Source organism: Pelophylax lessonae (assembly GCF_965119305.1).
Source record: "Pelophylax lessonae genome assembly, chromosome: 2".
Classification (NCBI taxonomy): domain Eukaryota; kingdom Metazoa; phylum Chordata; class Amphibia; order Anura; family Ranidae; genus Pelophylax; species Pelophylax lessonae.
The window spans coordinates 597903937-598048115 of NC_138769.1; positions in this window are offsets into that span (position 1 = coordinate 597903937).

Consider the following 144179-nt stretch of genomic DNA (forward strand, 5'->3'; position numbering starts at 1 on the left):
CTGGAGGAGGAGAAGGAGAGGGAACCTGGGTGGCTGGAGGAGGAGAAGGAGAGGGACCCTGGGTGGCTGGAGGAGAAGGAGAGGGACCCTGGGTGGCTGGAGAAGAAGAAGAAGAGGACCCCTGGGTGTCTGGAGGAGAAGAAGGAGAGGGCCACTGGGTGGCTGGAGGAGAAGGAGAGGGCCCCTGGATGGCTGGAGGAGAAGGAGAGGGCCCCCGGATGGCTGGGGAAGAATGAGAGGGCCCCTGGGTGGCTGGGGAAGAAGGAGAGAGCCCCTGGGTGGCTGGAGGAGGAGGAGAGGGCCCCCGTGACGCCAGAGTCAGTTGCCAGGGAAGAAAGTGAAGCTGATCCAGTCCTGCATATCTGACATCAAAGCCAAACATGGTGGAGCTGGAGCCCTTTGCCCTACACAATGACAGCACCCGAGGTGGAAGGTGAGGGGTAGTGGGGCTGTGACATTATATAGCATATTGGTAGTTTTGTTTGGAGTTGACCTTTAGATGTTTAACTCTGTGTTATTTTTCCCCCCAGCTGTGAGGTACTGAGGAATGACAGCCCACTATTCTGGGACTTATAGTGCCCAAGAATGTGGAGGACTGAGGAATCCTCAGTTCCTCACAGAGGGCACTACAAGTTCCAGAATAGCAGGCTGCCATGCCTTAGTCCCCACAGAGGGCACTACAAGTCTTAGCATAGCAGGTAGTAGTTCCTCAGTCCCCTACAGAGAGCAGAACAAGTCCAAGCATAGCAGGCTTCCATTCCTTAGGGAGGAATGGCAGTGCACTATACTGGAATTAACAGTGCCCTCTGTGGGGACTCAGGTATGGCAGCCTTCTGCAGTGGGACTTGTCATGCCCTAGACTGTGGCAGACTGAGGAAGGGAAGTGTAAGGGGGACTCTGGAAGCTCTGATGCAAGGGGGAGCTTTGGTGACCATAGAGTTCCCTTTTACACCAGAGTCCCCAGATTTCCCCCTTAAATCAGGGTTCCCAGAACTCCTCTAAGATCAGAGTCTTCAGAGTTCCCTCTTACAGTGTAACGGGGAAACTCTGGAGACTCTGATGTAAAGGGGGCTCTGTGAAATTTGATTTAAGAGGGGGACTCTAATGTAAATAGAAATTCTGTGGACTCTGATGTAAGGAGGAGATGCTGGGGGGGGGGGGGAGTCTGATTTAAAGGAGAACTCTTATGTAAGGGGGACACTGAACTCTGATGTAAGGAGGGACTCAGGGAATCATGACCTATAGGGAAATGCTGGGGACTGTGATGTAAGAGCAGACATATATATATATATATATATATATATATATATATATATATATATATATATATATATATATATATATATATATATATATATATATATATATATATATATATACATACATACCCAATGTGTAATGATCTTTGATTAAAGAAGAATTGGTTAGAGAAAATTCTAGAAACTGTTAATTCATACTACAAAGGTTAAGGCTCTTAATATATGCAATTTATACAGTTAATTTTTATCGCTTGAACTATTTTTCCCATTATGGGCGTGAGTGGGGCCTCATGTCCAAGTTTTGCCTTAGGCCTTACAAAGCCTAGAGCCGCCTCTGCCTGGGCCCATTCATCTGCAGCTAAATGTAAACAAAGGGGCTGGGGATAGTGATGATATTATTACCATAATATGGCAAGTCACAGGTGGACTTGATGGAGTAGTAGCCTCCAAGGCTGGGCAGGCACAACCTGATGGGGAACAAAGAGACTAGTTCCCCATGAGGTCTGCTTGGCCTTTCACAGTGCACAGCAGTGGGTGGAATTCATAGCTATGTAATCTGCCCATTACTGTGAGTTGTCAATCGAAAGAAAGGAAGACCGGATAGGGAACTAGTCACTAACAGGCACCATCCACCTCACCACAAATCGCCTCAGCCATGCGCCCATCTGTGCATTGACCAGGGAGGGAATGCAGCAAGGAAGGAGTGTCCAGTATGAACACTTCTGATCTCAGTGCCAGCCTATGACAGATTCACGTACGTAGTAGTTTCTGACAGGTACATGGATCTGGCATAAGTACCATCAATTTTGGTGTAGACCAGATTCTAAAGGATGTCTACAAAACTCTTTATGAATTCCCCCCTATGTGCTCTGACTAGCTTTAACTACACTTAATCAACACCAGTAACAGCAAGGGCACATAGAAAACAATTTATATGCTGTGGTGCAAAGAAATACACAAAATGACATTTCAATAAACTGAAAAAAAAGTTAACAGTGTCTTGCACTGAAATAGACACAAAATGGACATCAGTCTGCATGCTAAAACATTTTTCTAAGTGTGAGCAGGCCTGAGTGATGATGTAAATGGCCACCATTTTGTTTGATTTTAGCAACAGTGTTAATGGAGAAGTGTGGGAATGGAAAAAAAAAAAACATGGATACTCACCTCTATGGCTGCAGCATCAGTATATTCTTGGTCATCTCTGAGCAGAGAACCTTCCACTGTCAGTCACGGCTTTCTGCTCTGCCCCTCCAGCGCTCACTGGGGCGCTGGGCTGTGATTGAGTAGAAGTGACTGGCTTAGGCTCTCAGCTGTGCATTATTGTTGGGATCCTTCCAAAGCCTGGGCCAGCTCTGTGACATTTGGGTCACAGGAGAGCACTCACAGGAGAGAAAAGCTTTGGCCTACTTCTCTTTTAAGTTAGTCAGACAATAGCAAGATCCTAGTTTATGTTGAAAAAATATGGCATTAATAGTACTGATTTAATAAGTGCTAGTCTCATTACAATATTGATTTTAAAAATAAAACTGCTGTGGTCCTTTAAAATGGACCTAAACTAAAAAAACAAAAAAGGGAAATTTGCTATTGTAGGCAATATATGTAAACGTTAAATGTACCTAAACAGTACCTGAAAAATCTACATTTTTGTCTTGAATTTGCCCAGAAAAATAGCAGTGCACTTCTTGTGCCTTGTCACTCCTATCCCTTGAGAATCTGACTGCTAGACTTATTAGATTCGGTGTTGTGACTAATGTGTGTCTCATTGCTTTTCTTGCTGGAGAAGACTCTGTACCTGAGGATCTGCAAAGGAAGGATCTCCCTACTGTTACGCTCAGCACTCCGGGCCCCCTGCTGGCCTCGGAGCGCTCACAGCGTGTGTCCCCAGGCGGCGCTCCTGCGTCTCGGCGTGTGCGTCCCCGCTCTCAAGGGCACGCACACACCGGGACTCTTAGATCTAAAGGACCAGTGCACAGGTGATTGGTGCCTGGTCCAAACTGGTTATTAAGGGTTAAGGTTTGTGAGAGGCAGTGCTGACTTAATTAGGCTTCACCTGTGCACTGCCCATAAATACCTTCTCCTCCCACAGCTTCCTGCCGGATCTTTGTGCCTTGTGCCTCTGAGAAAGCGTTCCCTACTGTGTTTGTTTGCTTTGCCTGTTGCCAAACCCGTTGCTACCGACTACTCGCCTTTGAACCTCTGCCGCCTGCCCTGACCTCTGCTACGTCTGACTACGCTCTTGCCTACTCCCTGTGTACCACGCCATATCAGCTGCCAGAGAGATCGAGTTGTTACTAGGGGACACGACCTGGTAGTTACCGCCGCAGCAAATCCATCCCGCCTTGCGGCGGGCTCTGGTGAAGACCAGTAACTGCTTAGAACCGGTCCTCTAGTACAACCCGCGCCATCGCCTCTCTGGTCCAGAGGATCCACTACCAGTCCTGCCGGTTTGTGACACCTACTTTTGCTGTGCTGTAGATTTGTACTTCCTGAACCTCTCCCGCTGCTCCATTAGCAGACCACTAGTTATCAGAGCAGCTCTAACATGAGGAAACAAAGCCCTGCCCCCTTACCAAGATGGCTGCCTCCACAGAAATAGTGCAGAACAAGACATGGCAATGAGGAAAAAATGAGTTGCATTGAGACCACACGTAATACTTGTGACTAGTCCTTTGTCTTCTGCTTATCTCTTTTTCGCCACGGCTTCCAGGGTTCTGTTCCTTAGCTGCACCCTATGTGTTCCACACAGCAGAATGTATGCTATCAGTCACTACAGGCACTTGTAAAAGGACAGCCATTTGGTGCAGACTGCCAAACCCAACCGTTAGTGCAACTTATCTTTACTATAGCGAAGTAAGATTTGTACAAAAGTTACCAAGAAACCCTGTATAGTAGTACATAAAAAGCTTTATTGGGGAACCGGTTGCACACCTAATGCTGATAAAATACAACAGAACAGTTTAAAATGAATATTGTGAGCAGTGATTATTTTATTTTTGCACTCAAAAAACAGGAGCATGGTCCTAGCTATGTGACCTGGCATAAGGTCCAGTTCCAACCATAGAAATGCATTCCGGATGCTTTTCTGCATGCGTGTTTTTGGTGCAAGTTTTGATGTGTTCCAGTGCTTTTTAGGTGCATTTTTGATCCAGTCCAGTCCGTTTTCCCCCCTTCTTTTTTCTTAACCTTAGGACCAGTTCACACCACACACAGTCCAGTGCATTTTTTTTCTGCATCAAAAATACATGAATAGTAGGTTATATGGTTTTCAATAGCATAGTTCAGACCACTGCTGTCAGTTCCAGTACGTTCCAGAAATAAAAATAGAACATGCTGCATTTTTTTCTGCACTGGACTATACTGGAACGGTATAACGCATCAAATACGCACCGGAACACACAAAAACTGCTTTGGAACACAAATTTCCTTATTTAAGGTTAAGAAAAAAGGGGGGGGGGATGCACTAGATCGCATCAAAACGCACCAAAAACACATTTAAAAATGCACTCAAACGCATCAAAAACACACATGCAGAAAAGCACCAGGAACGCTTCTGGAGTGTGTTTCTATGGTGTGAACTGGCCCTAAATAAGGACATGTGTGTTCCAGTGCATTTTTGGTGCGTTCCAGTGCATTTTTGATGCATTTTACAGCGTTCATGTACAGTCCAGTGCAGGAAAAATGCAGCATGTTCTACTTTTTTTTCCTGGAACTGGAACTGCACGCACTGGCGTGAACTATGCCATTAAAACCATATAACATACTTTCCATGCAGTTTTGATTCAGAGAAAAAAAAAACCACTGGATTGCATGTGGTGTGAACAGACCCTAAGGGTCCTATTTACTGCCATTGGTGCTGCCATTTTTTGCTACCCCCAAAAATCCCATTTCAGCATTTCACATCTAAACAGCGATGCTTCATGAGGAAGACAATTGTGGCTAAAAAGAGAAAACAAAAAAAGAAAACTTGTAACAAAAGAGATGTCCTGTAAGTGCCGGTTCACACTGTTCCGACTTGTCAGGCGACTTGGTCGCCTGACAGGTCGCGGACCATGCTGTGCAATTGGAACTGTTCTAATAGGAGCGACTCAAGTCGCTCCGACTTAGAAAAAGGTTCCTGCACTACTTTTGGACAAAGTCGGAGCGACTTGCATTGACTTCCATTATGTGAAGTCGGTGCAAGTCGCGCCGAAGTCGCGGTGCATGGCGACTTCATTAAGTCACCCCGAAGTCGTGTCGCCATAGTGTGAACCGACACTAAGAAGGAAAAATCCCACTGTGATGGTTAAAGCCCTGCCTAATATTTTGTAACTGTTCACTAATCCTTTCACCCAAAGTGTGGGTGGTGAGGCTTACGTATTGAAGCACACATGAGCATTGTATTACGTCAATAAGTAATAGGTGTATCAAGTGGAACTAAACCCATCGATTTAACAGTTTCCCAAAATAGTTACATTTAGTGCCAGTTCACACATATGCGATGTCAGACATTGCATGTGATTCGCACTGCTGTGCGAATCACATGCGATGTCTGTGCAATGCGAATTCAGCCATGCAAATTTAATGGCTGAATTTGCATCGCATTCGGACCAAAGTCACAAAGGACCCTTTTTTTTGGTCTGCACAAGAATCAGATTGCATGGGTGTTCACACCTATGCAATCCGATTCCTGTCTGAACTGACAGTTCGCACTGCAATATGCAAACTAATCTGGCGGTAACTTTGTATTGACACCCCCTGCAGTTTGAATATGGCAGTGTGAACTGCCTGCGAGTCGGGTGCTATGCGGGAACCCGCAGTGGATGTGCAGGGTTCCCGCATCACACAAGTGTGAACCACCACTTAAGGCATGCCGTGAATGATAATTGCCACACATGGTGTTCTAATTAATCGCATGTGCCGCACTGATCAAACAGATAGCAGCTTCCCTTACTGTAAAGGAGAGGAGGTTTTAGTTCTATTTATTTAGGGGTCAGTTTAGTCCCATGAGCTGCTCTGGTCACATGGGTGGAGGTGATGGTTTGAAGAACATTGTTATATGACATTACTAAAATCACAGATCATTGGTGGATAACAAAAGACCATTCATGGAATATTTGTACACTTTATTAGATTCACACCATTACTGGGCATTAATTTTGTATAAATTTGAGCACTTATATGTTTTTAGATAGCATGCATATGCCGACTTCTATTTAGAATCACATGCAGGTGATGGGGAAGATTTAGTAAAACTGGTGCACACAGAATCTGGCACAGATGTGCATAGCCACTTAAGCCCCGTACACACGTACCGATCGTTGGCCGAACGATCGGCCGTCTTTTTTCCGAGGGCTGTCGTGTCTGTTGAAAACTGCAAAAGACTGCACACGAATTTTGTTGGCCAACAACAGCCGACTGCAGAAGTGATGTCATGTGATGGTTAACTTTCCTTGTGTTTTTTCTTTTCTGAGCATGCCCAGTCTTGCAAATCTGCTGTCTGTCGGCCGAATTCTGTACTGACTGGCGAACAATCGGCCGTTCTGGTGTTGGCCAACAAAAATTTTAATGCTTGCACGACATTCTTTTCGGCCGAAAGTGCGCTGTCGGCTGTCGGAAGCATCATACTAACAAGCCGAAAATCGGCCGATCGTTCGGCGGCCGACAATCGGTATATGTGTACGGGCCTTTAAGCTCCAGAAAATTTACCCATCTTCATGACCAGGCCATTTTTTGCTATACAGCACTGCATTACTTTACCTGACAATTGCGCGGTCGTGCGACGCTGTACCCAAATAAAATTTTTGTCCCTTTTTTTTCCACAAATAGAGCTTTCTTTTGGTGGTATTTCCTCACTTCTGTGTTTTTATTTTTTTATTTTTTTGTGCTATAAACAAAAAATGACCCACAATTGTGATAAAAACAATATTTTTACTTTCTGCTATAAAACATATTCCATAAAAAAATGTAAAAAATCGAATTTCTTCATTAATTTAGACCACTATGTATTCTGCTACATATTTTTTGTAAGAACAAAAATCCCAATAACCGTATATACTGATTAGTGAAATAAATTATATAGTGATATATAATGGCTGCGCTCAACCAATCTATTACACTAGGTGTTATGTGCAAATAACAAAAAATATCTCTCAAATATATGTGCATAAATATATGCCAGGTGCAATCAAATAAATTGTCAATCCAAGCTAGTTGCCAGGTGCACGTATGAATAAACAAATACACTTGATAATATGTGCAATGATTAAATTATAAATCTCAAAAAGGGTGTGATTAAAAATATATAATAAATATAAAAATACCAGGTGCAGTGAATATATAAATATGAATATTCAATCAATAAAGTATCAATAGATAGAAAATCCTGAGGTGCAAATATAAATAAATAAAGTGCAATAATTATATGACAATCAGATAATGGTGAATAAGACTATGGAATCAAGGGTAAACCAGTCCAATAACACCGTCCTAAAATGTATAGTCTCTGATAGATCTTGTTGCTGCACTTCTTATGGCACATTTTTTCACTGCAAATACCGGCTCGGCTCCACTCGGCCCTGCTTGGCTCGTTTTGGTTTTCCACTGCATGGTACCGCATGGTACGGTGTTGGAACGGTTCGGTACGGTTTGCTTTTCCACTAATAGTGAGTGGGTGGGATAACGATTCTCTGACCAATCAGTGGCTAGTAGTGACAAACAGTCAAGGCTGCATGCAAAGGATTGTGGGATACGGTACCGGTACGGCCCTCTTGGAACCACAATGGAAGTGGTACCGTTTAAGCAAGCCGTACCGTTCGGTTCCATGTAGTGGAAAAGCACCGCCGTACCGTACCGAACCGTTCCAACACCGCACCATGCGGTACCATGCAGTGGAAAAGCGCAAAAGCGAGCCGAACTGTTTGGTTCCATGCAGTGAAAAAGCACCATTAATGTTTCCAGCACCTCCACCAAAACACAGGACCACCCGGTGTGCACAAAAATGCTTACCAGAATGAACGGACCCCTTATTATAGGGGTTCGGTTCAGGCTGTGATTCACAACTTGTAGACAGGATATTAGTGGGCAAGAAACAGTTAGTTCAGTCTCCAATAGGTACCTCCAAACACTTCACACCATCCACCTTAGAGTATCCTCAAAACCAGGGGACTGGCCTGTCAATGATTGCACACATGTCAATACTGATGTTTGCAAAGCTCCCTTGCTTTCCCCGCTCTATGTCATGAAGATCAACCAACTGGTTATCCACGTGGATAAGCTGCATGCATCCTTGAAAGAAGTTTTCAAACAAAGGGCGATCAGTATTGTTCGTCTTGGAATAGAAACCTCCAAAAAAATATTGACTTCCAGTGCGAAACTGAAGAGGACTACAGATGATGCTTCATCCCCATTGATAGTTAACATGGCAGAGTTTTCCTCGGCTGTAAATCTTACTTCATGCCACTGTCCATCATTAAGGCCAGAACCTCCTTGCTGCAGTTTCAACCTTGCTTCCTTTCACATGTGTGGTTTGGCTGTGCTCCTGAAGATTTACCCATCTTCATGACCAAGCCATTTTTTTCCACAAATAGAGCTTTCTTTTGGTGGCATTTCATTACTTCTACATTTTTTTAAGTTTTTTTGGGCTATAAACAAAAAATGACCCACAATTGTGATAAAAACAATATTTTTACTTTCTGCTATAAAACATATTCCATAAAAAAAATGTCAAAAATCGAATTTCTTCATTAATTTAGACCACTATGTATTCTGCTACATATTTTTCGTAAGAAAAAAAATCCCAATAACCGTATATACTGATTAGTTTGTGCTAACGTTATAGCGTCTACAAACTATGGGATATATTTATGGAATTTTTATTTATTCATTTTATTTTTTTACTAGTAATGGCGTCAATCAGCGACTTATAGAGGGACTGCAATATTGGGACTGACAAATTGGACACTAACTGACACTTTGACACTTTTTTGGCAACCAGTGACACTAAAACAGTGATCAGTGCTAAAAATATGCACTGTCACTGTAATAATGACACTGGCTGGGAGGGGTTAACATCAGGCGCGATTAAGGGGTTAATTGTGTGCTTAGCTGGTGTTTTACTGTAGTGGGGGAGGTGCTTTTACTAGGGGAAAGCATAGATCCGTGTCTCTGCTTTGCAGGAACACACTATCCATGCCTTTTGTACTGACAACGTACTGTACTGACAACGGCGATCTGCCTTGTTTACATAGGCAGATCACCGTTCTGCCTGTGTCCTGAACAATCAGCGGTTGCCAGTGGACATCGGGTCCGCGAGACCTGTTAATCAGCTCCTGCTGTGTAGAATCACACTCATGCCCAATAACCAAAAGTGCAGGATCACGTATAAAAAAAACTGCTATAGGGCGGTCGGCAAGTGGATATTAGCCAATCAGCTTCTATCTTCAACTTATTCAACTAAGTTTTGACTATAAAACCTGGAAGCTGATTGGTTACTATGCACAGCTGCACCAGTTTTTGTAAATCCCCCCCAATTATATTCATAATCACAAGGGACTAAAGCAATCAAAAAAGCCCTCATCTCTAATCAGATGCACATCCAAAAACCACTAGTGTAAGAATCACATTAAAATAGTATTGAGTTTTTTTGGGCTGTGGGCAGAACCCTTTGTATGTTCACCTAATTGTAATCACATCTGTGCGTTTAGCATGAGTTACCTTCAAGAGGAAGTAAACTTCCCTCTAATGTTGGTACTTATATAATAAAATAAGTAAAAGTACAGTGCCAATGATATATGTAAGGACAAATCACTGTGAGGTAAAAGTCCAACAAATATAAATAGATAACGATCCTCAGTTGAAGATGAAAAGTCCAGCCACCCAAAGTGGAATCAAATAGATGGAAACATCAACACCGCGTGCAACAGAATGTAATAGATGTCAGCTTACCAGAACTTCCAGACCCCCTGTTAAGGCGGGTCAAATGAGCATGTGGTAGAGAAATTCAAGGAGGGGGTCCTCTAAGTTGAGGGAACCAATCCTGATAAGATCACTCCAAAACAGGCAAACTTCCGGCATCCAGACACATCAATGCAGTAGGTGAAGATAATACCAAACCTGCCACATTGTCTAACACACGAAGGGACAAGGACATGCTCCTCGCCTTCCAATCTCCATTCAATATTTGTACTTATATGTAAGCCTATAATATGGCTTACCTACAGGCAGTGGTGTATTTAGGATTTGTGCTGCCCTAGGCCTGACTAAACTTGGGCACCCCTAATTTAAATATGACCCTCCCCTTCCTGTAAAGGCCACACCCTTTCCTGTTTATGACCCTTCCTGTCATCTGTAAACCACAGACCACAACCACAGTCTATCAGTGCCCATCAGTGCAGCCTTATTAGTGCTGATTAGTGTAGCCTCATTACTGCCCATCAGTGCAGTCTCATCAGTGCAGCATATCAGTGCGGCCTCATCAGTGGCCATCAGTACAGCCCCATCGGTGGCCACCAGTGCAGCCTCTCAGTGCCCATTAGTGCAGTCTATCAGTGCAGCCTATTAGTGCCCATCCGTGCTGCCTTATCAGTGCAGCCCTATCAGTGCAGCTTATCAGTCCTGCCTCATCAGTGGCCATCAGTGCAGTCTATTAGTGCCCATCAGAGCAACATATCAGGGCAGCATATCAGTGCAGCCCCATAAGCTTTTTTGCTGCCCCCCTGCAAAGTGCTGCCCTAGGCCTGGGCCTTGTTGGCCTAGGCCAAGATACAGCACTGCCTACAGGTACTGTAAATATCTCCTAAACTTGTACCGTTTAGGAGATATTTACTGTATATTGTGCCAATGACATCATCGGTGCATGCGCTCTGAAGGTACATCTTGTGCCATTTTTTCAGAGCCCTCACGCATGCGCAGGAGTGATGTCATGTGGCTCCAGTTAGCCACGCAAGCGGAGTCCGCGGACCTGGAAGAAAGACAAGCGGGATGACGAGGGCTTAGTTTGTAGGTAAGTGTCACATAATGTGCTAGTATGCGTTGCATACTAGCACATTATGCCTTTACTTTGCTGGTAAGTGTAGCACCCTCCTAGATAGGTGCTAGGTAAAGCATTTGTTTTGCTCCATCTGCTTATAAGGTCTGTTAGTTATGCCTGTTACATGTGTCCAGGTGTGAGTCACTTGGTCTGAGGGAGTGTCCCCACTGTATCCAATAGGGGAGCCTGTTTGACAGTGGAGGAAACCCAGCCAGTGACACACCGGCTTTTGTGGCAGTCCCAGTGGGAGGGCACAACCGCAGTGCATCCTGGGATTGACCATAAAAACTGAGGGCACATATGACAGGGCATCTTTGGCGGGAAGCAGAGTCCCAGGAGGAGGGTGATGGCTGATCTCTCCTCCTGTCAGCAAGGGAAAGTGGTCACAGGCAGTTGGCCTGGTGAGCCAGGGGGGGAGCTGAGCCATACAGGTCCTGGAGAAACTGACAGTGGAGCTGAGGGCAGAGCTACCTGGGAAAAACAGTGTCCGTGAGTACCAGGGGGCTTGCCAAGGGGTCTGCCCAGGAAGGGGACCACTCCAGTGAGGACAGTGGACAGAAGGTCAGCGCACACAGTTAGAGAGAAACGGGTGCCAAGTAGAACCCTGAAGAGTAATTTACCAAGCAGTTTACCTTTGAAATACTTCACTTCAGTGGCAAGGTGAAGCAGCAGCCTTGCCGCATTCAACATAGCTAGAAGTCCTCAAGATTGTGCATAGTTTACCAAGTTGGAGTATCCCACTCATCTTTTCTCCCATCCCATCATAAAATAAAAACAACAAAAAACAAATTCCCTGGACTGTTTACTGACTGAGCCAAGAATCTAAAGTACTAAGAATTCACAAGTCATTGCTATGGGTAACCCAGGGGAACCCTCTTTTAGCAGCTCCCATGGGAGTAGTGCTACATAAGAAAAAAAAAAGCCTTTTTAAAATCTTAATTTGCCATGTCAGCAGTGTGGCCCATTAGCAAGCAATACCATACACAGCAGGTCCTGCATAGTATTCAATATTCAATTACTGATTAAATCAAAAATTTTACTTCTGCAAGAGGTAAATGTCAAAACACAACAGTGACTATATAGAATTCTGTTTTTATAACTATGGTTTAAGATCTGCGGGGGGATTTGGTTGCAGATAAGCTGAACATCCTTAATCACAAAAAAATTCCCACTTTATAAATACACCTCTGTAATTAAATTATCAACTGAGAATTTGTTATATAAAGCAATTTGCACTTTACAGCTGTGGCCAAAAGTTTTGAGAATGACACTAATATTAATTTTTACAAAGTCTGCTGCCTCAGTTATTACAATGGCAATTTGCATATACTCCAGAAAGCTATGAGTGCCGGTTCACACTATAGCGTGTGCGGCGATCGCATGTAATATCGGAGCGCACTGCTCCTTCATTACATGCGATCGGATGTGCAGTGCGAATTCAGCCATACACTTTGTATGGCTAAATTCGCACTGCACCCGCACAAAAGTCGCACATGACCCTTTTTTCCAGCCGCATCAGGATCGGATCGCACAGTGGTTCACACTTGTGCGATCCGATCCTGTGCGAACTGTCAGATCGCACTGCGATATGCGATCAAACTGGGGGTGTCGTTAACATTTAATTGACACCCCCTGCGTATCGCATATGGCAGTGTGAACTGCCAGATTTGCGTTTGCGATGCGGGAACAGGCTGCGAATTCGCAGCCTTCCCGCATCGCACAAGTGTGACCCGGCACTGAAGAGTGATCAGATGAATTGCAATTAAATACAAAGTCCCTCTTTGCCATGGAAATGAACTTCATTCCAAATAAAAACATTTCCACTGCATTTGTGAAGAAGTCTTCAGGGCGCGCAAGAAAGTTCATCAAGCACCAGGACTGCCTCCTGCAGTTGATTCAGCTGGGGGATCGGGGCACCAGCAGTGCAGGTTTGAGTACATTCGTATGCAGAGTGAGGTGAAGATTTTGGAGGATGGCATGGTGTCATGAAGGGCAGCAAAGAAGCCACTTCTCTCCAGGAAAAACATCAGGGACAGACTTAGATTCTGCAAAAGGTACAAGGATTGGACTGCTGAGGACTGGGTTAAAGTCATTTTTCTGATGATTCCCCTTTCTGATTGTTTGGGGCATCCGGAATAAACCTTGTTTGGAGAAATAAAGGTGAGCGCCACCACACAGTCCTGTGTCATGCCAACAGTAAAGCACCATGAGACCATTCATGTGTGGGGTTGCTTCACAGCCAAGGAGTGGGCTCACTCACAATTTTGCCTAAGAACACCGCCATGAATAAAGAATGGTACAAAAACGTCCTCCGAGAGCAACTTCTCCCAACCATCCAAGAACAGTTTAGTGAGGACCATTGCCTTTTCCAGCATGGTGGGGCACATTGCCATAAGGCAAAAGTCATAACTAAGGGGCTTGGGGAACAAAACATTGAAATTTTTAGTCCATGGCCAGGAAACTCCCCAGACCTTAATCCCATTGAGAACTTATGGTCAATCCTCCAGAGGCAGGTGAACAAAAAACCTCACAAATTCTGACAAAATCCAAGCATTGTTAAAAATGGAGGACAGCACTCAATGGTGTTCTGTGTGTAAATCAAATTCTAATCAATCACTCCTATTAGATGAATAAATATATTTGCCAACAGGAGGGCAAGAACTCTATACCCCAATATAATAGGAGCTTCAAAGAGATATATAACACCAATTTAAATATGTATATCCTTAAATTAACCGGTTGCCGACTGCTCACAGTATATTTACTGCGGCAGTCAGCCCTGGCCAGGCAGAGTGACGTAGGTCTACGTCGCTCGCCTGTCACTCCTTCTAGAGCCAATAGCGCGCCCGCCTCGGCTCGTTCACGGAGGAGTGCGGGAGTGTGACTGGCGGACCCGATGTCCGCCGGTCACACTACGATCGGCGGTCAGACTTGTATAAAGTACTCGAAATTTCTACTTGAGTAAAAGTACAAGTGCTCGATCAAAAAGTGACTTAAGTAGAAGTGGAAATGCTCGCAGAAAAAGTTACGTACGTAGAAGTACTAAAGTATTCAACATTTTTTGTACTTAAGTATTGCAAGTATTTTTTTCAAAAAAATTGCTACTTAAGTACTAAAAGTAAAAAGTACCAGTAGTTTTGAAAAACAAAATTCTACTCAAGTACTGAAAGTAAAAGTACAAGTACTGTGTTATGTAGTTATTAAAGAAAGAAGTCAAAAGTTTGAACATCATATTGGTTTTTATTATTTGAATTTATTTCAAATGATTAACCTAAAGGACAATCACAATTCCTTAGGCTGTAACTTTTTGTAAACAAAAAACAGATAAATTATGTCCCTCCCTTCCCCTTTTAAAGCATCCCTCCTTCTCTTCCCTGCCTGTTTTTTTTTTCTCCACAGCTTATTGGTGCGCAAAATCATATATAAACCAATGTGTTATACAACAATATATTCCAATAATTAAATAAAGGAAGAGTGTATGAAATCTAAGTCAATAAAAAGTTCAAAATATTGTAAATCTTCAAATATATATATGTGACAAAACAAGATGGATATAATTTCATATCTGCTGTTAATGGGAAAGAGAACCTCCCAACCAGGGCTGGCCTTAGGTGTTCAAGCGCCCTGTGCGAGCTGATCCTGTGGCGCCCCCACCAGCGCCCTGCACATTTTTTCTTGCACTTTTTTTGCACTTCATTTGACTTTTCTTTTTTATGATCACTACAAACTTAGCCCCCCTTACATTAGAGACCCCCCTTACATCAGAGACCCCCCAACGGAGCCCCCCTTACAACAGAAACCCCCCAACGGAGCCCCCTTACAACAGAAACCCCCCACAGAGGCCCCACTTACATTAGAGACCCCAACACAGAGCCCCCTTACATCAGAGACCCCCCACACAGAGCCCCCTTACACCCTGGACCCCCCATACAGAGCCCCCTTACATCAAAGACCCCTCACACAGCGCCCCCTTACATCAGAGACCCCCCACACAGAGCCCCCTTACATCAAAGACCCCCCCACACAAAGCCCCCTTTACATCAGAGACCCCCCTAACAGAGCCCCCTTAAATCAGAGACCCCCCACACAAAGCCCCCTTACTTTAGAGACCCCTCACACAAAGCCCCCCTTACATCCAGAGACCCCAACACAAAGCCCCCTTACATCAGAGACCATCCCCACAGAGCCCCCCTTACATCAGAGCTCCCCCTACATCAGAGCCCCTCCACACAGAGCTCCCCTTACACCAGAGCCCTCCCACACAGAGCCCCCCTTACATCAGAGACCCCCACACAGAGCCCCCTTACATCAGAGACCGCCCACACAAAGCCCCCCCTTACATCAGAGACCCCCCACACAGAGCCCCCCTTACATCAGAGACCCCCCACACAAAGCCCCCTTACTTTAGAGACCCCTCACACAAAGCTCCCCTTACATCCAGAGACCCCAACACAGAGCCCCCTTACATCAGAGACCATCCCCACAGAGCCCCCCTTACATCAGAGCTCCCCCTACATCAGAGCCCCTCCACACAGAGCTCCCCTTACACCAGAGCCCTCTCACACAGAGCCCCCCTTACATCAGAGACCGCCCACACAAAGCCCCCCCTTACATCAGAGACCCCCCATGTTTCCCTTAACCAAGATGGCTGCCAGTGCCTCGATCGCACTGCGCATGCGCACGTGCCTCTACTGCGCGGCCGCCGGAATCCCCGCCTCCCAGCGCTGAGTCATCAGCGAATGGAGACAAGGAGGGGAGGAGGAGCGGAGTGGCCGAAGGCCGCCACACATGTCAGAGCTCCGAGAGGAGCATGTGGGAGCACTCCACGCCGGCCCAGCGGAAGCCTGGAGCGGAACAACGCTACCCAAATGGCCAGAGACCAGGTACCCATGAAAAAGGGGGGTATCTTTACCTTTACCTTCCTATAGAAAAGGGGAGGGGAGGGGGGAAGGCAGAATAGGGAGGATAATTGAAAGAGTAGGAGAGAGCAGTAAGGAGGGAAACCAAACAAAAAAGAAAAAGGGAAAGGCAGAGAAAAGTAATGAGCAACGATGCAGCACAAAAAAAAAAAATATTGGAGTAGTAGTATCGAAATCATTGAAAAAATGTAGTGAAGTAAAAGTAGAAGTAGGAGAAAAAAATTCTACTCTAGGAAAGTACAGATACCGCATTTCGGTACTTAAGTACAGTACTTAAGTAGTTCTACTTCGTTACTATACATCTCTGTCGCCGGTACAGCGGGAGAAAGACAGAGCGGCTTATGTAAACAAGCCGCCTGTCAGTTCTCCCTGTGTAAAAATGAAGATCAGACGGTTCTACTATGTAGAACCATTGATCTTTGTTTTTACACCAATAGCCATGTCCCACTACAGTTAGAAGCACGCCCCTAGGACACACTTAACCCCTCCCTGTCCAATACAGTTAACCCCTTCCCTGCCAGTGTCATTTTTGCAGTAACAGTGCATATATATAGCACTGATTACTGCAGTAATGTCACTGGTACCCCCAAAAGTGTCAAAAATGTCAGTCAAGGGTCCGATCTGTCCGCCGCAATGTCGCAGTACCGCAAAAAATCGCAGATCGCCGCCATTACTCGTTAAAAAAAAACACCAAAAATGACAAAAATCTTTCCCTTTGTTAGTAAACGCGATAACTTTTGCGTAAACCAATCAAAATACGCTTTTTGCGATTTTTTTTACCAAACATATGTAGCGTAAAACAAATTGGCCGAAAATGTTAAAAAAATTTGATTTTTACTTTTTTTTGGGGGGAATTTCATATAAAAAATGTGAAAAATATTGTTATTTTTGCAAAATTGTCGCTCTTTTTTTGTTTATAGCGCTTGATCAAAAAAACGCACAGGTGATCAAATACCACCAAAAGAAAGCTCTGTTTGTGGGAAAAAAAGGACGTCAAATTCGTTTAGGTACAGCGTCGCACGACCAGGCAATTGTCCGTTAAAGTCACGCAGTGCCGAATCGCAAAATACCCCCTGGTCTTTTAGCAGCCAAATCCTCCGGGGCTTAAGTGGTTAAGAACAATCACCCAGACTTGTTTGCTGCACGTTTTGCACCTGCACTTTGAAATACAAGGACTGTATATATCATATGATTTAAATAATATTATAAGTACAATCACTTTGAGGTTAAGCACTTTAGGGGAAACCCATTGGTTCATTTAATTGTGTTTTGTGATTTGTGGTTTATATATTTTTTTTTTATTTATCTAATAGGAGTGATTGATTAGAATTTGATTTACACACAGAACACCATTGAGCACTGTCCTCCATTTTTAACAATTTTCACAACCCACTGTTGTTTTAGACTAGCTGCTCAATCTCTTTTGGTATCCATTCATTTGAATTATTTATTTATACAAAATTTTGTTTTTCACTGATATCATCTAGTACCTAGGCGTGATCACGTGAGTAACCAAACTCACACTTTGTTCCAAACTACAAGCATTGATTATGCAGGAATGAGCTGCCATCAGTCCAAATGTGGTCCGGAAGTTGATTGACAGCATGCCAGGGCGAAATGCAAAGTTCTTGAAAAAGAAGGGTCAACACTGCAAATATTGACTCTGCATAAATGTAATGTAATTGTCAATAAAAGCTTTTGACACTTATGAAATGATTGTAATTATACTTCAGTATACCATAGTAACATCTGACAAAAAAAATCAAAAATTTGTCATTCTCAAAACTTTTGGCCACGCCTGTAGTATCAGACTTGTCATTAACCACTAGATTTACTGTGGCAGGCAGCCCCTCCTGCACGAACCGACGTAGCTGTACGTCGGTCGCGCGCCTGCAGCTAGGGGGCGAGTGCGCGGCGCTTCTGCCCCCACTCGGTAGCGGGAACACCAATTCACGGGGCTGGCGGCTCAGATTGCCGCCAGGCACCTGCGATCATTCCCCACTGAGAGAGAAGGGCGGTCAGCTGTTGTAAACACAGCTGACCGTCTTTCTCCCTGGTATGATCACAGAGAGCCTGTGATCCTTCTATTTAGGCTCACAGGTCTCTGTTCATTTCAAAAGCCCAACACCTATACAGTTAGAATCACTCCCCTAGGCCTACATTTAACCCCTTCATCGCCCACTGTGTTAACTCCTTTCCTGCCAGTGTCATTATTACAGTAACAGTGCATATTTTTTAGCACTGATTACTGTAGTAATGTCACTGGTACCCCTAAAAGTGTCAAAAATGTCAGTTAGGGGACTGATCTGTCCGCCGCAATGTCGCAGTCCCGCTAAAAATCGCAGATCGCCGCCATTACTAGTACAAAAAAAAAAAAATAATAAAAAATGACATAAATCTTTCCCGTAGTTAGTAGACGTGACAACTTTTGCACAAACCAAACAAAATACGCTTATTGCGATTTTTTTTTTTTGCCAAAAATATGTAGCAGAAAATAAATTGGCCTAAAATGTTAAAAAATTTTGATTTTTAATTTTTTTTTTGGGAATGTTATATAGCAGAACGTGAAAAATATAAAAATATATATATATATATATATTATATATATATATATATATATTTTTTTTTTTTTTAGAATTGTCGCTATTTTTTGGTTTATAGCGCAAAAACTAAAAATAGCAGAGGTGATCAAATACCACCAAAAGAAAGCTCTATTTATGGGAAAAAAGGACATCAATTTTATTTAGAAACAGCGTCGCACGACCGCGCAATTGTCCATTAAAATAATGCAGTGCCGAATCGCAAAAAATGGCCTGGTCATTAAGGGGGCAAATCCTTCCGTTCTAGAATTGGTTAAATATTATTACATTTTACAGAACTGAAATATTATTGATCTATTTAAGTCTCAGAATTTTAAAGCAAACGATATCTCATGAGAAGGTGCATATTCCATTTCATATTTTATCATGAAGCATAGGAAACTAGATTGGATTTGCATTGTTATACCTACATCCTTTTTTCTGCACTAGCTTACATACAACACATATATAGTAATTTAAGGACTAACTGTCCCTGAGATCTAACACTATAAATGAGAGAATTAAAAGATTTATTTTATTTGATTGGTTTAGTACTGAAATATTACAAGAAAGAAACGGCAAATAAAAAAATCCTAGAGAACATGGAGATTTTCCATACTCCAGCCGCTGTTAATTCGTAGCTTGTGTAGTAGCACCACCTAGTGGCGGAAAAGTATATGTCAGTCATAAACCAGACGTGTCACATTCTGGTTGTATTACCGCAAGTCATAAAACTGAATTTCCTTCTATTTTGGATCCATCCACTTCTACGTCCAGCTATTATTTTTTTAAAAACGGATATATACCATTATTATATGGGTTTTAGGTTTTATCTCGTTAATTAGCTGTGTTATAAGAGCATTCCTATCCCAAATTTCCCCGTCAATGTGAACAGATCGTGTTTTATTACAAACTTCACAGGCAAGGTTACAATGTCGGATCCACGTGTCATAGATAACCGTGCATGGCTGCCCACCTCTCCATGATTGCTGGGGTCAGTGGCAATCTATGAAGGTTTAGCAACGAAAGAAGCAAATATTTCTCTTCTGTCCTATGGTTTCCGTTCACCTCTGCTAATATTTTACTGGATTTTTAAAGTTGATCAATATTGCAGGAAAACAGGCAAACAATTGTCCATATACAAAAAATTAAACTTGGTGCAGCTAGTTTCCTATTAACAGCATGCCACATGTGCACTGGGTCCCTGGAAATCCGTTGTGCTACAAGAAAGAATGAAAACCAAAAAAAAAAAAAAAAATGAAATGTTTGATTCATTGCAAACTCTATGTTCTCAAAAAAGTCCCTTTAATATTTTCCATTTGTTCTAAACCAAAAAACTGAAGACTGCCAGTGTATAAAGTTGTGTGTGTTCACTTGGTGAAAATATTTTTCTGTAGATAGCCCTACCCATGTGTACCTTTCCTTTTGCTGGGTATAAATTGGACACATCAGTATATATATATATATAATTTTGGGGTTGATTTATTTAAACTGGGGAGTGCAGAATCTGGTGCACCTCTGCACGGAAACCAATCTTTTCACTTTAGCTTGTTCAGTTAAGCTTCAACAAAAAAGAAAACCTGGAAGCTGATTGGTTTTATGCAGAGCTGCACCAGATTTTGCACTTTCCAGTTTTAGCAAATCAACCCCTGTACAATTTTCTAAGAGGATTTTCCCCAGAGCTTAGTAAATTAGGTGAAGCTCTCCTGCCTTCCATCATCCAGTTATGTGCAAGCAAAAATTGTTTTTTTATTTATTTTTTATTTCCCTTGCATGTGATTAAGTATTCTTTGCAAAGTAAACCGTAATCACATTTACTAAACTCTGTAGCAAATTCCCTTGCAAAATGCACAGTCTATTTGCCTTTAGTAACTCAACCCCTTTATTATATATATATATATATATATATATATATATATATATATATATATATATATATATATATATATATATATATATATATATATATATATATAGACACACATATATATATTTTTTAATCTGCATGTTGCAGGTTAAAACAGGCATTGTCAAGTCAGCAATTTGTAAATCAGTTGCATTTTTACATTTTCCTTATTGTATTAATACTATTTAGAATGTATGAATAATTACAAAAACAAATAATCTATATGTACAGTATAACAGTATTGGCAGTCTGCTTGCTAATTACTGCCAGTCTTCAGCCAAGCATAGAACAAAATAGTTAATAAACAGGTTATTTATTAACATGTACATTTTTGTGTAAATTATTTTCTTTCTGAAAACTGACTTGCTACATTATTGTTTGCAATAAAACATGACATCCTTTTCAATTAGCAGACAATTTTTAATCTTTAAACAAACCTCCTAATATGGAGAGGGTGGATCTTTATCAAGGAGTCTTGACACGAGGTTAAAGCTCTGCAAGAAAGTAAAAAATATGTAAATTATGTAAAATATATATATTTTTTTTTCATTTCATGCTATGTTACTATTTAAAAAAAAAACGAGATATTTTGATTTTTAAAGATGGCTACATTTGACCTATATTCCACAAAAATTCTATGTTGTGAAGCTTCCTAATAATTAGGGATCACTCGTAAAAGCAAGATTATTTCTAAATATATAACCCTTTATTTCACATAGTGTCAATTATACATGTATGGATTTAGAGAAAGTTGTAGGTTTAATTTTTAAAAACGCCTGAATTTCTATAAAGGTTTTTTTTTTTAGTTTTTCTTTTACCTTTGCATCATACATACCTATAACAGATGTACTGCTTAAATATCATCCATAGCTTTGTGCTTTTTATGTGACCACTTGTGAGCAAAATATACCCATTATATTTCTTTTTAAATGTCACATATAAAATAGACTTTATGATTTATTATTTTATCACAAATATATATATATATATATACATATATATTCATACTTGCAAAAACCCTGTTGCTAAAACCCTGTCAATATTAAAAAAATCCTTAATTTCTCTTTTTTTAATGGTAATGATTATGATGATGAAAATATTTTAAAAAATGATTTCTGTTTTTGTTGTTTGTATTATTATTCATTAATGATTGTAACAAGTACAATTTAAATTTCCTATTATAACCTGGTTCTGGAAAAAAAAATATGTGAAAATTACTTTAGTTAATTGAATATGATAAATAGTATTATTATATTATTTAATATAATTAAATATATTTAAATTATTAGGTAATATTAGAATTTAAAAAGATTATTATTCACTCTTCTAATGAGTGGAAATATTCCCCAGTTTGGCCACAAGGTGGAGCTGTTTTGGAAGTGTTTCAGGAATGCTCATTATAAGAGTATAAGGGCAGCTTTGTAATAGTGAGAAGCCACAAATGCAGCTTTCTAGGAGAGACTGAATACAAACTCAGTGCAGATTACTTCACAGAAATACAACATTTCTGCGTATAACGGTCTGAAGGAAACGGAGTCTGTTTCTCATTCATGTGTTTTTAACTAAAACTAGAACTATAAAGTTTTACATGAATGATTTTCTTACTTTGAATATAAATACTACCTTCTTCCTTCATTCCAAACTGTATTTTTATGTCTTTTGTTGGGAAAAATCTGCACAATGTTTAGCTGGTATCCGGAGTACCTTATTATAGAGAGTATATTATAGGGAATTATGCTTTTCATCTGCAGAGCCTAATAGGGGATTCAATAACCAATTAAATGCAGGCGTATTCAGCATTAGAGTGCAAGGAACAAAGCACTAAGGGGGGCAGTGCAGTGTTCATAGCAATCAGTCTTTTTCCTCGCCATTCATTCACCTTATACCAGTCTAACCTTTCATGTGTAACTGCATTTAGCACTTTCTCAATGAGTTTACTATTAAAGGTTCTTATCACACAAGCATACACACTCTAGTGCCAATTTAGAGAGGAGCCCATTAACCTACCAGTATGTTTTTGGAGTGTGGGAGGAAAGTGGAGTACAAGGAGGAAACCCACGCAAGCACAGGGAGAACTGAGAACCCTAGTGCTGCAAGGCATAAGTGCAAGGCAAACCACTAAGCCGCTGTGTTGTTTACTGAATAAACCACAACTAATCCAAAGTGGTCTTAAAGTACATCTAAAGCCAAAACTTAATTTTTGTTAGATTTGGATAGAGTAAGGAATGGTTAAACCAATCGGGTTTTTTTTTTTTTGCTGTCTGCCCATTGAGAAGATTCCTTCAAGAGGAGCTCCAGTCTGTAAAAAAAAATTGGAAGTCAGCAGTTACAAAAACTGTAGCTGCTGACTTTTAATATAAGGACATGTACCTGTCCAGGGAGCCCACAATGTCGGCATCCGTAGCCGATTCGTCATTCGGCTTTTGGAGCAGGTACCGGCATCTGTAGTAAGGGAAACAAGAAGCTAAAGCTGGATACACACTATCCAACTTTTGTGGTTAGATTTCCTTCAGATTTACCTTTTCTATGTAGTGCAAGGGCCTGCCAGATTGCATACAAATTGAAAGTGTTTAGGTTTGACCTCATATTATCTGGTTTTGGTAAGTCTAAAGGAAAAAGTCTTCAGAAAATCTTATAGTGTGTATGGCCCATAAGCCTTCCAGGTTCACAGCCTGTTTCCTACTGCGCATTCACGAGTCGCGCTGCGCTTTTTGAATGGTCCCCCCGTCTTCTGGGACCTCTGTGTCTCCCAGAAGGCAGTGGGGGGAAGGAGGAGGGGCCCAAAAAGTCATGTCAAAACCAGGAACCTGCTCCCCACTCTCCCCCAAATGTGGTAGTGGAGGGGGGGTAGATTGCGAACATGCGGAGCTTCCACTATTGGGTGTAGCTCCACTTTTACTTCCTATTCTGGAGAAACAACAATAAGTAAGACTGAAACTGCACAAATACTAATATCACACGAAAGTATATGAACTTCACAAAATAGAAAAATGCATGAGATAAGTGCATAAAATCAATAAAATTGATAAAAGTCCATCAGAAGTCCATAAAACTTAAATACATGAAGTAAACGGAGACTGTTCATCCATAAGGAGTATTCTATTTTGTGAAGTTCATATACTTTCGTGTGATATTAGTATTTGTGCAGGTTCAGTTGAACCTTTTGTATGTTTGGGAGGAGGTTCCCACCATCCCTGCGCTACTGAAATTTAAATCAGAAAAGACTATATGTTTTTTTTATTAATTTCATGTTTACAATATTATATTTATGAAGTAGCAGCATTTGAAACATTTATTTTGTATTTTTTTACGTTTGACCTTTCAGCGCAGAGGATCGCTTAATAATTTTTAGTGGTATTTTTACATACAACAATAAGTAAGAGGAGATCCTATTTGGACAGTTGACCTAAAACTCACATTTGGGAGGATTTCCCCTCTGATTTATAAGTTGAGATCTATAACATATTGGATTTCCTATCCTATCTGGTCACAACTGTCAACAGGACAGATAGAGAAGGTGATTGTCACAGACAACAAAAGCTAACAAGGATTGTAATACTTCCACACACTATCTAAAACAAGAAAACACGTTTTGGCTTTATACTTTGATTCCCAAGTACTGGCCCCATAATCCAAGAAGGGTTCAGGTGTCATTTTTGCATGGTATTTTTAACATATTTTTACACAGCTATAGCAAAACCCCCTAAACCTGAGCCTAGGTCTATGAGCAAATAAAGCTATGGTAAGTCCCTTTGCTACGGAGAGATTCTTGCCCTTCATTTCATTTCTGATTTTCACAAACTGAGTCTTCCAGCTGTAAGTTTGTATTAAAGCTTTAGTTATATAGATAGAATAAAATGTATTTTATATACACAAGACTCTGTAGCCTTACCAATTCAGAGAAAAGTCACAGAGTCTCTTTAAAGGCCACCCCAACCTGACTATATCACCTTTAAAATTAGAAGAAAATCCAATGCTATTTTGGTTATACTTCTCCTGGGAATCACAGGAGTGCAGTTTGTGACCTGTTTACAGCTGGCAGCAGGCTTTTGACATCATAAAGCTGGTCTGGGCTCTGAAAAGACCCTGAAAATATGGTCAGGATCCACCCAGATGCCTGGACTGGCAGCTGACTCAGCCTCTCAGCGAGCCGCTAAGAGCCTGAGCCAGCAGCTCCCACCCCCTCTACAGCCCAGTGCTCCAATGAGCGCTCAAGGGGCAGAGTGGATTCACCAGCTCTCTGCAGCCTAAAGACCGAGAGCTGAGCGAGCAGTGGTGTTTGATTGCTTGGTTCTCAGTCTTAAAGCAAAGCGGGGGACAGATGCAGCATCGATCCAGTGCATCCACCTAGGTGAGTATAAATCTTCCATTATGAGAAGTCGTTGCAAGCCGCGCCAAAGCCGCGGTGCACGGGCGACTTCATTGGTCGCCCGAAGTTGGGGCGACTTCGAGTCGGATCAGTGTAAACCGACACTAAAACACACAGAACATCAACTTTGCCCAAGCTCCTGCACCATACACAAAGCTTACACAGGGTTAAGGCAGTAGAGGTACAGTGCTGGAGGTGTGCTTTAAAGAAACTCTGTCACTTTGCCCTATGAAAATACTGATATCCAAGGAATAGCATTAATGCAAGGCCACTCACATTTCCAGAAGGAAACCAGCAAGGACAGCCTCCATATTTCTTTCAGGACAGCCTTCCTTCAGGTAGACATCATAGGGGATCGCAGGGAGTCTCCCAAACTGAATCAGATGCCAAGTCCACTTGAACATACAGTAGTTGATTTACTAAAACTGGAGAGTGCTAAATCTGGTGCAGCTCTGCATATAAACCAATCAGCTTTTCAGGTTTTTCTGTCAAAGTTTGAAATTTAATGAGCTGAAGTTAGAACCTGACTGGTTTCCATGCACATCTGCACCAGATTTTGCACTCTCCAGTTTTGGTAAATCATCCTCACAATGTAGTATTGGCAGACTATCATGCCAACCTAATCATTGCATGAGCCTAAGCCTTGGTTATATATTTCGACTGGAGCCAGCCAAGAGAGCATATATTCCAAGTTTGATACAATGTGGGGTTGATTTACTAAAACTGGAGAGTGCAAAATCTGGTGTAGCTCTGCACAGCTCCTTCCAGGATTTTTTGTCAAAGCTTATTTGAACAATATGAAGTTAGAAGCTAATTGGCTACCTTGCACATCTACACCAGATTTCCACTCTCTGGTCTTAGTAAATCAACCCCTGTGTGACTTTTTCCCCTGGAATTTCTTTAACTGATGAGCTACTACAACCTTTGTTAGGTCCTAACAACAACAGTAGCAAAAATACTGTAATTTTATATTCTGAAAGACTAATTAATATACCGGTCTAAAATTTGGACTGTTATGTTACTATTTATTCTTATACACACTCAGTAACAAATGAGACATTTCCATTACCTTTAAATCTAAATAAAGAAGGATTTTTTCCTGCTGCATGCAGGTCTGGACTGACAATGTGCAAGCACTGGAATTTAGAAGAATGGCTTGCTATCTGTCAAGGACCCTTGTATTAACACAAAAGCAAAAATCAATGAAGTCTACACATATTCTGGACTTCATTAGAGCCAATGCATAAATATTATTGCGTTACTGGGCTATTGATTATGTAGAGTTTAGACCTTATGTGGGCTGGTGTGCTATGTACCAGGGATGTCTATATAGTCCAGCATGACACCCAAAGTGGACCTATCATCACATGTTACAGGATTTAATAGGTCACATACCTTTGGTACAATCACATGGAAAAATGCAGCTCCTGAGTACCTTCATTTGACATGAAGCCAGAGCTAAAAAAAAATAAATAAAATATATTGTCTTTGACCACCGTGTAGGTTTAAATGCCATTGGAGACCACAGAAAGTTAATTGTTTTTAATCAGACCGACCCGGTCTGGTAGATTTGCAATGATATAAGATGATCATTGAGTAGCGCTACTAAACAGAAAGCAGAGGCTGTTATGTAATGAGCAATAATGGCCGACTCCTTGAAAATATATTATTTCACACTATATATAGAAATCATTTATTTTTAAAATAACGACACACAAATTTAAGAGTGCTTACAGAAATGTGATCTCTTTCACATATATAATAAGAAAAATGAAATGTCTATAGCTCCTCCTTCAGGAATGAAATGGGAAAACACTCCGCTATGGATAAATGTCTAAAAGAAAATCACGGGGCACTTTTAAGAGTTTAAAATTAGCAATAAATTCACATTTTTTTTTAGATATTAAAGCGGAGTTCAGACCTATTTTGCAACTTTAGTGATTCCTGGAGTGCTCGCTATGCTGATCAACAATTGGGCATTTTCAATTTTTTTTGGGGGGTCCCTTACCCTATTTTCAGGGCATTTTTGTTGGTACTTCCTCCTTCTCCCTCCTCTGAGGCCACGGCCACCGACATCACTTCTGCCTTTGCATTGCATCCTGGGAGCTGTTTGTCATCACTCCGAGGAGGCTGGAATCAGGAAGAACTCCCAGAACACTCCCTGGAATCAGGAAGAAGGACACAGCAGATTACACGGCGGCTTCAGATGCCCACATCTAAGATGGCCACGCTCAGACAGCATTTTTAAAAGTAAGATTTTGACTAAAATCCAATACTATACACCATGTAAGTATGAGAATAGCAGTTCTGTAAAGGGCAATGGATTAGTATTATAGGGGTATTTTTAGTTAAAAAAGGTATTTTAGGCCGGAACTCCGCTTTAATGTTAACCATACTACAGAGGAAAGATGGTTTGCAGGCACTGTACCCTCTAGTCGTATGTTTGCAGAACCTGACCACCTTCTAGATGAATTGCTGAAGCCATCTAAGAAGTCCAAACTTAGAGGGTTGAGTGCAATCTCTTTCCACCCCTCAAAATGCAGCGATTGGCACAACAGAGGATGAGCATAGTCTCCAATGTACATCTAAGTTTATGGTTCACTATGTAAATACTAAAGATAATATTTGCATAGAATTTTCAGTGGGCTTCAACAGTTTATTGGGAAGGCAGGCAGACTCTGTAAAGGCATGATGGAGCATGTTATACATTTACTTTAACCACTTGCCGACCGCCGCACGACTATCTACGTCGGCGGTCAGCCCCTCACAGGCAAACTAACGTAGGGCTACGTTGTTTGCTTGTGAGGGTCTAGGGAGCGAGCGCGCGCCCCCCGGGGCGCGCTCCCGCTCCCGCGTGGTCACGGACCCCCCCGCGCGTGTGACCAGCGGACCCGATGTCCGCCGGTCACTCGGCGATCGGCGGGGGAGAGGGAGAATGTCAGGCAGCTTGTGTAAACAAACTGCCTGTCATTCTCCTCGCTGCAAAGACACTGATAAAACGGATCTGGTATGTATAGAGGGTTGGTGAAATTCTCGCGCTGTCTTCTCTAATTATTGTCTAAAAAATAGGCACCTTTAATGCTGCAGGTACTAAAATTGGTAACCTACACAATAAAGATAAATACAGTTGGGGGGAGTACCGCGCTTTAAAAGTGCTTAAATAACATAAATAAAATATATATATATGTAAATACGTGAAAAAGTGCAAAAGTGCTTCTTAAATGATATTAAAATTGATGTGTCTTAATGTATACAATAATATACTCCGATATGCTTTATACAATAAATATAATAGGTGATGAAATATTCATTAAAAAAATATAAATCTTATTGAAACCAACTCTATCAATCCATCATACAGTGAAAAATTTATATAAAATTAAAATCGGTGACTTATTTAAATATAAAGTGCTCTAAATAAGTGATAACCAATAAAGTGCTGAAGTGTCCTTTTAAAATTATTTTTATAAATATATAATGTGATGAACGCTATCTTCTTAATCCAAATTTCACATGCAGGTGCTTCGTGCGGTGCCCACTAGGTGTCCTAAGCGCTCACCTCACTGCTCCTTTAAAAGAGCCTTGGTTGTATTTCTCAGTATGTTGTTCCTTCCTCCTTATTGTGCCTTTATAAATCCTTGGTTATATCTCCCTTGTAAATGCAGCTATCTTTCAGGGGATATAAGCGGTTCCTTGTATCTCCAAAAAAATCAAATTGGGGCCAACATAGTGAAGTACGTCCCATAAATTTATTTAAAAAAGATAGAGTAACACTCACATTGCTTATCGTCTTGTTTCAAGCATAACATACAATCCTTTGCCGATACGTCACTTCCGGTTGAGCTATCCTACGCGTTACGCTGCGTCATCACGCAGCTTCTTCCAGGGATGTATGTAGATCCGTTGATCAGTGTCCTTACAGCTAGAGCCACAGCCAATCACAGTAGAAACCACGCCCCTAGGGACACACACAGCCCCTCACTTCCAAATAAAGTTAACCCCTTCACTACCAGTGTATTTTTACAGTAACAGTGCATATGTATAGCACTGATTACTGTAGAAATGTCACTGGTAACCCCAAAAGTGTCAAAAATGTCAGTCAAGGGTCCGATCTGTCCGCCGCAATGTCGCAGTACCGCAAAAAAAATCGCAGATCGCCGCCATTACGCGTTAAAAAAAAAAACAACAAAAATGACAAAAATCTTTCCCTTTGTTAGTAAACGCGATAACTTTTGCGCAAACCAATCAAAATACGCTTTTTGCGATTTTTTTTACCAAACATAGGTAGCATAAAATAAATTGGCCGAAAATTTTTAAAAATTTTGATTTTTACATTTTTTTTTGGGGGAATTTCATATAAAAAAATGTGAAAAATATTGCTATTTTTGCAAAATTGACGCTCTTTTTTTGTTTATAGCGCGTGATCAAAAAATCGCACAGGTGATCAAATACCACCAAAAGAAAGCTCTGTTTGTGGGAAAAAAAGGACGTCAAATTCGTTTAGGTACAGCGTCGCACGACCGCGCAATTGTGCGTTAAATTCACGCAGTGCCGAATCGCAAAATACCCCCTGGTCGGAATGGGGGTAAAATCTTCCGGGGCTTAAGTGGTTAATAAAAATAATATTAAAAGGCTGCTTTCACATTGATGTGTTTTTGCTGCATTTTTACCTTGCTAAAAACGCAATAAAATATATTCCCGTCAAATTCTATGGGACTCTTCACACCACTGCACTGCGGGTGCAGTGCATTTTAAAAAGTCCTGTGTGCTGTATCCTTAGTGTGCTTTCCAACTCACCAAAAACGCAGTTCTCCATTGACATGAATGGAAAACACATCTAAAATGCATCAAAAACACACCACAGCTGCGTTCGTAGTGTGCATATTGAGTCACGTGTCCATATTTTACAGGTGCATGCACTGAAAACACATCAAAAACGCAAATATGTTTTAAATGCATTTTTTCAATGGAGCAGTGTCAAAGCACCCTTAGGGCTGGTGTGCGGTGTGATCTGACTGAGATCAGCGCAGTGATCATGTGCTGAGCCTTGCGGATCACACGTTTTTTTTTTCTTTCTACAACGTGGGCTTACTTTTCCAGGGGGGGCGTTTATCCCATGATCACGCTGCAGCACGATCTTTGGACTCAGCTGTTCACAGGTCGGGGTAAAGGGCCAATCACAACGACCCTTTACAATGTGATTAGCTGTGTCCAATGAAAGCTGATCACGGATATAAACATAAGGCGGTTATCAGCTTTTCTTTCCTCACACTGACAGCTTGATAACCGGCTTGTGTTAAAGGGAAATTGGCACTGATAATCAGGGCACTGATTATCAGTGTCCTAATAATCAGTTGGGTCAGTCCCACCACTGCTGCCTGTCAGTGCCCACCAATGCTGCCAATCAGTGCCCACCAATGCTGCCAATCAGTGCCCACTAGTGCTGCTAATCAGTGCCCACCAGTGCTGCTAATCAGTGCTGCCAGTCAGTGCCCATCAGTGCCTTCCAATCAGTGTCACCTATCAGTGCCCATCAGTGCCTCCTACTAGTGCCTATCAGTGCCCATCAGAGTCACCCATCAGTGCCCTTAAGCGCTGCCTATTAGTGCCAATCAGTGCCGCCTATCAGTGCAGCCTCATCAGTGCCTCCTCATCAGTGCTGCCAATGAGTGCCCATCTGTGCCTCCTCATCAGTGTTACCTATCAGTGCCCATTAATGTCACCCATCAGTACCCATCAACACCACCTATCAGTGCCCATCAGTGCCGCCTATCGGTGCCCATCATTGCCACCTCATCAGTGCCCATCAGTGCAGCATATGAGTGCAGTCTCATCAGCGCACATAAGTGATGGAGAAAATTACCTGTTTGATAATGTTTATAACAAATAATATGAAAAATGTTTGTTTGTTTTTTCAAAATGTTCGCTTTTTTTTGTTTGTTTAGCAAAAAATAAAAAAACTCAATGGTGATTAAATACCACCAAAAGAAACCCCATTTGTGTGAAAAAATGAAAAAAAAATTAATTTGGGTACTGCGTTGCATGACCGCCCAATTGTCATTCAAAGTGCAACAGTGCTGAAAGCTGAAAATTGGCCTGGGCTGGAAGCAGGCAAGTTGTTAAAAAAAACTTTATTGAGATGTCACATAAACATCTCATAATGTTCAATTGTCAGCCGTGCAATGTGAGGGAGTGGATTGCACTGTGCTGAAAAAAGTACTTAACGCAGTGCTTTTATTCAGCACATTGTTCCCGCACACCACTAAAAGGCAGTGATGTGAACCGAGCACATAGGAGACAAGCCATTTTGCCTTGTCCTTTTGGTGGGACTGCGCTGGAAAAGCTGCCCAACATTGTCCCACCGCATATGGTATGAACCAGCCCTTAAAGTTTGATTTCTATTAAAGCTTGTACATATATTCATATACAGTATGTACATGATCTTATTTCAGCAATCCTTCAGCAGATGTGCTCACTGAACAGACACTAGTTGAAAAGTCCTGAGATTTGTATATTAAGTACAAAATATGCAATAGCAATCATGTAAGAATCAGAAAGTCATATTAATAAATACACAATATTTCCCTTTTGGAGAAAACAAGAGCTTTGGACTTTGATTTACTAAAACTGGAGAGTGCAAAATCTGGTGCAGCTGTGCATGGTAGCCAATCAGCTTCTAACGTCTGCTTATTCAAATAAGCTTTGACAATAAAACCTGGAATCTGATTGGGTTCTATGCAGAGCTGCACCCGATTTTGCACTCTCCAGTTTTAATAAATCTTCCCCCAATATATTATGAAGGATTTCCCATAATAGCATTGTGCAGAGAGCTAGGATGAACAGTTATCAAATGGCGCTTTTCCACTGCATGGAACCGTACCGGTTCGGCACGCTTTTGTGCTTTTCCACTGCTGGTACCGCATGGTATAGGGTCGGAACGGTTCGGTACGGTATGGTATAGGTTTGCTTTTCCACTGCATGGAACCGAACGGTACGGTATGGCTCTGAAAAAACAGTACCTACTCGATTGTGGTTCCAACAGGTACCAAACTGGTACCATATCCCACAATCTTTTGCATGCAGTCACTACTAGCCACTGATTGGTCAGAGAATCCCACCCACCCCGTTGTTATCCCACCCACTTAACTTAGTACTACTTTAGTGGAAAAGCAAACCTATACCGTACCGTACCGAACCGTTCCAACCCTATACCATGCGGTACCAGCAGTGGAAAAGCAAACCGGGCCAAGCAGGGCCGAGTAGAGCCGACCCGGTACGAGCCGGTACTTGCAGTGGAAAAGTGCCAAAATAGCGCCAACAGTTTAGTCCTGGATGTGTCCTGAACTGATGACAACGTAGAGACTATATACTTAGTCCCATTCTTTATCATATTATGGTCTGTGTGTGTGTTACAGCATTATAATTGTTTTATATAACTTAAACAAAGCAGGCGGTAATGGCAAAGCCTGAAGATTATTTTACAACACAGATACATAGAAGAGATCTGGCAGAAAAAGACCAAATAGTCCATTGAGTCCGCCAAGAGCTGTTCTTCTTTTTCTTTAGTATAGTTACATAGTTACATAGTTTGTGAGGTTGAAAAAAGACATCAGTCCATCCAGTTCAACCTATGATGTGTGTGTGTGTTTGCTGCTAACCGTACATTGTATACCCCTGAATGTTGTGGTCTTTAAGTATAGAAGCCCTTATAAAACAACTTTACAGTAGTTACAACAAATAAAGATGGCTTCTGATTGGTCGCTGAGTCCTGCTGCATGGTATACCCCTGAATTGTTCAAGTAGCCCATATACTGTATGTGTGCAGAGAGTTGCATTATGAAATTCGCAAAATAAAGCAGCCAATCAGAGTGCAAAGGTTACAATATGGAGGTGCTCTAGCGCTGGGGTTGTTCCTGTAAGATGAACACTATTCTCCTTTAAGAAATGGATGAGAGCAGATGCTGGTAGTCTCTGAAGCATGCAGGGTTGGGTTTACAGCACACTCCGCAGATCATGGCTCATAAAATCCCTCTGCCTTTACAGATGTCTTCATAACATTTTATGGGGCCATGCTGTGTTTCCCATAATTCAGCTGGGGCAGACAGAGCACTGGCAACAGGGACTTTATAATGCCATTGCTAGTCATGCAGATTACAGTGGGGTGCTGTTCCTGGATGAGCCAGCAGAGGGCCTGAGCTGTGATGATCACATTCAATCTATCAGCAGGTTGTGAATCTCTCAGGCCTGTGACACTGATCTGATTTTCTCAGAGGGCTGTGAAACTGATCTGGCTCATTTTCCATGCCCTCATCTTTAGGGGTCAGCAGCGCTGTTCTAGCCGAGTGTTAGAAGCGTGACTCTGATCTTTCTCTGCCAGGCAGCAGCAGAGGGTGGCAGTTCCCCTTCATTGCTCAGTGACACTGGAAAACCTGCTGTGGATGGGTGGATCACATGGACAGCCTTACAATAGCATTGCTGCTTACACACTTGATCAGCTGAAATAATATACATTGCTTTGTAATCAGAATCATAAATATGGAGACGATTTTATACCTCCTAAAGTGCACCCATCATAATGCAGTATATTAGAATTGCCGATACTTGCCGATACTAAAATTGGGGAGTGTAAAATCTGGTGCAGCTGTGCATGGTAGCCAATCAGCTTCCAACTTCAGCTTGTTCAAGTAACCACTTGACCTCCAGAAGATTTACCCCCCTTCATGACCAGGCCATTTGTGATATGGCCCTGCATTACTTTAACTGACAATTGCGTGGTTATGCAACACTGTACCCAGATAAAATTTAGGACAATATGTATTCTGCTACATGTTTTTGGTAAATTAAAAATCCCATTTAGCATATATTGATTGGTTTGGGCAAAAGTTATATCATCTACAACCTATGGGATATACACTGACATTTTTTTAAATGTATTTATTTAATAGTAATGGCAGTGATCAGCGACTTATAGCAGGACATATTGAGGCGGACATTCTAACACTAACTAACACTTTTTGGGAACTAGTGACACTAAAACAGTGATCAGTGCTAAAAAAAATGCACTGTCACTGTACTAATGACACATACTGGGAAGGGGTTAAACATCTAGGGTGATCTAAGGGTTCAATGTGTGCCTAGCCAGTGTTTTGGTGTACTATGTTAAGTGCTTTTACTAGGGGAAGTGATGGATTTTATTCCCTGCTTTGCGGGGAAAGAAAATCTATTAGTTCCCTGCTGACAGGACAGGGTCTGCCATGTTTACATAGGCAGAGCCCTGTTCTGTGTAAATTCATTGCGATCGCCAGGTGCTAGCGGTGATCTTTAGGCAGTCATAATGTGATCGACATCTGCTGTGTGTAATCACAGCATGGCCAGGTCGTCGGCGACACCCAGCACACCCCCTACCCGGGAGTGCCAGATCATGTACCTAGTACGTGATCAGGCGCAGTAGATCCACCTTGCCACCATATATCTATGTTATACGGTTGGCTAGCGGTTAAGCTTTGATGAAAAAAAATTGGAAGCCGATTGGTTTTTACCAGATTTTGCACTCCCCAGTTTTAGTAAATCATCCTCGAAAAAATATAAAAAGTGTTCCTGTACCAGCAAGTAAAGACAGAAGTGCACATGTGGAAGGATCATTTGGACATTTGAAAGGAAACACTTTGGATTATAGCTGCCGGTCCCTAGAGAGGTGGCATTTTGTAGAGTTATGCAGAAGAGATCGGTTATCTGAAGGTGTGGGCATGGGACCTTTGAAAATGCTTTTACGCTCACGATGGCAGGGATTGTGTTTCCATACACAGTCCACCAGGTCAGATTTATGATACAATACAGAGATTAACCTGGTGCTCCATTACATGTGCCAAAACTTTGCAAGCACAATATTTTATGTTGGGATTCATTAGAGCAGTTATAACGTTACTAAAATAATACCCACCACAGATACATACTTCCTTTACTCATATAAGCTTTTTGGATTTTGGCAACAAGAAACCTCCAAGGATGTTTCTTACTTTCTGAAGTGGCTGAACAAAGCAAGAGCTGACCATAGACTTTGGAGAACAGTCTTCGCACAAAAATGGCTGCATCATGTTTATAGGAGCCGCAAATACCCGCTTACTAATCACAGAGGGAGCTGGAAATATTGTCTGACCGCTAATGACCCCCTCTACCAACCCAAGATAAGTAGCAACAGGGGGGGTATCTGGTCACTTACCCCCCCCATCCACTTTCCCTTTATTACCCACTTTCCCTTTATTACCCACTTGACCTCCAGAAGATTTACCCTACTTCATGACCAGGCCATTTTTTGCTAATTGGCACTGTGTTACTTTACCTGACAATTGCGTGGTTTTGCGACACTGTACCCCAATAAAATGCACAACCTTTTCCCCCACAAATAGAGCTTTCTTTTGGTGGTATTTGATCACCTCTGCGTTTTTTTATTTTTTACACTATAAACCAAAAAAAGGCTGACAATTTTGGGGAAAGAAAAACAATATTTTTTACTTTCTGCTAAAACATATCCAATAAAAAAAATGTAAGAAATAAAATGTCTTCATAAATCTAGGCCAATCGCAATAAGCCTATATTGAATTGGTTTGCGCAAAATTTATAACTATGGGATATGTACTGCAATTTTTATTATTTTTTTTTTTTTTACTGGTTATTTTGCGGCGATCAGCGACTTCTAGCGAGACTACGATTTTGCGGTGAACATTCGGACACTAACTGACACTTTTTGGGAAGCAGTGACACTGGCTGGGAAGAGGTTAAACATCTAGGGCTATCAAAGGATTAAATGTGTACTTTGTGTGGTGCTTTCACTAGGGGAAGTAATAGATTTTATTCCTTGATTTCCTGGGGAAAGAAATTCTATTACTTCCCCGCTGACAGAACAGGGCTCTGCTTTGTTTACATAGGCAGAGTCCTGTCCTGTGTAAATTTGCGACGATCGCCAGGTGCCGACGGTAATTAATTGGCTGGCACCCAGTGATCGATATCTGCTGTGTTTAATCACAGCATGGCCGGGTCGCTGGTGGCGCGTGTGCACCCTCTACCCAGAAGTGTCAGATCACGTACTAGGTACCTGATCTGATGCAGCTGAGCCCCCTTGCTGCCGTATATCTAGGTTATACGGTCGGCAAGCAGTTAAACATGTATGTTTGGCTGAGTTAAGCATACATTGCTTCTAAACCTCTGGCAAAAGAATTGCCTCCAGGCTCCTGAGTCATAACTGAACTGTACCTATAGGCATGAGAAAGGTGTCCAGAAGACCTGGCCAGTGGGTTTGTCTAAAGCAACATGTTTCTGCATTGTGCTGGCAACCCCTGTGCTAATCATATTTTAGGCAAAAAACTGAAGTCTGACAACAAAATGCAACAAAGCCAAAAGACTTTACTGTGATTTGGCTGAAATCGCCCACAACACACAACAATGAATCAACCTGTAGATGCTGTTAAAGTGATTGTAAAACTTTACGCATACCCAGTGAAGTGACTGGCCTCAGGTGATACACAGAGATGAAACAAATCCTCCGACATAAGTGGTACCTGTTTATCTCCAGTCTTTTCTTATCTACTTGCGTTCACAGTGCATAATTTATACAGCTTGTCTGAGCTGTCAGAAAAAAGGGGGTGGAGAGCGAAGTCACACTCTGCAGAGCTCAGTGGAGAGAGCTCTGAGAGCTGATTGGACATAGGGGACACACCCCCCTTCACACAGCACACAGGAACAGAGCTCAGCTGGAGATCCATCCCCTGTTATATTTCTTTTCTTGGTGTCAGGAAAATTTGTCAGAAGTGATTCATGCTGATAGCAGAGGAACAATGCAGCATACCGAAATTACACCTAGGGGTTGATTTACTAAAACAAGTGAGTGCAAAAATATGGTGCAGCTGTGCATGGTAGCCAATCAACTTCTAACTTCAGCTTGTTGGCCTGGAAGCTGATTGGTTTCTATGCAGAGCTGCACCAGATTTTGCACTCTTCCGTTTTAGTAAATCAACCCCTTTGTGCTTCTAATTGAGAAAAGGACACGCTATAGAGGAATATGCTTTGTTCATGTCTGAGGTTTGGAAACACTTTAAATGTCTTTAATGTTGTAATGATAATATCTTTAGGGATGTCATCCATGAGCCAGTTTTACTAAGACAAGGTAATAGAAAATGTTACGCTATCTTAGTGGCTTGTGGCTTGGGCTTATACAGTAAAGTAAACGGCAATAGTTATATGCAACAAGTAGCAAAGCAGGGAAGATACCCAAGTTGCATATCATGTGGTATTCACTCACAAGGCAGGATGGATGGTGCCCTCTACCAGCTGGTAGTAATATATGTCAATGGCACACCATCATCTCAATTCCCAAGACTTGATTAACTCAGTTGAGTCTAGTAAATCAAGATGAAGGGAAATGGTGACAGATAAAGTATCCCACAGCAGTCATTCAGAAATAATCCCTCAAAACTGAACTCTTAAATCCTTGGTACAAAAATACTTATTTGGGAACAGTTTTTTTGCCAACAAATTTTTAATTCTGCTCTGCCAGTTCTGTAAGTCAGGCGCCTGTGTTATATACTATAGCTAGGTCCTGAGCCCTTCTGTAGCCTACACAGCAGTTAAACAATAAAATTTGGCCCTGGACCCCAACGCAGCCTGTGATTGGACTATAAAGAAGCAGCAGCACACACATGTGAGATCATCCCTTCCTGTAAGCAAGTTCTATTTTTCCCAAAAGCCTCAAGTAGCATCTAGAAGACAGGATTCAAACTGCTCTCTAGTTGGTACTGAGTGCCTTCCGTTCTTCATAAATTTAAACCGCAATTCTCCTCTCTCTGTTGGAGATGCTGCCAACACACTGACACACTACTATATATATATATATATATATATATATATATATATATATATATATATATATATTGGGACTGCCAAACCTTTTTTGGGAAGACATTTCCTAATCATTCTTAAACTAACAGAAGTAGGTTTGTGTGATAATCCAGCAACCCTCTTCCTCCACGTGACCCCAATATTGAAATAGAGATACAAGCAATCTTTGCTTTTCCACCTCATTATTACAGCCAGTGCTTGTATCCCCAGTCGACAGAAACCTTCTGACCCTTCCTCAATGCATAAGTGGATAGCTAGGGCCTACTAAATCAAAACTATGGAAAATTTAACAGCTTCCTTGTCTAACAGGAGAGACCCGTTTAGTAAAACTTGGATCGACTATGGAAAATATAACAGCGTCTCTGTCTCACAGGAAAGACCTGTTTAGTAAATCTTGGATCTACTATGGAAAATTTAACAGTGTCCCTGTCTCACAGTAGAGATCCGTTTAGTAAGACTTGGATCTACTATGGAAAATTTAACAGCGTCCCTGTCTCACAGTAGAGATCCGTTTAGTAAAACTTGGATCCACTATGGGAAATTTAACAGCGTCCCTGTCTCCCAGTAGAGATCCATTTAGTAAAACTTGGATCCACTATGGGAAATTTAACAGCATCCTTGTCTCACAGTAGAGATCCGTTTAGTAAAACTTGGATCCACTATGGAAAATTTAACAGCGTCCTTGTCTCACAATAGAGATCCGTTTAGTAAAACTTGGATCCACTATGGAAAATTTAACAGCGTCCCTGTCTCCCAGTAGAGATCCGTTTAGTAAAACTTGGATCCACTATGGGAAATTTAACAGCATCCTTGTCTCACAGTAGAGATCTGTTTAGTAAAACTTGGATCCACTATGGAAAATTTAACAGCGTCCTTGTCTCCCAGGGGAGATCGGTTTGGTAAAACTTGGATGTATGCTGAAGAAACCCCAGTAAGGAAATTTGCTCCGCCACTATATTTTTTTTAATTCTCCCCCTTTTTCCCATTACAATTCCCATTATGTCTCCTCTTCCCTGCTTCTTTCCCCCATAATCCCCTCACCCCTCAAAAGCCCAATATTATGATTATATGCAGTCTCTGTATTGTATTGTAATACACAAGGTACATTTATTTATGTCTGCTTTGGCCAAGGTCATGATGTTATTGTACTTGCAAACCTGCATTTGACTATCCCATAAGTTTTTAACCCCCCCACCATCCCCTTCATTTGCTGTACCAAACTTACTTTAAACTCGAAATAAAGTTTTTTTAAAATGGGCAACTAATGTACAAAGCAATAGAGCCTTGTTTGCTCTCAGGTTTTCGAATTGGTTCTTGGCAAATTTATTGATTATTTTATTTCTATTAAATAACCGCTTTATTGAATACATTTGTACTTTTACAGTTTAGAATTGGATGTAACCTCCAATATCTAAATCCAGAACAATTGCTATAGCACACGTTACAAAAAAAAAAAAAAAGTAACAAAAGGGCATAAAAAGTAGCCTGAAATCTTTATAATGTTACTTGGCTGAAATAGAAAAAGGGCTATAGAATAGAATTTTATACAGATCATCAATATCATCCCAAAGACGAGAATTTAAATCAGTAGCGGCATTGTACGTCAATTTCGCCAAAATACAAAATAAAAGGATTTACTATCAGAACTCTATCAATTTATTTTATAAATGCACTTTAATAATAAAACACAATAATTATTGTAAAAATATGAAAACCATTTACCTTTAAAACACTCTTACACACCTTTTGCAGGTGCGTTTAACTATAATAACTGGTAAGAAAGGGAGCTTGAATTTTTCATATGTTTTTTTTTTCATAGGAAAATTAGACTAATATTATGCTTACAAAGTGTATTGCTAATCCAGAACAAGAAAAAGTCCAATTCCATAGTACAAAGTATAATGACTATGGGGTTGATTTACTAAAGGAAAATATACTGTTCACCTTGCAAGGGTAGTTTCTGGGGAAATTCCCCCAGAACCTAGCGAGGTGAAGTTCTGCTGACTTCCATCATCCAATCATGTGCAAGCAAAAATTAATTTTTTTTAAAAATTCTTTGTTGCATATGCTTGGACATTCTTTGCAAAGTGAAAAAAAAACCACACCCATTAAGCTCTGGGGATTTTCCCTTGCAAAATGAACCACCTTTAAAAAATCAGCTCCCATGTCTACAATTCTAAGGAATCTAATGAATAAAATTTTTTACGTTTTCTAAAGCAGTAATGATTTTGAACATCTCAGTTGTATAAGGCAAAACCCAGTGTATGGAGCTCAATATTTCCTAGGCGGTCAGTCAGATGGTCTGTTAAGATCTGAATGGTCGCTAAAGGTTACTGCACATCATCGTGCTTTATTTTATTCAATAAAGCCATATGGTAGTTAATAGACCCTAAACATCTGATTCCATTGAACACAACGACTAATTCCATAGAATTCCATAGATCCCTATACAGAATGCAGATGTAGAAACGGAAATGAAAGCAAGCAGGGGATAAAAGCAAAGTGTTGTATGCATGCAATGTGTTCCTCCTCCATTTGTGAAGACTATAAGCGGTTGCTGACTGTAGGTACAGCGCTGTTCTTTGTAGCACAGAGTGAAGGGGGAGGGAGATGAAGGCATTGTCTTCCTCCCAGACAGGTGCACACAGCATGAGGCATTAGGCTGTTGAATTTTTATTACACTCAATATTCTCGCCCTCTCCTTACTGATCCCCCTTCGCTCCCTCAGTCTCTCTCCGCTCCCTTGTTTTTTTTTTTATTTCATCAAGACATTCTCCCACTCTATCAATATCAGAATACTTCCAATATTTATTCCTGTGTACACTGTAACCATTCTTTTCTTTTTTCTTTCCCTTTTTACTCTGTTCTCTCTTGTGTCCTTGGTTACATTTTCCTTTCTGTTAGACCACAAAGAACCTCTGATTTCTGTGTAATCTAATGCTCCAGATTCTGACTCTCTGCCAGAAGTTGTGCTTGCCTAGGGAGCAAGGAAAAGTAATTCTTAAAGAGATTTTCTTTAGGTATGCATTCGATTAGCTAAATGTGAATATGCGTTTTAATCTGTAAATGGCTTAAAAACCTTGTTTGTATGTATAGTTTGTACTTCTAAATCAAGGCAGCCATACTTACACATGACATACACAGGGTCTACTTCCCACACTGGCTATGCTATAAAGTGGAGTTCCACTTATTTATTTAAGATACAAAAAATGAAATGCACATCCCGTTTCATCGTAAAATTGTAGCTTTTTTTTTTTTTTCCAAATACCTTTATTTAGGTATCTTCTGGAGCACTTCTGGCTCCCTCCGCCTAGGCGATTACATTATTAGGAACTTCCCATGGACACCTGGTATATCGGTGTCATGTATCCCAGCAGTCCATGGGAGTCGCTTAATTTCGAAATCTCATGTATCCAAGCAGTCCATTGGAGTCGCCTAATGCCAAAATCCCATGTATCCCAGCAGTCCATGGGAGTCGCTTAATGCCGAAATCCCGTGTATCCCAGCAGTCCATGGGAGTCGCTTAATGCCGAAATCCCGTGTATCCCAGCAGTCCATGGGAGTCGCTTAATGCCGAAATCTCATGTATCCCAGCAGTCCATGGGAGTCGCCTAATGCCAGAATCCCATGTATCCCAGCAGTCCATGGGAGTCGCTTAATGCCGAAATCCCGTGTATCCCAGCAGTCCATGGGAGTCGCTTAATGCCTAAATCTCATGTATCCCAGCAGTCCATGGGATTCGCTAAATGCCAAAATTTTATGTATCCCAGCAGTCCATGGGATTCGCTTAATGCCGAAATCTCAAACTATTTCGGAAATGACGCAAACAGGAGAAGTTGCGATGGCAACATGTCAGGAGGAAGGAGCCTCGCATGGTGGCATTACCAGGCAGGCACGAGCTCTGGAGGTGCATGCTGGGTAGCCAGCTGCACCTGATCCCAGAAAGAGATACAGTAGGGCTTCAGATGCCCACAGTGGACATGGACCCTGCCAGCTTCTGAGATCAAGGTATTTATTATTATTTATAAATAAATTGGAAGGACTACACTAAATATACTATAGTAATGTTACAGATAAAGTGACCAAAATTGCAGCAGGGTATTTTAAAAAAATGACTTGGGGAACTGGAAATCTGCTTTAATGTTCCTTCTAATATTCAAAGTCACGAGTCATCCGACTCATTAAAAAGAAAAATACACTTATCTTAACTGATCCCAAACTAAGTGTTTACTCCCTCTAGAGGCTACACTACAAATCTCTATATGAATCTAAAAACATGGCATAGCAAACATTTACCAATTAATTTGAAAGTCACATAACAGGGTATTTAGGATGAAAAATGATAAAATATGCAAAAAAAAGTGCATACTGGAAAAACACTATAGTTTCTATTTAAGCGGTCTTAAAAAGTGAAAATTAGCTACCTTATGAGGAACAACTAGAATTATCAATTTTGCCTAAAGAGTATTCTGAAAAGCTAGCTTTTTTTGTCTTGAATACCTCCTGTATGATACCAGTGCACTGCCTGGTATGTGAGTGTTCCTAGTGTTGGATTACATTTTTCATGTATTTTTGTACAACTACAGATATATTCTTTAGCCAACAGATGGCAGCGTTTATACGTTTATAGCTGCTCTATGGTAAACGTCTTTTCTGTCTGCAGTTAAGCAGCAACGCTCATGTGGTCTGTCTGTTCTGTAGGGCTATATACAGAATTTCTAACACTTAGTTATTCCTGTGTCTACAGCTTCATAGATCTGTATCTTTGCTGTGAGAGGCACTGCTGTCTGACTGCTAGTCTGACAAGATTTTGGGTGAGATTTAGTGATGTCACTGCTATGCAGATCCCCATTCTCCTTGCTGGAGAGAAGCTACAGCGTAAAGATCTCCCTGCTTCCGCTTCATCTGTTATGTGAATCTGTGCTTCCCTCATCATTTCTGATACTTCCTGAATATTCCCCGAACCACTCATTCGAGTCATCAGGGAGCAGCTCTGACATAGGAAAGCAAAGCGTTACCTCTGCTGAAATAACCACCTCCACATGATACAGATACAAGTATAGAATAAGGAATGGCAGGTTAGTAGTGGAGAGAAGCTTTTACAGTTCAGGTTCAGCTTTTACAGCTCAGGTTTCGGTACGAAAACTGTAATTTCTAAATAAACAGTTAAAAATAAATGGCTTTTTATACCGTAACAATTAGGCAATGAGACATCCGGTTTCAAAAAGTTTGGCTCCCATTAAAGGACCAATAAACACATTGCAAATGGGTTTAATCCATAAAATCTTTAAAGCAGTACTGTACCCTTAGCATTTTTTAGCTTAGCACATTGAGTGCAATAAAAAAAAAACATTTCTCAGTACACTATTTGTTCGAATTCTTACCCCAGCACATGAAAGTTACAACTTTCCATGCTGCTGGCTCCTGCTCTCTCTGTTCCGCTTCCCTGAATGTAAAGTATTAACAGTGGACAGTGCAGTCGGGAGTCAGTCTGTTAGCTTGGAGAAAGGGTGGGGGAGAAGGAGGGAAGAGCAGTGGAGTGACTTTCCATCTTTGGCTGTGGAGCTGTGTGTTTCTATTAGTGATCGACCTATATCGTTTTTTTAGTGCCGATACCAATATTTTGGTAATCAGATATCAGTATTGGGTGATATTGGCTGATATTTTCAGACATTTAAAAAAAAATATATTTTTTATTTTTCACGGGTACTATTATGGAGGGATCTGGGGGTCTGAAAGACCCCAAACCCTCCTCTGCACTTAAAAGCATTCAAAACACCAAGTTTGGCTGTTTTGAATGCTCGCATTTTTTTAATTTGCCGCGGAGTACCCGGAAGTGATGTCATGACATCACTTCCGGGTTTTTTACATGGAGACCCGGTCAGAGCCAAATGCGGCTTTGATCGGGTCTTCTTTTCGGCAGCCGTGCAGGTAGGATGCCCGGGACTCCTGGTGGAACGGGAGACCCGGGCGAGCCGCGGAAGGCGGCAGGAGCGGGGAGACATCCCCACCCGCTCCATGTAATGACAGCCGAGCGACTTCTCAGCCTCATCGGTTGTTATTACAAGACTGCCGATCGACGGCTATGGACACCGGTACGGGGGTAATGTCTCTAGCTGCAGGCATCACTCCGGTACAAGCACTTTCCCGAAATATCGGCAATATCAGGGGCCAATTCCGAAAGTGGAAAGGGGAAAGTGCATATCGGCCCCCAATATATCGGCATTGCCGATAATTGGTCAATCCTTAGTTTCTATTAATGTATACAGTGTAGGATGATACAACTCTAGTTCCTGCATGCAAGGGTGACTTCACAGAATGTTGCAAGAGAAAGGATCCACCCTGAAGCCTAGGGCAGCGGAGTTGGCACCAGAATAAACCTAAACATAGGCATGGATTAAATGAAAAAGAAGCTGCACATCAGCTGCTGAAAGTGCTTACAAATCTAAGGGTTTGATACTGTTTTACTAATGAGAATATGAGTATTGTTATTTATGAATGATGCTAGAAGGTAATCTATATAATATGATTTGTATTAAAGTTTTCACCTGCAAAAAAATTATCTCTGTAGGTCCTGTAGCTACTTTTATATCACAGCTATTTACAATGTTACATCAAATAGACTCTGAAGAGTTATCTTTTGTAAAATACCATCCCGACACATATAAATTTAGAAAAATCTAAACTTTACTAGGCAGATATTTACTGAAATGATTTGCCTATTATTTTTGGAAAGCATTATAGCTAATGATTTTCATTTATTTCAAAAGGAGCAGAAAAGCACAGAATGAACTCAATAATTGGGCTGAATGCCGTGATTCTTATTCTAGCTGCAATTCATCAACTAATGTTGCAACATATATCATTAGTCTGTAATTGCTTAATTACATGTTAATTATAGAAATCCCAAATCTCTGGCAGAACAGTAGTAATGTAGCCTTTACAATGATGTTTGTACACCTTGGTCATATTTGTTTCAGCAAATGTAGCATACACTTCACTAATGTTGCAGGGAAAAACAACAGGTCCACTTTGATGCTAGTCACCATGGTTGGTTATACCTGCCTGCTTTCCATCCCCTCCTGCCCTATTTATCTACAGGAGTGAAAAAGTAGCCCTGTGTGAAAAGTGGCCCTAAGTTCCACAGTTCACAGGGCTGAGAAATCTCTCATTCCCATGTGATAGTGCTGGGTGACTGAGTGGCCAGTTGCCAAGCAAATTTGCTATCACATGGGAGAAATAGGTAAGTCACATGCTGCACCAGGTATTGGGTATGGCACTTGGTTTCTCCAAGTGAATAGAGCACTGGAGGGGCAAAGAGAAGGTCAGCATAAACAGCTGAGGGGACCACTAATAACATAAGCCTGTTACTTTGCCCTGCATGGGCAACAGACAGGTTCCTTTTAGAGCCCATTCACATTAGCGCGACTTGTCAGGCGACTTGTCAGCCTGACAAGTCGCGCTCGGTCGCAGTCCATTGATTAGCACAGGACCCATTCTAATAGGATCGACACAAGTCGCTCCGACTTAGAAAAAGGGTCCTGTACTTCTTTGGGGCGACCTGGAGGCGACTTGCATAGACTTCCATTATGTGAAGTCTCTGCAAGTCGCGCCGAAGTCGCGGTGCACAGCGGTGCACGCGACTTCACAGGTCGCCCCCCAAAGTCGTGTCGCGCTAGTCAGAATGGGCTCTTAAAGGTACCCTCTAATCAAAGAGTTTTTTGATTGCCAAGCTAGTTCACTATAAGCATCTATACTGTAAAACCAAAGAACTAACATTTGGCCTTTCCGTTCAGGGTAATGTCTCTTTTTCCACATTCATGCAGTTACTGTTTTAAGGATTTTTTTTTTTCTGAAATTCTGGAGAAATTAGTTCATCTCTCGAGGTACAGATTTCCCCAAATGGACCCCAGAGCCCGCAATTGGAGACACTTTCTGTTCACATTGTGGCCAGTAGAGGCTGAGCTGCCCAGAATGATTTATTTGTCCTGGCCTCCAAGAAAGCATAGAGTTGGTGTCAAGGTTAGTGAGGCTGTGGGAGTAGGGTCTTTGGCACAGATAGGTATTAACAAGATGTCACCAACTTAACACTGACGATCTGTGGTGGATCCACTGTCAGGTGCTCAGGAAGTGACCCTGCCACATTTGGAATGCCTATTTTATTAATTTTTTTATAATGGTTTCAATGTGCTACCCGTCACCTTATACTTTAAATTTGCTGCACATGCCAAACATCACGACCGTGGCATGTGAACAGCCTCCTCGGGCTGATATTTAGCTTTTGGGTGGATGCCTAATAATACTATTCCCCCAGCCACCCGTGTGAAAGAGGGCTTACGGTTTGTGTCTTTTGCTATCATTTGTGCTTGTACAATATGTTTATTTAAATATTTGTAGTAGTAGAATAAACCCTTGTTTAGAACACTTTGTAAAGTGCCATAGAGACATTACTGCCTTGTAAAACATTGGCATAAAAAAATTACTTTCATTATACATCATTACTTATTTTTATAAGTGGGCTTTGTGCGCTCACATACTGTATACATTATGTAACTATGTAACACTGTTACATAGAGTAAAACGAGGAGATGCCTTGCCAATAAAACTAAACGCCTAGAGAAAACTTAGTGGAGATTCCCATGTATCAGTCTCTCCAAATCTCAATGAAGACATCACTCAGCTATAGGTTTATAGCATACCTTTATCCACCACTGGTAAGTCTGTATTGGCTTGTTCATTCATCTGTCAGCTTCATAAAACATTCCTGGCAGGGAAAGTCCCCCTTCCTAAGATTCTGACTCCACAGCCTACCATGACTTCTCAGACCACATGCCAAGAAATGTGGTTACAGCCCTTCTGCTATATTCATATGAACTCAGCAATTACACTTGATTAAAGATCTGAGCCAAGCAAGGTGGCTGTGGGGTCTAAGCCAGGATTTCTTGGAGAGATTTTATTGCCAGAATACCAAGACGTTAGAAGGGATTTATCAGTTTCTGGTGCACTTTTGTTTTTATCAGAATTTTTCTAGCAGTTTAAACATTTTTCTAAATACAGCAGCATGGAGGACCACACTCAAAGAAGTTTATATCTAACAGGTGTCCATTATTGATCTAAAGAGAGATTTGCTTCTTGACAAGTTTGTCAGCCACCTTTGCAGTGTCAGTCTTTAGTGCTTTGCTCCCATCATCATGGAGGTGTTTGCTCTTGGGGCCAGTAATGAAATGAGCTATCATAGCTTGTAACATTCACTGTAAAGTGCTGAATACTATACATTATATCTATAGACTAATGGAGGCTCAATGGCTTATAGGCAGAGATCACTCAACAACACACTAGAATCGAAAGGTAGCGATGGCTGAGTTATGGAAGTTCCTGACGTTGAAGTGGGAGTCACGGTGATTATTAACTGCTCCCGAGAAGCATAATGGGGAGCAATAATTCAGCTTCTTTCTGCTTTATCATTACATCTCAGCTGACATTCCCAATTAATTTCCATGACCTCATCCACGGTTATGGGATGCAATATGCATTTTCGGAATCACAGCAGTGCTGCCAAGTTTCATGTGTGGTGAGATGCTTTGTCCAAAGTTCTCAGCATCCCTTTTAACTGTGAAGACCCTGTAAGAACTCTGGTCCTCTACCTCACTTGCTAGAAAGCATGACAGGCCGAACACGCAGACAAGGTAGCGTTAGAGCATCTCAAGGTGATCAGCATACATATGATGCTTCAACAACAAGATGACTTTTCTGCTTATTACAAGTCATTTTTTCCTACCAGACCATTCTGTTCATTCTTTTATTGACACGCTCACTCAGATATGCTTTCATCCCTTTGTCTCTGTCCTCTCCCCTGCTGCAGTCCGGGAAGTAGGAGATATATCTTTCCATGGACAGTAACTGCTGGTGGTGTCACTCTCCTATAAATCTCCATGTGATTGCAGGGCGTCTGGGATTGAAGGGGAAATAGGAGACCAAGGAGCACAGCCAGTGGCCTTCTAACCATTATACACATTACCTTCATTCAGAAAATAGAGACTACACCTGCAAGGCAATGTTCAGCCAACCTGAATCATGTTAAGTTTCTATCCGTTACATGTCTGTCTCCATGGCAAACTCAGTGATTCCCTTTAGTCCATCTAGGGTTCAACTCTGCTTTTGCTACCTTTAACACTGTTTTCAAAGGCTAGAACTTCGTAGATTACTGTACTTGACAACCTTTCACCCTATAGCATATTATTTTTTTCCATCTATGCCAGTGTTGGATAGCCAGTAACATTTCAGTGGACCTAATATAGCCCCGTACACACGCAATGATTATCGGCCGACCAATCGTCCGTCTTTTGTCCAGAGTTGTGTTTTGTTGGTTGGAATGTGCCTAGACTGCACACGAATTTTCTCGCCCAACAAAATTCTACTTCAGAAGTGATGTCATGTGTTGGTTTGCTTTCTTTGTGTTTTTTCTTCACTGAGCATGCCCAGACTTGCTCATCAGATTTTTCCCTGTCAAAATCTGTACTGACTGCACAAAAATCGGCCGTTATGTTGACGGCCAACAAAAATTTTATAGTCTGCACACCAGATTTTTTTCGGCCGAAAAGTCGGAGTTGGTTGTCAGAAGCATCATACTAACAAGCCGAAAATTGGCAGATCGGTCGTCGGACGAAAATTCCCTGCCAATTTTCGACGCGTGTGTACGGGGCTTAACAATCCCCAATATTGGTCACAGACCTCCCAGAATATTTATAGTCTATGTTTGTTAGGTAATAACAGATATGGTAAAGTTCTTTCTGGCTTTTATTGCCAATTAAACTTAAGTTGATTTAGAGCCTTCTTTGATGTACAGTGAAACAATAAAACAGTAGCAGTGAAACTTACCATGAGCAACCAGCCGTGCCAAATGCCAGCAGTATGAACCATGAGTATGGACAATGCAGGGTCTGAACTGACCTTCAGTCCACTCTCTCAGAAATCTGTGTATGAAGGAAGTGAAGAGACTATCTGAACAACATGACTTTTAACATTATTATCATTTTTTATGATCATAAGGTCATAACATCCATCAAGATAGCACTGGACAACTGCCAAATGAGCACCACTAATCTATGTTATTTGTGTTCTTCTTTGTGCTAAATATTCAAAACTAAAATGCAATTCTTTTGTAGGGAAGTGCTAAAAAATACTCTATTATATACCAGTAGAATTAGTTCACTGATAGTCATACAGATGGCAATTTGCATTAAATTGCAGATACTTTCATATAGCTTTAAAACACAAAAAAGACCTAGCAGATCAAGGCAACCAACCATCAAATTATTCAACATCTTGGCATTTTAAAATAAACTGTATGTAGTAGGTTTGTTATGATTCATTTGGGCTTTTTAGTCATTTAAATTGGTAGCAAACTCTGCTTTTGAACTTGTATCTACAGTTAAGCCTATAATATGGCCTACCTATAGGTACAGTAAATATCTCCTAATCTTGCAGTGTTTAGGAGATATTCACACTGGATGCAGCTGGTGACATCACCGGCGCATGCGCTCTGAAGGGACAGTATACCCATACTCTGTCCCTTCAGAGCTCTGTGCGTAAACTGTGACTCCTGTCTGCATCCGTAGGAGTTACATCATCGCGGCTCAGCCATTCACAGGACCGGTGCCAGCGAACCCGGAAGGAAGGGGGGAGGGGAACATGGAAGCCCTGTCAGCAGTGACAGCGCACCCCTGGGGGGGCTTCGTTCTAAGGTAGGTATTTTATAATGTGCTAGTATGGGATGCATACTAGCACATTATGCCATTTGCACATACACAGGACAATTGTAGCCTTAGTGATCACTCCTTCTTCCTTTACACAAGGCACTCGATCAGGGTCTGCAGCAAATGTCTGCAGGCGCTGATCTGTGTATTCTTACAGCGATGCAGTCTCCACACTGTCAGAATACATCAGTGCAACAGGGAGGATTCCTCCATCCACTTTAAATGTATTAATTGGGGGAATTAGATCAGTTTTTTTTCTCACAGTTTGTTTACCGTATGTTTGTTATGTATTCCCATGCATGCAGTATGCCTAAAAATATATAAATTATTTTTTTCTTAAAGCCCACTCCAAGGATTATATTATTTACAACTGATCTGCCAGTACATAATTAATTATGATAAACATTAAACACCCCACCCCAGTCATAAACATTAGATAGAAGGGGATAGCTAAGTAGAATATTTTAAGTTTTAAGAAAACAAGCATGAAAAAAAGGTAAGAAGCTGTTATCCCAGGTGAAAATCATATGATGTCCTCCCACTTGGGTGCCTTGTGTGTGCCCTAGGGGCTATGCAAAGATGTGATAGATGTATCGGGCTGGTGCATGTGGCCCTGGTACCATGTGACCATTTACGGCGATCATATGTGAGTTGTAAACAATGGCTTTCATAGCCCTTGTGTACTATTGTGATGATCTCTGTGATTGGTCACATTGATCTTCTGGTACAGGGCCAATCACAGAGGGACTGTACCATGTGATTGCTGTGGCCAATCACATCTATCACAGTTGTACACAAAGGCACACTTTCAAAGCGTAAAACGTATTGTTTATGCAGTGATCATCACTGTAATAAGCAATCAAAGTGTACAAAAAAATCCTGATCACTTTCCCTATGGTGACATTATACTGTTCAGGTCACAGTATGTAAAAAAATAGTAAAATAAGAAACAATTTGTAAAAAAAACTTATACATATTATGTATTTATTTATTTTTTTTTTACATACTGTCACCAGTCAGTGTCCCTGATCCCTGCCACACCAGTAATATGGTGATGCAGTACAGCACTGGTGACAGTATGTAAAAAACTAAATTTGAAAATGAAATGAATTTAATTAATTAATTTTCCAAAAATTGTAGGAAAAAACTAAAACTTTAAATAAACTCACCATGTCCCTTACTAAATATATTGGGGTTTCTACCTTCTAAAAAGGGGTTATTTTTACTGCATATAGGGCCTCAAGAAATGAGAAGGTCATTAATATATCAGGACTTATCAATTTTATAGTTTGTAGAGACTTTATAACTTTCACACAGAGTAAATAATATACACTGATCTGGCCTAATTTTTACCAAAAAATGTAGCAGAATACATTCTGGCCTAAATTTATAATGAAAGATTATATTTTTGCAGAAAAAACAGAAACTAAGAAAAACATGTTTTTTTTTTTCAATTTTCAGTATTTTTCTTTCATATGGCAAAAAAAAAACTAAAAGCCCAGTTGTGTTTAAATAACACCACACCAAAAGAAAGCTCTATATGTCTGAAAAAAGAATGATAATTTAATTTGAGTACAGTGTTGCGTGACTTGTCATTCAAATGTGAATTGTCATTCAAAATGTGACAACGCTGAAATCTGAAATTGGCCTGGGCAGGAAGGGGGTGAAAGTGTCGGGTATTGAGGGGGTTAAGGTTATATTGTGTGAATAGGAACATAAAACAAATATAAAGTAGGTTTTATCCCAATTTGGCTGCTAATGGGAAAATACACTTTAAAAGGCCTATAGTAATCCACCCATCTCCACTTATGGAAGCATACATTTAAACTTTCCCTAAATGATTGTCTCTTAAGGGGCCCTGCCTAAACTGGGGTTGTCAAGACTATGTCTAAAGTGTAATAAAACAAAAAGGTTCCCTTTTAGCCATAAACAAAAAAATAGCTGTCAAAATGATTGTAAGGTCTTGTTTTTTCTTTCTATTAAAATAACAAACATGTTATACTTCCTTCTCTGTGCAGTGGTTTTGCACAGGGCAGCCTGGACCCTCCTCATTTTGGGTCCCTGGCCAGGAGCTCCTGGCCCCTCCCTCGTGTTGAGTGTCCCCACAGTAAGCAGCTTGCTATGGGGGCACGGAGCTCCATGTATCCATTCAGACATGGAGCCGCAGTTTGGCCCCACCCCCCCTCTCTCTTCATCAGCTAACTGAGTTTAATGGTGCCGCTGCTGTGTCTAAGCCAGACAACTGAGGCATTCGTGGACATCGCTGGATGGAGATGGGGCTCAGATAAGTATTAGGGGGGCTGCTGCACACAGAAGTCATAGAATGCATGAAGATACAAAAAACCTTCTGCTTTACAACCCCTTTAAGCCTACAGTGTATGTAACAAAATTCACATGGTCTCTGGCCACCAATCATCAGAAACCGCACAGTATATTGCTTTCAACCACATGGACTGGAAGACCTGCAAGGAGATAAAAGTATGAGGGGGGCAAAAAGGAAGCAACATTTGATTGATAGTCACTTGCAATAACCACATGTAAAATTCAGCAGGCTGGTTGTACCTAAGTTGATTGATCAGCCTACCCATACATTCAGCCTGCCCATACATTCAGCCTACCCATACATTCAGCCTGCCCATACATTCAGCCTACCCATACATTCAGCCTGCCCATACATTCAGCCTGCCCACACATTGAGCCTGCCCATAAATTCAGCCCGCCCGTACATGGTTCGAATCTCGGCCGGTTCCTGCTGAACTGGCTGAGATTCAAACCATCAATGGCTGGCTTCAGGCTGCTCTCTTTCATAAGCATGGAATAAAAAATAAAAAAGCCTACAGTTCCCCTTTAAAGCAGCTTTAGTTGTACAGCTTTAGATCTGCACAGCCATCTTTCAGCTTGAAATCTGCATTAAAAAACAAAGCATCACAGATTTTCTGTTTACATAAATTATCTCAGAAGCATTTATTATCACCATATGCCTAACAGTACGGCACGCAAAACAATTAGTTTGCGCTGCTTTGTCAAATAAAAAAAAATCTAATTAAATATTTATATCATGAAGTTCCCTTTTGTGCACAGACTGTCATGTCTTGTATTCCTTCCAAAGTATACATTTTTTAGGATACGTCAATGTGGGTTAGAAAGTGATGTTGGCCATTTGAAATGTATAATGGTCACTGTATACCTCGAGCAAAGAAGGGAAAGGAGAGACAAGACTGAAACCTTTAAATACATTAACAACTTCAATGTTTTACCCCCTAATGAACAGGCCATTTTTTGCTATACAGCACTGTGTTGCTTTAACCACTTAAGGACCAGAAGGTTTTACCCCCTTAGAAGCATACCGGAAACCACGTGGGACCCCCCAGTTCAGAACTGGCTTCATAGAAGGCCAGTTTTTGTTATATGGCACTGCATTACTTTAACTGACAATTGCGCGGTATTGTACCCAAATAAAATTTATCTCCTTTTTCCCCCCACAAACAGAGCTTTCTTTTGGTGGTATTTGATCACCTCTGCGGTTTTTCTCTCATTTTTCATGTATAGTCATTTCTGCTTTTTTTTTTTTTCTTTTTACATTCATATCATATACAGAGTAGGGGACGGCATAACAATAACACATAAAAAATAGAAACAAACGAGTAAAAGTTCATCTATTTATTCTGAAGTTAAATCTGTACTGCTGTTAATTTATATATAATGTATAATTTAAATGCATTTGGTTTTATTTACTAAAACTGGAGTGTACAAAATCTGGTGCAGCTGTACATGGTAGCCAATCAGCTTTTAAAACCACTTGCCGACCGCCACAAGTATATATACTGCGGCGGTCAGCCCTGTGCAGGCAAAGTGACGTACCGGTACGTCACTAGCCTGTGAGCCAATAGGGGGGAGCACGCGCCGCTCGTTCACGGACACCTCCGCGCGAGTGACCGGCAGACCCGATGTCCGCCGGTCACTTGCGATCGTCAGTTACAGAGGGAGAAAGGCAGGCGGCTAATGTAAACAAAGCCGCCTGTCATTCTTCCCTGTGTAACAGCAGCTATGTAGGACCGTTGATCTCTGCTGTTACACACACAGCCTCATCCCTGCACAGTTATAAACATGCCCCTAGGGACACACTTAACCCCTCCTTCTCCAATAAAGTTAACCCCTTCCCTGCCAGTGTCATTTTTTACAGTAACAGTGCATATGTATAGCACTGATTACTGTAGTAATGTCACTGGTACCCCCAAAAGTGTCAAAAATGTCAGTCAAGGGTCTGATCTGTCCGCCGCAATGTTGCAGTCCCGCAAAAAAAATCGCAGATCGCCGCCATTACTCGTTAAAAAAAAAAAAAAACAACAAAAATCTTTCCCGTAGTTAGTAAACGCAATAACTTTTGCGCAAACCAATCAAAATACGCTTATTGCGATTTTTTTACCAAACATATGTAGCAGAATACAAATTGGCCAAAAATGTTAAAAAATTTTGATTTTTACATTTTTGGGGGGGAGGGGGGGTGATTTCATATAAAAAATGTCAAAAATATTGTTATTTTTTCAAAATGTACGCTCTTTTTTTGTTTATAGCGCATGATCAAAAAATCGCTCAGGTGATCAAATACCACCAAAAGAAAGCTCTGTTTGTGGGAAAAAAAGGACGTCAAATTTGTTTAGGTACAGCGTCGCACGACCGCGCAATTGTCCGTTAAAATCACTCAGTGCCGAATCGCAAAATAGGGCCTGGTCAGGAAGGGGGTAAAATCTTCCTGGGCTTAAGTGGTTATTAAGTTCAGGTTGTTCAAGTAAAGTAGAATTATTGGCAAAACTTTTTTTTTTTTTCCATTTTGGATAGAGTATGGGAGGGTTATAACCTCTGTCAGATTTTTTTTCACCACCTGTGTACCATTGCTGAGATTTCCCCTCACTTCATGTCCCATAGCCAAACAGTGAGAGCAAATCTCTGCAAATTTAATGAATTCCTAAGGGACCCCAGATCACCAGAAATCGTGTCGCGATTGGAACATTTCCCCTCTATTACTTTTCTGGGGAAAACCCAAAATTTGGGATTTTGTTTTGCTTTCACTTTCAATGATAATGGTAAACTGGACAAATGCAAAGGGTATATTTCCTATTGTGGGCACAGACAGCAATAAAAACTGCTAAGCATTCTAATCCATCGCCATTCTATCCAAAACGAAAGAAAGTTTTGCCTTTAGTTATACTTTAAGCTTTGTTAAAAAAAAAAAAAAACCTGGAAGATGATTGGTTTCTTTGCAGAGCTGGACTAGATTTTGCACTTTCCATTTTTTGTAAATCAACCCCATTGTGTTTGAATCTTTATATGTATGGATAGAGGAACACACAAGTAGATTAGTAGAGAGACAGACACACAGACGGATAGGGGACAAACTGTAATAACTAGACAGTAAATAGGAAAAAAAGTGCATTATGCCAGCAACATTCTTGGCCCATTTCTGAGGCCCAGTTTACAGCGTCACATCTGCTGATTTACTGATAATGCCAATGGATTTACCCATTTTTCTTTTCAGAGAAAAATGCTATTCTACCTTCCCTAACATTCCAGCCAAACATTCAAATGAGGAATGGATCATTTCCAGCTTGCTGGACCCCACGTCTTGATACCAGGGCTGTATTTACCATAAGGTTCCTTTGGGCATTACCCATTGCCTAGGACAGCTGGGTTAAAATAAACAGCAATAAAGCTGGCTATACACTGATAGAAATGTATCCGGTTCAACAGAAACTGGCTGGATTTTGAATAGTGTCCCAGATAGCAAGGATACTGTGCCACACATTGGTGGCTGTGTTGAATTGTAAGTCTTGTTAACTTGCTGCACATTTTCACTGGCAAGTTGTACACTTGCAGAGCACTTGAAGCACAAGTTCTAGTTGACACTTTTCCAATTTGTAGCAAATTTGCATGGCAAGTCTAACAAGAGCAAAGTTTCAGTGGTGAGTCTAGAGCAAGAGCTCTGCAAGTCTACAGCATGAAAATTCAACCACAGTGACCCCTGTGGTAGGATGACTATTGCACAACATAACTAAACCAGAACTTGCAGCAGACTTACAGAATGTTTGTGTAGCACCCTCCTAGGTAGGTGCTATAAGAGAATATCGTTTTTGGGTCTTTCTGCTTACCATAGAGATTGCCAGGTGCATTTAGATTGCTCTTTGCCTACCAGAGAGCAGGATTCATTGGTAGGGTCTGCTCATGGTGTTCAGGTGAAGCTCAGTTGTCTGAATGTTTCACACTGGTCCAATAGGGAGGCATAATGGACAGTGGGAGGAAACCTGACAAGTGAGGGCACAGTCATTGTTACAGCCCTGGTGACTGGCAGAGGAAAGTGTCTCGGTGCATGCTGCTTGACTGTATAAATGCCAAAGGCACATGTGCTTGGGGTCTTTCAACTGGAGAGTGGGGTCCCGGAGGGGGGGGAGGGCCTGCCCTTCCTCTGTAGAAGCTGCCATGTGGCCTTGGGTAGTTGACCTGATGGCCTGGAAGTCAGATAGGAGCTGAACTCAGATGTCCTGTAGAGCTGACTGGAAGGGAGACACTGGAAAGGATCTGATTCTGCCTACAGTGAGTACTGATCTGTGTTATGGGGCCTGTCGTGTGAGGGTCACCACTTCAAGTGGAAGAGTCAGTAGATGGGTGTCAGTCAAGGGGATAATAAAGAGTGTCCTGAAGATAAAGTAGTTGCATCAATTCTGCTGCTAAATGGAGCAAGAAGACTTATTTCTTCCATACAAGTGGCAATATGGTCAAAGCAGTGTGTCTGCTTCCACAAATAACCTGGTGAGACCATGTGAGAGTTGTCCTTATCTACTGTGAATAGTTCAGTTGGAGTATCCCACTATTCCCTTCTCCCATCCAAGTTCTACAATAAATACAACCCCCCCCCCCCCCCCAAAAAAAACCCCTTAAGCTTATTGAGTAACGAGTCGAACGGGAGTAAGGATAGATAAAGTGAAAAATCCCCAGCATCAGAGGGAGGCCTAAGAAGTCAACACACAGCAAGCCCTACAGAGACAGTGCTACATTTGCAAAGATAGTTGATCTAGAGCAGGGATCCTCAAACTACGGCCCTCCAGCTGTTGCAAAACTACACATCCCATGAGGCATTTTAAAACTCTGTCATTCACAGACATGACTAGGCATGATGGAAATTGTAGTTCCTGAACAGCTGGAGGGCCGTAGTTTGAAGACCCCTGATCTAGAGTCATGCAATGTGGACTTGCTGCAATTGTGTAACAAACTTGTGAAGCCTGGCAAGTCTAGCAATAGCTTAGAAAGTCATTTTTAAACTTGCAGCACAATTTATTGCTATCTGGGTGTGACCATTCCTGCTCAAAACAAGAAGATTGTGTGGTCGATTTCTGTTGAAGGGACATGCTGGAATATTGTTTTTTTTTTTTTTTTTTTTTTTACTAGAGGCTGCAATCAGAGTACAATGTCCTGGAAAGGAGGATTCCTCCATACGCACACACAGTGTTAGTTTATTGCCAGCGTAAGTTTAAAAAATGTCCATATTGTGACACCATTTTCCTTGTTTTGTTTTCTTAATTTGTCTATCTCTGAACTCGTGGTTAAATGCAGAATAACGTGGTCCAAAATGTTATTGTCTGAATAGAGTGGTAAGTTTTACAAACTGTCTGCTTTTTCTTGCTGTTTGTGTTCTCATTGGAGAGAGCCAAGCTATTTGCACTGGTAGAGAAAGTGCAGGGAATCCAAAATGTTATGCTTGTCACTGGAACAGGAGCAAGGGGAGATCTTCCAGCAAGGCACTTGTGCAAGAGAAAGCTGTAGGATGTGGAATTCCCCCCGATTTTGTTGATATTTCCATTTACTCCTATTGTGTCTCTGGGGGGAAGTGTAGAGAAATCTTGCTGACTTTAAAAAAGAAACCTGACAGAAGTTCTTACCAAAGCTAAAAAAAGCTTTTGGCTGGAGTTACACTTTAGGCTACATTGACAGCATTGGAACTGGACCGTGGGAATCTCCCATGATCACTTGGTTCATTACCACTATATAATCTCTCAACAGAAAACCATTTTCAGCATTCCCCAAGCTGTACTCTCGATGCTCTTTCATTTTCATGTGTAGCACTGTAAAGACCGCTTCTAATACTTTATGACCCGGTCTGGCGTTGCAGCCAAAATGTGCAACCATGCCTAGCTTCTACTGCACACCACTCACCCCATTCATTCCTGTGGTTGGTCCATATTTGTTGTGGCCTCCAGCCAACCCAAGGAATACAGACCAAGCCATTGGAATGTATGGGGCAAGCAATGCACAGTAGAAGCTAGACAAGGCCAAGAGTTTTTGCTGCAAATGTCATGCAGTTAAGACCTGAGCCGCACAGTGAAGATCCCAGAAATGAGGATGCAGGTAAGTATGTTACTCGGGGCAGAAAAAAGTGTTCATGGACATCTTCACAGAGGCATACTTGCCAACTGTAAATCCCTGCAAATAGGAGCCTGTCCCAGGTAATTTATATTGTCCCTGGAAGCGCCTGTTAATCAGACTGCCCATAAATGTTACGCAGAAGTAGTGCAGCTGAATGGGAGACTTATTCCAACTCTGCTACTGTGGCCTTACATTTGAAATTCCCTTTTTAATTTCCTGTAATTCTCTCTATATTGATTAGACTCTATAATCTGATAAATAGGCAAGATTAATTATGCAGAGTGGGCGGAGCTTCAGGGAAGTGGGTGTGGTAATTGATAGCTGTGCGGCAAAGTGTCCCTGGAAATTTTTTTTAAATGTTGGCAACTATGACAGAGGGAGGAACACAAAAATTTGCACATGAGCCACCTACATTTCTTACACCACCTCCAGGGCCTCCAGTAGTGTGGTACTTGAAAGGGGTCCTGTTCTTTGAATGCCCTCTATAAATATCCACTTGATGCTGAAGAGCATTAGGCTTACATAGTTACATATTTAGTCTGGTTGAAAAAAAGACACAAGTCCATCCAAAAAAAAAAAAAACAGGGCGGGGGAGCTGGCACATTTTTACCCCTCCAGCTATGTACATACCAGCCTGAATGTGGCAGCAGATGTAGTGTTATTTGCAAATCTTGCTGCGCATAAGCCTAATCCAAGTTGAATTTCCAATTCCGCAGATTGAATTGCTGTTCTCTAAAAGTAAATAAATATATGGAAAAGTTTTATTTAAATAATTCATTTAAAAGATTACCTATAATAACAATTCATATTACTGTGCAGACTGACATTTCTGAAATTTAGTCAGATTTATTAAAGTGTGTCTAAAATTTTCAGTGTGTCTGCAGTACTAATAATAGACACCAGAGGGCATATCGTCCTTATTTAACTGTATCAAGATGACACAAAGACAATTTCTAATTGCTCTTTTAGCTGTAGTGCATATAAACAAAGGCCAGACATGCAAATAGCGAGCTGGAGGCTTGTTGATGGTGATTACTATAGATATTATATTTTAGTTTCTGCTTTCCCAATCGTTGACACATTCATCAACAATAGCAGATTTTTTAAAAACCTATCAATTTTTGAAAACAGGATAACACAATAGATCAGCTTTGAATAAACTTTAAAATAATAAATATAATAATGCCACTTGTGTAACCACTAGCATGAAAATTATAAAAAAAAAAAAATATATATATATATAGAATATCATTTTTTTTTTATATATGATCACTACCTACCTATTTTCTTTAATATAAATCTGCCAGGTATAAAATCAGGTACAGATTCAGACACCGACCCAAACACCTAGCTGGAAAGATGCAGCCATATGCAGCTCAGTACATATGACTACATTTGATGAAATCGGCTTCATGTCATTGCAAATATTGCATGCATGCCAGGAGTATATATAGAGTGCTAGTGAAACGATGCCCCAACCAACATGGGTGCCAGATGCTCATGTGCAATCTCTGCCAAGGATTTAAATAAATGTGTTATTTCTTAGCCAGAAACTCAGTCCATGAAGTAGATGCCGATTCTGGAGAGTGCCTGAACAAAGATGGCGCGGTCCTTACGAAAAAAAAAGAAAAATCATTGTCAGAAGGAGTACTGTGATTTCTGTGACAGATAATACATAAACTTACACAATTATTAGCATACATGAACTTAAACGTAAAAAAAAAAATATCCAATGCTATGTCCACTTTAATTGGCATGACATTTACTGTTTTCTAAAGTGAAAATATGCAAAATATCAGTTTTTAAGGCAACTGCTTGCTGGTGTGGTGCATTCAGCATATATCTTAAAGATGAAGAAGAGGGGAAAAAACGGCTATATGACAGTTGTTATTACTAAACTATTTATTTTTTAAAATGCTAGTTGTCTGACAGTGTGTGGCTTCAATACTGTAGAGGCACACATCTAAAACAAGCCTGCAGAAGAAGGACAGAAAATCACATCTTAATACTTGTTCCATATCTGTGACTTAGACAGTATTGGGGTCAAAGCATCAGCACAACAGCCAAGCAGCTAGCATTTTCAAAAGGAGAGGTTTGCAATGGCAGCCCCCATATTCCTAATCGGACAGGATCCTTTCAATCTATTGCTGGCCATAGATGGATCTTTTTTGTTTTTCGATCAACCACCGGACTGATCGAAAATAAAAACAAACAAATACCGCCATCCACACAAGCGAGGTGCCATTTTTTTCTGACAGCGGGACTCTTCCACTGTCAGAATACCGTGATCAGCAGCTCAAACCATTGGCTGGCAGATTGAGAAAAGTTTTCCAACACTCCAAGTCCTAGTCGAAATAAAAGGCAATATAATGCAGTATTTTCCATATACAACAAGAATACAGTTACTTATTTATTTCCATCAGGGTTACACTGTTCATTCCTCTACATGTTTTGCCTAAGTTGGCTTCTTCAGGGAGAGTGTTAAACAATTTTTGATTAACCTGTAATTTTTGTTTGTTATGGCACCATTAAAAATCCCATCTATGCTATGGTTGGACTATTTGATATTTAAAGGGAAGTAGGTGCTTAAATCAAGGCTATAGATGTCTCTATCAAGTAATACACTAGGAAACATATATTTTCCAGCACTCCTGTTCGACAGAAGTCCCTGCTGAACTGAATTTTGATCCATATATGGCCAATTTAAAGCGGAACTTCTCTCTCTTAATCACTGTTGGCTATTTTTAATCCTTATGCTGCTAGCCTTAGTAAATATATAAGAAAGTATGACATATTTACTTATTTTATATATATTTTTTTTACATTTCTTCAGTAACTGAAGGGCCAAGATATATCCCTGGGATCTACAGGCCAGGTAGCCTAACATCAATAGTCTGTAAGATAATGGAGGAGATAAGGGACTATATACAAGACTTTACTAATGAAAACAGTATCATTAGTAGTAATCAGCATGGATTAATGAAAAATCGCTCTTGCCAGACCAATCTATTATCCTTCTATGAAGAAGTGAGCTGCCATATGGATAAAGGAAGGCCTGTGGATGTGGTTTATCTGTTTTTTTTTGCAAAGGCATTTGGTACAGTTCCCCACAAATGCTTACTGTACAAACTAAGGTACGTAGGTATGGACCATAGAGTGAGTACCTGGATTAAAAGCTGGCATCAGGGGCCAATCCAAAGGGTGGTGATAAAAGGGGAGTACTCAGAATGATCTGGCGTGGAAATTGGGGTCCCCCAAGGATCTGTCTTGGGACCAATTCTATTTAATTTATTCATAAGCTACCTAGAGGATGGGGATAAACAGGTCAAACTCCGTGTTTGCGGATGATATTAAATTAAGCTGGACAATAACTTCTACGCAGGATGTGGAAACCTTACCAGAAGACCTGAACAAAAATAATGGGGTGGGCATCTACCTGGCAAATTAGGTTTATTGTTAAAAAATGCAAGCTAATGCATTTGGGTGCCATGAATATGAAAGCAAGTTACTCACTAGGGGGAGAGCCTTTGGGGGAATCTATGATGGAAAAGGACCTTGGGGTCCTAGAAGACGACAAGCTCAGCAATGGCATACAATGTCAAGCTGCTGCAAGCAAAGCCAACAGAATAATAGCATGTATTAAAAAGGGGACTCACTCCAGAGATAAAATGATAATTCTACCACTCTACAAGACTCTGGTCCGGCCACATCTCGAGTATGCCGTCCAGTTGTGGGCACCGGTCCTCAGGAAGGATGTGCTGGAACTGGAGAGAGAGCCCAGAGAAGGGCGATACAGCTAATAATGGGACTGGAGGATCTCAGCTATGGGGAAAGACTACAAGCATTGAGCTTATTCTCTCTGGAGAAGAAATGCTTGAGAGGGGATATGATATCAATGTACAAATATTGTACTGGAAACCCTAGCATAGGGAACAAACTATTCAGAGAATGTATTAAGATAAAAAACTGACTTTACAACTCCTTAAGGAGTACTGCCAGTAAAAAACTTTACTGCATCATAAATACTTACAGTTGATACCCCCAACATTTTAGGCTTCAAGCAGCAAGAAAGACCTCTCTGACTACATACTGCTTCTTCTGGGGGTTTCAGTGAATGAACTACCTATTACACCAATGCAGTTTCATCTAACAATACACCCCCCACCTAAAGTTGAAAGTTTACCATTGGCTGACAAACAAAGTTTTGCAGCAGCGATATTATGTGGCTTTTTTGCTGGTATCTTTTTCTTCCGGGAATTCTCTGTTTATTCCATTCTTTGATAGCAATGTTGTCTCTCTCTGCAAAGAAGAAGAAAAAAAAAGTTATTGATTAGCACAGAAAAACTGACACTGTCAAAATTGTAGAGAGCATGATTATGTTGCCATTCAACTAAAATTGAATGAACATTTCCTTTAACAGCAGGCATTTTAAACTGCTTATATACATTGGTCTATCATCAACCCAAATGTCAGGTAAAATTAGAGGCAGTAGTGATGTGAAATGCTCACAACTTGTGTTCTTTCTGTAGAATAATTTTTGTGATTATAATGATTATTGCTATTTGGCCTAAAGTAGGGGTTGCCAGTTTAGGGTCTGAAGGCCTTGTTCAAACAGGTGCTGCACGCTCGTAGTTACATGAAGCTGCAATTAGTATAAAAAAAGTGAAGGCGGGGATAGAACCAGTGGTTCATTGAGTCTTTCCTTTCTTTAAAATTTTTATCTTACACCTACTGTATGTTTATCCTCAGCATGTTTGAATTCACTTAAGCTGGCCATACATGATACAATTTTCTTATTCAATTTCCTTTAGATCAGTGGCGGCTGGTGCTCCATGGGCCGGGGGGGGGGGGGCGTCAGACGGACCACACCATACCCCCCCCCCCGGACCACACCAGCCCGCACACCATACTTTTTAAGAAGCAATGGGCTTGAGTCTCAAGGACATTATAAGGAAATATAGAATAGATACTTTCCTTTCCTACAGAGAAACATCTGGACTCTCCCCCCCACCCTGGTCGCCAACTCTCTCACCCTGCCTGGACATGTGGAGGGAGGGCAGGCAGCAGCGGCCGCGGCTTCTTCCTCTTCCCTCAGTCTCCTGCGTCTCCTCCCCCATGGCCAATGGCATGGCTTCTCCTTTCAGCCAATCGTGAAACAGGTCTCAGGACCCGCTTCCTGATTGGCTGGGAGGAAAATCAGTGTGATAATAGAGAATATTTGTTCGCTATTGTCACACAACTGGGTGGGCTCTGTGCCCTGAGCCCACCCTTTTTTGAACCCTATTAGAGCCTCTGGCTCTATTTATGTGCTTCAAAAAAAAAAAACCCATTGGAATCCATGCGTCCGACACCCTGCATGTAGATTAGGGGGTCGGATACATGGATGGGGGGGCAGCGCCCCTGCGCCCCCAATGGACGGGCCACCCCTGCTTCAGATTTACCTTCAACTATGTAGTGCAAGGGCCTGCATGATTACATACAAATGTAAAGTGTTTAGGTTTGGTAAATCGAAAGGAAAATTGTATAATGTATGGCCAGCCTTACTGTTGATCAACTTACTACTTCTGTTGGAGGTCTGTTCCAAGCAGCCACTGCTCTTTTAGTAAAATAACACTTTCTAACATTACTCTTGAATTTTCCTCTTGCTAGTTAGTTTGCAATCATACCCCAATGTTGTTGGTCTTCACTTCATATTGAAAATACTGCCCTTCTAAACCTTATTCATACCCTTCATTATTACATGTCAATTTATGCAGCGCTTTACATATATACTGTATTGCACATCAGTCCCTGCCCTCAAAGAGCTTACAATTTACGGTCCCCAAATCACATTCATATATATTAGAGCCAATTTAGACAGGAGATAAGCTACCAGCATGGCTTTGAAGTATGGGCGGAAACCCATGCAGACACAGGGAGAACATGCAAACTCCAGGCAGGTAGTGCTGTGATTGGTATTCAAACCGGCCACCCTAGTGCTGCTGGGCCGGACGGAGTGCTAATCACCTAGCCACGGTGCTGCCCATCTTAATGTATCTAAGCAAATAAATCATGAACCTGCTTTGCCTTCTTTCCTCAAGCCTGTACATTATAAGTTCCTCCAGGCTCCTCTGATATGTTTTATCTCTTAGACCTTGCAACCTTTTTCCTGTACCTCTTTGAACTTGCTATACTTGTGACTTCTGAATCTGTGGCATGTAGCGTACAGCTTTGGACAACACGAAGTCAAGCCTAGTGATTGTGTGCTGCACTGCGTGCCTCCGAACACATTTTCATATCCAATGCTGTTGGTGATATTTGCATTGTGAGAAGAGCTGTATTAGGACAACATACTGCCCTTGGAACCCAGTGACTAATGGTGGGAGATGCCCTCTTCTACAAGCTCTGTGATCATTTTATCTAAGACAACAGAATCAATGCACTAATAGAGACAGTATGCAGTACTTTTCAGCAGTTCAGACTACCAAACAGGAAACAGGAAAGATGGTTTCATATTTCCTGAACAATAAAGAATATTTTGAGTCCTCTCAATATTCCCTGCATCACCTTCTTACTACAGGTCTCCTGGTTAAACTAGCAACATACATCCAGATGAGGACGCAAGAGAGAAACAGAATAAAGAAAAGCTATCGCAATCTTGAAAATTTTAGGCTTATTGCTGCCCCCTAAAATCCTGTTGTCCTAGGCAGCAGCCAATATGGTAAATATATTCCTGTTGATAAGGATAGTTGAACAAAGTTTAGCCTGCCTGAATAAAGCCTAGTAGGTCACATTTTTTTAAACATGATCTGGACATTTGCAAAGCTGTGACACAAAACATGAAATTTGTAGAATTTGCCCCACATCAGGGATGGCATGCAGCCCCAGACAGCTACGAATGCTCCAAAAAACAATAAGGTGTGACCACCCTTCTCCTGCGCTTGGTATCCAAACCCCTCGACCACACTCCTCACGGGACTGACAACTGGCTTCTCAGATGGCTAGGTGGCTCTGAGGAAGAGGCTAGGCCTCGAAACGCGTCAGCCATCATCTCATCGGTTATGGATGATTATATAGACTAAACCCGGACATTTGAGCAATCTAGCTTGATATGATATACTTTTATCTACGTCTGTGAGTAGCCATTTTTTAATGTTACATAAATAAAGCCTTTTATTGAGGATAATGCGCTAGGTCGGTGCGCCCTTTTTTGTTTTCTTTGCTTCTAGCTACAAATGCGGCCCAATAGAAAATTGTAAACTTACTTAAAAACTTTAACGTTTTTTTTTTAAAAGGAGGAAGCACTTAAAGGGCAATGTTAGAACAAAATATCTGATGAGCACCTTAAGAATTGATTGAGAATTGCTACTATCTCCATCCAACCAGATATTGATGGGTTTGTTTATCAATGACCTCTTTTACTTTTATAATAAAATATTACAAAAAAATGAAGTTTTATTACTCAGATAGGTACATTATCTATATCCGTAATTGTTAACTTGTGATCTGCCTGACTTTTTCTGCTCATCAGCTCTCCTTATTGTTAGTGTATTTTATGTGTGGCCCAAGACAATTCCTCTTCTTCCAATGTGACCCAGGAAGGTCAAAGGGTTGGACACCCCCGCAATACGGGAACACCGCAGAGGTGGCTGTTAGTGTGAGGACATACAATAGAAGGCAAAAGCAATCTCTGTCACTTTCAGATCTATATAGGCATGTGCTGATGTGCTCCATTCAAGCAGCAGGTGGATAATGGAAAGTAAGATGGGGTTATGCTGTGAATTAGTAAACAGAATCATGAAAGAAATAGGTTGGGCAATTGCCGTACAAATGGATATGAAATGTAACAATTGGAGGAACTGCAATATTGGAAGTCATGCATGAATGCGTCTGAAGGCACAGTTCCCGTTTTCTATACCTGGCAATCAGTTTTTTCCATTATGTAAATTAGCCGTGTTGGAAATTCGCATATGTATATAAAAGTTCTCATATCTGTACAAAATGATAATTAACTTTGTAATTACATCGTTGAAGCTAATGAAGGTAATTTATTCTATAAGTTGGCAACACAGTGGCTTAGTGGTTAGCACTTCTATCTAGCACTGAGGTATCCAGTTTGTATCCCGGTCAGGTCACCATCTGCATAGAGTCTGCATGTTCTCCCTGTGCTCTGGTGGGTTTACAAAAACATATTGGTAGCAGTGGCGGCTGGTTCATAATGGGCGCAGGGGCGCTGCCCCCCTGGTTGGCATGCAGGGTGTCGGACTCATAGCTTTCTTTGAGGTTTTGTTTTTTCAAGCACATGTTTAGAGCCTGGGAAGTGCTCTGTGCCCCGAACCTACCCACTTGTGACACTAGCGAATTAATGTTCGCTATCTGTTTCCGGCTTCTTCTCCAGGCCAATCAGGGCAGATGGCGGATCTAAAGAACACTTGGTTAACTGGGAGGTGAAGCCAGGGATGTCACGGCGCCATGACCCTGGAGGGGTGAGTGCGGACCTGGGGGGGGGGGGGTTGTTTTCCCCCCCCCCTAAAAAGGTTTAGCATCATCCGCGACTGATTGGTAGGTTAATTGGCTACCGTCTAAATTGGTCCCATTTGAGAGTGTGTGTATGCATGTGAAATAGGGACCTTAGATTGTAAGTTCCTAGTAGAGGACAGGGACTGATGTGAATGTACAGTATGTAAAGTGTCAGCACTATATAAATACCTGTAATAACTACTGTAAATAAGTTCACCCAACTTCAAAATAGGCTGCCTTAATTAAGACCTTTCAGTACGACGTCATATGACGGTGGCCCAGAACGACCGCTCTCATGACCCCGATCTCAGTAAAGAGCCGATGATGCAGCTCTTTACCCATGTGATCGGTTCTGTCTAATCACAGCTGGTCACATGTAAATGCGGAAGTGCCGTTTATCAGCTCTCCTCACCTCACACTGACAGAGTGTGTGGCGAGGACAGCCAATCAGTGGCATCTCCTCATACGAGAGACCAGTACAGGTAATCAGGGCACTGATCATCAGTGCCCTGATTACAGTATAGCCCCAGCAGTGCCCATCAGTGAAGCAAATAAGTGCCCGTTAGTGCCCATCAGTGCCACCTTATTAGAGCCCACCAGTGCCACCTATCAGTGCTCATCAGTGCCGCATATCAGTGCCCATCAGTGGGGCATATAAGTGTCTCCTCATCAATGCCACCTAATCAGTGCCCTTTAGTGCTGCCTCATCAGTGCCCATAAGTGCCACATCATCAGTGCCATCAGTGCAGCCTATCAGTGCTCATCAGTGCACATCAGTGAAGGAAAAAAAATACTTATTTACAAAATTTACTGACAGAAACTAAGAAAAAACTTTTTTTTTTTTCAAAATTTTCAGTCTTTTTTCTTTTTTTTTTTTTTAATAAAAAAAAAAAATAAGCAGCAGTGACTAAATACCACCAAAAGAAAGCTCTATTTCTGTGAAAAAAATTATACAAATTAAATTTGGGTATGGTGTTGCATGGCCGCGCAATTGTCATTCAAAGTGTAAGAATGAAAGCTGAAAATTGGCCTGGGCAGGAAGGGGGTGTAAGTGCCCAGTAGGCAAATGGTAATTTGCTTTTCGTCTAAATTGTCCCTAGTATATGTGTACAGATTGGCTAGGCACATGAGTTATTACATTCTGCATGCCAGTACCAAGCCCATATAAATGGAAAGGATTCAAGACAAGACCTGGTGACCTGCTTTGTAAAAAAAAAAAAAAAAATGACCAACAAAATTCCATGGAAAAAGGCTTCAAGCGTCCCAAAAATAGTGGCCAGAGAGCTGTTCCATAGAATAGCTGAGAGTCAGATATGATTGGACGAATATATAAATACAAAATAGTGAGCAGGTTATTCTGATGATGATTTATCATGTAATTTCTAATTACACTTTTCAGCTTATTCATCAATCATTATTAAAAAAAAACCCAAGATTCTAATATTTACTAAGTAATACCTTATAAAATGCAATTAATCATAAACATGAAGAGAAACATTAATCTGAAAAAATAAACTTCCAGTACTGACATGAGACAAATAAGAGGTCTTTAGAGTTACACTGAAGCTGGCTCTTACTGATATCACTTAATACTACTTGAAACCAAAGAGATTACATTGCAGCACTTGAAACCACTTGATTACAAAGCAGAAATGTTAGGGAAATGGTTTGATTTATTTGAGTTTAGTAGAAGTCAGAATGACATGAGCTGTAGTCCCTCTGCCTCCTGACAGTATCTCTCTCCATCATGGTATAGTCTGAATAGAGACAACCGACTACATGTGAGGGTGCTGTTCTGCCCCAGGCTCTACAGGACAAATGGCTTTTGGAAGGAGAACATATCCCTGGAGGGTAGAACACCAGCATTGCAGGTGTGTACATAATGCGGGAAGGAGTGTACGGAAACCCAGGAAGATTACTGAGAAGGATATAACAAATGATCTCCTTTCTGTAGGTATCTGTATATGAAGCTTACTAAAGGTATCTAGCTGTTGCCTGCAGCAGTGACTTACTGTTGGACCCACCACACATACATTTATTTTTCTGCTTCCATATGAATCAAAGCATTCACATTACACTCTCAGCAGTTATAAAAGACACATGCAGCTCTATAATTATCAAATAATTATTCAATGTATTTTTTAAAATGAGAAAAAGTGGATCAATGAATAATCAAGTCCATAAGTGACGTAAAAATTCAGACTCCAATTTCATAAGAATAAGTGAGTAAATAAACATAAACTAAATTGATAAAGTCCATATATAACATAAAAAATTCAGCCTGTTGTGGAAAGGGGAGACTCCAAATAACATGCAGTAGTGTATGGTGAAAACACAGCCCATCCACCAAGGCAAACACAGCCTTTCACCTCTAATATTTATCCCTAATAAGGATCACACAGCCAAATTCCAAGGTAACAAAATGATATACTCCAAGTAGGAAATCCTAAATGGAGAAGGGATCCTCATATGACTTTGTGCAAAAACTATAAAAAAGTGAGTTGCTGCTCCCACCAAATACAAGAACTGTATACATAAACCTTCAGTCGGCCATTTGTGCTGTGCGGTCCAGGCATCAGTCTCCTGTTTTTGAATATTTATGACCCGGATACAAGTTGAGATATATATTATACTGGGATCCATTTGGGGAATCTCTCTTGTTATGGGTCTAATCAAGGGGCCTTACAGCTTAGACCATAAAGCCTGCTGAACGCACTTTCTGGCCGCCTGCGTTTTTTCGCAAAGGACCATATTCTGGTGTGCGATGTTATGGATTACACCATGTCACTTTGATATGTTGTATCCTTTCCAATGTCATTTTTAGACCGCAGAAGATTTTTGGGTACACAGGAGGCACCTATCCTGCCTATTGATTTATAGCATATGCACCTGCTTATACAAAACACTTCTTAAGAAGCGGTCTAAATAACGCGAAACATGTAAAGTCTTGTTGATGGACATGGATCCTTCATATTACTAATTTACCGGATGTTCTGGTTTTTTGAAAAAAAAATTGCACTTTTCCATGTCCTACCTGTTAGAATGCATTTACTTGTTTGGATGTACTCATTCTGTCTTTTGCACTTTTAAATGTCATTTATTGATGTAATAAAATAACTTTTTATTTTTATTGCTTTGTTTTTATAATCTGTGTAAAACACCATCAAAATCCTGCATAGCCCCCCTTACTTGTGTTTCTCTAACTCCCCATGTCGCGGTTGCAATGGCCTACTCAGCATAGGGTGGATTGGTGTCTTCCACCATTGGAGTTGGGTACTTCCTCGCATCTGCTTCATGGAAAGTCTCTGAAATTATTTACATATTCATAAACCTTGCTAGGCATAAAATTGAAAGAAAAGTGGTGCGCTACTCATATGGTAGAATATCATAATATTCATCAAAAGTAGGTAGAAAAGGCATCAGATGTAATAACAAATATCATGTGGCAAACAAAATGTGTATAAATATAATAAATGTGCACAAAAGTAATATTAAACCAAACATGTAGTGAGAAAAAGGCAGTAAGTCTATAAGTTGATAAAGTGTTTCTTAGTAATATCTTCATGTGATAACGGTGACTAAAAACCAAATTTGTGCATTGCTCCTTAACCTTCCTGGCGGTATGATTATGTCAGGAATTAAATACCAAAAGCGGTACAATTGTTTTCATGGAAATTTGGCGTTATGTATTATAGGCCTACAATTCTTAGTAATTACTGACTTAAACCTGACCAAAACAAGAGTCTAGTAGACATCCCAGATGTGATCAATTTGAAACACAAAAGCATGAATTATAATCGAATCAATAATATAATTTTATTATTTAATATATATAATAAAATTATATTATTGATTAGATTATAATTCATGCATTATATATTATATATATATATATATATATATATATATACACACACACATATATATATATATAATATATAACGCATGAATTATAATTGAATCAATAATATAATTTTATATATATATATGTGTGTGTGTGTGTGTGTGTGTGTGTGCATATATATACACATATATATATATATATATAAAATATATATATATATATATATATATATATATATATATATATATATATATATATATATATAATATAAAATGTGTTATGTGTTTTGTGCAACGGTTTTTTTTTTTTTTTTTTAATTTCCCTCCCTAGTTCCGCTCCCATGCAGCATTGCTGCTGCAGGGAACGGAACTAGGAAGTCATCACACCGACGGAGGACGGAGGAGCGGCGGCACTCTCGGCTGGCGGTCACAGCAATGAGAGATCATCGCTGGATCGCCAGGAGAAGGTAAGAGAACACCGCTGCGCTCTCTGCCCATCCACCCCGAGCGTGACTCGGGGATACCGTTCCTAACCTAAAAAATCCACCCCGAGTCACGCTCGGGATTACCGCCAGGGGGGTTAATAAAGACATAGAAAACTCATTGTGCTGAATTCCTTTCACCAGAAAACCAAAAACACCTCTGTGTGCAATGGCCGCTCACCTTCAACACAAAGGGAATGTGCAGTGTATAATCGTTCAAAAATCCACCTAGAGCTCCTTTAAATTCCTCTAGACTCCTTTTCAGCAACACAGTATGTGCAGCTCCACGATTACACATTTGAAAGAAAGTGTCTCATAGTGTAGTACCATTTAAAAATGTAATAAACATTAAAAAAATTCCAAAAACACTCACATTTGATACAGAGTGCATAAGCAATGAATCTCCTGCCAGAAAATATTGTTGTCTCCCGTGGCAGACCGGCTCCCAGGCCTTATGGCTTCCTAGTACGAGATTGTACTCGATCAGCTGAGTGTGATGTCACTGGCTCCTTCTATGCGTTTTGTCACTAGACACGTGACTTCCTCAGGGCTCTGAGAAAGTCATGTGTCTAGTGACGCAACGCGTAGGAGGAGCCAGTGACGTCACACTCAGCTGATCGAGTACAATCTCGTACTAGGTAGCATGAATATACTTACCTTTCTGTGTCCTATATTTTGAAATTCTCTCTGATCTCCAGCTCCTGCAACTATTCAACTGTCAGATGAGTCGTCAAAGATTTGCTCCCCTTGCTGGCTGCTGTAGTTCCTCCAGCTGGCTTGTACATCTTATGGTAGATGTACAAGTTGGTGGGAGAAACCACAGGAGCAAGCATTTTTTTGCCACCCAGTGGTGCACAGAATATTTGCAGCAGCTGGCGAGGAGAGATGTATTGGCTTTTCAATACACAGGCTGTTAGAAAAGTTAGAATAGTAACAAATCTTATACAGGTGGGCAGTTGGGTTATACAGTCCCTGTATAAATAGGAGACTGAGAGGAAGAAGCAGTAAAAGTAGCCAATCAGATCATGTGATGACATTAAGCATGCTGATAGGAAGAGAAAACAGATTGAAAAAAGAGAGATGAGCCTATGAGTATGCTGCTTCTCCTTTTACTGTCCAATCACAGGCTGGGTCGTGTGCAGGCTATTTTAAACAAGACAAATAGTGAGGGTTAAGCTACCTAATGGGGACACAGACAGCAAGAAAACCCGACAGGTGATCTATTCCCTCTCCACTCCAATCCCTCTCCACTAAAAAAAAAAGTTTTGCCTTTAGTTATACTTTAAAACCACCCCCGCGATGAGCGCATCTTCAGTTATACATTCCGGCATATGTAGTGAATGAAGTCTATTTTGTTAAATAGTTCTGCAAATTACTCACTGTCATCTCCTTAGCAAGCACGCTCCCATCTTCAGCGTGGGCATCTAAAGCCCGCTCAGAGCTCCTTCCATAATATGGTGCTTTTGGCTATCAAGCTTGCACCTCCCGATCTCACGCATGCACATTGCGTACAAAGCGTGGTGCACTCGTATTGCGGAGGATTTATATATCTATATAGGATATAAGTGGAGGATATATATACATATATATCCCAGGAGCCAATGGGAGGCTGGATATGACGTACCATGCCGCGGTGAGGTACAGTGGAATTGCACCTGTCTTGGGTAAAAAGGGTAATACACTTTGAAAAAAAAAGATTCCGATAATTATTCTGATAATTATTAGCAATGTGGTCAGAAACGGGGGGGAAGGGGCAAACTTCAAAAATTGCTTTAATGATACCGCCCATCAGACTAAAGCCATTAAGTGGATGACGTAAAGTACATTCCTAGATGCATGAGCCCTAGAGACCCTAAAAACTTTCCTTTATTAAGTAACTGCACTCCACCATAGCATTTAGATCAGATTAGGATTGAGCGAAATTAAGAGTCCTCATACCTCCAACATTTGGGCGACAGTCAAGAGATTTCAGTGGAAATTCACAAATTTAGCACAATGCATCAGGTTTTTTTATGGGTGTAAGGAACTCTAAATAACTCCTGAGACTTACAGAAGACCATTTTAACTTGGGCCTGTTCTTGTGACAAAAAATGGCTCCTTTTTGTTTTTACAGAAGTTATTGGAGAAAAAAAACTGACAGCACTCTATTAACACATACAGCAAATACAAGAATAGAAAAACAACACAAATACAAAGAAATGAACTAAACAGTCCTAAATCCACCCATCAAAAACCCACCATCTAAATAAAGAAAAAAAAATAGACATTAAAGCACCATTTAAATTTTAACTTTGATAAAATATATTTAACAGGAAAACTAATAGTATTAGGTTAAAATTCACTCCACTCATTCGTAGTACAAGCTGAAGAAGCCTTTAATATGTGTGCTATACATGGAAATCTGTTGATAGCCAACACTACAAAATCTTGTAGCCAAAGCTCCCCCTGATAAAAAAAATCATACTGCTGAATGCAATATCTGCATGAACTGTGTATGCATCAGATATAATGAAGTACCATCCATTCCCAAAAAATAATAACACACACACACACACACACACACACACACACACACACACTATAGTGCCACCATGTGGCCATTTCATGGAGCAAAGCCTAAACATCTGGCTTAGTCAGTATTATGAAGATATAGTGCTGAAACCCATCCCAACTAACTAGGACACTTCTGTCACTGCTCTAATAACAGCAACTGAAATCAAATTCTACTGGACTCTACACCAATTTTGATTTTGTTTAATCTCACACACAAAAAAATGTTTTCTCTGCAAAAAGAATTCACGAACCATTCATAATGTATTGCATTAATTACATGGATTTGCATGCCTTGAGCCAAATTACTTTTTCTTCATATTTATGCGCAAGAAAAACAATCTGGTACTGATTTTCAATGCAGCACTCCACAACTTATAAATGCTTCACATATATGCATTGCAAACATGAATGGACCCTCAAACATTTTGACATTGATGAAAACTTTAATTTAAAATGTTTTACATTTTTTTTTTTAAATTGAAGACTACTGGTTCCTTATTTTAATCACTTTTATTCTAAAAGGCTACAGAAGACCTGGGAAAGTCTAATTCATTTTATAAAAATCATGTCATCCTTTAATTAGTGGTATTGAACACACAAAGAAAGGAAGGTACAAAAAGACATGGAAAGCCAAGACACCATAGAAACATAGAAACATAGAAACATAGAATGTGTCGGCAGATAAGAACCATTTGGCCCATCTAGTCTGCCCAATATATCTGAATCCTATGAATAGTCCCTGGCCCTATCTTATATGAAGGATAGCCTTATGCCTATCCCATGCATGCTTAAACTCCTTCACTGTATTTGCAGCTACCACTTCTGCAGGAAGGTTATTCCATGCATCCACTACTCTCTCAGTAAAGTAATACTTCCTCATGTTACTTTTAAACCTTTGCCCCTCTAATTTAAAACTGTGTCCTCTTGTGGTAGTTTTTCTTCTTTTAAATATGCTCTCCTCCTTTAGCGAGTTGATTGCCTTTATGTATTTAAAAGTTTCTATCATATCCCCTCTGTCTCTTCTTTCTTCCAAGCTATACATGTTAAGGTCCTTTAACCTTTCCTGGTAAGTTTTTTCCTGCAATCCATGCACTAGTTTAGTAGCTCTTCTCTGAACTCTCTCTAGAGTATCTATATCCTTCTGGAGATATGGCCTCCAGTACTGCGCACAATACTCCAAGTGAGGTCTCACCAGTGTTCTGTACAGCGGCATAAGCACTTCTCTCTTTCTACTGCTTATACCTCTCCCTATACATCCAAGCATTCTGCTGGCATTTCATGCTGCTCTATTACATTGTCTTCCCACCTTTAAGTCTTCTGAAATAATTACTCCTAAATCCCTTTCCTCAGATACTGAGGTCAGGACTGTGTCAAATATTCTATATTCTGCCCTTGGGTTTTTACGCCCCAGGTGCATTATCTTGCACTTATCCACATTAAATTTCAGTTGCCAGAGTTCTGACCATTCTTCTAGTTTTCCTAAATCCTTTTCCATTTGGCGTTTCCCTCCAGGAACATCAACCCTGTTAAATATCTTTGTGTCATCAGCAAAAAGACAAACCTTACCATCGAGACCTTTTGCAATATCACTTATGAAGATATTAAACAAAATTGGTCCCAGTACAGATCCCTCAGGTACCCCACTGGTAACATGACCTTGTTCTGAATGTTCTCCATTGACTACAACCCTCTGTTGTCTGTCACTTAGCCACTGCCTAATCCACTCAACAATATGGGAGTCCATGCTCAATGACTGCAGTTTATTGATAAGTCTTCTATGTGGGACAGTGTCAAAAGCCTTACTAAAATCTAGATATGCAATGTCTACTGCACCTCCACCGTCTATTATTTTAGTCACCCAGTCAAAAAAATCTATAAGATTTGTTTGACATGATCTCCCTGAAGTAAACCCATGTTGTTTTTCATCTTGCAATCCATGGTATTTAAGATGTTCCACAATCCTATCCTTTAACAGGGTTTCCATTAATTTGCCTACTATTGATGTCAGACTCACTGGTCTATAGTTGCTCGATTCCACCCTACTATCTTTCTTGTGAATAGGCACGACATTTGCCAATTTCCAATCTTCCGGGACGACTCCTGTTACTAAAGATTGGTTAAATAAATCTGTTAATGGTTTTGCCAGCTCACCACTAAGCTCTTTTAATAATTTTGGGTGTATCTCATCAGGACCCTGTGACTTATTTGTATTCACTTTAGACAGCAATCTTAGAACATCTTCCTCTGTAAAGACACATGCATCAAACGATTCATTAGTCATCCTTTCAAGTGGAGGTCCTTCTCCTTCTTTTTCTTCTGTAAAAACTGAACAGAAGTATTCATTAAGGCAGTCGGCTAGCCCTTTATTCTCTTCTACATACCTTCCGTCCTTTGTTTTTAATTTAGTTATTCCTTGTTTTAATTTCCTTTTTTCATTTATATATCTGAAGAATGTCTTATCCCCCTTTTTCATAGACTGAGCTAGTTTTTCTTCTGCCTGCGCTTTAGAAGTTCTTATAACTTGCTTGGCCTCTTTCTGCCTAATCTTGTAGATTTCCTTATCTTCATTGCTCTGGGTTTTTTTATAATTACAAAATGCTAGCTTTTTATTTTTAATGATTTGGGCCACTTCTGCTGAGTACCACAGTGGTCTCTTCCTTTTTTTGCTTTTACTGACAAGTCTAATGCAATTTTCTGTTGCCTTCAATAATGCACCTTTTAAGTAGTCCCATTTCTCCTGGACTCCATGTAATCCGTTCCAGTCTGATAAGGACTCATTTATGACTAATTTCATTTTTGAAAAGTCTGTTTTTCTAAAATCTAAAACTTTTGTTTTTGTGGGGTGTGACTCTTTCACAGTTCTTATATTAAACCACACTGACTGGTGATCACTAGATCCCAAGGTTTCGCCTACAATTACACCAGCTGAAATCTATCAGTAATTAGAAAGCAATCCTGCCCTTGTCAATGCAAATGAATATCAGCTGGTTCAGTCTCAACCAATGACCTATAAAAAGGTGTCTCATTACCAAGGTGTCACACAAGAAACATCTCATGATGGGTAAAAGCAAAGAGCTCTCTCAAGACCTTCACAACCTTACTGTTGCAAAACATGCTGATGGCATTGGTTACAGAAGGACTTCTAAACTTCTCAATATTCCAGTAAGCATTGTTGAGGCCTTGATCTGGAAGTGGAAAGAACATCATTTCACCATAAACTGGCCACTACCAGGTGCTCCATGCAAGATTTCTGACAGAAGAGTGAAAAGAATTATCAGAAGAGTTGTCAAGGATCACTTGTGGAGAGCTTCAAAAAGACCGGGAATTAGCAGGTACAATTGTTTTAGAGAAAATAATAAGTAATGCACTCAACTGCCGTGGCCTCTATGCACACTCACCATGCAAGGCTCCATTGTTGAAGAAAAAGCGTGTTGAAGCTCGTTTAAAGTTTGCTGCACAACATTTAGACAAGCCTGTGAAATACTGGAAAAATATAGTCTGGTGAGATGAGACCAAAGTTGAGCTCTTTGGATGCCATAATACACACCATGTTTGGAGGTCAAATGACAATGCACATCACCCCAAAAACACCCCCATACCAACAGTGAAGCTTGGAGGTGAGAACATCATGGTGTGGGGCTGTTTTTGAGCATACAGTACTGGCAAACTTAATATCCTTAAAGGAAGGCTGAATGGAAAAATGTACCAAGACATGCTTGATAAAAATCTGCTGCCATCTACCAGGATGATGAAGATGAATCGAGGGTGGACATTTCAGCAAGACAATAATCCCAAACATAAAGCCAAGGAAACTCTCAATTACTATTTCAAAGAAAGAAAATAAAGTTGCTAAAGAAGCCAATCACCTGCCTTGAATCCAAAGCATGGGTTCGGGATCTTCGAGTTCCCGCGTGCCCGATCCCGCCAGGAAGCCGACACTGCACTCCAGTAATCACAGGCACTGAGACGTTTACCAATCAGTGCAGCTGCGGATCAGTAAATGTCTCACTGCCTGCGATTAGCAAGTGCAGTGTCAGCTTCCTGGCAGTATCGGGCACGTGGGAACTCGAACAAGCCCGAGCCCATCTCTAGAATCAAATAGAAAATATATGGAAAGAACTAAATAGTTCATTTGAAGTTTGTGTGGAAGAATGGCCCAAAATCACACCCGAGCAATGCATGCGACTTGTTTCTCCATACAGAAGGCGTCTTGAAGCTGTCATTAACAACAAAGGATTTTGTACGAAGTATTTAATACATTTCAGTTAGTGTGTTCAATACTTTTTCCCTGTGTTATTCTATTTTATTACATATAAGTTAATTTCTGAACTTATTTGTTTTGGTTTCTTTGTATGAATGGAATGCATGGGTTGTTACCAACATTTGGTGAAAATTTCATGTCAATAGCACCTTTAGAAATAAATTTACCTAGAAAAATGGTGCTGTGTTCAATACTTATTTTATCCAATATATATATATATATATATATATATATATATATATATATATATATATATATATATATATATAATTTATAAAAAATATCACACCTCAATTTTGCTGCATCAGTATCTGCCTAACACGTCTGATGAAGGGGACTATGGAGATCAATGCTAGGAGTAAATTACCATGTGGAATCAATCAGTGTTGTTTACTGTATAGGATGCATTTTGGAATTGTCTGCTCTTGTGTAATATTAATCCTCACTGAGAAGATCCCACCTGCACCCCAAAGTCTTCACATCTGCTGAATAACAGGAAGGCTGGAGGACAGTGACAAATGTTCACCTTCCCTAATAATATACCATACTGTAGGTTGAGGCTCTTTAACCTTGCTCTGCCAGTGAGACCTGCAGGGTGTGTTCTGGTCTAGACACAGTTCATTCAGTTAGAAGGAAACCCTAAGGGGTCTGCTGGGTCATACAATGAACTTTTTATGATACCTTTCCTTTTATTTCATTTTGTCTTTTCAGAAACCAGCTGGAGGCTATACAAGACATGGTAGTCTAACTGGTGGTTTGGGAAGAAGTTCTTTAGATCAATTCTTTGACCAATAGATTTATTTTAGACATTTTTACTGCCTTATTCAATAAGGTATTGCAGCCATCAATCCTAATGTGCAACGAGCAATAACCCATAGCAACCCTACAGAAATCGCCTATTTACTGAAGGACCGCAGTAAACCAAAAAATTATAGGTTGATAAAGTAAAGTAATATATGTTGGGTTCCTATGGATAGTATTCTGTCAAAGTTGCTCTTCATAGTGTTGTACTGAATGAGCACCACTAAAGGCCCATACACACGTACTGATTGTCGGCCGAAAACATTCGGGCCGACGACCGATCGGCCAATTTTCAGCTTGTTAGTATGATGCTTCCGACAGTCGACAGCGCACTTTCGGCCGAACAAAATCTGTCGTGCAAGCATTAAAATTTTTGTATGCCGACACCAGAACGGCCGATTGTTCACCAGTCAGTACAGAATTCGGCCGACAGACAGCAGATTTGCAAGACTGGGCATGCTCAGAAAAGAAAAAAACACAGGGAAAGTTAACCATCACATGACATCACTTCTGCAGTCGGCGGACAAAATTAGTGTGCAGTCTTTTGCACTTTTCAGCGGACACGACAGCCCAGGGACAAAAGACGGCCGATCGTTCGGCCGACGATCGGTACGTGTGTACGGGGCTTAAGGCCCATCACTAAAAGACTCTTGTCTGGGACAACTAAAGAGGTCTATGGGATGGGACTTAAAATGATAGCTACAGATAAATGGAGTAGGCTCTGCACTGACAGTTATAGGTGAATGAAGTGGATGTTGCAATGGCAGCTGTAGGTGAATAGAATGGTACTTACTAGGACAGCTTTAGGTGAATGTAGTGGGACTTGTGTTGACATTAATAGGGGATTGGAGTGGGCCTTGTATAGACTTCAGTAGGGGAACAGAGTGGGACATGTATTAAAATCTATAGGTGAATGAAGTGGGACTTGTTTTGACAATAATGGGGGTTTGGAGTGGGCCTTGTTTTGACATCAATAGGGAAACAGAGTGGGACTTTATTTGACATCTATAGGTGAATGGAGTGGGATCTGCACTGACAGCTGTAAGTGAGTGGACTGGGATCTGCACTGACAGCTGTAGGTGAGTGGAGTGGGATCTGCACTGACAGCGGTAGGTAAGTGGAGTGGGATCTGCACTGACAGCTGTAAGTGAGTAGGACTGGGATCTGCACTGAAAGCTGTAGGTAAGTGGAGTGGGATCTGCACTGACAGCTGTAGGTGAGTGGGGTGGGAACTGCACTGACAGCTGTAGGTGAGTGGAGTGGGATCTGCACTGACAGTTGTAGGTGAGTGGTATGGGATCTGCACTGACAGCTGTAGGTGAGTGGAGTGGGATCTGCATTGATATCTGTGGGTAAGTGGAGTGGGAACTGCACTGTCAGCTGTAGGTAAGTGGAGTGGGATCTGCAATGACAGCTGTAAGTGAGTAGGACTGGGATCTGCACTGAAAGCTGTAGGTAAGTGGAGTGGGATCTGCACTGACAGCTGTAGGTGAGTGGAGTGGGATCTGCACTGACAGTTGTAGGTGAGTGGTATGGGATCTGCACTGACAGCTGTAGGTGAGTGGAGTGGGATCTGCATTGATATCTGTGGGTAAGTGGAGTGGGAACTGCACTGACAGCTGTAAGTGAGTGGAGTGGGATCTGCACTGACAGCTGTAGGTAAGTGGAGTGGGATCTGCAATGACAGCTGTAGGTGAGTGGAGTGGGAACTGCACTGACAGCTGTAGGTGAGTGGAGTGGGATCTGCACTGACAGCTGTAGTTGAGTGGAGTGGGATCTGCACTGACAGCTGTAGGTAAGTGGAGTGGGATCTGCACTGACAGCTGTAGGTGAGTGGAGTGGGAACTGCACTGACAGCTGTAGGTGAGTGGAGTGGGAACTGAACTGACAGCTGTAGGTGAGTGGGATCTGCACTGACAGTTGTAGGTGAGTGGAGTGGGATCTGCACTGACAGCTGTAGGTGAGTGGAGTGGGATCTGCACTGACAGTTGTAGGTGAGTGGGATCTGCACTGACAGCTGTAGGTGAGTGGAGTGGGATCTGCACTGACAGCTGTAGGTGAGTGGAGTGGGATCTGCACTGACAGCTGTAGGTGAGTGGAGTGGGATCTGCACTGACAGCTGTAGGTGAGTGGAGTGGGAACTGCACTGACTAACAGATAAATGGAGCGAGATTTGTATTAACATCTAAAAGGAACTTGCACTGTCATCTGTAGCCTATTGAATTGAGACTTGCATTGGCAATTATAGGTGAACGGTGATAGCCAAATGAAGCATCAATTCCTTTTACCTGGGAAATAGAACAATTCTTATAGGTCACATGTTTTTTCCAGCATGTCTGTGCCCAAAACCACAGACTTATTTTATTTTCTAATGCTTTTAATACAGTCCGTTTCCTTTACCCGCTGATATTGGCGAATAACATCTCCTGTGCGAGAATGGGGGAGAATGGCCTTACTAATCGTATTTGTGCAAGATATAGCAGATCACATTTCTCTGGGGGCTTCTGGATGGTAAAGAAAGGTGGGGGGTGAGGGGGGGCTGATCCTGCCTGGGGAATGCTTTAAGGCCTGGATAGGGTTAACAGCGCTGGAATGTCTCTAATGCTGACCCTTGACTTGTGCAATTACACCTGCAAACCCAGCAGGATTTATAGCCGTCTGAGGACAAGGGCACTGCAGAAAACCCATACACAAATAAACAGAGCCACAGAGTGAGACACAGACATGCAGACACACAGACAGATACATATACAGAGCAACACAGACATACAAAGATCCATACATCACCCACACAGACTGCCTGCATCTGCAACACTAAAACAGTCAATAGGTTATTTTCTAAAGTCCCAGTTTCCAGGACAGTAAAACACACTGATGACAGGCACTAAAGACTCTTTTACTTATTAGCCCTCTGCAATACTGTACAGCTAATGTGCAGCAGTGTAAAATTCACAGTTTGCTAATGTGGCTTCTCATAAAGCACTGACTGTGACACCAAGGAGAATCACATCAAAGGCTCAGCAGTGTGGAAAGGGAAAGTGTCTTCTCATAAACACAGTGCCCTATAAATGTTCACATGTAAATAATGCATTAACTATATAGGATCATTTATTGCAGCTAATAATTTCTCATCCATATTTAGAGATCTGGTATATTGCGACGTTAAATGAAACCGATGTACCGCCATCAGTAAATTATAGGGAACAATAAGACAAATTTATTGGAAACTGGGAATTTTCGTGAGGTCAACTCATAGGACTCTTCTGGACAAAAGTGACTAAATGATTTTAAAGCGGTATAAGACAAAATCGATCCTTGCTGGGAACCCACCTTTGTTTAGTCTAGGGGTGCAGAGTGAAATACTTACCTTATTCCTGACACTGGCAGGCTTCTTCCATCCAATAATAGCCCTGCACTGTACGTGATGCCAAGGGACCACCAACGCTCTATAGCAGTAATGGTGATCTTAGGCACCCCAGATGTTTTGGAAGTACATTTCCTATGATGCTGTTTTTAATTCTACGCTGGCAGGCTTATAAGTCCAAACTTATACAGCAGAATATACCACTATCCAAGGTTACCCCGGAAGAAGGAGTATTAACTGTTTGTCACTCCGAAACGCGTTGGATCTATGCCCTGGGGTCTTGTAGTCACTGTTCATGTTAGGAATGCTTCCTGAGCACACTGATGTGCTGTCATGATTCTGCAATGCAAAGGGTTAACCTCTAGAGCAGACTAATTGCAGTAATTGGCAAACAGGCTGCCTTATTTAAACAGCTCAGAAGCACTGTGTCTTCGCTGTCTTGTCTGCAGCTCTTCCTGTGTTCCTGAAGCCTGCTTCCTGTTACCTGTTTGATATCCGTTTGACATTTGGCTTGTTCCTGACCTTGTTTACCTGCTGCCCGTCCTGACCCCCGGCTTGTTTGACCATTCTCTCGGATCTCCCTTGTCTGCTTATCTGCCTTCGGATCTTGACCGGTTTCTCCCTTGGTGGGGCGACCCTGAGGACTGCGACCTGGTATCCACACGCAGCAAAGTCCATCCTCACCACTAGAGGCCCTGGCGAAAACCGGTGGATACTTAGATTCCGCACCTCAGGTTAGCCTGTGTCACTTACCTTGGGGGGTCCCGTCTAAGCTCCGCCCTCCAGCACACGTGGGGCCTTCCTCTGCCATCAGGCTACCACTTGTATCCCTAACAGTACAAGACAGCCATGACGGAGCCTGCAAGAGAAGCCTCACCGTTGGAAGAGATCTGCCAACACCTCGCAGCCCTGTCTCAAACCGTAAAGTCGCTTCAAGACAGCTACACACAGCTAGAGGAACGGCTGCGCTCTACGACACTTCAGGGGGATCTTCCTGTATTATCTGCTTCCTCTCCTGCTGCAGCACCCTCTGGACCTGCTTCTGGCCCTACCGTAGTGATGCTGCCACCAGAACCTCGAGTTCCTGCTCCAGAAAAATATTCCGGGGATCGCAGTAAATTCCGCGCATTTCGCAATGCCTGCCAGCTGTATTTCTCCCTGCAACCTCAAACCTTTTCTTTGGAGACCACCAAGGTGGGGTTTGTTATCTCCCTGATCCTAGGCGAACCCCAGTCCTGGGCTCATCAGCTCCTTGAAGAGGGCAGCCCCCATTTAAACTCCTTACGGTCATTTTTTGAGGCCATGGCACAGCTCTATGATGACCCGCAGCGATCCTCCACCGCAGAAGCTGCGCTTCATGTTCTTCAGCAGGGTCACAGGCCCGTAGAGGACTACGTCACTGACTTCCGCCGCCTCAGTTCCGATATGTCCTGGAACGAAGCAGCACTCCGGTATCAGTTCCGTCTCGGTTTGTCGGAAGGACTGAAGGACGAGCTGGCGCGGGTAGGTGTCCCCGACGCCTTGGAAGATTTGATTTCCCAGGTCATTCAAATCGACCGGCGGCTACGGGAACGCAGAGCAGAACGATCTCCGCAGCAGTTCAGACCAGCCTGGACGCTACCAGTTGCTCCTCCTGCATACTTTTCTTCCGCTGGGTCAGCTCCTACCAACCCCGCTCCCACTGGAGTTGCCTCAGATACGCCTGAACCTATACAACTTGGGATCATACGGCCGGCTTTGTCCCCGGAGGAGAGACGCCGTCGCCAGTTGGGTAACCTGTGCCTGTATTGCGGTGAAGCTGGCCACTATGTGCGCTCCTGCCCGGCAAAATACCATAAGTTCCTGCCAGCCTCACCATCCAGTTGTGTGGCATCTGTTACCAGTTCCTCCCACCTAGCCTTTCCTGTGTCATTACAGCTTCCGGAAGGACCCGTCCCAGTTACAGCAATCATTGACTCGGGAGCCTGCCGTTGTTTCATTGATCGCTCGTTTGCCCTGCAACATGGTGTACCTCTCCGGCTCAAGATCCAGGACCTCACCATCTTCCTGGCTGATGGCTCCCACATCAAATCCGGGCCCGTGACCCAAGAAACTTTTCCCTTTCCTATGGTCTCCTCCTCCGGCCATAAGGAACTGATTAGCTTGGATGTTATCAAATCCCCCTTATTTCCCATTATCCTGGGATTACCGTGGTTGCAAGCACATAACCCACAAGTCAATTGGATCACAGGCACCATCCAGTTCCCATCTCTGTACTGCAAGAATTCCTGTCTACCCGCTCCTCCTGAATTCCCCAAGACTCTGTTCTGTCTTGAATCTGAACCTGATGTATGTTCTGTGGTGCCCAAAGCATACCATGATTTCCTGGACGTATTCAGCAAACGGGGAGCAGAGACCTTGCCCCCCCACCGTCCATATGACTGCCCCATCGACTTGCTCCCAGGAGCCGAAATCCCGTTCGGCCAGATTTACCCACTTTCTGAACGTGAGCTGGACGTCTTAAAAGACTATGTAGACGAAAGTCTGAAGAAGGGGTTCATCCGTCCCTCTACCTCTCCAGCAGGGGCAGGTATCTTCTTCGTAGAGAAGAAGGATCACACCCTCCGACCATGCATTGATTATAGGGATTTAAATAAAGTTACTATTAAAAACCGTTATCCCCTTCCTCTAGTCCCTGAACTCTTTCAGAGACTCAGATCTGCCGTCCTGTTTACTAAGCTGGATCTTCGTGGGGCGTACAACTTGGTGCGCATCCGAGAGGGCGACGAATGGAAGACTGCTTTCCGCACTAGATTCGGACATTTCGAATACCTGGTAATGCCATTTGGCCTTTGTAATGCTCCTGCCACGTTCCAGCACTTTGTGAACGACATCTTCAGGGATTGGTTGGATATCTTCGTCATCGTATACTTGGATGACATCCTAATCTTCTCAACATCCCTAGAGCAGCATCGCGAGCACGTTCGAAATGTCCTCGGTCGCCTTCGCCAGCATGGTCTCTACGCCAAGGCCGAGAAGTGCGTTTTTGAACAGAACAGTATCCCGTTTCTGGGGTTAATAATTTCCACAGATGGAATAGAGATGGATCCTCAGAAGGTCTCTGCCATTCTGGACTGGCCACCTCCATCAGACAAAAAGGGAGTACAGCGCTTCGTTGGCTTCGCCAATTTTTATAGGAGGTTCATTAAGGGGTTCTCCAACATCATAGCCCCTATTACTCACCTTACTAAGAAGAATGTCCGCTTCCAGTGGACCCCAGAAGCTCAGTCCGCCTTCTCGGTTCTTAAAAAACATTTTACCTCTGCCCCTATCCTGAGTCACCCGGATCCTGCCTTACCCTATCTCCTGGAGGTAGATGCATCGGAAGTTGCGGTCGGGGCAGTCATCTCCCAAAGACAGGGAACTAAAGACTTAACTCACCCAATAGCCTTCTTTTCCCGGAAACTCTCTCCCGCGGAGAAAAATTATGATGTCGGGGACCGGGAACTCCTGGCTATTAAGGCCGCTCTCGAAGAGTGGAGATATCTACTGGAAGGAGCATCACACCCGATTCTTATATTTACCGATCATAAGAACCTTGAGTACTTAAGATCTGCAAAGCGACTTAGACCCCGCCAGGTCCGATGGGCACTCTTCTTCTCCAGATTCTCGTTCCATATTACCTATCGGCCCGGGTCGAAAAATGTCAAACCGGATGCCCTGTCCCGGATGTTTGATAATCCTAAAGAAGATTTGGTACCTGACACTATCCTGTCAGAGAAAAACTTCCTGCTCCTGCTCACTAGCCTGAAATCCCATCTTGAGCAAGCCTCTGCCAACATTTCCGGTCCACCTGGGATACCCCTGTCACGCAAGGATGGTTTGTTGTGGGCTAAGGACAAAATCTTTGTCCCGGAGGGAGTCAGAGTTTCGGTTCTAGCTGCCTGCCATGACCACCCTCTGGCTGGCCATTTTGGTGTTCATAGGACCCTTGACCTCATGCAACGCACCTTCTGGTGGCCTGAGATGGAAAAAGACTGCAGAAGTTATGTGTCTTCCTGTGTTTCTTGCTCCAGGAGTAAAACCACCAGAAGTAAGGCGTGGGGTCTCCTCAGACCACTCCCCATCCCTGACCGGCCCTGGCAAATTATCGCCATGGACTTTATCGTGGAACTTCCACCTTCGGCCGGGTGCTCCGCCATTTTTGTGGTTGTAGACCGGCTTACTAAGATGGCCCACTTTCTACCCCTCAAAGGTACCCCCTCTGCGAAAGAAACTGCAGAAGTCTTTATTAGGGAGATCGTGCGACTCCACGGGGTACCCAAGAACATTATCTCGGACAGAGGGGTACAGTTCACGTCCCGCTTTTGGAGGGCCTTGTGTAAGCTACTAAAAATTGAATTATCTATGTCTTCAGCTTACCACCCGCAGACGAACGGGCAAACAGAGAGAACGAACCAGACCCTGGAACAATATCTCCGGTGCTTTACCACCTTCGTCCAGGACGACTGGGTAGCATTACTACCATTTGCGGAATTTGCCTTTAATAATTCACGACATTCTGTCACCGGGCAATCTCCCTTCTTTGCCAATTATGGGTTTCATCCTTCCTTTCTGCCCGACTTCCCATCTGATTCCGGAGTGCCCGCAGTTCAGGTCACCATTGACTTCTTCACGAGTAACAACAAACTTCTGCAGGACACCTTGGCCAAGGCTCAGATAGCGTCCAAAAGAATCTTTGATGGGAAAAAGAGGGGAGAACTGATTCTCCAACCAGGTGACCAGGTCTTTTTATCCACAGCTAACCTCCGCTTGGCATGCCCATCCAAGAAGTTGGCTCCCAGGTTTATCGGCCCATTCCCCGTTAAAAGAAGACTCAATGCCGTGTCCTATGAGCTATCCTTACTTGATACCCTACGGATCCATCCTGTGTTCCATGTCACTCTTTTAAAACCCGTAGTTCCCGACACCTTCCCCGGCAGAAGCCCTGGACCTCCGAAACCAGTGATGGTGGATGGCGACATGGAGTACGAAGTTGAGGCTGTACTTGATTGCCGGAAAAGAGGTAACCAGCTTCAGTTCCTTATTAAATGGAAGGGTTATGGGCCGGAAGAGAATTCATGGGAACCTGAGAGTAACATTCATGCCGCAGACCTGATCCAGGCGTTTTTTCTTGCCCATCCTCAGAAAAGCAGTTTGTTGGGCACCCGGAGGTTGCCTTTAAGGGGGGGGCAATGTTAGGAATGCTTCCTGAGCACACTGATGTGCTGTCATGATTCTGCAATGCAAAGGGTTAACCTCTAGAGCAGACTAATTGCAGTAATTGGCAAACAGGCTGCCTTATTTAAACAGCTCAGAAGCACTGTGTCTTCGCTGTCTTGTCTGCAGCTCTTCCTGTGTTCCTGAAGCCTGCTTCCTGTTACCTGTTTGATATCCGTTTGACATTTGGCTTGTTCCTGACCTTGTTTACCTGCTGCCCGTCCTGACCCCCGGCTTGTTTGACCATTCTCTCGGATCTCCCTTGTCTGCTTATCTGCCTTCGGATCTTGACCGGTTTCTCCCTTGGTGGGGCGACCCTGAGGACTGCGACCTGGTATCCACACGCAGCAAAGTCCATCCTCACCACTAGAGGCCCTGGCGAAAACCGGTGGATACTTAGATTCCGCACCTCAGGTTAGCCTGTGTCACTTACCTTGGGGGGTCCCGTCTAAGCTCCGCCCTCCAGCACACGTGGGGCCTTCCTCTGCCATCAGGCTACCACTTGTATCCCTAACAGTTCACCTGCTGATGTGATGTAATGTACTGAGCTTGCCAATTTTTAATTATATGTGTTATCATTATTATTTTTTCAATAAATGATATATTTATATATCATGTGTTGTCTATACTAAACCCAAATATATATAAGTGCCTGTAAAGTCCCACAACTGGGGGAAATTCTTTTTCTGCCATTCATACCCGGGATGTGGCACTTTTAGGAGTTACCCAACACGAGCACATTCTTTACACTTTCCTATGATGCTAATGCACTCTGCCATGTAGTGGAGCATCATGGGAAGTGTAGTTCCAAAACATCTGGGGTGCCAAGGTTCGCCATCACTGGTCTAGAGCTTTGGGTAGAAGATAATAGGGCTGGAGCCTGTTGGACCAAGGGATAGGGTAAGTAATACACCTTATACAACTCAGTTTTTTTTTATGATTGTTATTGTAATATGACAATACATTTTCAGATTTTATGTACACCCTGCACCCCTTGACCAAATGAGCACTTAACCCTTGTTGGGGGGTAAGGAGGAATTCACTGCAAAGGTAAATTTTGTTTAATATCTAGAGTTTAAAGCTAAACTTTAGCCAAAAATATAGGGTAAATAAAATCAGCTTTTGCTGCAATGTGTGTAAATACATTAGGGACACCTGCCTTTTCATGCACATGAACTTTAATGGTATCCCAGTCTTCGTCCATAGGATTCAATATTGAGTTGGCCCACCCTTTGCAGCCTTAACAGCTTTAACTCTTCTGTTAAGGCTGTTCACAAGAATTAGGAGTGTGTATACGGGAATGTTTAACCAATTCTTCCAGAAGCAGATTTGTGTGGTCAGCAGGCTCCGCTCTAATTCATCCCAAAGGTGTTCAATCAAGTTGAGGTCAGGACTCCAGGAGTCAAGTTTCTCCACCTCAAACTCGCTCATCCATATCTTTATGGACCTTGTTTGTGTACTGGTGCGCAGTCATGTTGGAAACGCAAAGGGCTAACTCCAAACTGTTCCCACAAAGTTGGGAGCATGAAATTGTCCAAAATGTCTTGGTATGCGGATGCCTTAAGAGTTCCTTTCACTGGAACTGAAGTGCCATGCCCATGCCCTGAAAAACAACCCCACACCATTATCCCCCCTCCACCAAATAATTTGGGCCAGGGCACAAAGCAAGGTCCATAAAGACATGGATGAGCGAGTTTGGGGTGAAGGAACTTGACTGTCCTGACCCAACAGAACACCTTTGGGATGAATTGAGTGTAGACTGCGAGCCGGGCCTTCTCATCCATATCAGTACCTGACCTCACAAATGCGCTTCTGGAAGAACGGTCAAACATTCCCATAGACACACTCCTAAACCTTGTGGACAGCCTTCCCAGAAGAGATAAAGCTCTTATATCTGCAAAGGGTGGGCCAACTCAATATTGAACCCTACGGACTAAGACTGGGATGCCATTAAAGTTCATATGCATGCAAAGGAAGGCATCCCAATTCTTTTGGTAATATAGTGTACATCTTTTCAGTCATATCCTACTATTGACGATTCTATGGGCCAGCTGTCTGGGCACCATGTCTGAGACAAATAAAAAGCATTTTTCCATAGAATTTTCTTATGCAAAATTTTAATGAGGTAGGTCACCAGGTCTTTCCTCAACCCTCCCCTATGCTCGGGTTGGGACCGGCAAACAGAATGTGATAACACATGTGCAAAGCCATTTCATACACACCTACTAGGACCTATTTAGAGAGAAGCCAATTAACCAGAGTAAACCAGCATACCCCTAAGGAAACCCAAGCAAACACAGGAAGAACATGCAAACTCTATGCAGATAGTGCCCTGGTTGAGATTCAAACAATGGACCCCAGTTTTGATGCAATATTCACCTTCAATCCAGAGATTTCTTTCACAGTACATTTTTTATGCTGCTAGATGTCCTCAACCTGATGGCCATCATGTACCAAACTTACTCCATTTTCTCTGGACCCACCGTAGCCTGTGACTGGACAGTGAAAAAAGAAACAGCACAGGAAACAGTGGAAATTGGCTAGGATAGTTCCTCCAGGGTGATGTCATGTTCGCCAATCCAACCAGGGCCGGATTAAGAGCATCATGGGCTTGGTGCTGAGGATTTTGAAGGGCCTTAAGGGCCGTGCCTTGGCATGCACCCAGAGGAGGAAGGGTGCAGCCATGCATGCCTAATTCAACATGGGATGCTGTCTCTGAAGCCCATAAACACATCCATGCATCGGCCAACTGTCCCTCCTTGTCCGGCCTTCGTGCTGTGTGGGGAGGTTCTGAGGGAGCTGCCTGGGGAAGCGAGCATAGAAGCCAGACTTCTGTGTTTACAAGTGACAGAAGAGCGGTAACAGTGAATATGGCCAACCCGGGGCCTATATAAAGGTAGGGGCCTGGAGCTGCAGCTCCAATAGCCCCTATGTTAATCTGGCCCTGAATCCAACCATAGGTAGCCAGAATAAGCAAACATTTCTTAACATCTGTAGGCACATTTATTTAGGTCCCATGACGTGGCACATAAACAGTAGTGGAGCAAGATGTGGGATTTAACACTTTTACGCATAGACCGCTGCAGATTTTTAAAGTATATGTTCAGCAGTCTACGCCCTTGGAGGACCGGCGTGACCACCGACGTCACTTCCGGTTCTCAGTATTTTTTTTTTTAAAGTCAAAGTATCAAATAAAATAAAATGTTTATTTTTATTTTAAGGCTAAATGAGAGATCTTGGGTCTTTTTGACACCAGATCTTCTGATAAAGAGGACCAGTGATGCTTAGTTCTAATACAAGGGATGTTTACATTCCTTGTAATAGGAAAAAAAGTGATAAAAAAAAATAAAGGGTCAGTAAAAATAAATAAGAAAAAATTTAAAGCGCTCCATCCCTCTGGGCTCGCACGCAGAAGCAAATGCATGCATAAGTCACACCTGCATATGTAAACGGTGTTTAAACCACACATGTGAGATATCACCGCGATCGTTATAGTGAGAGCAATAATTCTAGCACTGGATCTCTTCTGTACCTCTAAACATGTAACCTGTAAAAAATTTTAACACGTTGCCTATGGAGATTTTTTAAGTACTGTAGTTTGTCGCCATTCCATGAGCGTGCGCAATTTTAAAGCGTAACATGTTAGGTATCTATTTACCTAGCCTAACATCATCTTTCACAATAAATTGTGCTAACTTTACTATTTCATTTTTTTTTTTCTATTCATTAAAGAGGAAGCAAACTCTTCCTTTTTTTTTTTTTCTTCCCCTCAAAGTAAATGCATAATGTGCTAGTATGCATCGCATACTAGCACATTATGTGACACTTACCTCCAAACGAAGCCCTTGTCGTCCCCAATGAAGTCCATCTTCTGCCGTCTTCCTTCCTGGTTTGCGGACTCCAGGTATGCTACTGGCTGGGAGCCACGAGACATCACTCCTGCGCATGCGTGCGGTAGCCATCGGTCACGGCACAGGGCTCTGAAGAAACAGCATGGACGGCCGTTTCTTCAGAGCGCATGCGCCGATGACGTCATCGGCTGCATAAAATGTAAATATCTCCTAAACGGTGCAAGTATTAGGATATATTTACAGTACCTATAGGTAAAAGTTATCAGTGGGTCTACAACCATTTTAACGTGTATTTGTTTAAAAAAAGAATTAACTTTGAAAGACTTTTGCGCAAATACAGTGACATAAAATATTGAAATGGCTGCCATTTTTTTCTCTAGGGTTCCTGCTAAAAAATGTATAATCTTTGTGGGTTCTAAGTAATTTTGTAGCAAAAATACAGATTTTACTTGTGAACATCAAACATAAGAAAAATGCCTGGTCTTAAAGGGGTTAATAAGCAGTGAGTTTGGAATCCATACCAGCTAATTCGTGTAACTTTACTCATTAATACCTCAACAGTGTGCACAAGAAGTGATAACATGAATAATGCTACTAAAGAGAGCACACAATGCAGCTACTATGTATTCACAGGTTAACATGTTTTCGTCTCATAGAATATTTTTTAACCACTTTACCACTGGAGGATTTTCCTGCTTAACATCCAGGCCACTTTTTGCAACTTGGCACTGCGCGACTTTAACTGACAATTGCGCGGTCATGCAACCCTGTACCCAAACTAAATTTACGTCCTTATTTTCCCACAAACCCAGCTTTCTTTTGGTGGTATTTGATCACCTCTGCGCTTTTCATTTTTTGCGATATTAATAAAAAAAGAACGAAAATTTTGTGAAAAAATTTACATTTTCTACTTTGACAGTTAAAACATATCCAATATATTACATTTTTGTCATATATTTAAGCCAAAATGTATTTAGCTACATATCTTTGACAAAAATATTCTCAATGAGCGTATTTTTAACCGCTTTAAGACTGAAAGATTTTACCCCATTCCTGACCAGGCTATATTTTGCGATTCGGCACTGCGTTACTTTAACTGACAATTGCGCGGTCGTGCGACGCTGTACCCAAATTAAACTTATGTTCTTTTTTCCCCCACAAATAGAGCTTTCTTTTGGTGGTATTCTATCACCTGTGCGATTTTTAATTTTTGAAAAAAAGTGCGACAATTTTGAAAAAAAAAAACAATTAAAAACGATTTATAAATCAAAATTTTTTAAAGTTTTAGGCCAATTTGTTTTCTGCTACATATTTATGGTAAAAAAAAATCACAATAAGCGTATTTTGATTGGTGTGTGCAAAAGTTATTGCGTTTACTAACTATGGGAAAGATTTGTCATTTTTATTGTTTATTTTTTTTACTAGTAATGGCGGCGATCTGCAATTTTTTTTGCGGGACTGCGACATTGCAGCGGACAGATCGGACCCCTAACTGACATTTTTGACACTTTTGGGGGTTCCAGTTACATTATTACAGTAATCAGTGCTATAAATATGCACTGTTACTGTAATAATGACACTGGCAGGGAAGGGGTTAACTTTATTGGTGATCAAGGGGTTAAATGTATGCCTCATGCTTACTGACGTGTGTGGGGGGGAGAGGACTGTGTGACACAGACACAGATCGCAGGTTCAGCTATGCTGAATCCTGTAATCTGTCCCTGCCTGTCACATAGGAGATCCACCCGTTTTGTTTACACAAGTGGGTGGATTTCCTGACTCGATCCCCGACGATTGGGGAAGAGCGGCGGTGATCACCACCTCTCCTCCCCTGGCCTGACTCCCGCTGTGTCTGAATACAGCAGGAGCGAGCCTCCGGCGGCGCGCAAGCACCGCTGAGAGAGGGGAGAGTCTGGTGACGTAGGTCTACGTCGCTAGACGTTAACGAGCCACTTTGCCGCAGTAGCAGCACAGTGACCAGTGGTAAAGTGGGTTAAAAACAAAGCAAAATAAGGGTAAGTTCTAGATATGTACGATTCGTTTTGTTACAAATTGAAATTTAGACTAAATGTGTGTGATTCGGAGATTCAGATGTATTAGAATCTTTGAATCACAATAGTAACGAGCTTCAACTAATCCAAAATAAATTAAAACAAAAACAATGAATTTGTTCATATTCATTGATTTCATTTGGATGACATGATTTGGGCCTCTTGGTAATGTTTGAAGCATCCGACATAACGAATGATCCAAATTGATTCGGATCTATTCGTTTTTATTCTAGTAAGCGTAGCATGAATGTTCTAATAAGGTTCTTTTTGTATTTTGGTTGAGAGACCATTCGTTGAATTTGTATGTGCGTGGCCCAACAAACAAAGTCAGTTGGAAAATATGGAAAAAAATTCAACCTAATAACATAACAAATGAAAACAGAACTTCTGAAAATACAAATCGATTCGGAACAACAAATATATTCTCTCCTGAAATAATGAATCGTTCCAAAAACAAATCATTCTAACATAACGATTATGACGAAATAAAATGATTTCCATAACGAATGAAACCCAAACGAAACAAACTTTTTTTTTTCCATTGTGCATATCCCTAGTAGGTTTATAATTGTTGATTGTCTGAAAAGTGATCTGTAGTGGATTGCTTTTCAGAGTGCAGCCAAGCAGCTGCTGTCGGGCGTTTAGGAGGCAATCCTGCTACTTTTTTTTTTTTTTTTTTGCGGAATGGCAATTTTCAATAAGATTAATGTGCTGCAACTGTGAGTCAAGCATTGGGTTTGTGGCTTCATTGATTCGAAAAGGCAAGTTTAACAGGTGGTGCCATCTGTCAGCTAGACATGCCACGTTAAATTTACCACAGATGTGACACAATCATTGTGGCTGAAGCATGTAAACAGTCCTCTTTGTCTGTATGGTGGGCATTAGATGAGCGGTTGGGGCAGTAAAGGCAGGCAGTTGAGCTGCCCCCCAGCCATCCATGTAATACCCACAATACAGCCAGAGGGCGCTGTTCACACGCCACAGCAAATTTAACATGACCACCAATGTGAAAAGGCCTAAAAGTTACATTTTTCTCTGTTATTTGAGCCTTGTGCCCATTTCTACTGGTAAATACTTTAAAGAACATGAAACTAAAAAAAAAAGACTAAAAGACATAATGAGAGAAATATGAACACCTCTTTAATGCTGGTTACCTGGTTGTGTCTAGCTTTAACTCAAAACAAGCTTTCTGTAAATGAGAGTCAGGAAATTTGAGAGTCAATTATATTTATATGTGTGTGAAATCAGTGGCCCCGAAAGCATTGAAGCCAAAGCATTTGCATAACAGCCAGGCAACTAACATTCCTAAAGGACAAAATTCCACAATGGCAGCCTATATAGCTCTCTCATGACAGGTGAGTTTTAAGAGTTGGATTTGAGTATGTATGGGACACCAGGGCAATCTGGTTGCCACATTGGTGCTCTCTGCAGCAGTTTGAAAAATAAGGCTGATGTTTATTGGAAAAGAAAATCCGCATTTATTATTAAACTGCTTGCTTATCTGCTCTACCTTCAGTCAGCACTGAGATAGGATGTGTTAAGGCAGTGGTTCTCAACTCCGGTCCTCAGGACCCACTAACAGGCCAGGTTTGCAAGATAACTAAATTACATCACAGGTGATCTCATTTGCTGCTCAGTGATTGCAGTATTCTAGTCTGCATCTCCCCAAGGTAATACTTAAAATCTGGCCTGTTAGTGGGCCCGAGGACCGGAGTTGAGGACCACTGTGTTAAGGACCCGGGGGTAGTAGATGGATAGGGGGGATTACTAAATATGGGTGACCCATAAGTTCTGGTTCCTCTGATATAAGATAGATCCCAAAAACCCAGGGCATTCAAGATATGTAGATCTAAGGAATGACCCACCACAGTCGGAGGAGGCGAAGATATGGGACTTTACGTTACCACAAAGATGTAGATATAGATGTAAACAATGTACCAAGAAAAAAAGATATGTCTAAAATTACATAGTTTTATTTGACAACATTGAATTGAGCCCTTAAAAAAGCAGGGACCATGTGGTTTACCAGAACAGGGCAACCACTAAGGATAATAAAAAGGGAAGGTCATATTCTGAAGCATACAAATACATGTTTATGTACAAATAAAGCCAACACAAATACAATCAGTTGATACACTGTCAGCAAAAACCCAGACATGTTTCAAGTATCTGAAGTCTTCCTCAGGGGGTTGACACGGGTTGGTGGTTCACAAAAAATCTTTGCAATCTCTTTTTGTGAACCACCAACCAGTGTCAACCCCAGCTGAGGAAGACAACAGATAGCTGAAACGCATCAAGGTTTCTGCTAACGCTGTATAAACAAATTATATTCATGTTGGCTTCATTTGTACATAAACATGTATTTGTGTGCTTCATAATAGGACCTTCCCTTTTTATTATCCTTAGTGGTTGCCATGTTCTGGTACAGCACATGGTCCCTGCTTTCTCAGGGCTCATTTTAATGTTGTCAAAAAAAATTATGTAAGTTTAGACATATCTTTTTTTTTGGTACATTGTTTATATCTATATCTACATCTTTGTGGTAACGTAAAGTTCCACATCCTCGCCTCCTTCCATTGTGGTGGGACATTCCTTATAATATTTAGAACATACAGTAGGGATATGATACCTTGTTGACAGGGAACAGAAACACAATGCACAAATTTATGTAGATCTGAAATTTGGCTCTAAAGTAGGCCTCTGGCCCATCATCTACCTGAAACTGGTCAGATCACCATTAGCCAGTAAGATGGCACATTGAGGGAGGTGAGAAGGATTGATGGTGATTAGTCAATCATTTCCCTCACAATAACCTGCATTCAACAAATACCTCCCAGGCTTTGTGGATGGTTTACATGCAGGAACACCAGCACTGCATGTTTCATAAATACTGACCTACAGAACAAGTCCCCAGTTCCAACTGGGAGCATCCTTTCCTCTCCACACTGTACTGTAGGATGTTTTTTTCCGATCAGATCCACATACAATGTACATCTGGCCCGATCTTTGGAAATCACAGTTTGAATGCAACACTCACTCTCCTCTGACTGTCCTGTAAGGCTGCATGACCCCTGACCCTCTGTCTGGACAGTGCTCATTGGCCCTGTGCTGATCACATGCATAAAAAAAACAAAACAAAAACAACTCCCTAGCAATACACACCAAACTGGGCATGTGCAGAGTGCCCCCAAGGCTCCAAGGAGATGGATTGGAGACTGTGGATGTGGGGGAGGATCAGAGAAGACCTGATCAAACAGCCTTTTTTACACAGTGCAGAGGATTAACCCCTTCACAGTGAGTATAGCAAGCATGCTTTATTGCATGTACAGACTGATTTTACTTTTATGGGTTTAGTAACTTCTCTGCTGCAGGATCCCCCCAGCCCACCCCACATTCTATCCAGAGCCTGACCCAATCCAGCAATGTGCAGGAGCGCAGCAGCTCTCGCTACTGACTTCATCCTCATTGGGCAGATTGATAGCATCTGCCAATCCTGTCAATTAACTCCAGTGATGAGGGAGGGGGAAGCAGCTTCCCATTGGAGAACTGGACAGAGAAGAGGAGCCAGGAGCGCCGGCAGGGGACCCAAGAAAAGGAGGTTCAGGGCCGCTCTGTGCAACTCCATTGCACAGAGCAGGTAAGTATAGAGGTGCTTGTGATTTTTTAGAAATAAAAAATATTTACAATGGCTTTAAACCTTGTATATACCCAATGAAGTAACTGGTCTCAGGTGAAACACATAAATGAAATAAATCATCCTACATAAGTTGTACCTGTCTTCTCTTTCTTCTTCTCTACAGCTTTTTAAATTTCAGAATATATAAAGTTTGAGAGTTCAAAAAACAGGGAGCTGAAGTTACACTCTGCAGAGCTCAGTGAGGAGAGCTCTGAGAGCTGATTGGAGGGAAGGGATACACCCCCCTTTGCACAGCACACAGGAGCAGAGCCGAGGCTATCAATCACAGGTTGTGTACTAAAGATCCCTCCCCTGTCAGCTTTTTTCTCTTGGTGTCAGGAAAACTTGTCAGAAGTGATTCCTGCAGATACTGTAGGAGAGGAACAAGGCAGCAGAGACAAAATTACACTTGGTGCTTTTAATTGAAACAAGTACACACTATAGAGGGATATGCTTTGTTCATATTTCGTGTCTGAAGTTTACAACCACTTTAATGCTTATACATTGATATGATAGGGGTGCCTGAGCTCTACCATTTTATCATAAATGATGTAATAAATGCTTTTTATATCTGGATACATGTATGTGCACCCTGTTGCAGATGTTGGTCTGGTGTGGCTGTAGCTATACAATAGTTTGTGGGTCCTGACCCCAACTAGGTTCCAAAAATAATTTATTGAGTAGCCAAATAACATAACATTTTTTGTTAGAAACCAGGTCACTCTGCGATGACGTCACTCATCAAGTCTCAGGACTTTAATGAACACTGTCTGGTTGAATCAAGCTGACCTGATGATGACGATGATGATGATGTCATTGCAGGGTGAGCTTGTTCTTATGTTTGCATGGAGCTAGAATGGGCTTCTTTCACCGACACCCGGTGTGCCCACATTAACCACTTACTGACCAGCCGCCCTAGTTATACTGTGATAGGTTGGCTCTGTTAAGTGAAACAACGTACATGTACATCGTTTCGTGTAGCAGACCGTAGGGGCGGGCTCACGGGCCGATTGGCTAGAGGGGGAGCCAATCAGTGGGTTCGGCGGACAACTGCGATTGCTTCCCATGGAGACAGAACAGCGGTCTGCCAATGTAAACATGACAGATTGCTGTTCTGTCAGTGATGAACACAGGAATCCTGTGTTTCTCCTTTTTAGGAAAGCAGGTCTCTGTGTTCATCCAGTGAATACAACCCCCACACAGTTAGAAAGCATCCCCTAGGCACACATTTAACCCTTTGATCGCCCCTGGTGTTAGCCCCCTTCCCTGTCAGTGTGCTTAGTACAGCAACACTGCATATTTTTAGCACTGATTACTGTAGAAATGTCACTGGTCCCCCCAAAAGTGTCAAAAGTGTCAGTTAGGTGTCCGATCTGTCCACCGCAATGTCGCAGTCCCGCTAAAAATCGTTAAACGCCGCCATTACTAGTAAAATAAATAAATAAATAAAAATGACATAAATCTTTCCCCTAGTATGTAGACGAGATCATTTTTGCGCAAACCAATAAATATACACTTTTTTTTTTTTTTACCACAAGTAAAAAAATACACCTTTTTTTGGGGGGATTTTTTTTATCAAAAATATGTAGCAGAATACATATTGGCCTAAAATAAGAAAAAAAATAGATTTTTTACATCTTTTTTGGGAATGTTTTTTAGCAGAAAGTTAAAAAATTGTTTTTTTTAGAATTGTCGCTCTTTTTTTGTTTATAGTGCAGAAAATAAAAACCACAGAGGTGATCAAATACCATCAAAAGAAAGCTCTATTTGTGGGAAAAAAAGGACATCAATTTTATTTGGGTACAGCATTGCACAACTGCGCAATTGTCAGTTAAAGTAACGCAGTGCCTAATCACAAAAATTGGCCTGGTCATTAATGGGGTAAAACCTTCCAGACCTTAAAGCAGAGTTCCGCCTTCCCCTCCAAAAATTAAAAGTCAGCAGCTACACATACTGTAGGCTGCTGACTTTTAATATTAGGACACTTACCTGTCCTGGATTCCAGCGATGTCGGCCATCGGCTGTCGGGTGCTGCCGCTGCCATCGCCGGTAAGGGATCCCAGCAGTGAAGCCTTGCGGCTTCACATGCGGGTCCCTACTGCGCATGCGCAAAGTGCACTGCGCTTTCGGATTGGCTCGGTGGCGGGGGGTAGGAGGAGGGGGCCAAACTTCGCCGCTGCGCCGTTTCCAGGAAGTGGGGAAGGGTACCTGCCAAAAAACAGGTACCCATTCCCCCCTCCCCCCTGAAAGGTGCCAAATGTGGCACCCCAGGGGGGGAGGAAGCAAATGAGTGGAAGATCCACATTTGGGTGGAACTCCGCTTTAAGTGGTTAAAGAACAGTGCAGAGTTTGGCGGCAGAGCTTTATTTAACCACTTCCGCACTGCTCACTAGAGCTGTACTGCGGCAAAGTGGCTCGATAACGTCTGGCGACGTAGTACTACGTCACCAGACATTCCCCTCTCTCGGCGGCGCGCACGCGCCGCCGGAGGCTCGCACGCGCCGCCGGAGGCTCGCACGCGCCGCCGGAGGCTCGCTCCCGCTGTATTCGGTCACAGCGGGAGTCGGGTCAGGGGAGGAGCGGCGGCGATCGCCGCTGCTCTTCCCCGATCGTCGGGGAATCGAATGTAGAGATCCGCCTGCTTGTGTAAACAGAGCGGGCGGATCTCCTAAGTGACAGGCAGGGTCAGATTGCAATGTTCAGCATAGCTGAACCTGCGATCTGTCCTTGTGTCACATAGTCCCCTCCCCCCACACACGTTAGTAAACACCAGGCATACATTAACCCCTTGATCACCAATAAAAATTAACCCCTTCCCTGCCAGTGTCATTTTTACAGTAACAGTGCATATTTATAGCACTGATTACTGTAGTAATGTCACTGGTACCCCCAAAAGTGTCAAAAATGTCAGTCAGGGGTCCGATCTGTCCGCCGCAATGTTGCAGTCCCACAAAAAAAATCGCAGATCGCCGCCATTACTCGTTAAAAAAAAAAAACACCAAAAATTACATAAATCTTTCCCTTTGTTAGTAAACGCAATAACTTTTGCGCAAACCAATAAAAATACGCTTATTGCGATTTTTTTTTACCAAACATAGGTAGCAGAAAACAAATTGGCCAAAAATGTAAAAAAATTTTGATTTTTACATTTTTTGGGGGGGAATTTCATATAAAAAAATGTGAAAAATATTGTTATTTTTTCAAAATTTACGCTCTTTTTTTGTTTATAGCGCAAAAAGTAAAAATCGCACAGGCGCTCAAATACCACCAAAAGAAATCTCTGTTTGTGGGAAAAAAAGGACGTAAATTTAGTTTGGGTACGGCATCGCACGCCCGCGCAATTGTCAGTTAAAGTCGCACAGTGCCGAATCGCAAAAAGTGGCCCAGACGTAAGACAGCAAAATCCTCCGGTGGTAAAGTGGTTAAACCTTCAATTTATTATGCTGGCTTTGAGTGAGCCCCCTGTTTTGTATGGGAGTCAAAGGATTGGCAAATTGTTGGCTGGGGTAGTAGAAAAAAAATGTATATTAACACTTGAAATCTTTCTTTAAAAATATAAGTATTAAATAGATGATTAGTTATGTCGCGAACCTAAAATTCGCCGTTCGCGAACGGCGAACGCGAACATCGGCAAATGTTCGCGAACCGGCGAACCGGGCGAACCGCCATAGACTTCAATAGGCAGGCGAATTTTAAAACACACAGGGACTCTTTCTGGCCACAATAGTGATGGAAAAGTTGTTTCAAGGGGACTAACACCTGGACTGTGGCATGCCGGAGAGGGATCACGCAAAAAAAAGTTCTTAAAAATTATAATTTTTTGATAGAGAGCCAATTATTGGAAAAATTAAAAAAAAATAAAAATAAAAAATTTCTTTGGATTTAGCATCTGGGGGGTCTAAAAAGTGTACCTGTGAAGTTTCAGCTCTGTAGCATGTCCAGAACCCCTAAAAAACAGCATTTGTCTTATATTTTCAGGAATATGGCTTCTCTGCGGCTGGCTTTTTCTCTTGCAGGCATTTATCGGGCATTTTTTTAGGCAGGCATGTCATTTTTTGTATTTAGTGTCTGGGGGGTCTAAAAAGTGTACCTGTCAAGTTTCAGCTCTGTAGCATGTCCAGAACCCCTAAAAGACAGCATTTTTCTTATATTTTCAGGAATACGGCTTCTCTGCGGCTGGCTTTTTCTCTTGCAGGCATTTAGCGGGCATTTTTTTAGGCAGGCATGTCATTTTTTGTATTTAGTGTCTGGGGGGTCTAAAAAGTGTACCTGTGAAGTTTCAGCTCTGTAGCATGTCCAGAACCCCTAAAAAACAGCATTTGTCTTATATTTTCAGGAATATGGCTTCTCTGCGGCTGGCTTTTACTCTTGCAGGCATTTATCGGGCATTTTTTTAGGCAGGCATGTCATTTTTTGTATTTAGTGTCTGGGGGGTCTAAAAAGTGTACCTGTAAAGTTTCAGCTCTGTAGCATGTCCAGAACCCCTAAAAAACAGCATTTTTCTTATATTTTCAGGAATATGGCTTCTCTGCGGCTGGCTTTTTCTCTTGCAGGCATTTAGCGGGCATTTTTTTAGGCAGGCATGTAATTTTTTGTATTTAGTGTCTGGGGGGTCTAAAAAGTGTACCTGTCAAGTTTCAGCTCTGTAGCATGTCCAGAACCCCTAAAAAACAGCATTTTTCTTATATTTTCAGGAATACGGCTTCTCTGCGGCTGGCTTTTTTTCTTGCAGGCATTTAGCGGGCATTTTTTTAGGCAGGCATGTCATTTTTTGTATTCAGTGTCTGGGGGGTCTAAAAAGTGTACCTGTCAAGTTTCAGCTCTGTAGCATGTCCAGAACCCCTAAAAAACAGCATTTTTCTTATATTTTCAGGAATACGGCTTCTCTGCGGCTGGCTTTTTCTCTTGCAGGCATATACAGTGGGTACGGAAAGTATTCAGACCCCCTTAAATTTTTCACTCTTTGTTATATTGCAGCCATTTGCTAAAATCATTTAGGTTCATTCTTCTTCCTCATGAATGTACACATAGCACCCCATACTGACAGAAAAACACAGAATTGTTGACATTGTTGCAGATTTATTAAAAAAGAAAAACTTAAATATCACATGGTCCTAAGTATTCAGACCCTTTGCTCAGTATTTAGTAGAAGCCCCCTTTTGATCTAATACAGCCAGGAGTCTTTTTGGGAAAGATGCAACAAGTCTTTCACACCTGGATTTGGGGATCCTCTGCCATTCCTCCTTGCAGATCCTCTCCAGTTCTGTCAGGTTGGATGGTAAACTTTGGTGGACAGACATTTTTAGGTCTCTCCAGAGATGCTCAATTGGGTTTAAGTCAGGGCTCTGGCTGGGCCATTCAAGAACAGTCACGGAGTTGTTGTGAAGCCACTCCTTCGTTATTTTAGCTGTGTGCTTAGGGTCATTGTCTTGTTGGAAGGTAAACCTTAGGCCCAGTCTGAGGTCCAGAGCACTCTGGAGAAGGTTTTTGTCCAGGATATCCCTGTACTTGGCCGCATTCATCTTTCCCTCGATTGCAACCAGTCGTCCTGTCCCTGCAGCTGAAAAACACCCCCACAGCATGATGCTGCCACCACCATGCTTCACTGTTGGGACTGTATTGGACAGGTGATGAGAAGTGCCTGGTTTTCTCCACACATACCGCTTAGAATTAAGGCCAAAAAGTTCTATTTTGGTCTCATCAGACCAGAGAATCTTATTTCTCACCATCTTGGAGTCCTTCAAGTGTTTTTTAGCAAACTCCATGCGGGCTTTCATGTGTCTTACACTGAGGAGAGGCTTACGTCGGGCCACTCTGCCATAAAGCCCCGACTGGTGGAGGGCTGCAGTGATGGTTGACTTTCTACAACTTTCTCCCATCTCCTGACTGCATCTCTGGAGCTCAGCCACAGTGATCTTTGGGTTCTTCTTTACCTCTCTCACCAAGGCTCTTCTCCCCCGATAGCTCAGTTTGGCCAGACGGCCAGCTCTAGGAAGGGTTCTGGTCGTCCCCAGCGTCTTCCATTTGAGGATTATGGAGGCCACTGTGCTCTTAGGAACCTTAAGTGCAGCAGAAATCTTTTTGTAACCTTGGCCAGATCTGTGCCTTGCCACAATTCTGTCTCTGAGCTCTTCAGGCAGTTCCTTTGACCTCATGATTCTCATTTGCTCTGACATGCATTGTGATCTGGAAGGTCTTATATAGACAGGTGTGTGGCTTTCCTAATCAAGTCCATTCAGTATAATCAAACACAGCTGGACTCAAATGAAGGTGTAGAACCATCTCAAGGATGATCAGAAGAAATGGAAAGCACCTGAGTTAAATATATGAGTGTCACAGCAAAGGGTCTGAATACTTAGGACCATGTGATATTTCAGTTTTTCTTTTTTAATAAATCTGCAACAATGTCAACAATTCTGTGTTTTTCTTTTAGTATAGGGTGCTATGTGTACATTTATGAGGAAGAAGAATGAACCTAAATGATTTTAGCAAATGGCTGCAATATAACAAAGAGTGAAAATTTTAAGGGGGTCTGAATACTTTCCGTACCCACTGTATATCAGTGGTGGGTGGGCAGTGGCACAGTACACTCTCTGTGGACCTGACAGCAGTCACTGGCACCCAGGCAACTGCAATTTAAAAAATATATATATATTTTTTTACTTTGCAAGCTGCTGTGCCACTTTATATATCAGTGGTGGGTGGGCAGTGGCACAGTACACTCTCTGTGGACCTGACAGCAGTCACTGGCACCCAGGCAACTGCAATTTAAAAAAATATATATTTTTTTTTACTTTGCAAGCTGCTGTGCCACCTTATATATCAGTGGTGGGTGGGCAGTGGCACAGTACACTCTCTGTGGACCTGACAGCAGTCACTGGCACCCAGGCAACTGCAATTAAAAAATATATATATTTTTTTTACTTTGCAAGCTGCTGTGCCACCTTATATATCAGTGGTGGGTGGGCACACAGTGGCACTGCAGTGGGCACAGTACACTCTGTGGACCTGACAGTAACTGGCAGCCTAGGCAACTGCAATAATAAAAAATATTTTTTTTTTTCAATTTATTGCAACAAGATGCTGTGCCACCGTATATATATCAGTGGTGGGCAGTGCACTGCAGTGGGTACAGTGCACTCTGTGGACCTGACACAGCACTCACTGCAATTATGACAGAGGAAAAAAAAAATATTTTTTAAAATGCAAGGTACTGTGCCTGTGCCACCCGAAATGAGTGTGGTGTGCACACAGTACAGTCTGTGGTGGGTCTGTGGCCTCTCACACACAGCGGGCAGGCAGCTGCAGTGTACAATAGATATATATAGATATATATATAAGGAAAAAACTCTATTACCTTACCAGCCCTTAAAAGGGCTTTTGGGGACACTATATATATATATATATATATGTATATATATAAATAAAAAAAATCCTCAATTACCAGCCCTTAAAAGGGCTTTTGGGGACACTAGATAGATATAGATATAGATATATAAGAAGAAACAACTCAATTACCAGCCCTTAAAAGGGCTTTTGGGGACGCTAGGTATATATATATATATATATATATATATATATATATATATATATAAAAAAAAAAACACAAATACCAGCCCTTAGAAGGGCTTTTTGGGGTGCTGATATTACAGCAGTAGTGGACCAAGAACACTGCAAGACCAGGAACACTGACTAACTGTCCCTAGCTTAACAGCAGCAGCAGCAGCAGCTCTCTCCCTACTCTCACTACACACACTGCTTCAGAATGATCTAAGATGGATGCTGCCCTTGCTTATTTATAGGAGGTGGGAGGGTGTGGGAGGGAGGTATGCTGATTGGCTGGAAATGTGTCTGCTGACTGTAAAGTTCAGGGTCAAAGTTTGCCTCAATGATGTCTTATGGGGGGCGGACCGAACATCGCATATGTTCGCCGGCAGCGGCGAACGCGAACATGCTAAGTTCGCCGGGAACTGTTCGCCGGCGAACAGTTCTATACATCTCTATAGATGATATGCGGAAAACTATGATCAATTGCACTTGATTAGACAGTGGTCAATGCAATCTGTGTTTCACTTTAAAAAACAGTCTATTGAAACTATTCTGGATGCTTCTTGGATTTCTCAACATACATTTACCTCAACTTGTTATGTTTTTTTTCTACATGCAGAAATTCAGAATATGTGAAAGGGATCACAAAATGAAATTAGGGAAAGCTGAATGGTTGTTATGGTAACCACATTTTTTTACATTACGCCTTCTGTTATTCCAGGCGTCAGTCTACCACTTTAAAACTGGCACTAGTCGTTTTTCTACCACAAGATGGCGATCCGTGTTAGGGCTCCACTCACTGCATTCTTCATCTTAGATTACAGGCACGCTGACCTTCTAGTCATTTTACAAAATGTTGCATCTATGCATTAACTTTTTATAACAATATGTTAATTTTATGTTTATGTAAGATGAATATAAATGTGCTTATACTAAAATATGCCTTAAACACTGAGAATGTAGGAAGCTGGAATGAAACATTTGGAACACCCAAGCACTGTGCAAAGCTATGGATTAGGTCAGATGTATATGGAATGTAATCTTTACAACACCTAACCTTCTGGAATGGGAAGGAGGGATAAGGTTAAGCACAAAGTATATAAAGGACACACCTGTGCAACACCCTAAGGGTATGATGAATTTTTATGCAAAAAGAATACCTGAAACCCATAAGTGCATTTTTCACCTAAACTTTTTCTTCCTACTGGCTTTTCAAAATAACAATTGCAATCATTTAGCAGGGATCTTCAAACTATGGCCCTCCAGTTGTTCAGGAACTACAATTCCCATCATGCCTAGTCATGTCTGGGCATGTCAGAGTTTTACAATGCTTCATGGGATGTGTAGTTCCGCAACAGCTGGAGGGCCGTAGTTTGAGGATCCCTGATTTAGAGCCTAAATTAAAGCTGAAGTTCGGCTGCTATAGCCGCTAGCAATAACCACTATCTTCTCCTGCCGGGGACAGCTTCCCCTGCCCGCCCCACTGAGAGAAAACAATGTTTCCACAGGAAAGATTCCCCTGTCAGCACTGTCTGTGTTGATGGGGCAATCGTGCGAGACCACAGGTTGCAGGAAAGAAATTTGAACCGTCTATGGCCTGCCTAAAGCTGGCCATACACATATAAAATTTTGGCTGAAACTGATAATTTTTGGAAAGATCGTTCGTCATTCGTGCCATTAGAGGACCCAACTTTACCGACTATTTTGACCGTGAGCCTGGCTAATGTCGATGGATCCGAAGCTAAAGCTTTTACCTCTTCAACTAAAGTGTATATGTATGTGTATGTTATTATCGAAACTAAAAGAATATTCTGTCTTATATCATTTATATATGTTTTTATTGTTATCCAATGATTGTTACGATCATGGAAACAAGTTTATGCTATATGTTAGTGGAAAATTCACTTTCGACCGATGAATATTTGTTCAGGATGCAAACAGCCGAAATTCTATACATGTATGGCCAGCATAACTCCTGTGTTATTTTGACACCTGTTGACCCCACCCAAAAACGAAATGAAACTAACCCCTGAATCTAATGGTAAACACTAATCTGGTGATAGTGGCAATGATAATATTTTTACGCTAAAAAATATTATGCATATACAGTAAAGCAAAGTGCAAAAATAAAAAGAGCAAATAAAAAAAAATAAGAGCAAAAATAATTTTGTAAATGCTGAAATAGGTTGGTTATAAATGGATTATTTTTTTTGTGATCAGCCAGTGGGCTAATCAAATAAAGAAATGGATTCCCCCCCATCCACACATATGAGGCGGATAGAGGAATCCTGCCCACTGTACTATTGTTTTCCTACAGCATGGACTCCTCAGCTGTCAGAATGCACTAATCAGCACTGCAGCTGATTGGCTATATTCATTTATCGAAAAAGTTTCCAACAGTCCCGCTCAAGAGAAGCCGATCATTAGGTTGACTTCCCTCGATTGGGAATGGCCATAGATGGATTGCAATTTGTCCTGCCCTAACTGAGTGGGCCGATTTTTGGATCCATGTATGACCAGATTTACATTTAACAGATCCCAATTTAATGGTAGGTCCATTGACTGTAACCTAAACCTGCCCTAAAAATGTGTATGTGTGTATGTCTGACATGGAAAGACTGTTGTAATGACATTAGATCAAGCTTCTTGGGGGCTGGAGTTCTCCTATGGATCACAGGTGTGAAATTCGTTTTGCACTCCTGTGCCCCGTTTCAGCAACTGAAGTCCGCTCTCTGCTGAGGTTACAGAAGTCGGTCCAAGCACCACGTCATCGCGACAATGGAAGTCGGGATCCGCCAGGTGCCTGAACTGACACCCGGCTCAGCCTCTCAGCAAGTCACGGAGAGCCTGAGCCGGCCACTCCGCCCCTTCACAACCCAACACTCCAATGAGCGAGGAGGGAGCAAAGCGGAGAACTGCTAACTGACACAGTGTAGAGTGGCGGGGGACAGATGCAGTATCGGACCGATGCTGCATCCACCTAGGTAAGTATTAATCTAAAACAAAAAGCCCAACCTATACTTCCCTTTTAACACGAATGTTTCATCATACTCTTTACAGCTCTGTGGAATCTGTTTGCATTATGTACATTACTGTACTATAAATCTTTAAGGGCTGTAACTATAATTAGGAAATAAAGAACCCATTCATACCACAGCTGTTGGGCTGTATTTGGTAGCTATGCCGATTGCATTTACCAAGGCATTGATTTATTTTAGTTCAGTTCAATGCGGTACATTTTTATGTGGCGCAGCGTGTTGTGACCCAGTATACAACAATGCAACACACTGCAATGCATAGAAATGAATGAAATTGCATTTTAGAAATTAAAAAAAAAATATATATTGCACCGCCACTAAACATCACAAACCAGTGGGCACGCATTGTACAAAGCATAATATGTGCCTGCTGATGTGACTAGGCCCTAAATGCACTAAAGTAGTCTGAAATATGTTTGTTAGGGTAATATATGTTTCCACGTTTTCACAAACACATATACAATTTCAAACGACACAGAACTGTATAGGGAGATTTACTAAAACGGGAGCATGCAAACACTGGTGCAGCTCTGCATAGAAACCAATCAGATTCCAGGTCTTATTGTCAAAGCTTAATTGAACAAGCTAGAAGCCGATTGGCTAACATGCACAGCTGCAGCAGAATAGGAGTGCTCCAGTTTTAGTAAATCTCCCCCTAAAGCCCCGTACACACGCCTCGAAAATTGGCAGGGAATTTTCGTCCAACGTCTGATCTGCCGATTTTCGGCTTGTTAGTATGATGCTTCCGACAACCGACTCCGACTTTTCGGCCGAAAAAAATCTGGTGTGCAGGCTATAAAATTTTTGTTGGCCGTCAAAACACGGCAGATTTTCGTGCAGTCAGTACAGATTTCGACAGGGAAAAATCTTATGAGCAAGTCTGGGCATGCTCAGAGAAGAAAGAACACAAAGAAATCAAACCAACACATGACATCACTTCTGAAGTAGATTTTTGTTGGGCGAGAAAATTAGTGTGCAGTCTAGGCACATTCCAACCAACAAAACACAACTCTGGACAAAAGATAATCGTTGCATGTGTACGGGGCTTAAGTCCCACCATGCTAATATGTGAAGGTAGAAGAATATATAGAATTACTGTTGAATGTAACAATAGAATTTGCTCACCTCAAAAAAAAAAACACACAATAGCGATATTGTTATGCGTTGTATTTCTAGCATTCGCAAACCGCTAGCAGTGATTTCAATCTTCATCAACCCTATGCAAATTTTTATTAAGGGAAGATTGCGGTCATATATTGAAAGACACAAGCAAAACAGACAACGCCTAGGTGCTACTCACAGTGCAGACACTGCAGCCTAATGTAGCTACATGGCAATCACAGTCATACTTGTCACTGTAATCTCATCCAGGATGGAATCACCAAACCCTTGCATTGTTTCCCATAAAGGATTCTGTCTGTATATTACTCCACGACACAAGTCCCAGCCACCTTCTAGATTAGGAAAGAGGCTTGTGGAGTACAGTGCTATGGCTCATTACAGAGCAGTGTCCAGTGGATCTCGCTGCACACAAGGACAACAATAGCTGCTGATCGATGTCTGTAAATATATTAAGGGTTGAATTAGAAACCAGAACCAAAAGAGCATCAGTGAAGCTAATTAAAGTTGGATTTAATAATAAATCAAGGCAATATATTCCCTGGAAGAATTATTAGCCCAGGGAAGACACACTGGGGGATATTTTGAAGTACTGTAGTTAAGTGACTCGACATGACATCGTACAAAAGAATGACACCGAAAATTTACAATCATCTGGATTGTACATACATCTGTCTGTAATATTATGGTTCAGCAAGACAACGTCACCACTGCACCTCACTAGGACATTGGCAACATTACTAGGAAATAAACAGCTTCAATACTCCATGTGTTATCATGAATAAACTACACCAGGGGTGTCCAACCTGCCGCTCACAGGCTTCATGCAGCCTAATGCCTCGTACACACGCAACGATTGTTTACCGTGAATTTTCGGCCAACGTCCGATCGGCCGATTGTCGGCTTGTTAGTATGATGCTTCCGACAACCGACTGCGACTTTTCGGCCGAACAAAATCTGGTGTGCATGCTATAAAATTTTTGTTGGCGTCACCAGAACGGTCGATTTTCCGTCAGTCAGTACAGATTTCGGCAGACAAATATCAGATGAGCAAGACTGGGCATGCTCAGAGATGAAAAAACACACGGAAAGTAAACCATCACATGACATCACTTCTGAAGTTAGTTTTTGTTGGCCGAAAAAATTAGTGTGCAGTCTAGAGCACATTTCAACCAACACAACAACACTGGACAAAAGACGGCCAATCGGTCGGCCAACAATCGTTGCGTGTGTACGAGGCATAAGATGGCTATGAATATGGCCAAAACAAAATCATAAACTTGCTTAAAGTCGATGATTTTTTTTAAATTTTGTTTTGTAAAAATCAGTGTACACTTAGCGAACATATGCAGCTGAAGAAAAATTTGACAGTGTCTCTTTACTGGACTTTTATATTTTTTATCTTCCCGAAGAAAAATCTCCCACTCGTCACAATCACGCTTTATTCATGTCATCCGTTTTCGGCAGCACCTATATTTGTGAGCAACTATTTTCAAGGATGAAGCACACAAAGGGCAAAATTAGAACCAAAACATCTGATGAGCACCTTGAGAATTCATTGAGAATTACTACTACATCCATCCAACCAGATATTGATATGTTAGTTTACCAAAAACAGACTCAAATATTGCACTTGTTTTATGTTGTCCTTTTATAATAGAAAATGAAGTTTTATTACTCAGATAGGTACATTATCTATATCAGTAATCATTAACTTGTGATCTGCCCAACTTTTTCTGCTCATGTGTGGCCCAAGACAATTCCTCTTCTTCCAATGTGGCCCAGGAAGGTCAAAAGGTTGTACACCTCTGCTATCCACCTTAGCCTGCTGACAGACACCAACAGTGCCATCTTAAGAGCATTAAAAGGCCCCGGGCAATGCAGTGCACTGGGGCCCTGCCTACACAATCACCCACAAGAATAAAAATGCAAATTATCGATAAGGCGATATTTATTGGTACAGCAGTGCCAGGCTAATGACAGCTTCCAAGTTGGGCGGCTGTGAACACACACAAGGACGGGAGTCAGAATCGGCTGTCCTGTGTGTGCCTGTTCCCGTGGAGGCGGACAGGCATTCCTGCAGTTGTGGGCTCCTCCCCCACGGCCCAAGTGGCCTGACAGCAGCGCAGGGCCGACAGGCACTTGCTACCTGCTGAGTTCAGCAGCGGGATGCACACGGGAATCAGGACTAGTGCTTGGTTGGGGCTGGAGCTGGGTTGCTGGGCAGGTGGGGCCCCCCAGGCAAGTGGGGCCCCCGGGCAACTACCCAACGTGCCCATTTGGAAAGATGGCCCTGGACACCAACATGCTCCAATATTCTAGCTATGTTGTGTCAGAGACCAGCTCAACAATATAAGAGGCAAATATGAACCTAAATGCCAGTTATTATAGTTTTTCTTTTCTTTTTGCCAGACTATAGTGCTTATAAAATAAATAATTCCAGAAAGCTGTTTAAGCAGGCTCAAACCTGGCAGCCAAAGCCTACAATCATAGATATTTCTGGCTGCATTGAAGGTGCATTCACCCCGCAGTGAATACGATAAATCATAAGACACTGACCACCGAACTTGGATGATGTAAGCAATTAAAATAAAAAATATACATGCTAAGGCCTACGTTGTTCTGCAGCCTAAGACAATACGGTCATAATCCCTTTTGGATGGTAGCCTTGGGTTGTCCAGACTCCTCAGAACAGCTTTGAAGACACTATAAACAGCTAGCTAGCGGCAGTCCGAGGGAGCGTCCTAATAATTCCCCCAGTAAACACACTCCCGTTTTCTACATAAAGGTCAAAAACTCCTCCAGTTGGAAAACAAAAACAGCATTAAAGCTTTGCCATTGCTGCCAGAAATCCTGTTCGTACATCAGATATCTGGGAACATAAACATGACAATGGATTATTTATAGTGAGAAAAACAGTGGTTGTCCTGAGCAAATTGTGACACCAGGGGGCTCTGAACATACTGTACAAGCAGCATATTGTATGACTTATCAGGTATTGCACTACAGTTTATTGCATGAGCAGCAATGCATTACTTGATGGTGAGAACATGGCTGGTAATGCATTACAACCAAGAATATCTTATGGTGTCAGCAATGATGTATCACACTTCTGTGACAATGTATTTCCTGAAAGTTATTCGTTTTATTATTACACAGGATTTAGATAGCACCACAATTTGTACAGCTACAATACAGTTACAATACAATACAATTTAATGCAAGAAGGTTAGGAGGGCCAAAGTTATAGTGGAACTTCACCTAAAAGGGGAAATTCCCTCCCCCCTGTTCTTTTTTTTTTTTGGGAGGGGAAGAGCAGGTATTTAATTTTGGTAGGTATCTGCTCCCACTTTGGATCGGATCACCCCAGCAATTCCACGGACCTTTCAGCACTTCCCCCCTTGCCTGCAGCCTTGTGGGACATGTCACAGCAGGCTGCAGACCATTCACGCAGCGCAGGTCATGCATGCACAGGAGGAAGCCAGCTGTAAATCCACAAGGAGTTACAGCCAGCTTCCCACATTAAACAGTGCAGTGCCAGAGACCCGAAGAACCTGCGTGAGGACACCAATGGACTGTTGAACAGGTAAATGTCCTTTTTTTAAACATCAGTAGCTACAGTATTTGTAGTTGCTGACTTTAATTTTTTTTTCAAACAGAGTAAAGAACCAATTTAAAACAGAACTAAACCCATTGATTTAAAAACAGTTACATTTTAATTATGCGGGGAATGCTAACTGTCGCATTTGCTTGTGCCCCCAATGAACTGTCAAACCATCAAAAAGCTGGCTGGCCCCAGAAAACAGGGTTTGATGACGAAACACGCCAGGTGGAGTCTGGTGCCAACATCGTCGAGTTCACGTAAGTAAACGTCCATGCTGGCTTTGTCATTTTTATTATATGCGCATTTGTTTTATGTACATGTGAGTGAACATTCTTATTCAATAAATACAGTAAATTTATTTTGCACTATGGAGAGGCATCTTGCTGCTTTTTTTGACATGAATATCTTTTTTGGAGTCCTGGTATATTTGTTTTATTGGCGTAAAGCCCAGGTGATGAGAGAGTGGTTCGGGGAAGTGGGATGGCAGCTTAGAATGATCTTACATGTGCTACATGACTTTTCTTAAATAAAGAGGGCCATGGAAATTTGGTAAGCAAGCACCCTTATCACACTGGGTGACAGTGGCTGCTGGTGACACTATTGGTGTGGAACTTATAGAGAAGCACTTTATCATGGTCCTATTGGACCTAATTGGACTTTTTGTGGACTTTCATAAATGTATTTATTTATTTATTTATTATTTATATGTAGATTATAGATTAAGGTTTTTTATTTATCACTCATGTTTTAAATTTGTTATTCCTAGCGCAACACTTTAATTATTTTTACTTATATTTACTGGAAGGGATACTTTCTCTTAGGTGTTTGCAGCTTAATTTCTAATTTTTTAGTTTGGGATTGCACAAGTGTGTGGTTATTTTTTATTTTTCAAAAACAATGGGTTACCTACCTAAATTGTAATTTTCATTTCGAGCCCATCCAAAAATGATGGTAAAGTAAACATTTTTACTGATACTTCTTCACAGGGGTTTGTTTTTTTTACTAGAATATGTTAATACCATACTGTATATATTGCTCTTTATATTATATAAAACATTAAAACTACAGGCGTTATGGTATTACATTATAAAGGAGGGATGCAGAAATAAACATGGTTGCTTGGCCACTAATGGGATGGAGGTGCCCTGTGTGGTTCAGACACATCTACTTTAATCCACAGTCCGATAACCTGATTGTATGCTTTAGGGGTAACAGACAACATAGCAGCACATTGAGAAGACGTAAGCCTCGTACACACGTAGCGATTGTAGGCCGTAAATATTCGGCCGCCGAACGATCGGCCGATTGTCGGCTTGTTAGTATGATGCTTCCGACAACCGACAGCGACTTTTCAGCCGAACAGAATCTGGTGTGCAGGCATTAAAATTTTTGTTGGCCAACACCAGAACGGCCGATTGTTCGCCAGTCAGTACAGAATTCGGCCGACAAACAGCCCATTAGCAAGACTGGGCATGCTCAGAAAAGAAAAAAGACACGGAAAGTTAACCATCACATGACATCACTTCTGCAGTCGGCTGTTGTTGGCCGACAAAATTCGTGTGCAGTCTTTAGCACTTTTCAGCCGACAGGACAGCACCGGACAAAAGACGGCCGATCGTTCGGCCGACATTCGGTACGTGTGTACGGGGCTTTACTGCTACACAGGACTGCATACAAATGTCATGCCTATATGGCCCTGTATAGATCCCATTAGGCATAATAACCACTGAGCCACCTTACTAAGCTTATAGCAGATGTACAATACAGAACTGAAGGAATGCAAACTGAAGATGATATTTATCACAGCCAATCAGATTCCAGGTCTAATTTTCTACCGAAGGCTGGAAAATGAAGCAAACACAGTATTGGTTTTTATGGTGACCAACACCCTTGCTTTCCATTTGCTGAAGTTCTTTCTAAATCAAAGGCAGTGCGTTAGTATGATCTGTAGCTAGCAGTGCATTGATATTTTATTGTGTGAGCAAAAACGCATTACATGAAAGGGAAAGTATGCCGCCTTACATAATACAGCAATTCCATTTCACACAGAAACATATGCAGCAGTGCATTATAGAGCAGTATAGAATATAAATTATCCAATAAACAGCCCACTATTGCTCATCAACTTTAAAGGGTAAAATAATAAAACAACATGGAGTCCATACGGTGACTTCGGAAGACTTGTTCTTCAATGAATATGATCAGCACATTTCATTATTTTGAATAGAGAAAGTACTTGTGAATACTTTTATGACCAAGAAAGCCCAAACTAAGACATTAATATGTTTCCTCGGACTGTTAAATTATATGAGCAGCGGCTTTATATTTTAATATTATATCTCTATTCTTCAGGATATCATCACCTACAATTCAATTCCAGCCACCGTAAAGCAGTGCAGGAATTGCAGGATTGGCCATTATTTTCTGAGTGCTGTGTAAAGTGATTACATTTCTGTCGGTGACACTGGCTGTATGCCGTTCTCTGGAGACAGCTTTACTGGCAATGTGACGCTCTGCCCTGTACCAGTTTGCCGTCTGATCTGATTTTATGTGCTACAGAGGAATCGCTGGCAGCAAAAATTGGGTTGGCAGGGGTACTTCCATTGCAGAGGTACCGATTATCTTCCTATCAGGCCATGGCGCCTGGGCAACTCCCCTCCCTTGGGTGCCGTATCACTTGTTGATGTTCTGTGTCACATTGTTAGTAGCTAGTCAGGCAGTATAGCATTTTTATCTGATTAATATATGGAGAAAGATACATTTTCCTACTGTAGGCAACTTCAAAAAATAAAAATGGTGAAGAAGCGCCGCACCTGAACATTCACTTAGTTAATAAAGTAGAACTATAGGCAAAACCTTTTTCTTAGTTTTGGATAGAGTATGGGAGGGTAGTAATCCCTGTCAGATTTTTTTTTTTGCCATCTGTGTCCCATTGCGGAGATTTACCTTCACTTCCTGTCCCATAGCCAAACAGGAAGTGAGAGGAAATTCCTGAAAATTAAGGGAATTCCTTGGGGACCAGGTCAACAGAACTAGTGTCCCCATTGGGAGATTTCCCTGCTAATACTTTTCTGGGGACAATCCAAAATTTGGGATTTTTCTTCACAATCATTTTCAATGATAATGGAAATCAGGGCAAATAGAGAGGGAGAATCTCCCTAACGGGGTCACAGACAGCAATAAAAACTGATGGAGTTTTAAATCTTCTCCACTCTATCTAAAACTGAAAAAAAAAAAAAAGTTTCACCTTTAGTTATACTTTAATTTATCAAAATGTAATATTTAAATATACAGAAATGACCTCTACTTTCCCCACAAACAGACATTGTCTTTACACCCCATATATGCAATCCCATCCTCTAAAATAAATTACTGCAATTCAGAGCTGATGTAAACTATCCACTAGGATTAATCTCTCAATATTTTGATGCCGTGGAGATGCTCCAAAGAGGTTCCACAGATTTTTGATGAAGCAGGTAGGAAAGCCTGTGAAACGCGTCAAAAACTAACAAACCCTAACCCCAGGTTTGGAAATGGCAATTGATCCAAGGATAAATTACAGTCATTGTGTTAAAGTGGGACTAAAACCATTGATTTAACAGTTTGAAAAAACAGTTATGTTACGGCATGCTGGGAATGCTAACTGTCACATTGGTTGTGCTCTCAATCAAACTGTCAAACCATCAAACGGCTGGTATCATAACTGATCACATGTGCAGCATATTGGCAGTTAAAGATCAAACAGAGGCTAAGATGGCAGCTTCCTTGGCTGAAAAGGATAGGCGAGTTTAGTTACACTTTAAGAATTTACTTAGCAGTTGTGAGGTTAGTATATATTGATAAGCTTATGCCAATTGTGTAAAATCACTTGCAATCCCTCTAATTAGGGGTTGACATCTAATGCTTAGCACTTTTGCATTTCATTTAAAAAACAATAAGGTTGTTTTTTTCTTAGGTCGGCCATACATGAGTCAAATTCCGAAATATCTTTCTTTCAAAAATCTTAACTAAGAATTTTTGTTTGAATTTCGCACCATTAGTGGGCAGCAGCAAAGGCCAATTTTCATAGAATTTGAGTGATCGGGCAAGTTGGACATTTCTTGAAAACGAACGATTTTCTAATCAATGATGGGAGAATTGTGTAAGAATTTAAAAAAATGACCACAAAAATTAATTCTATAGCAACATGAGATGAACTTGAAGGTTTGGGTGGTCGGATTTCAAAATCAAAGATAGGCATCATCGGATCACAAAATGCACAAAATTTCTGATTTTCGAAAGAAAATTAGTTTGCAGTTCCACCTATGTATCGCCTGCATAAGACTTTTACGACAACTGTATTATATTTTTACATAAATATTTGGGTAATGTGTTGTAAACTTATGAGTAGCACCTGAAAAGTCTCTTTGTTCTTACTCTTGTGGTTATATTGTGAATTTTGGGATGTGGTGCATTCACACTGTCGGCTCATCACCCATGGAGCTGTGGGAAATTACATAACAAGTCTTCCAATTTGGCTGGATCCAGTATGGGTAAAGTGATAAAGATATTATAAGTTATTCATAGGAGTTCTCTTTGGCATGGATCCCTTACTACTATCCTATAGTGCGGGCACTGTCTCACTCCATCGCTCCAACAAATTCACATACAGAAACCTGCAGGTGCAGGGGATTACATAATTAGTCAGGTTGAAAAAAGACACCATTCCATCTAGTTCAACCAATAAAAGGGAAAAAAAAATCATATAATCCCATATACACAACCCTATACCCACAGTTGATCCAGAGGAAGGCAAAAACCCCAGCAAAGCCTGATCCAATATGCTATTGTCATTATCATGTTGGAATACTGCCCTGCGGCCCAGTCTTCTAAGTGAGGGGATCATGCTCTGCTTCAGTATGTCACAGTACATAGTTAAATAGTTAGTCAGGTTGAAAAAAAAGACACAAGTCCATCTGATTCAAACAAAAAAAACAGTATTGAAAAACCCAACCATACAATCCCATAGACACAATCCTATACCCGCAGTTGATCCAGAGGAAGGCGAAAAAACCCAGCAAAGCATGATCCAATTTGCTACAGCAAGGGGGAAAAATTCCTTCCTGATCCCCCGAGAGGCAATCGGATATTCCTTGGATCAACTGTATATATAAATGTTAGTATCCAGGTATATTACTGTATGTACATTTAGGAAAGAATCCAGTCCTTTCCTTTTTTTAAAACAATCTACTGAGCTGGCCAGAACCAGCTCTGGAGGGAGTCTATTCCGTATTTTTACAGCTCCTACTGTGAACAAACCTTTCCTTATTCGGAGATGAAATCTCTTTTCCTCCAGACAAAAAGAGTGCCCCCTTGTCCTCTGTGATGACCTTAAAGTGAAAACTGCAACACCAAGTTCACTATTGGCACTTTTCCACTGCAAGTACCGGCTCGGCTCTACTCGGCCCCGCTTGGCCCTGCTTGGCCCGGTTTACTTTTCCACTGCTGGTACCACATGGTACGATGTTGGAACGGTTCGCTACGGTACGGTATGGTTTGCTTTTCCACTTTTTATAGTACTGATAAGTAGTGGGCAGGATTACTCCGTAGATGCACCGCCTCTACTGCCGTGACATCATCTTAAGGAGACACAGCAATGGAGCCTATGGAGGGAATGGCGTTCCTGATTCTCGGCATGTGGATTTTTTTCACCGCTCGGCGAAGGCTCTTTTTACAAAGGAGGCTGATGGCAGCAAAGCTAAATGTAAAATATAAAACTACCTGCGCTGCTCCCCGAACCAAATAAGTATATATATATATATATATATATATATATATATATATATATATATGTATAAATAAATATTGTGCTTAAGGTGCTAGTGCTTAACTCAATATGCGTAATACCTATATCAAAATTACCAGTCCATATGTATAACAAACGTGAATAAATAAATAAATATGACACAATAAATGTGAAAAATTACCAGTCCATATGTATAACAAACGTGAATAAATAAATAAATATGACACAATAAATGTGAACGGTTGTCTTCTTCTTGTGCTCAAAAGATTAAAAACAGTGACAGTCTTTGTGCATAAACATAAGTCCAAAGTGCTGCGTGCTCATATATAAAAAGTGCTGGTGCTCTTTGTACACGAGTAGGTGCTCCCCTCTTGGTCCCCTACTCACCAGAATCCAAATAATAAAGCGCTTTCAAAATATCCTTTGAAGATAAATGCCTTATTGGACCACCAATTCAACAGCTTTGAAGGTATACTGTAGATCACAACATCCAGGTGATGCTCAAAAAAAGAAAGAGATGCTGGCATCGTGAAGTATGTAAAAACTTTATTCGATGCACACAATACAGGTTACACTTACAATTTAGCAGAGGTTCACACGCCTGAAAACCATCCCACGGGTCGCCACTCAGAAGGCTGTCCTCACTCCCCGTGTCTCCGTAATCCGGAAGCTGGATGCAGTCAGGCGTAGTATATATTCGGACGAATAGCTTGACGCGTTTCGCTCCTCGCACAGAGCGTTTGATAACGCTTTTGATATGTCACAGAACATGTTGGCATTCATGGTTCCCATGGACATTTTCACTTAGGGGTGTACTCACTTTTGTTGCCAGCAGTTTAGACATTAATGGTTGTGTGTTGAATTATTTTGAGGGGACAGCAAAATTTACACTGTTATACAAGCTGTACACTCACTACTTTACATTATAGCAAAGTGTAATTTCTTCAAATTTCTTCTTGAAAAGATAAAATAAAATATTTACAAAAATATGAGGGGTGTATTCACTTTTGTGAGATACTGTAGGTATGCCTAGTTATCAAGTAATTTCTCTAAAAAGATTGAGGGGCAAGTATCTGATCCATTGTCTGGTTAATACTGCTATCTGGTGCTTTGTATGGGGTGGTGGTCTGTGTTCCTGTGCAATTCAATGCGGTGCGATTTTCAGGCCATTCACTTTAATGGGCTGAAATCGCACAAAAAGTAGTGCATGCATTACTTTTCTAAAAGCACCTCACTAAATCACCATATGCAATGCAATGCGTTTGCCTGCACCGGGCCGCATAGTACCACAGTACAATGCGGTCCGGTGCAGGCAAACGCAATGCATTTGCAATCTGCATTTATAAGAATAAATATTGACAACCACAGCAGATCGCATACCCAGTGCATTTTCAACACGTATGGCGCATGCCTTTCCCACACCACATTCTGGTGTAAACCAGTGCTTAGAGAGATTTCGCCTGACCTCTTGTCCTGCTGCCAAATAGTTTTATGAGACAAGTGATGGAAAAGCTACAACAGGGGGACTCAGACAGAAATAAATATCTGACAGGGGTTTTACCTTTTTTCTACACTACTAAAGAAAGGCACTTTTTATTTAAAAAGTCTCAGGTTCGATTCCTGCTAGTGTGGCAGCCAGGCAAACAGCATCTCCACACACTGACTCAGGGAACACTCCATAAGGGTTGCCTTTTTGTTAGTATTTATTGCTGTAGCAACTGGGATAGTTTTGGGGACCTGCAGGATACTCCACATTGCTAACTGGAACAAATAAGGACACTCTCTTCTAGTAGCTCTGCTGAACAGTCCTTTATGCAGTGGGACATTAGATGGGCAGCACTGGGGCACAAGTGTCAGTGATCCCGGCCAGGCAAGCCTTAACGTTCAGGTAGCAGCCGGGGTGTCAAAGTGAACAGTCACCAAAATCTTCTCCCTCTCTGGACCAGTACTCACAGTGTTCTTCTGGTATGGAATCCACTTTAATTCCAGCAGAAAGGCTCTCCCTGTGTACTCCCAGGGCAGCTCTTCAGTGTGGTATGCCTCCTGGTCTCCAAAAGACTGGTGACTGAGAAGACCCTCTCAGCAACAGCTGGGATCCTGAGAAGCAGGATGTGCCTCAAGCAATGCCAGGAAGGCAGGCAGCCCTGCCTAGCTGAGAGAACTTCTCCTCGACAAGAACCCTGGACTCTGGACTCTGGACTCCAGACTATTTATACACTCCCCAACCACCATCTGGACACACCTCTCCAGGGATTGGCTTGGATTGCATAAATATACAGGTTGGCCATCCAGCCCTCCCACTCACTATGCTCTGGAAAGCTCCAGAGAACAGGGGAGGCAGCCAGACCAACAGCCTGTAAAGCACAGAGCAACCTATAAGAATCACACACATAGCTCTGCTGGTTACAGAAGTGCAACTAAATGTGCCTGTCCAGGGCCGGATTAAGAGCATCATGGGCTGGGTGCTGAGGATTTTGAAGGGCCTTAAGGGCCGTGCCTTGGCATGCACCCAGAGGAGGAAAGGTGCAGCCATGCATGCCTAATTCAACATGGGATGCTGTCTCTGAAGCCCATAAACACATCCATGCATCGGCAACTGTCCCTCCTTGTCCGGCCTTCGTGCTGTGTGGGGAGGTTCTGAGGGAGCTGCCTGGGGAAGCGAGCATAGAAGCCAGACTTCTGTGTTTACAAGTGACAGAAGAGCGGTAACAGTGAATATGGCCAACCCAGGGCCTATATAAAAGGTAGGGGCCTGGAGCTGCAGCTCCAATAGCCCCTACGTTAATCTGGCCCTGTGCCTGTCCAAAACAAGACCCTAGCAGCTCGGCAGGAGGGTGCTACAAAGGTGTCATCTCGGTGTCCCCCTTTTGTACCTTGATTTGAACAGCAACCATTCAGCCTCCATCCTGTTCTTTGGGCCTCACACATATATCCCACTTTCCCATACCACCTACATATGGGGCACTGGCCATACTGACCTTCTGCTCTGTGAAGGCTGTGATTTTCCTCCTCCTTCCCTGCCGTCTCAGTGAACACTGTGCACCTGCACTTCCCACGCTATGACAGTGCCCACCAGAGACAAAGATCTTCCCCTGGCCAGAAGTGGATGGAATCTGTCGCTATGGTCTTTTGCTGTTTCTTGACTGCCCTTGACCCTGGACTATTTGTGTTGTACCTTGCTGTGCCCACAAAGCTGCCCTTGTCCCCTTGGACTATCCCTTCTGTGCCTGAATTGCTCCCCTGTGGCTCTGGACTAAGCCTGCTGTGCCCAGATTGATGCCCCTGTGACCCTGGACTAACTCTCTTGTGCCTTTCTGTGCCCAGATTGCTGCCCCTTGTGCCCCTGGGCTGACTGTTTGATCCATACTATCATATCAGGTCAATCATTCAGAAAAATGAAAGCCAGAGACAGCCATGCAATTAGCATTTCCGGAAAGTGGTCAGAAATGACAGCCTACATATTTCACTAAGTACAGATTTCTTATAAAGGCGCATTAATTAACCATCTATCTATCTTTTATAAAACACTTATAATAAATGATATAATAATACTAACTTAATACAGAGCCTGGCTAGTTTTTAAAGAAGTAAACAAAAGCAATTTGTAGTATTCCATGTGTCCTATTCTTCATACTATTTAATTACTTTTTGATGTTCATTGCCACGATTGCGTTTTCGGCTTCTCAAAATTCAGTAATAGAAGCAACGCACATATAATTATACTGCATATTAGCGCCTCTTGGGCATCACAAAAAAAAAAAAAAGGGGGAAAATCACGTTCTTTTTATTCAACAGACAGGAACATGTGTGGCTGGGGGTGGGGGGTTGTATTATCTTTTTGCTTCTGGTTAAAATAAACACCAGCAAAATGTTAATGGGTTTATAATAGGGATGTTATAATTAATCCCTTTGCTGTAGGAGAGGGATGATAATGTAAAACAAAAAGGCTTGCTTGCATTTAGTTCTTTTTCATTTTAACTCACTTGATGCAAACACCGACAAATTAAAAAAATATTACAGGTGAAATATTAGATTGATATACTAATGATGGTATAGAAAAGCAGAACAGTATTTAAAAAAGGATAAGCATCCAAAATACCCAATATTTTGTATGGGTGATACACATGCTGCAGTACAGAAAAGTCAGCTAGTTTTTGAAGTGTCCAGCAGGTGGCAGACGTTGATGGTTTGGTATCAACAGGCACAGAATGCAGTATAGGCCTTTTAGGCTAACAAAAGTGCAAAAGTTCAACCTCTAGCAACTAAGCAATTATGTATGTACACTATACGAAAAATCGTTCAAACTCATTTTCAAATAACGAACACTCGGCCGTGAGAGCAAACGATTTTGCCATCATGTAATGACAGAATATTGATCGATAAATCATTCATAGGACATAAATTAATCAGTTTTTAGTTAATTTTGCCACATATGCCGTAGTGTAAACATTTGGGATGAGAAACACATTAACCTTTCCATTTATCGTTCGTTCGGCAGAAATTTTTCCAAACTTGTCCTTCATTTTTTTGGCTAAAAAACGTCACAGCCGATTTGTGTAATATAAAAGACACAAAAGTGTAGCGCTCAATAATTCATAAAGTGATCATATATATGAACATGTATCACACGAAAAGTGTATGAAAATCACACCACCAAAAGTTCATAATAGAAAGAGTCCAAAAAGAGCCATCTAAGCTGCGTCCATACACAATCAAAATCCATAATAGTGCTTGGTGTAATAATCCACAGATACCGATGACCACCAGTGTGACAATTCCACCACCTTGGATAATAATATTTCGCTTACCAGAAAGTGTGGACTCAAATATCCTTCTGGCATTGAGTCGCAAAAACAAGGATGATTACAAATCACATTCGAAAGCCCAGTCACTCAGGTATCACATATATGGATGGATCTCATGAATCCCCTTGGTTCTGTTAGAAATTGACCTGTACTTGGATTGACCTTGTCTCTCAGATCAAACACATAAGTGGAAGCATACCAAGTAGTCACACATAGTGTAAAACCATGATAAACAGATTTTATTTAAAAGTACTGAAGTATACAGCACTTGTAGTATGGAATGACCTTGGCAGAAGCTGGGCCCTGACGCGTTTAGTCATACATGACATCCTCATAGGGCGACATTCTCATAGGGTATCTGAATCTTTGAATCACAGGAGTAATGAATTTCAACTAATCCGAAATAAATTATAAACAAAAAACAACAAATTCATTAGTATTCATTTGTTTTATTCAGATGATAAGATGCAATAGTTTGGGCCTTTTGTTAAAGCGGAGTTTCAGCCTATACAAAAAACTATTAAAAGTCAGAAGCTACAAATACTGCAGCTGCTGACTTTTAATATAAGGACACTTACCTGTCCAGGGATCCCGCGATGTTGGCACCCCAAGCCGATTCGTCCATCGGCTTCGGGCGCAGGTGCCGGCATTGCAAGCAATTTAAATCGGCAGTGAAGTCATCAGGCTTCACAGCCAGTTTCCTACTGCGCATGCGCGAGTCATGCTGCACTTTCTGAATAGCCCTGTTGTCTTCTGGGACACACAAAGGTCCCAGAAGGCAGAAGGGGGAAGGAGGAGGGTTCAGGAATGACAGAGATCTCTGTGCGGTGATCCTACCAGGAATTGGGAGCGGGCACCTATCAAAACCAGGTACCCCCCTCCCCTCCAAAAAGTGCCAAATGTGGCAGTGGAGGGCGGAGGGTGCAAACAAGAGGAGCTTCCCCTTTTGGGTGGAGCTCTGCTTTAATGTATGAAGAATCCGAAAGAACATAACGACATAACAATGATCCAAAGTGATTCAAATTAATTAATTTGTATTCCAGATAGCGTAACGTGAGTTATAAAAAATGCATCACATAATACATATGAAATGAAAACATATTGCAATAAATAGTTACAGTAAGGTATACAAGTGACACAAGATGATCCCAACTTATTATTTTTGGGTTGGATGGAGGTGGATCTATCAGAATCTCCAAATCATGACATCATGAGTCCAAATCTTCCGAAATAACTTTGGAAAATACAAATGGATTCAGAACAACAAAATACAAAAAGAATCTGAATATAGGAAAAGAATTCCAAAAACGAATCACTCTAACATAACGAATATGATGAAACAAAGTGATTAACTTAATGAATGAATCTGAAACTAGACAATTTTTTTTTTCCGTTGTGCACATCTCTACTTTAGTATTATATTTTTCTGTTTCTTCTTGCTACCTAAAGTTATTGAAATAAAAACCACTGATATATAAATATACTATTTTCCCAACAAATGCCCAACAGATAAGTCATAGACATTACAGAGTAGGGGGTGCAAAAAGTTCAGGTGCCAGCTTGCCAAGGGGGTAACAATGATTGAACAGGGTTCTCTAACCTGCATGATTGTTTTGCCCCTTGAGAATAGCATTTGGGTCTGTTCTGGTCTGCCTCATAGACTAGTCTAGGCCTATGAAAGACCTGAAATAATCCTGTTTCTATAGGCATATGATTTCATACTGTCCTAGAGCTAATGTTTATTGTATACTTGCAGTACATCATTCCAGCTTGGCACAGTGTAAGTATCCATATCTCATACCTAAGGGGCTGCTGGGGAATTTGACTATTACTACAATAGCCAGCTACGCTCTTCAGGGTCTTGCTCAGATTCTGTGTTCACAGTTGCCCTTCTGCAAACTAACCACAGGGGGTCGCTCTCTCACACTGCCGCCATTTATTTAACACCTTGCATTTTTTTAAATCAATACAAGGCATTCTCTGATCAAACAAGGTGAAGAGGAGGGTTAGTGATGTCAGCAATCCCAGCAGCCCGTATCGAGTTATGAATATTTGCATTGCTAACCAAAATATGCAATGAGGATCATACCTGGAGTTCGCCTTTAAATTATTATTATTATTATACAGGATTTATATAGCGCCAACGGTTTGCGCAGCGCTTAACAAAATTAAGGCAGACATTACAGTTACAATACAATTTGGTGCAAAAGGAATCAGCGGGCCCTGCTCATTAGAGCTTACAATCTAAAAGTAAGGGTTAATTGATACAAAGGTAATAGCTATGGGGGATGAGCTGATGGATAAAGTGAAGCTAGATAGGCTTCTTTAAAGAGAAGGGGTTTTCAGGGATCGTCTAAAGATGGATAGATTAGGAGACAGTCAGGCAGATTGAGAGTTCCAATGAATGGGAGAAGCTCTAGAGAAATCCCGGAGGTGAGCATGGGAGGAGGTGACAAGAGAGCTAGAGAGCAGGATGTTTTGGGAGGATCGAAGAGAGTGGCTTGGTTGATATTTTGAGATCAGGTTAGTGATGTAGCTGGGGGCACAGTTGTGGATAGCTTTGTAAACTATTGTTAGTACTTTGAATTTTATTTGTTGGGTAAGTGGAAGCCAGTGAAGGGATTGGCAGAGAGGGGTTGAGGACACTGAACGTTTGGAAAGGTGGATGAGTCTTGCAGCAGCATTCATTATGGACTGAAGGGGGGATAGTCTATGTAAAGGTAATTCATTGAGGAGGGAGTTGCAGTAGTCAAGGCGAGAGATAAATGCAGATCTTTGTCCAGTTTCTTTGTGATATAGGGTGGTAATCTGTCCACTTCCCTGGGGGAGCTGCCAAGGCTGCAATGAAACTGATATATTCAGAATGCAGTGTGTTATCTCTGTTAAAGGGTTGTTAATCTGTGACCTGAAATATGAACAAAGCATATCACTTTATGGTGTCTGCTTGTCTCAATCCAGAGCACTAGGTTTAATTTCTGTCTGCTGCTTCATTCCTCTGATATCTGCATTAGTCACTTCTGGCAGGTTTTCCTGACACAAAGAGAAAAAAAGGTGACAGGGGAGGGAGTTCCATTACATAGCCTGTGATTGACAGCCTTAGCAAGTTCCTGTGTGTTGTGTGAAGGGGGTGTGTCCCTTCCCTCCAATCAGCTCCCAGAGCCCCGCTCACTGAGCATTGCAGAGTGTAATTTCAGCTCTCCTCCTCTTGCTTTCTGAAATCTCAGATAAGCTGTATAAATTCTTCACTTTAAAAACGGTTGTAGAGAAGAGAGGCTCATCTGAAGCATCATCTGAAGCAACTCAGTTCACTGGGTATATATAAGGGTTTTAACCACTTTAATAGGCAATCTGCTAGCATGTACAATCTCTCTCTTTCGATTTACCTGGTTCTGATCCTTAATGAAGGCCATGCTGGGCCGCTGATGTCACAGGGGGGCGGTGCCACCTTGTGACGTCGCTGAGTGGCCCCGGCCCTTAGCTATTTAAGAAATGTCACTTGGCGGAGAAGGCAGACCTCGGAAGCGGTTGCTGCGAGCAGAGCTTTTTTTTTTTTCCTTTTTTGGGTCCTGCAGGGTGGCGGGCGTTGTGATTGATGATAGATCCACTTCGGGGGACTTTTACACTTTTTTGGTGAATTGGTGCGGGTACCATACTCATTCACATTGGGGGGGGGGGATCTGGGGGGCCCCCTTGTTAAAGGCAGCTTCCAGATTCCAATATGCCCCCTGCCTGCAGACCCAGGGTTGCAGGCAATAGGACCTTGTCTCCATCAACATGGGATAAGGTGCTTTGGGGTGGGAGGGCAGAGCCCTTCCACCCCAAAACATCCTTTCAATGTTGAGGGTGTGTGGCTCGATATGGTTCAGGAGAGGGGGTGTTCGCTCGTCCCCTCCCTTTCCTGACCTGCTGGGCTGCATACTCTGATAAGGGTCTGGTATGGATTTTAAGGGGGGCCCCAATGCCATTTTTTTTTAAATTTTGGCGTGGGGTTCCCCTCCAAGTCTATACCAGACCCTAAGGGCCTGGTATGGTTTTGGGGGGGACCCCATGCTTTTTTTCCGGCAATTCTTTTTTTTATATTCAGCTGACAGCTGATGACTCATTGGTTGTTAAGGACATGTTGATCAGCTTCCTGGCCCGCTCCTTAGCTACCAGCTATATACAGTGTGAAAAATAAAAAGGCAAAATGCATGAAAACTGCATCCAAAAAACGCATTAAAAAAGCCGGTTTAAAAACGCAAAATGCAAAAAAAAAAAAAAAACACACGGGAAAAAACATGTCAAGCGCAGCCCGCATAGATGTAAACCTAGGCTTAAGCTAAAAAATTCTTGTTTTCAGCCATTGGACTTTTTTTTTCTGCCCTTCCATGTTAGCCTACGTGTCCATGCACACAAAGGCGTTTACAGGAGTTTAGAAGCAGGGGCGTTTGGAGGCAGAACACAAACATCACTTGTGCATTTAAGAGAGGAGCATTTTTTTGCAGAAAAAATGCCCCAAACGCATGTAAACACACATAAGGGCAAGGCGCATTTAGCCCTTGAGAGTTTTTTCATTTCAGTGGCCAGAGTAATTTAATATTCTGGCCAATAAATAAAACAACCAAGCGATTGATGCATCTAAAAAAATTGCAAAAACGCAGCCAAGGCTACGTTCACATCTTGGCGTTGCTGATTACAGGCGTTTTTTAGGCTTTTTTATGGGCGTTTGTTCAGGCGTTTTACAGGCGTTTTTACAGGCGTTTTTGTGCAGGCCTTTTTTAGGTTGACAAGTGACCAATGGAAAAAAATAAAAACGCCTGTAATCTGCCCAAAAAGAAGCTCATGTACTTCTTTGAGCGTTGGGCGTTTTGCTTAAAACGTCAAAACGCTCAGATGTGAACAGGGGCCATTGAAATGAATAGGATTTGTCTTGTTGGACGATTTTTGAGCTGATCCTAGAGCAGAAAAATGCCCCAAAAACCCCCTAAAATGCCTACATGTGAACTTAGCCTTAGGCACGTTTTTCTCTCCTGCCAGGAGAAAAAATTTATGAAAGCCCCAGTCTGCATGAATCCTAAAATAATTTCTTTCAAGCATTTTCTAACAGAAGAGAACTTTTATCAGGTTTTTTTTTTTTTTTTTTTGCTATTAATGATCCCAGTTGGGAGGATTCACCCATTTATGTGGGCAGAAAGCAATGGAAAATCCAAAATATTATGCCTGCCATAAGAACTGGAGGTGAGGGGATACATTGTGGGTGATAGTGGTCTACCCTCATTTTTTAGATATCTCCTGACACTTCCTGTTGTGTCCGCAAGAGAGGAAGTGAAGGGAAATCTTTTTATTGGGAGAGAGACAGCAAAAAAAAAAAAAAAAGTTAGGGTGTTTAAACTATGTCCTGCAGTGTACAAAACAATAATAAAATGTCTTGGCTAGTCATAACCTTTAACCACATAACGACCGCTCATATTGCTGCTACTGCGGCAATGTGGCTCGTTATCGTCCAGCGACATAGACCTACGTCGCTGGACTCCTCCCCTTGTGGGTGGCGCACGCGCCACCGGAGGCTCGCTCCCGCTGTATTCAGTCACAGCGGGAGTCGGGCCAGGGAAGGAGCAGCAGCGATCGCCGCTGCTCTTCCCCGATCGTCGGGGAATCGAGTGTGGAGATCCGCCTGCTTGTGTAAACAAAGCGGGCGGATCTCCTAAGTGACAGGCAGGGTCAGATTGCAGGGTTCAGCATAGTTGAACCTGCGATCTGTCCCTGCGTCACTCAGTCACCTCCCCCCACACATGTCAGTAAGCACCAGGCATACATTAACCCCTCCCTCTCCAATAAAATTAAATCCTTCCCTGCTAGTGTCATTTTTACAGTAACAGTGCATATTTATAGCACTGATTACTGTAGTAATGTCACTGGTACCCCCAAAAGTGTCAAAAATGTCAGTCAAGGGCGCCGCAATGTCGCAGACCCGCAAAAAAAAAAAAAAACGCAGATCGCCGCCATTACTCGTTAAAAAAAAACACCAAAAATGACAGAAGTCTTTCCCTTAGTTAGTAAACGCAATAACTTTTGCGCAAACCAATCAAAATACGCTTATTGCAATTTTTTTTTTACCAAAAATATGTAGCAGAAAACAAATTGGCCTAACATGATAAAAAATTTAGATTTTTACATTTTTTTGGGGGGGAATTTCATATAAAAAAATGTAAAAAATATTGTTATTTTTTCAAAATTTACGCTCTTTTTTTGTTTATAGCACAACAAGTAAAAATTGCACAGGTGATCAAATACCACCAAAAAAAAGCTCTGTTTGTGGGAAAAAAAGGACGTCAATTTTGTTTGGGTACGGCGTCGCACGACCGCGCAATTGTCAGTTAAATTCGCACAGTGCCGAATCGCAAAAAGTGGCCTGGACGTAAGACAGCAAAATCCTCCGGTGGTAAAGTGGTTAAAAGCAAAAAATTGTCATCAGAGGTCTATTGGCCATCGCACACTTGCTCTTCCTAAATCTTTCCTTCTATGGAGTCTTCCTTCCCCCATGAACTCCCAACATGTACAAGACAGCAGTAAAAACCATACTGCACATCCAGATGGTGCAAGAGGCAACTGGACTGGTCAGTAGCAGACAGGGTTATAGACAGCCAAAAGGGAATTGAGGAAGCCATAAAAATACCTTCTGTTGAGAGCCTAGGGCCTAAAGAATGTGAAATGTTTTGTGGCCAGCCCTAGCCTTGGGGAAACACGTCAACCAACTTGGAATACGTTTTCACTCTCACTGTGGGCAGATATTTGCATTGCTTATTTATAGTAAATATAAAGACATTTATTTTTCAATATAAAGAGAATGATTTGATGGTGGCACCGCAAACCCTTCTGTATACAATGTCATTGTGAAGGTACATTTCTTTGACAGTGCCACAGGGTCAGATACTTGGAAAATGAAATCATGGCATCCAGGGCATACCTATTTATTGCAGCCCATGAAGCCAAAAGCTATGTCCTCTCTTACACATATAAAATGATTTTGTGGGCACATTAATCTCCCTGAGAACGCAGTCAGGCAAGAATTAGTGCAGCAATGAAGGGTTAAAGAGGTCCAGACTTGTTCCTGTAGGAGTGAGAGAGGTAATTGGGGAAAGGACTGCAGAGATGAAAGAGAAGGAGGAAGTATGAGACAGGAGAAGGAAAGATGAAAGGGGAAGGAGGGTCATATAAAGTCACTTAATCACTTTATGGCTGTAGAAGAGACTATCCCACTCTTTTTTTTGTATCCTAGGGGGTTACTGAAGGGGCTGTGAACAACACACACACCTGCTTACACACACTCATAAATAAAACAAACATTCATCTATAGAATTCGATACAAAATGATATTTTGCCTATGGGTAGATGCCAAAGACTTTTAGCCTACACTTCTTTAGCTGGGTCAAAGAGCACCTGACCTGTAATAGAAAAGGTGGACAAAGGTGATGGCTGTATTGTTACAGTAAGGTGAATGTGGGTCATCAGGGCTAGCTAACTTGTACATGCAAAACAGGGCAAAACCAGTACTGAAGATACACTATATTGTCAAAAGTATTGGGACACCTGCCTTTACACGCATATGAATTTTAAAGCGGAGTTCCACCCTGGGAATACTTTTTTTTAATAAAAATACCCCCGGGACAGTCAGGGCTAGTACATTCCACAATGGCTAGCCTCTGATCTGTCCCGGGTTGCATTTGCCTTTTAGGAGAAATACTTACCTTGAAAAAGTATTGTCCAGCGCTGCCATCTCAGGTGTGGGCAGCTTGAAGCCAGCGCGATCCTCTTCTATGTCCTCTTCTGTCTTCTTCGGTCCCACGATGCACTGCACCGGCCCCGCCGTCACTTCCGGTGCGTGCGCGTCATCCCTCCACAGCTTCTGGGCATGCCCAGAAGCTATTTAGAAGGGAATGACGTGCGCGCCCTGGAACTGACGTCGGGGCCGGTGCAGGCGCATTGATTCCTGGGAGCGATGACGTTCAGCTCCCAGGAATTATTGCAAAGCCAGGAAGTGACGAATCGCCGTGGCCGCCAAGGGGAGGAAGAAGGAAGTAAGGTAAGTATATTTTCTTCTATACGAGGTAAGTAAAAAAAAAATAAAATTGCGATTATCCATTTGTTTTTCAGGTGACCCGGAGCGAGAAGATGGAGGTAAGTATAAATTTAGGGTGGAACTCCACTTTAATGGAATCCCAGTCCTAGTCCGTTGGGTTCAGTATTGAGTTGGCCCACCCTTTGCAGCTATAACAGCTTCAACTCTGGAAAGACTGTCCACAAGGCTTAGGAGTGTGTCTATGGGAATGTTTGACCATTCTTCCAGAAGTGCATTTGTGAGGTCAGGCACTTATGTTGGACGAGAAGGCCTGTCTCCACTATAATTCATCCCAAAGGTGTTCTATTGGGTTGAGGTCAGGACTCTGTGCAGGCCAGTCAAGTTCCTCCACCCCAAACTCGCTCATCCATGTCTTTATGGACCTTGCTTTGTGCACTGGTGCGCAGTCATGTTGGAACAGAGGAAGGGGCCTTGTTGGACAAGCCGTCCACCATTAGTGCCTGACCTCACAAATGTGCTTCTGATAGAATGGTCAAACATTCCCATAGACACACTCCTAAACCTTGTGGACAGCCTTCCCAGAAAATTTGAAGCTGTTATAGCTGCAAAGGGTGGGCCAACACAATATTGAACCCTACGGACTAAGACTGGGATGCCATAAAATTTAATGAGCATCTAAAGGCAGGTGTCCCAATACTTTTGACAATATAGTGTATATAGGACTATGAACAACTAGTAATAATAAGGTTAGATAAATAAGTCCTCTCTGCACCAGTGCATCCCTGAAGGGACCCAGAGCATCCCCCATTTGATAATTTAAAGTGGAATTCAAATATAGCACTAAGCTTATATTGCTGCCACCCCATTCTAACTCCTATCCTAACTACCCTTTAGGCTGCATTCACATGTCAGCTTATAATCGCGGGCAGAACCGCCGCGGTTCCGCCCGAGATTCGGAGATTTATTGCAAATCGCGGGACGCCTAGCGTTGCCCGTTGATTTGCAATAGCCCCCCAAACGCCGAGCGATGTTGCCGTGATTTACGCCCGCCGAATCGCGGCAACATCGCGCAAACAAAATCGCGGGACGCAATACGCTCCAAAGAAGCTCTTGGGGGGCTATTGCAAATCAACGGGCAACGCTAGGCGTCCTGCGATTTGCAATAAATCTCCGAATCGCGGGCCGAACCGCTGCGGTTCTGCCCGCGATTATAAGCTGACATGTGAATGCAGCCTAAGAAATAAGATGCATATAGTTTCTTATTCTCGGAGTGCTCCAGTCCAATCACCCAATTTCTCCAGCAGCCAACTTCTGAAGAGAGGAGAGAACACTGACAATGGTTGGAATGCCTGGGCGGTAATGTCCTCCATAGGCTTACTATGGGGCATCCATTGTCGGCTGTCCCTCATTTTCCCTGGTGCCGGCCACTGGGAGACGATCACTTGACTGGACCGAAGTGCCCTTAGATGAGGTAGGTATAAGCATTTAGTATAGTTGTTAGAGAGGGGGCGGGAGTTTAGTTAGTTCGAGCCTGGAATTCCACTTTAAGGGTTCTCTGAACCTTACGAGCAGGACTTTCTGGTTTATTCACTTGCCAACCACAGTACATGTATAGGGCATTCTGTCCCTTTATATTGGGAAGCACTGTGCTAGATGTTGGTTCTATAAAAAAAACTGTATAACAATAATAATATTTTTTCAAATTCAAATATAAAAAAGCAGTGATAATAATACAAAATGACAAGCAATTAAAAATGTGAAAGTCTAAAGAAATATGAGAAGCCATTGGAGATGAGCTTGGGAACCTGCATACTCATTTCTAGCTGAACTGCAAACTCAATCTTTTTTTTTACTCCAATGAGCCGCAGTCGCTTTATTTACATGAGCCGTGGGGTGGGAATGTCCCAGCATGCAGTAAAAAAAGAGCATGAGTTCAGAGGACGCATGAGCTCACCTCTAGTGGAAACACATCCATAGATGCTTAAAGGTGGGTTTTCAGACATCCCTTCCTATAATGCTGCACATAATTCTTCCAGAAAGAAACATGGAAGCTGCCATTATTGACATGCCTGGCTATTATGCCAATCCATTGACCTTAGTACTATCTAAATGACTTGAATACTAATTTTTTAGCAAGTGAAATGAAAGTAAAGTTGGAAGACCTTTGTTTCTATAATTGTTCTTGGTTTGTGACTCAAAGTATTGAAGACAGAGGATCAGTATGATAGTCAGGCAATGTTCATTTTTAAAATGAGAAGTTAGCAATGCCAGCCCCAATAATTTTTTCCCAAAAGGTTTCCATTTAATCCTAAGGCCGCTATGAGAGCCACTGTGCATGACATTCGGTGTGAAATAGGTTTGTGAGTCTTCCAGAAACTGCTAATGAGCTCACAAACTAGAAAAAGGAGTCACGACATATCAAACTGAAAGAGCAAGAATAGAAGGAAAGAAGTGTTATTAAATAAAACGGAGAGGATGGCACAGCAAATGTGTTACCGGTATAAAATGTGAAAAATTGGAACATAGGTTTTAACTGATGAAAGCCCTTAGAAGCCCAACTCCAATCATATATCTTTATTTTAGGTTAAAGCCTCTGTCAGGTTTTTTTATGGCTTTCTGTGTCCCTGTTTGGAAGGTTTCCCTATCTCCCTGTCAGGAGAGAAAACGATGAAAATCTCTCCATCAGGGGCATCAAAACAGCCAAAAATACTTTTTTAGTAGAATGGGAAAAGGTTACCACCAGGTCTGTGGGGCATGCACTCTGGCAGCCTTAGGCAGCACTCTGTGGGAGTGGCACTGAGGTTAGATGGCATATCTGCATTGAAAGGGGGCCCTGGCATATCTGCATTGAAAGGAGGCCCTGGCATATCTGCATTTAAAGGGGGCACGCTGGCATATCTGCATTGAAAGGGGGCCCTGGCATATCTGCATTTAAAGGGGGCATGCTGGCATATTTGCATTGAAAGGGGGCCCTGGCATATCTGCATTGAAAGGGGGCACGCTGGCATATCTGCATTGAAAGGGGGCCCCCTGGCATATCTGCATTGAAAGGGGGCACGCTAGCATATCTGCATTGAAAGGGGGCCCTGGCATATCTGCATTGAAAGGGGGCCCTGGCATATCTGCATTGAAAGGGGGCACGCTGGCATATCTGCATTGACAGGGGGCACACTGGCATATCTGCATTGAAAGGGGGCCCTGGCATATCTGCATTGAAAGGGGGCATGCTGGCATATCTGCATTGAAAGGGGGCACGCTGGCATATCTGCACTGAAAGGGGGCCCCCTGGCATATCTGCATTGAAAGGGGGGCACGCTGGCATATCTGCATCTTGGTCCGGCCCCTGGATCCAATATATGAACCCATTGCGGCCCTCGAGTCAAAAAGTTTGCCCACCCCTGGGCTAGAATGTCCATACTGGACACTCCCCTCTGCAGTTCAGGAACAATGCCCTGTATACAAAGGGCAGCTTTACTGAGCTAGTTGCTAGAGCACTGGTGCTGCCTGCACCATAACAACTACCTGCGCCCCAGCAACCACTGATGCCATGCTGCCCAGCCACCTGCATCCTAGCAACTGTTGGTGCACAGCTGCACAACATTATTAGTTGCTAGGGCACTGGCGGCCATGCCACAGTTGCAGCCAGTTCCAGCATTCTAGGTAGGGGCAAAGACAAAATTGCCACATGGGGGGCAAAATTGTGGTGACATCCAGAGTTTCCATAGGACACAGTATAGCAGGATCACCAAAAGCATTCTAAACCCGATACAATCTCCAGTAGGTGTTCTTGTTTCCACGGAGACCCACCTACAATCCACCTAACAAGAATCAGAAACAATGCTGGCAAAACTCTTCCTCATGTGACAATCAACCTAGGCACGCTCTTGGTTATAACTTCTAACAATATTTTTTTGCTTTCTGTGCCTTCTTTTCCTAATAATAACAGCTGCACCTGTTTGTTGTATGAGTGTCACAGTAACAGGAAGTTAGGCAGTATCTCCCCAATGGGGGTCACAGATAGAAATGAACAAACACCAAAAAAGAAAACATTTTAGCTGGAAGCTTTAGGTGAAAAGTACTGTTCCCTAAATATTGTATTATAGAAAGCACACATCCGAAACATGGATGTCACTCCTCCAGGTGGAAAATCAAATGCAGGTTAAAGAACCCTTCTCATCAGTCATCTATTTTCCATCCATCAATCAAACGCTTCACTGCGATTTTTTTTTATCACATTGTTAATCTCATAAATGGCAAATCTCATGGTTAAAAAAATAAAAAATCCACAGCGCAGTTGGGGAGCTAACACCCAAATCACTTAGTCTTCTTCCTCCCATAAATTTAGGCCCAGGGAGTGGAAAATATTTTTACACTCTATCTGCTGGGCCCCTACAGATAACTCCTGTGGACACTGAGCAGACCTAGAATCCACCCTCCTCTACTCCTGCCCATACGCTGATCCCACTTGGCTGGATAATGGAAACCAGTTAAATTTTAGAGAGCAATAAAGTGTTATGAAGACACTAAACATCAGTTTATGGTTAAAGATCAGAGCAGAAGAATAAATTGCAGCTTAACAAAAGTCAAGAGAGCGACAAAGATCCGAGAGGGGGCAGAGGGGAATCCAGATGACCTATGTAATGTGCTCTGAAACAATCATAGTTTGCTATCCTGGGCTGTCAGTCCATGCTGCATCAGTCATAAAGGAAAAATATATCCTATTTATAACAAGCATTTATTTTCATTTTATTTTTCTATAAATGTCCAGTAAAACATACGACATGTGGTATTCTGGACAGAAGACCATAATTCAGTTTGTATTTGAATTTATTAACATAAGCGGATGCAGCTAGCAAAGAGCAACTCTGCTGATGTACCAGTAAGGCACTTTTCGCAATTGTTGAGGTTTTTTGGTGAGCAAGCGTCAGTTATCTTTGGGAGCAGAACAGGTTTTTGATACTAGAATGTGAACCTGTTCTTTTTCATCTTCTACAGCACATAGGATACCCATACCCGGAGAAACATGTTGGCAGATGAAAGTAATCCAGCCCTACATGGGCAGGTCTCTTTATATCAAAGTATACCAAAGGGAATCTGGGGTGCCTAGGGGATACCGTTCCAATTGGGAAGACACCCCCACCTTCTTCCTGCTTTCATGTTCTTTAAAGTGACACTAAACAATATCCTTATTCTCCAAAAATAATCCATACTCATTTACTACTTAAAATGAAACTTCACCCAAAAGGGGAAGTACCACTCTACCTCCTCCACTTTTATATTTGGCACCTAATTTTTTTTTTTGGGAGGGAGCGAGTACTTTGGATAGGTACCCACTCCCCCACTTCCGGCTGCGATCCGTACGGAAGTTCAGCCGCCCCTCACTGCCCCGCATCCTTCAGGGACACATCACAAAAGACTGCAGGACCATTTACAAAGGGCAGAATTGCTCGAGCAAGTATAAGTATAACTTTTTTTTTATTTTAGAAAAAAAAATTGACTTTAATATCACAAAAACTTGCCTCCAAGGCTCTGTAATATCAGGCGATGGTTTGGGGACTGTGGAAGATGGGGAGGATCAGAGAAGACAGGATCAAAAAGCCTTATTACACAATGCAGAGGATTAACCCCTTAAGTTCCACAGTGAATAGTACAGGCATGTTTTTCTGCACATACAGACTGATTTTACTGTTGTGGGTTTAGTAACACTTTAAAGCATTCCTTAAAGTGATTGTAAAGTCTTGTTTTTTTTTTTTTTTTTAAATAACAAACACATTATACTTACTAGAATAGTATTAAGATGCATTCAGATAAACAAAAACCCTGCCTTTACAACTCCTTTAAGGATTTGTGTATTTTCAATGTTGTCCTTGAAACTGCAGAAAAATACCCTCCCTTCACAGTATTTTGTTTTTTTACATTGATAAATGTCCCCAGTGTCCTGCTTCCCATATTTTATGACAGTAGTTTGCCTATAAGCTCCAAAAATGGTCAGAATTTGACAGCACAATTTGCCTTTCCATCCCCCACCCCCCTTCCCTATATACTTTAGTGGGATTAGCCTCTAAGTTTGGGTTTGATGGGTTTCGAACAAAATCCATCAAACACTTGGGTGTACTCAGGCAGATTCACTCATCGCTTCTAAGCTGGGCAGTGTTTTAGAGAAGAGGTTTTACCAATTCTTCCAGACTGATATTCACCCATCAAGGCATTTTGATATTTGATGCAAAGAAACAAGGAGTTAAGTGAAAACCCTGGTGTGGGGGTCTAACACAAACACCGTGTTTTAAGTAGAAGAGATCTAGAAAGAGAAAAAAAAGGAGAAAAAAAGGGAAGAAAACTGAGCATAGAAAGAGGAGCTTGGAAGTCTGGGAGTGAGAAAATCACACAACGAAAAAAAGAAGAAAAAGAAAAGAATGCAGAAAGAAAAAAAGAAAATATTGAGGGCTAAGAAAGAGGTAGTTGGGGAGAGAAGAAGGGAAGAAGAGGAGGAAGTGAAGAGAAAAAGGAGGAATGAAAAGAAAGGGGAAAAGAAAAGGGGGGAGGGGAGGGGGGGGGAAAGAGGGAAAAAAAGAAAAAGAAGGGAAAATTTGGATTGAGAAAAGAAAAGGTAAGAAAGAAAAATGGTTGAGGGCTAGTGGGATTTTAACGGTACTTAGATCAACGATGGGAAAACCACCATGTATAAAAATATATAAATTTTATTGTTCCATTAAAAATTACATACAAAATGAAGAGAAGAAATTATAAAATAAAAGATTGTACAGAACAGATTACCATCATAGTCATATCAATTACATACAGTTCTGAACATTGCAGGCAGTCTGGATGTTATACAAGCTCCGGTGACCCCAAACCAGGGTACCGGGCATTAACCCAACATGTTTCGCGGGTTTCAACACTCCGCTTCTTCAGGGGTGTAAGATTATACAGTATATTGGTTGCCTTAGAGTTCCTGTGTAATAGAGATATATTGTGAGAACATTGTAATCAACAATTTTATGCAGAGGAGTTATTTGCATGCACAAACACATACGAGTCCGGGGTTCCCACCACCAAAACACATGCAGGGGTAGCCACCCAGTGAACGCCTCACCCACGGATGTGGAGGGGGTCATTAAGGTAGCGTGATTTTGATAGTAAAGGTTATGTGTGACATTGTCACAATACCTGTATGTGATAGTATCAGTATCTGGTAGATCATAGAATGCCCATGGGGTTGTTTGGCCAGATAAAGTGGCACTTCTTTCTGTAGAACATAAGAATATTCATGTAATACCGTAACTAAAAGGGCTCTAGGTTTGCAGGGACTCATAGCTCTATCAAGATTGGAGCTTACCAGACTTGAGTTAGAAGTATACAAGTGTATCTATAATTGCATCAGGATATCCCAAGTAGTTCTTTTTTGGCTCCAAGTTTGCATATAAGCAATTATGGAGGGATATATGGGTGTTCCGGATAGAGGCTCCCTTTAAGGAGGTGAGAGGCACTTGGATATCTGTATAGTAAAAGGCAGGTTATGTATGGATTAGGAGAGCATAAATCTAGGTATATGCCAATCTGTCATATTCAGAGAATAGCTCCCCAGCGCTTACCTCGTGTCTGGTCTGCTTGTGTACACCCCGGCATCTGCAGGGGAATTGTTCGCCCGCCACCTTATGAGCGCCCCCTCAACCCGGCGTGTGTGCGCACATCCGGGCGGAAGTGACGACACCACGTCGGGTCAGGTCTCTAACGGCGCTCGCCAATGCGCAGGCGCGCGCCGTGCTGCGTAATACTCAACCGCAAAAGCAGCTGTACGCAGCCACATGATCAGACATAGGCGGGGACATGGCCCCGTAAGTCTGTCAGTCCAGAGACCACACATCCGTTGGGAGTGCTGGGTGATACCGCCCCCCGCAGTTGGGTAGCGGGCAGTGAAGGACAGTGAATGTGCATACAGAAGCTCCAATGCGAACATCAGATCCTATATAGATGGGAAATGAATCTGTAAACATTGAAAAAATACAGCAATATAACATCATATACATATATAAACGGTACCAGCAGTAGCTAATACTAGGCATCACAAAAAATTCTGTGTAGCCTGTCACAACAATAATTGTTACAACATAGTCTAAATTTTGGTTGCTGATCTGTAATGATAAATAGATGTTAGCAGATCCAGGGAGAAGGAAAAATAATGAATAAGAATATAAAGAAGAAAAAAGAAAAGGGCAGACATATATTGTTTAGTACAATATATATAAAATAAGACTGTTTAAAGTGATCCCTCGATTGAATGTAAGTCGAGGGAAGCTCTCATGGTCCAAATTGGTCCCATATACATGTAGATCGCGGCTGCAACAAGCGGCCATACGGATCCCTCCATGGGGGTCCCGGATGGTACCATGCAGAATACGAGATATGATAATATGTCGCATATTCAGCCGAGAAATGGTTTATAAGTAATCATTTCGTTGATACCTGGGGGTTGTGTAGCGTTCAATGTTTCAATCCAATAGCATTCTTTTTGAAGAATGCGCTTGTCCCAATTACCCCCACGGGGGTCCTGGGGAATAACCTCTAGGACGAAGAATGATACAGCAGAATTGTCAAATTTATGGTACAGATTAATGTGTCTGGTGACACTAGTTTAATATGTACCTCCCTCCGAATGATACACATGGTCCCCAATTCTTTGTCCTAGTTTGCGAATTGTCTTACCGACATAGTAAGAGCCACATCGGCAAGTCATTAAGTAAACCAGTCCCTGTGTATTGCAGTCAGCATATTGTTTAGATTTTAGCCATTGGCCATTAGGCAAGCGAATACCATTACCACTGTGGATCCAAGGGCATCTACTGCAGGATCCACAGGGGTATGTGCCTTTTTTATTGCCACAGTAAGGGCTCTGAGTTGTATAGTGACTTTTAACAAGATTATCCCTAAGGGATGTGGCTCTTCTGAAGACTAAATCGGGTCTAGGTTTAACGTATTTATTTAGCGTGTAATCCTGTGTGAGGATAGGCCAGTGTTTGCGTAGGACATCACGAAGAATTTCCTCATGTGCAGAAAATCTCGTGATGAACCTCACATTTTGTTGGTCATCCCTAGAAGTGGTTTTATACAAAAGTTCAGATCTTGATTTTGCCTTTGCTCGATTAAATGCTTTTCTCAAAAGGCTTTTAGAATAACCTCTGGCCAATAGTCTAGATCTTAGATGATTAGCCTGAGTGTGGAACTTCATGTCGGTTGCACAATTTCTACGAATTCTAAGATATTGCGCATATGGTATGCTTTTTATCAGGGGGGCGGGATGGGCACTCGCTGCGCACAATATGGTGTTACCTGCGCTGGGTTTCCGGTACAGATCTGTGTCGATATGGCCATTAGGCAGCAGAGAGATATTGAGATCCAAAAAGGAAATTTGATGATGACTGATGGTGTGTGTAAATTTTAGATTAAGATCATTGTTGTCCAGTGCTAATAAAAATTTCTCTAAATCCTTTCTGCTGCCTGTCCAGATTAGTAATAAATCGTCAATAAATCTGTACCAAATGAGGACATGGGACAGCCATTGCTCCATGTCCTCATTGGAAAACACCAGGCGCTCCCAGCCGCCAAGGTATAGATTGGCATAGGACGGTGTGCAGCAAGTGCCCATCGCGACCCCCTGTATTTGCAGATATATCTGTTCTAAAAAAGTAAAATAATTTCTGGTCAAAATAAATCTGAGTAATTCAAGGACAAAGTCCATGAGGGGCCAGGTGGTATGGTCTTGTTCTTTTAAGAAGGATTCAGTCATCCGGATGCCCTGCTCGTGCGGGATACTCGAGTATAGGGCCTCGATATCAATGGCTACGAGCAGGGCATCCGGAGGAACTTGAATCTCTTCCAAGTGTTTGAGAAGATCAGTGGTATCACGTATGTATGAAGGTAAACCACATACGTGGGGGATAAGAAATGAGTCAACAAATTTGCTGGCATTCTCAGTTAATGATTCGTTACCGGATATAATCGGTCTACCCGGAGGGAATGAGATGTTTTTATGAACTTTTGGTAACGTATAAAACGTAGGAGTTTTTGGAAACTTAACGTTTAAAAATTTGTATACGTCTTTATCTATTAATCCAGCTGTATAGGCATTATTACAAAGTGATTTAAATTCTTCAATAAATCCTTGAATGCATATGGATTGGATGGGACGGTACCAATCAGGGTTTTCCAGGACCTTCATGCACATCTGTTCATATTGAAAAGGTGACATGATCACGATGTTGCCACCTTTGTCGGATGGCTTTATCAGTATATTTTTGTTTGCTTTTAACTGTTTTAATGCTGTTTCTTGTTCGCATGTTAAATTGCTAGTTACAGGTGGCCAAGAAATTGATTTCAGGTCCTGGGAAACCCTTTGGACGAAAGTCCAAATGTGAGGATTAATAGTTAGATCAGGAAATTTTTCTGATTTAGGTTTAAAGGTTTTTTTGGGGATCAAGGTACCCTGTGTGTGGGGGGGTTTCACAGTGGAGGCCGGGGCATCAAAGACCGAGACCACCTCTGTGTTGCCCTCCTCATACAGGAGAACCAAATCTTTGAGGGCTCTACTTTCGGCCATGGTAAGATGTTTAGTTTGTTCCGCTATTTGTCGTTCAAGTTGTTTTTGTTTCCTGTCGGTGTCAAATATGTATCTAAACGTAAGGTTCCTTGCAACAAGGTGCATTTTGATATTTGTAGAAATCCTCCCAAGAACCCTCAGCACTGATGCTTGAAGCTGAAGGCTTGTTGAAGGAGTACTGAGGCACGGTGCTGTGATGTTTTTGGGTAATTATATACAGCAACACCCTCCCACCAGTCATTATCTGCCTGCATTGCATAGAGAAGCGCTGAGCACTGTAATTACTAGGTTTATGGAAGGAGAAAGGAGGATCCATGGAAGGCAAAATATAATACGTTGAGGGAGATTTGTGCTGTGTGGATTTTGGTTATGAGGGGGTCCTGAGGCTTGCTGGGGGTTATTGTCTTCCCTGATATTTAATAGTGTTTATTGCTGGGGGTTATTGCCTACCCTGATACCCACTAGGGTTTATTGCTGGAGGTTATTGCCTACCCTGAGATTTACTAGCGCTATTGCTAGGGGTTATTGTTTGCCCTACAATTATTGAGGTTTTTTTTTGCTGGGGCTTATTGCTGTACTTGACACATGCTGAGGGTGATTATTGCTACCACTAACACCACCAATGGGGCTTATTATACTCCTACAATCTCTTCAGTGTACCCCCAGGTTTTATTTTGTTATTATTGATTACACCCATGCATTTTCTTTTTCAAACACCCCCAACCCTTCCAAGAAGAAAAAAATATTTATGCCCCTGGAGTCTACATTTTGAGAAATGGTGCTGACAATGACAGCATTTTGAAATGGGATGGGACAAACATGAGAACTTCCGAGTTAAGCATTGACGATTAGTTTACCGTACACTTTGTCACTAAGGTTGATTTATGGAAGGTCATCTAATGAATTAAATGAGAACAAGACAACACCATTGTATAGGGAGGATCTTGTGTTCTTGTGATCCTTGTTTTGTAACAGATACTAAATACGTTTCTACATGGTTCGGTGTCTGTACACCCTTAGCTATGGTTTGGAAACTAGATCCTATTGTTTTATTTTCACTCAGGTCAGGTGTCAATATTCTGAAAGTGAGGCTCTGATACAGTATATGTGACTCTAGTGACACCGAATTGTTTTCTTTGCTTACTATGACAAAGCTGTTATTAGAGTGTCATGCATTACATGCATACTGTACGTTGTATTATTAAAGGATATCTGCATTCCTTGTCTCTTCTGCATAAAGCCTTCTGTGACCTGGACCGTGGCGATCCGTACATTTTCACATAAATATGTGGTTGGTTGCTTTCCCTCTCAGAAATTAAATTTTTCGCAGCACACAGTTGGCCTCCATAATGCCAAGTAAAAGAAAAGCAGATGTAATTGTGGCCATACAGGCATTGATATGATCATTTAATCCATTATTCATTGCTGAATAAATTGACTTAAAGTCACATCCAAAAGACCCTCTGTTAGATTGATTTGATATGTTTTGTATGTTTTTGATGGATTTTGACAAGAATATCAGGTGTTGCAGAATTTTGTCAAATGCTTCTGTTTTCAAACAAATATTGTTGCATGCATTGAGGACCAATCATAATACAGACTGATTATACAATATCGTTTATGACTGTTGGATGGTACCACATCCTTTATTGGAATAACACAGAAAAAAGAAAAAGAAAGAAGAAAGAACCCCTACAAAATAGATACTAAATAGGATTTTTAGGGTACCACACCATTTGCTTATGCTTATTTGTACAAACAATAAAAAATATAAAAATCCCTAAAGTAAAGAATTTGTTCCAAATTGCACATAAGACGTATAGTCTTAAGTACCCAAAAGGCGGTATCTGTACTTTCCTAGAGTAGAATTTTTTTCTCCTACTTCCACTTTTACTTCACTACATTTTTTTCGATGATTTCAATACTTCTACTCCGATATTTTTTTTTTGTGCTGCATAGTTACTCGTTACTATTATAAAAATGACCACTGCCAGAACAGTAGATGGCAGGTTTCATGAAGCTCAAAACATGTTTATTATCAGCGCATACGAAAATAAATGCTACTGTATGTATAAATAAAAGCTGCATTTGAAATAATAAAAAACAATATGATGTTCAAACTTTTGACTTCTTTTTTTAATAACTACATAACACAGTACTTGTACTTTTACTTACAGTACTTGAGTAGCAATTTTTTTTCAAAACTACTGGTACTTTTACTTTTAGTACTTGAGTAGCAAAATTTTTTAAAAAACTACTTGCAATACTTAAGTACAAAAAATGTTGAATACTTTAGTACTTCTACTCAAGTCACTTTTTGATCGAGCACTTGTACTTTTACTCAAGTATGGGTTTCGAGTACTTTATACAACTCTGGCGCTGCATAAATTGACGGCGCTATATAAGTACCTATAATAAATAAATAAATAAGAAGATATATAAAATCTCCTATGCACTTACATCCAACAATTGTTTCAGCATATTTATCTCATTACACAAAAATCTTCATTACTACCTGTAACAGCTGCTGAGATGAAACACATTGTACAGCGACCACTGTGAATAAAATGAGCCCCTGGGTGCCAAGCAGAATAGAAGAAAACTTCAATCTGTTGGATGTAAGTGCATTGGAGATTTGATATATCTTTTGTATCATAAGCTAGTTCTTCCTGAAGAAGAGGGCTTTGTCCCGCGAAACGTGTCAAAGATGTTTATTTGAAATATTTTCCATGAATGGTGGGAACCACAATGTTATCTCTAAACTGCTTATGTAACTGTAACACATGTTAATTCTACTATTCGTCTTATGTGAAATTTGGGGTGATTTCTTTCCTTTAGAGATTTTAAGATTTGTTATATAAATAAAGTGTAAACTTTTAAAGATATGCAAATGGTGGGGTACCTA